General features: G+C 51.8%; 3 protein-coding genes across 5 annotated transcripts; 2 read left to right on the forward strand and 1 right to left on the reverse strand.

Annotated features, from left to right (window-relative positions):
* Positions 1–1526: 1526 nt before the first annotated feature.
* On the forward strand, positions 1527–75244 carry LTBP2 (latent transforming growth factor beta binding protein 2). Of its 2 annotated transcripts, none has more exons than XM_005502337.3 (35): positions 1527–2183; positions 10374–10444; positions 15828–16071; positions 34785–34966; positions 36245–36415; positions 37983–38183; positions 38878–39146; positions 40711–40813; positions 49667–49741; positions 54217–54339; positions 54844–55008; positions 55834–56064; positions 56625–56647; positions 57769–57808; positions 58205–58297; positions 59365–59490; positions 59679–59807; positions 60198–60317; positions 61258–61377; positions 61590–61712; positions 61908–62033; positions 64447–64569; positions 64882–65007; positions 65105–65227; positions 65447–65578; positions 66779–66904; positions 67684–67827; positions 68102–68293; positions 68416–68496; positions 69106–69234; positions 69456–69596; positions 69831–69998; positions 70494–70769; positions 70999–71148; positions 74338–75244. In XM_005502337.3, exons 1-35 carry the CDS (start codon positions 1735–1737, stop codon positions 74502–74504), a joined length of 5262 nt encoding a protein of 1753 aa, XP_005502394.2. In that variant the 5' UTR covers positions 1527–1734; the 3' UTR covers positions 74505–75244. The 2 variants fall into 2 exon arrangements, with proteins under 2 accessions (XP_005502394.2, XP_064920013.1); XM_065063941.1 differs by having other exon boundaries at positions 68105–68293.
* A 692-nt stretch (positions 75245–75936) lies between these two features.
* NPC2 (NPC intracellular cholesterol transporter 2) lies at positions 75937–78146 on the reverse strand. The gene is made up of 4 exons (XM_065063942.1): positions 77969–78146; positions 77781–77888; positions 77374–77546; positions 75937–76737 (listed from the first exon to the last, which is right to left on the reverse strand). The coding sequence occupies exons 1-4, from the start codon at positions 78051–78053 to the stop codon at positions 76651–76653; spliced, it is 453 nt and encodes a 150-aa protein (XP_064920014.1). The 5' UTR covers positions 78054–78146; the 3' UTR covers positions 75937–76650.
* Positions 78147–82541: 4395 nt separating this feature from the next.
* On the forward strand, positions 82542–84479 carry ISCA2 (iron-sulfur cluster assembly 2). 2 transcript variants are annotated; one of them, XM_065063943.1, is made up of 4 exons: positions 82542–82747; positions 82866–83040; positions 83270–83385; positions 83556–84479. In XM_065063943.1, exons 1-4 carry the CDS (start codon positions 82557–82559, stop codon positions 83728–83730), a joined length of 657 nt encoding a protein of 218 aa, XP_064920015.1. In that variant the 5' UTR covers positions 82542–82556; the 3' UTR covers positions 83731–84479. The 2 variants fall into 2 exon arrangements, with proteins under 2 accessions (XP_064920015.1, XP_064920017.1); XM_065063945.1 differs by having other exon boundaries at positions 82542–82687.
* The last annotated feature ends 33993 nt before the right edge of the window (positions 84480–118472 follow it).

A 118472-nucleotide genomic window follows, 5' to 3' on the forward strand; every position in this document is an offset into this window, starting at 1 on the left:
CACTTGCCATGTTAACTTCACTCTCCCTGCTTGCAGGGCCCCAGCCAGAGGGGATGTCCTGGAGTCCTGTTCTGCTCCAGAACCTGTGTGTTTTTGAGGGGATTAATTCCCTGTACTTCTACTCCTTTCCTGGCTCCTCCACACCCCAGAAGGCAGGCAGCAGTGCTTCTATTCCAGGGAGGTGACAACTGTGGTCCAAGAGGGCCTAAAAAGCAAGAGGCAGTGGGAAGAAGGGGAGCTGGAGCCAGTCATCTCAGATGGGGAAGATGTTAGGAGCACAACTGATGGAGGCCAGAGAGGAGGCACCAGAGAAGCTGGACCCCTCTGCCACAAAGCTTTTGGGAAGCAGACAGCTTGGCCTGGGAGAGAGCAGGTGGCACCTGTAGCAGGAGAGACTGGAAGGAGAAGAGTGTTAGTGGGACAGAGTCCTTAAAGAGCTGGGGGAGGGGTGGGCATGGGAGAAGAGCCTGTAGTCTATGTGGCAGCCATCTCACACATCAAAAAGGGCAAAAGAGATTAAATAAATTCATGGGCTGATATAACAATTTGCCTTTTAAACCCAGTGGTTGATCTGCAGCCTCTAGCTGAAGAAGTCCCCAACTTGCAGGTTGCTGGAGGGCGTGAGGCTACACCCAAAGCACGCTCTGTATGGCACAGTATCTCATGTCCTCTTGCAGGCATTCATCCACTGCACTCAGAGTTGGGATGCTAAGCGGGCTGCACCTTTCATCTGCCTGAGCATGGCATGATGAAATCAGGCTGATAAGTGTTACTGGCCATAGGACCAACTGCTGGTGGGATATGTCTGCTGGAAGATCTCTCTTAGCTGAAGGACCTGTAGCTTTTAGGTGGGTCCTTTTCTAGCCTGGAGCTGTAGGAGGAAGAGTATAAAGCCATGAGTTGGGTTTGAGGGGACCTGAGAGCTCTGTAGCCAGGTGAGATGGCAAATAAGGCTCTTCCCAGTGCAGTGCCTTTCTCCTGTGAGATGCGATCAAGAGCAGCAAGAGGGCTAGCGGTGCTGTTGCAGCTCCACAAGTCCCCAGCTGCCGGGGGGCGGCAGTGTATTCCTCCGGCATCCATGTCTCCTGCTCCCTACACCCCGCACCGGCGCTGCTTCACCTTCTCCGAGCGCCTCCAGCTGCGGCGGGAGCCGGGGCTCGCTGCGGGCCGGGCGGCAGGGCGGGCTCCGGGGCTGCACGCTGGCTGCCGGGCAGGCGGCGAACGGGTCTCCCCGGCCAAGCAGGGGTTAAGGCTTCTCTGTTGTAGTTTGTTTCCCTTTGCCAAAGTGGGTGTTGCTGGAATGTCTCCTCTCCTAAGGAGGGGGGCCGAGCCGTGTTCTCTGGAGAGGGGGGATGTCAGCATCAAAAAGACACAAAAGGGGGAGGTTTCCAAAAATAAAACCCTCCATCCCCTCCAGGCGCTGCCAGTGCCAGAGGCAGGCGCGAAGGTGCTCGGAGCTGCCTGCGGAGCGCGGGAGCTGGTTGGGAGCCCGGCGAGCGGCACCGGCCGCCTTCCTTCTCCTCTTCCACCTCCTGCGGGGGCCGCTCGGCAGCCCGTGCCCCTGCCTCAGCCCTGCTGTCTGCGCCCCCGTCCCGGCGGAGCCCCGGAACGGGATGGGGCGGTGAGCGGAGGGCGGACAGCCGGCGGTCTCCGCTGCCCCGCGCCCTCCGCAGGATGCCGGCCGAGTGCTGAGCGCTCCGCGCCTCCCGCCTCGCCCCGCCGCCGGCTGACACCATGCGGGACGCCGCCGCCAGCCTCCTCCCGCTCACCTTTGCCGTCCTCCTGGGCTTCGCCGGCTGTCGGCCGGACTCCGCGGCCAGGCTGGAGCCGGAGAGTGGGGGGGCGGCGCGGCCGCGGAGCCGGGGGGCTGCCCTGGGGGTGGCGGACACGGCGCACAGCCTGTCCCCGGCGCCCAGACCCCCTCCCCCGGCACGGCCCCTCCCCGCCGCCTTCCACGTGGACCGCGGCTCCACGGCTGCCGCGGGGAGCGGCGGCGACGGCCGGAGGCAGCGTCCCGACCGGGGGCTGCCCGCGTCCCGAGGCCAGGCGGGCGATGCTGGGCTCAGTCCCGGCCCAGGGCAGAGGAGCAGGCTGGACCCCTCCCGCCAGCGGCAGGGCGGCGGGCTGAAAGCCCAGGTCGTGCCTCGGGCGAAGGAGCCGAGCAGAAGAGGGAGGATGTCAGGGTAAGTGCCGCGGCCGGGGAGAACCATGCTGGGGGTGCGTAGCGTGACCGGTGGTCCCGGCGCCGGAAAGCCCCAGGGGGAGGGGCTGGGTCCCATCCTCGGACCCGTGCTGCATCCCGGCACATCCCCCCTCCATCTCCGCGGGCGCTCCCGGCCCTGCCCCGTCCCCTGCGGGACCTCCCACTGCCTGTCCCGGAGCAGTCATGGGGGTGATGTGCGGGGGTCCAGGGCCATGCGGCCCCTCAGCTGGCTCTGTCAGCGGGCCTGGGCTCCGGAGCAGAGCAGGAGCCTGCTCGGTGCTTGCACTTGTACTGCACGCCTGTTCCACACGTGTGGTGGGCATTTGCGCTGCTCTCGCCCACACAATCCATCGGCATGTGTGTGTGTGAGGTGCATAGGACCTCTGTTGCGGGATGCCTGCTGCCAGCTGCCTGTCACATGGAGATACAAGGTTTAGAGTGTGCTGGAAGAGATGCCCTTCTGCTGACAAATCAGGGCTTTGGCAGGTCAGACAGCGGTGTGGTGGGTGTTTGCTGCTCTGAGGCTGCCCACAGCTGTCCCAAAAAGTGTGCAGGTTGAGAGGCTGCCAGGGCAGGAGAGGCAGCATGACCATGGTGTGTGGGTGGTGGTAGAAGCTAGAGGGGCTCTCTTGGCTCTGCAGGACGGAGTCTGGTTGCTGCTGCTCTTGCTGCAGGTACCTGGCCTCTTGGCTCTGTCCTCCCATAATGGGCCCCTTGTTAAGTGTTCCATGCGGCAGCTTCCCATGGCTTGAGCTGGCTCAGCTGTGGGAGGCTTCCTATGACTTGCCTGGCAGGGCTGCTTCCAGCTCCAGTCTCTGAATACAGCCCTGTGGAGGTGGAGGGGAGATCATATGGCAAAGCCAGCTGCTCCACTGCGAGAGGAGCCTGCGAGCGGGATGCCTGGTGCAGCAGCACTGACCTACCCTTTGGCTCAGGGCCCCCTCTTCTGCAGTTCTGTCTCTGCTGCCCTGGGGCTGATGCCTGTTGTGATGAGCTCCTCTGCCAGCTGGGAAGGGCTACAGAAGCTGTTGTGCAGGAAGTCTGAGCGACACATGTGGAAGCACGTGCCTGCTCTTTGTGCCGGGGGACACAGAGGGCAGGCTCTGGGCTTACTGCCCTCTGAAACAGGCAGAAACTTCTGCTAACATCAGGTGGGGAGTTTCACTAGGATACAAAAGGCAGCTTAATCCCTAAGGTTTCTTGCTCCCGTACTTGCCTCGCTGCAAAATTCGAAGACAGATATGTACCCTCTGTGTCGTTTCCTACAACAAATCTGCAGAAACAGTAACCCCGAACTTGTTCTTCTTCCCATTATGTTTGATATGCAAAGCATCTGTCACTAGCAGCAGGTCAACAACAGGTAGGTCTTGAGCAGATTTTGGCTTACCTTGTCCATTAGCCTTGGTTTGTCAGCTACCCAGAGCGGGAGAGTCTCGGGAAGATCCAGTCCTGCTCAGTGAGGTTTGGGTTTTTTTGGATTCAGGAGGATTTTTACCCTTTCTGCAGTTGGAGCGTTGTCATCATTTCTTTGGGATCATGTGGCAGTTCATCTGGATTTGAGCTGTCTAAGATGTAGTCCATTTCTTTTCCTTGAGCACCCTGAGTACACCAGGTTTCCAGGCTGCAGCTGCCTCTGCTGACAACAGGTGGCCCGCACGGCTATCAGGAGTGGGTGGGCAGTCCTGAGGTTCATGCTGCATTCAGAAGAGTGCTGAATCTTTTTGCAAGTAGCTTGCTTCCATTCCTTAATCAAGAATGTAAATGGGGATGGTTGGTCCAGCACTTAGGCTCTGTTGACCTGTTATCAGCTAGATTTGGCTTCCTGGGCTATTGGAGAGTGCCATTGCCTCCAAGCTGAGGGGCGGGAAGAGCTGTGCCTTGGTGCTGCGTTCCCTGTGCAGACTGTGCTCTCTGCCTCTGCTCTGCCCTGGGAGGTGAGGGCTGGGGATATGGGGCTGTCTCTGATCCCCAGAAACCTGGAACTCTGGAATGTGCATATAATGGCTTGTCATCAATAGCTTTCCATCTCCTCTGGAGTCCAAATAGGCACTTTTGAAACTTTTCTATGACCTACTGTCTTTGGAGCTTATGAGAAAGCCTAGCTGAAATAATTGTCCATGAGTAACCACATGGCGTTACTCCTCATGGAAAGCTAGCTGCTGCTGCCTCCAGACATTCGGTGAGACTTTGTCCTTCCACCTCATCCATCTTCCTACGCCCCTTGCTGCACCGGACACATTTCCATCCAGGAAACTCAGGGCCCCTAAAAAACTTCATTTCATGATGTTTCATTTTTTTGCCAGGTGGGATATTTTATTTTCTGGTATTTACACTGAACTCCTACTACTCTCTAGTATAACAACTTTCATTTTCCCTTACTAAGGTAGCTTTGCAGGCTGCATTAAACCCTGGTGCTAATTATTTATGCAGTTATTTGGCTTAAAATCTTTACTCCTGTGTGGGTTGCCTTTCCCGATTCCCCAGTCAGGGAATTTATTAGTGCTCTGTCCTTTTCTGGATAATTATTTTCTTGCTTTGTTTGATAATGGAATACCCCAAATTGGATTTCTTTATTGGGAACTGTTTGGATGTGACTGCCGCTCTACTCTTGTCTGACCTTATTGCTGGTGAGACCTGCTCATACCCTTTCATGAGTGTGTCCAACCACAAGTTTTGCAAGAGCTTGGTTTTAGTGTTTTCTCCTGGAGGCTCATTGTGAGGTGACTTTTGACACCACAGCAAATACCACAGAACTTTACTGTCTTCTAGTACTGAGTAAGGAAAACAATCCACCCCTGGAAGCATCTCTCCTTTGTTGTGCTCTGCTTAATCTGCCTGTTTCCCCATCCTGCCCTGACTGAGAAGATTTTCCTCTTGGGTGTTGTGGGGTAGGGAGCTTCCAAGCCCTGACACATGCCAGCTGTGGCTGTAATCGTGAGCTGGATGCATCCTGAATCTGGGCTGGCCAGTCCTGCTGGGAGGACACTGTAGGCATTTCCCTCCATCTTTGCGGCCCTCAAGATGTGACCCCCTTGTTCCTCACCTTCATGGGAGGGTGAGTCACAGTGACGATCCTCAGGTGATGTACACAAAACCAGGGGAAGGTGGGTAACGGGGGAGTAGTCTGGGGAAGCCTCTACTTCTGATACCTACCTGCCTGGACAACTTTCAGGGGCATGCAAGGCTCTGCAGGTAACAGGCTGGGAGTCCCACTATCTGTCCTTCTCTCTCCCACTTTCTGTTTGCGCATTCTGCACCCCAGTGCTTGTTTAATTGCTGTAGTAGACACCATCTGTGGCTATATAGTCCTGCTTTACCCAGGCTTTGTGGAATATAGGTTCTCGCTGCAGTGTGTGTGTAGGACTGCTCAGGAGCGGAGGCGGTTAATGCTGATGTGGACTTGGCAGAGGATTTTCAGTGGCTCATCGGTGCCAGCAGCCTTTTGCTAATGTTCTTCATTGGGTCTGACTGCAAATATTTCATATGCAGTTGGATGAAGTTCACTGTCCTGCAGTAGAAAGGCAGACCTGATGATCTAATGGTCCCCCTGGCCTTCTGTGAGGATGCTGTAAATGACCTGAATGGAGCCAGCATATCTGGCAGCACAAAGTGCTGCATGAAGTTGAAAGATGACGCATAGATTGCTGTTAAAATACATGGTGAAAAAAATAGTTCTGCTGAATGTTTCAGAAACAGTATGTGATCATCGCTGAGGCTGTGCCCATGCTGAAACTATGTGAAGCCATGATCTTACTACTGTTTTCTTGTTTTCCTTCTCCCTAGTGCTTGTTACAGTTGCTTGGCTCTGGTTTCAGATGAAACTGCAAGATCTTGCAGGTTTTTATCATCCTTGGTACCACTCTGTACAGCGGGGGGCCTGATCCTGACGGTGGCCTCTGGCTGCTGCAGCAAAGCAGGTGACGGTGGACTGGCTTGCTGCAGCTCCTTTGCCCAAGTTGCATGTTGTGCCAGTGCATCCTGTCAGGGCTGTGAATGGTACTTGTGCATGTAGGGAGGCTTCATGGCACTGACTTCAGCTCTGAGAGCTGTCAGGGAGATGTCTGTCCCAGAAAAGGAGCAGAGCAGTGCGTAGTGCCTGACACCTCCTGTGCACTCAGCTCTCACAACATGCCGGGGAATGTACTTAGGCACGGATGGTACATGCCAGCTGTGGAGCGAGGAGAAAGCTTGGTTTGCAGTTGCTTACTGCTGCCTGTGCTGTTTGGAGACCCCAGGGTGTAGCTGGCACTTGAGGCAGGGGCTGAGATGTGGATCCACTGCCTCACCCTGTATTTTGCCAGAAAGGCAAACCCAAAGGCCCACGTCTCCACTAGTGAGCTGTGCCTTAGAGCCTCCTCTGGCACTGTGGCTATTCAGCTGTCTGAGCTATTCAACCCACCTTCTCTTCAAAGAGGGGAAACTGGCTATTGGAAATGGTCCCTGTCTGCTCCAGTTTGAACTGAGCTGGGAACTATTTTGGAAGGTGATAGGTGGCCCATGAACCCTGTAGCAGTCCAGTGTTACAGATGGTCAAGTCCCAGTGCCTGGGAATGTCGTCAGCAATGTTTCATTTCCTAGGGAAGATGTGTGCTGCCTGACCTGGCCCTTGGGAACGTAAATACATTAATTAACCTATTCCACTGGTGAAGAGACAGAGATAGGAAGGAGAGATTGTTTGCCTAAGGTTTGTTTTGGCATCAGCAACAGGGCTGGGAATAGGATGTCCCTATGTAGTGTGACCTAGAGTGAATGTTCAGTGAGAATTTAGCTTGGGACTCCTGTGTGAGGACATGTATTCCACTCTGATCTGGGGCTGTGGTGAGCTTTTTTCCACTTGGAAGAGACGCTGACCTGTCCATGTGTCCACCCATCCTCTGGTCCCTCTGCACCCCAGGCTGCCCAAGATGAGGGTGAGAGTCCTGCTCCCCTCTCCATGTCACCATGTGTCCAGTTTCAAGGGATGGGTAAGCAAGAGACAGCCTGGATGCTCAGCCTTGCGTGGCAGCTGAGTGCTTCAAAGTTATGAGCATGACTTTGTCCCATGTCATTGATGGGTCTGCCAGGGGCTTGGTGCATCATGGCACCCAGCAGGTCCCCTTGCCAAGCAGCTCTGCCTGTTGCCTTGGAAGCCTCAGTCCCCTGTGCAACTGAGGGGTGGTCAGGGGCTGCTCAGTGTGTACTGCTCCCCAGCAGCCACCCCCAGGACGGTGACACCAGGCCTGGAGGAACCCTGCCAATTGTTTTGTTCTCCAGAAGCAGCACTGGATGGAGGGGCCCAGTGCTGGATGTGCCCCGCAGGTGGGTCACACTGGAGCCATGTCTTTGCCCTGTGTTGGCGATGGCACGTGCAGCAGGACAAATGTAGCTGGGGGCCACCACCGTCTTGCGCACTGTCCCTCCACACTGTAAACACGCTGTGCTCTTTAAATCTCCTGGGATTCATTCCGAATTCTTTGTAAGGCAGTGAAAACCACCTGGCGTCCAAGCCATGCAAGTGCCAACTAAAGGCTTTAAGTAGAACCAGACGTACTTAGGACTGGGTTCCATGTGGCAGAGCCCCCATAGCTGTTTTCCCATTGCTGGTGCCCCTGCTCACCTGATGCCCCCTACTATGTGAGGTCCTGCTCACTGCGCTTTCATCAGGAAAAAGTTACGGTCCTTCTCTGTCCTTCACTACTACCTACATGTTGCTCTTCCCAAGTGCTCACTTCTAGTCCTGGAGGTCCTCCCTTCCTCCATTTCTCTCCATCCTCTCATCCAGGAGGTTATGGAAGGAAGGGACACTTCCATCCAAGGGCATCCCTGCCAGGTTCCTCCCCTCTGTGCATGCTGGACTGTCCTCCCTCAAGGAGCATCACCCCAGTGCTAAAATCTCCCTTCACCTGGGGTTGGCAACTCATGTCTGGAGTTGGCAGTGACCCAGGGTGACTCAGTTAGTGAGAGATTCATGCTGAACCCAACAGCAGTTTCATGCCTTCAAGAGTGATCTTGTCTGCTCAGGCTTGGGCCACTGTCTTAGTCTCAAGTCTTTCTTCCTGCAACCTCTGGCTCGCTGTTGGCACTGAGAACAGCTAGCAGCATGCTCCCTTCAGCATGCGTGTGAGAGATGTGGATGAAACTTGAACTTTAATCTCCTGAAGAACTAATAGTGAGATTCAAGGCCAAAACAGCTTCTCTGGAGAAGTTAGTTATCTCGCCTACAAGAAACAACCTCTGTGTCAGTAAGTTGAGGTGGGAAAGGACAAGGGGTTTGCTCTTCAAGCTGGCCGGCTCAGTATGACTTGCAGGGTTGTTTCAGTTGTGCCAAGGGAAGAATGGGAGCTGTGACAATCTAAGCAAGGGTGCTTATACTGCTGCTTGGAGCGGAGTCCCTCAGCAGACCTTAAGTACCTAAAGACCTGTTCCAGTTGAGTGGTTTTCTCTCTTTAGTGATCTGGACATCTTTAAAAATTTAAGGCCTTTTGTGGACTCTTACACAGTAGGTAAAGGAAACTTTGCTTTCCTTCAATACTTTCTGGGGATGTCTTGAAGAAGAAACCCATAGATCTCTTTGAGTTGACAGACAAAAGCTGGAAATTGTTGCTCTAGCCCAGCCAAAGCAGATGTGAATGGATGCAAGAATTACTTTGGCTTCTCCTGTTTGCAGGAAGTCACACCAAGGGAATTTAAGTGCTTTCTCCCTGTAAAAATCTGCCCAGGTTAATAAAATGTTGATCCTGGAGGGCTGGATAAGGCTTTACAAATGATGTGGCTTCTTAATACACTTCCCCTTCCCACGTGGAGTGATTGTATCTCTACAGGCAGCTTCATTCATGAACACCAGAATCCTTGGCGTGCCTGCTACCCATCATCTTTAGCTCTCCTAAAACGTGAGCCTCACAGCTTGAGCTCTGGCACTTCTCGAGTCTGATCTCATGCCCTGTGGATACAGGAGTCATGAGGATCCCGGTTCAGAGCAGGATCATCTTCTGACCCTGCTGTGTTCATGCAGAAGTCAATCCTGAAGACAAATGCGCATGTTCCTGTAAATTCTGTCAGCAGCTCCAACTGCTTTGTCCAGTGCTAGAAATAAACCATGATCCCCACTTTGTTTCTAGAGGCTTTCCAGAGCTTTCAGGCTGCCTATTTCTAACTTTTTATGTTTTGAGGACCATATTCTCTCATCTACCTAGACATGCAGAATTTGCATATTTCCAAAACCTTCCCTCCTTGATGAGTAACTATGCTTGGAGTGCAACCTCCAACTTGTTATTCCTTCTCTTTGTAGATGTGTAAATGTGAGATGTGACCAGAGGAACCAGGATTAGCTGCCTGCTTGGGCATTGTGGAGTGCGTCTCGGAGGCACAACACTGTCACTGATAGCTGGATGTTGGCAGTGAGCTCTACCCAAAACCACATAATACGGGGGAGGTGGGGAGGACATCATCTATGCAAAGGCAGTCAAAAGGTTTTTGCAGCACAGTACTGAAATTAACCACCATGGAAATGATGTTAACATCCTGGCATTAGTCTAGCACTGTGCATGTCAAGCAGGCACAAATTTTATAGCACTGTCGAGTCTGCAGTCCACAGGGGTGCTGCTCCAGAGGCAGATAACAAATGTGGAAGTGGGATGCTCGCAGAGGGAGAGCAAGCCAGGGGGTGGCTGATGTGGCTGCTGCTGTCCCTCCCAGGGTGGGGCTGAGCAAGGAACAACAGGCGGCAGCAGTTCGGCAGAGAATGAAGCATTGTCTTCGGCCAAAGCAGCTCAGGACACTTGCGGAGGCGAGACACTATGACCAAAGTTGGAATCAGGCCCGATTTACACCCCAATACCATGAAGTGCCATGAGATCTTTAATGATCACAGGCTGCCAGCCTCCGATTGCTCTCAGGGGAAAAGGGTTCCTCTGAGTGCTGTGCCAAGAACCCAGCATAATGCCAGTTCAAAAAGGAGATACTCCCTGAGGGATTGCTCACACTGCAGCATTCACATAGTCCTTGGGGGTTTCTTTTCCAAGCACTTAAACAACCCAGCCCTTGTCCCATTGGTTTTGATCTCAGCTGCTGGTCCATCTGGAAGGAAATATCAGATGCTGCAGGAAATAATTTTACGGGTGACTCAGAGGTGCTGGCTGCAGGGAGACCTCAGCTTCCCTTCTTCTAACCGCGCTGCTTTGTCTCTGCTTAGGCCAAATGTCTGCGGCAGACAGTGTTGCCCAGGGTGGACCACGGCTCCCGGCACAAACCACTGCATCAAACGTGAGTATGACAGTCTCAGCTGGCACAAGTCTTGCGATGCACCCCTTAAAAGCGCTTAAGTACTGCTGTGACCCTGCACTCATCCCCTGTGCTGTGCCAGGGCAGATGGATTGTTGGGTCCTTGGAGACAGCACTGCAGCCTCCATTGGAGCTGCTGTGCCGTGGGACAGCTTTCCTTGCCTGCTGGCAAAGTCTGAGCGTGCTGAATAATTATGGCTTTACTTCATTATCGTTATTTGTGTCCATGCCGAGCAGTGTCTTGTTGGGGCAGGACATTGCAACGGCACACTGAGTTCTCATGGTCCTGCTTGGAGCAGAGGCAGGTCTGTAAAAGTACCAGCAGGTGGGAACTGGTGGAGTGGTGCTGTGCTTACCTGGGCAAGTGTTGTAGAGCTTGAGGGGGAAATCAGGGCTGCACATTATCTGAGTGCTATTAAGGAGAGCAATTAACAGAGCTGGCACAATGGCTGGGATGGGTGGGGCTCCAGCCTGGCGCAGCACGTGGGATGTGTAAAATGGTGGTGGCTGCAGGGCCCTCCTGCCTGCCCACTGAGGGGTTAATGAGGGCTCTGCTCTTCCAGATGGCCCTGGGGGCTGAGGTCATTTTGGGCTCCCCACACAGGACTGGAAGGGAAGGGGTTTGGGCAGGCACCAGTGCAACACGTGCCAGAGGCAGCTGCACTGTCATTTCTGTCCGCAATCCCTCTGTAAGCACAGCCCAGCCGCTGCTGCGATCCCCATCCCTAAACAAGGGGGTTACACCATCCAGCCCACCTGTGGGCCTTCCCAGGGGACTGCCTGCTCCATGCACCCGCCTGCTCCCAGGGAGGCAAGGGGCTGCCCGAGCAGCTTGCGAGGCAGGAGCACTTGGGCATTGGGCAAGCTTTCTGGAGGGGAATGTCCTGCCCAGAATAGCCAAGAGCATCTGCCTTCACACAAGTGGCAACAGCTGCCCAGATGTTTACCAGAGAGAGGCTCAGCGTTGCTTGCTGTGGGATTTCATGGCGCTTCGGCTGTGCGGGGGTGATTGCATTAACGATGGCTGTTCGGGAGCCAGGGGTCAAGGGCTGACTCACCTCCCGGCTCCCTCTCCCCCTGTCGACAGAAGCCAAACGGTAGAGAGTGTGCTGTGCTGCCAGACAGCGTCTGTAAACAGAACACGGGGCCAGCCGTGGCAGTATCTTTCTCTCATTAGGGATTTTCATAGAGGCAGTAGATCTGGGCTCGCAGCCACGCAAGGCTGTCTAGCGATTGCTCAGGTGCTGAGCCCTGGTTCCCAAGGATTCATTAAAGGTCACTGTCAACGTGATCAGGCCTGACAGTGTCCTCCCAGCTGGGGATGGTAAGTCTCAGACAGGTCTTAGGTGGAGATCGGTGATGTGTAAACATCATTTTGTTCCCAGCTACCTCCCTTGCTGGACCTTTCTGCTGGAGTTCAAGCTGCTGGGGTTGTTCAGCTGTTTTTAAGGCTGCCAAGGCAAGCTGGACAGCCTGTCCCAGTTAGTTTCTGCACTGTAATACTGTTTAATGTCTGGTCCCATGGTCTTTGATATGAGGCATATCGGGGATGTTAGCAAGGTAGAAATGCAGCCACAGAGAACCTCTTAGAGTGATGAAGTGGCGAAGAAGTTGTCATTCGGGCCTTGGGCAGGACCTTGGTTTTGATGGGTCTGAGCCTAGATGGAAGAGAGAGGATAGCCCAAATTGTTGCCTTCATCTAATCCCTATCACCTACTGAGCATGGTGATTTCTTCCTTCTCCACCCATGCTTTTCCAGGGACTTTCCTCTTGCAACATCTCTGCATATGACTGAACTGAAGTCATGGGCATGTTTCTGTAGCCTTTTGTTTTGTTCCAGCTTTGAGAACCAAAGTGCAGTGAGGTTTTGGGCAGTTTTCAGAGAGTCAATGACTGGAAAGATGAAAAAGAGAAATCTATCTCTTCAGGACACTGGTGATTCTTGGAAAAGTGGAAGTGAGCTAAGGGAGTTTGGGAGGAAGATCTTGCCCGCTTGCTGTGAGCTTGGGTTTCAACCCACACGCTACCAGATCACCACACTGAACTGCACACAAGGCATCTTGTGCGGCTCCAAGGGTCTTCCCGCAGGAGGGGACATTAGGGATAATGACATACAGCTGAACTTGGGCTTGAAGAGTTCATTCAACCTCCTGCCTGTCTAACTTCATCCTGGGATGAGACTCAGGGCTGTATATCCTGGATTCAGTGGAGAAGAAACCTGCACGCTTAAGATGGCCAGAATATTTCAGGGGCTGCAGTGTGCACTTGTCGATAGTTTAGCTGCTGACTATTAGTTCGTCATCCTTCCCCTCTGCTTCAGAGCAGGGCAATCCTCCTGCTCAGCCTCATGATGTCAGTTCTTCAACCTCCACTTTCATCAGCATTATTTACTATGGATCTGTGCTGCTTTCCGAGACAGCAGCCTGGGCTGTGCTTGTAGTGCAGGGTGGGCTTTTTTTCTGACATGGATATTTTAAATCTTAAAACAAACATTGTTAATCAGCATTTGGAAAGTACTAAAGAAATTAATACACTTTCTAATCATGTGCAGATGGTCTTGTGGTTAAGATACTGGATGAAGGCGCAGGAATTCTAGGATGAGTTGCTGGCTCTGCTGTGATCTCAGTGTGTCTTCAGACAGTCACATTAGCACCTGGGGCTTTTCCACATCTGCAAAATGGAGATGACATCCACATGATCTCTCCTTTTGTCTGTATAGTGACTGTAGGGTTTTTTGAGCCCAGACTGTTTCTCATTGAAGTTCCGTTTTCTCTCTGTTATTCCTGCATTGCTGTTGATCTCCCTGCCTGTACAGATCTCTCACTTGTGTTAAATTGTCCATCCCTTCCGGCTTTGCTAACACAGTCAGAGCTTTAAGTTAGAACTGAGATTACATATTGCTCTGCATCAATAAGCAAACTTTCTCATGAGAAAGTGGACTAAATCATGTTAGTGATACAAGTCCTTCAGCATTTTCCCAGTTTTCCTGTGGATGCCTAGCTGGCATTATTAAGAGTTTTGAGATGACTCTTTTTGCTTTCACTAAAGCCCCAGCTCCTGGAACATGAGACTACAGTGAGAAGAAAGGAGTGGCTGTCATCTCAACAGAAACTGTTTTTAGTCCCCATAGCTGGACGTCTCAGAATAACAGTCAGGCTCAGAAACCAGAAAACAAAGAGAAAGATTCCAAATAGATATATGTGTGTGTATATATATATATATATGTATATACACACATATATCTCTATATAAACTGTCTTGTGTTTTCTGTCAGTGTTATGGGTTTGAGGTCCTGACTTGTGATTTCACACACTTGGTATTGGCATTACTTCTGCTGAACGATCTGCTCTCCCTGCATTGCATAGCTGGACTCAGTGAAAACCAGTGGCTTTTTAAAGCTCTTTCAAGTTCTTCCTGAGTCTGCAAAGGCAACGGGGAAGGGGATTAATCCCAGAGCTGGAATATTGGAGCTAGGGCAGTCCCCACCCATCCTGCCTGAAGGAACCAAAAGACTAATCCCATTCCCATTTCCCTCTCCTCTGTATCAGCTGCCTTAGGAACTTTTCAGAGTGCCTGGTCGCTTATCGCTGCTTTCCTGCCGCAGGGCACAGCCTAACATGACAATGAACATTGTTAGTGGGAGAGGTTGTGAGAACCACTGTGAGCCCAGATCCCGGTGCTGCAGCTCTGCAGTATTTCAGCACGTGAAGTGGTTGTTTTCAATGGCTGGCTTCCTGGTCTGGTGGTGTTTGTTAAAACAGGCATTTGTTGTGAGATAACGGTGGGGACTGGCAGCCTATTTAAATCACAGCTGAGTTTTATATTATAAATTACATCAACTTTTGGAGTGCCAGGCTTCCCAGAGACGGTTAATTCCTGCCTGACTAGGACCCTGTCTCTCTTCCACAGACTGCAGTGATGGCTAATTTATTTTACTGAGGGATTTCATCAAAACCTTTGGCTTTACCCCGTACAGCCCTGTGTGACTGGGGTTCTCCCTTCCCTTAAACTCTTCCTCTCTTTCTGAGTGTTAACGTAGTAATAAAGGTCGCAGGAAGCATTTTAGCCAACATATCCCTGATCTAGTTAGGAAAAGCTGATGGTCCAGTTTTGGGATGAGGAAAGGCTTGTGAAGGCTATACCACTGTGAAAGTACCTCAAAGCCTGTACAAGGACTTTCCTCACTTGGCTGCAGCGAGATGACGTGTGGATGGCACACGAGGCTACAGCTCTCTTTATGTATGTTGCCCAGAAGCAGCATTTCTCACAGGCGTGACTGGATCTCAGGGGGATGGAGAGCACAGCCAGAGAGGGAGGGATGTGCTTATGAAACCCCAGCAGATGCGTGCAAAGGTGGTGGGATGTCAGATGCTTCTGCAGCTTCCATGGGGCAGTCCTGGGGAAGGAACCCTCAGCAGAAGCAGTGCCTGCATGTTTCAGCCCATTCGCAGCATTCCCACATGGCTGGAGGTTAATGTCCACCTTGTGTTGTCCGAGGAGGTTTCATTACCCTTTTGCCAGCCAGCCCTTTCCTTTGAGGGAGGACACTATTTTCCGGTGCCTTTTCAGTTATTCTTGCTAAGAATAATGAGCCTGGTCCTACCTGAGTGAGCTGTGGTTTCCTGGCTCTCTTGGCTGGACTATAAATCCAATTTGGCATCTGTTGACTTGGAAAGTGTTAGGGTCTGGCATATAATAAATAGCACTTTCCTCCCAGAGTGCAAACTGAGGCTGATGTGCTCTAATTAGGAACACACACAGGCTCAGAGGGTGATTTGGGCATGAAGTTAATGAACTGTAAGTCTCTGTAGCTGTGGAGGAATTTGAGCACAGTGACTCCAAAATCAGCTGCAGAGGGAGATCTGGAAAGCTATGGAGGTGACAGCCAGGCAGACCATGCAAATCAGACCCCAAAACAGACTAAACCAGGAAAGTAACATGCAAACTACTCCCAAGAACCTGGGACAGTGTGTGGTCATCTGTCTTCTCGCCTGGCAGTTGTTGCCTCCCCTTGCTCTGGGACTGAGATCCTACTCCTGCTTGGAGGGCTATGGGCAATGTTGCAGCTGTATGCTTTCTGCGGATGATGCTGCTCATTTTTGAGCTTTCTGAAGTGACTGTTACTGGAGAAGTGCTCTGCAGAGACCAGTGGGGAGAAGTGGGAACAGAAACAAGTCTCTAATGGCAATGACCTTGTGTTGGGGACCTGTGGGAGCAGTAACATGGAGACTTTGAAGGCCACCTGCCCGCAGAGGAGAGATAGGGCTGCCCTGGTTGTGCTGCCCCAGCCAGATGCCACCACTGTGGGGCTGAGGATGCTGCCAGGAGTCCCATGTCCACTAACCACCTTTCTGTGTCTCCCCAGCTGTCTGTGACCCACCGTGCCAGAACAAGGGCTCCTGCAGCCGTCCCCAGGTCTGTACCTGTCGCTCAGGCTTCCAGGGCTCCCGGTGTGAAGAAGTCGTTCCCGAGCAGGAGTACCACCAGCCTAGCGCTGCTGCCGCCTTCCAGCCCCCTGCAAGCTCCCTCCGGAGAAGGACCAGCATGGCAGGGCGGGATGCCTCCCTGCGAGGGGCTCAAGTCCCTGTCCCACGGCATGTCCCAGTTGTGTAAGTCAAACCCAGGTCCCAGCAGAGTGCTTCACCAAACCCACAGGCAGCTAACGCCATGCTCAATAGGGCCACAAAGACCAGGCTGGGTCATGAGACTGGGCAGCTCAACTCCTGATGGAGGCTCCTGCCCGGACTGTGGGAGCAGAGGGAAGGGTGTCAGGCCCCGCTGTCCCTCCAAGGGACTCAGTTTGGCCCCAACACTGTGTTACTGTCCCCAGGCACATGCAGGAATGGGGCTGGCTAGTGGTGGTCCCATAGCGAAAAACTGTGAAGCTCAGCAGTTTGCCCTTGTCCAGTTAATGAGCAGTGTTAGTGGAAGCAGGAGGGTGGATAGAGGAGTGGGCGTTAAATCTCTTCCCAAAGAGGCTGTGTTTAGAGCAATATGTCCCAGTGGTATCCATGGGAGGGTGCATAGGTATGAGGTGTGCTGTTAAATGCTGATACGAGCAAAGTGATGATACTCAGAGATGTCTCCTGGCAGATTCAAGCTGTTATTGAACCATTTGTTCCATATTTCTATGTCGTGCTGCTGTGGCGTGGGTCATTTTTGCACCCAGATGGGTGCCTGTGTGTTGGGTACAGGAGCAAAGATACAGCTGTTGGAGCTCACAGAGGTCCATGCAGCAAAGACTCTGTGAGCAGCATGTTAAACTTACAATGACAACTGTAGCATCGTCTCATCTTTTTGGGTGAGGAAGAACTTACAGCTCCACCTGTCTCAGGTCAGTGCTGAGATGCTCTTGTACCAGAGCTGTGACTCCTCCACTCTTTGTGTTTTGTTAAGTCCCTCTGCATCTGTGGGTTTTCTGCTGGAGGAGGAAGAAAAGGCAGGAAAGGTGCCTTTCCCTGACAAGCAGCTCTGTGGTGCAGGCAGCTCAGTGGGCGTGGAGAGGTGGGAATCGTGCCTGCTTGCTATACAACCCACACATTAGTGTTTTTAAAAAAATCACCTCCACTCTTCTGTGAGAGTCCATGGACATGGGCACAAAGTGTTAGTCTGCACAACTCCTAGAGGCCCATGTTGTTTTTGCTACTGCTCACTCAGTTACTGGGCCAAAAAGACTGCTCTTGTTGGTGGCCACCACAGCAGAGAATTTTCACTTCCAGCAAGAAGCTTGGCTTTCAGCAGAAGTCCCTCAAGAAGACATTACAACAAATTACAGGTGCCTAACCAGAAGGTAGCTTCAGTTTCTCCTTTTCTTCTCTGAGCTGTTTTGACTTTCTCTGTCAGCATCACTTAGAGCTGCCCAAGGAAAGGGCAGGTTGGCCTTTTTTTTCTGTATTTCTGTGGGTTGTTTTTAAAGTGTCTGTTGCACTTGAAGTAGCTGTTGCCTTTCTGTCTCTTCTGAAACAAAGGCAATGCATGGGCTGGAGACATTTCTAGATGGTTTTGGCCATCTGCAGTTTTGGAGGGGCTCAAATGGCAGACAAGAAATTGACTGACATGAAGTAGTTCACTGAAGCCAGCATATCTTGGTGCCCAAATGAAAGACTATCTGATTGGAACCAAATTCAGGCAAGGCAGAGGTGATGCTAGCAGGGAGAGGTGGCCACGTCCCTGTCTGTCATCGCTGCCCCCAGAGAGGCTCAGTGCCCGAGCAAGCACGCAGCCTTCACGCGTGCCTGCAATCCTGGTCATTGCTGACAAGTTTCCTGCAGCCATGACCCCCTCTTACCCCTCTGTGCCACCGCTCTGTGTGCAAGGGCTGGAGGGGAGGGAGGGCAGCGCCCTCGGAGATCCAGCACCTGTTGAAGGCTTTCCAAGTAAGGAACATGACCTCAGGCTCTGCACAGAGGACGTGGGGCTGTGCAGCCACTGACAGAGCATTCCTGTCCTCACAGTCAGACACAGCGACTAGTGATCGCTGGGCTGGGATTGCTGAGTGCCCAGCTGCCCACTGTACCTTAAACCCTCTGGCACTGTCCCAAGGAAACAGGACTCTACTAAGGACATTGCTGTGCCTTTCCTCCTTCCTTCCCATGGAGGCCATAGGACGTTGCCTTATCCCACAAGATTCAGCACAAGTATTTGATGTTTGTCCTTTGCGATGGCTACAGGTAGGACCCTGGGACATGGCCACCACTGACGGCCTTCTGGTGCTGTCCTGTGCTGTCCCTTTCCTGCCCGGGTGCTGCGTAGTGGTGCTGTACAGGCAGGAGTGGGGCTGCCTGCACCCTGGCATCGGTCTGCATTGAAACACCTCACTTCAGCTCCTGGGAATTTTCCCATACAATTCAGTTGCTTGGGTTCTGTCTGTGGACCATATAACATAAAGCAGACAACTGGCAAGACTTAGAAGTCTTGCTGCTGTTAGATGGGTTGTTTCCCAAAAGTTTTTGAGTGCCCCTGCAGCCTGCCAACTTCTGGGCCAGCTGTGGAACCTATAAGAATGAATGTCTGCAGCTGAAGGCTTGCTCCTGCTGCTCTTGCAGCCAGCTGTGCCCTCCCACTGCTGCCCTTGCACTGGCTTTGATGCTCATCTGCCACCTGGGTAAGTTGGCTCAACAATAACACAGTAAAATAAGGACAGTTTTCTCCCACTTCAGTAGACTAAATTGACTTGTTGAAATACTACATGAGAATCAGAAGGACTGGACAGAATTGCATTGCGGGGGGAGAAAAGGGATGGACTCCTCTTTTGGTGAAACTACTTATTAGGTTGGTCATTTGTCTCATGAAACCATGCTCTCAGACTCGTCTGAACTTGGAACCTGATTCTTGCAGTTACAACATCATCTACTTCTGTGCTACCACTAAAGTAATTTCTGTGCTTCTGTGTCAGGCTTTCTCCATGCAACTGGGCTGCAACAGCAAAAGCAAGAAGCAAATTGGCCTTTGAAGAACTAGGTAGAACTTGCTTATATTTGCAAGCATGAGGATCAGTTCTTAGTCACTACAAACTCAGGGTCACCTTCACTGCAGTTCAGTTCACTGTCAAGTCTGAGAGGAACAGCCTGGGTTTTTCAGTCCTTGGTTTCCTCCTGGATAAAAATTGATTGTGCTGGTGGGACACTGACTTTTTCTGCCATGCTTCCACAGCAGCTGGCTTGCTTGTCTGATCTGTTGATAAGGAAGAGGCAGAAGAAGCTTTTGGGTTTCTTAGTGGACAGAGGACACTGGTGGTTCCAGGTCAGTGGTTGTGAGAAGACTATGAGATTCAGGACAAGCAACCAGCCCCCAACCTCCCTGCACATTCACATTGCTAACAAAGAGGAGTTGTGCAAGAGTGGAATCTTACAGACCTCTAAGCCTCATCTTGCTTTGCCAAGACAGGAAATCAATCCTCACATGAGTGAATTTGCTCTCTCCTTTAGTTTATTTGTGTGCATACTGACTTTATTTGTGTTTGTTCGTATGGAGGTAACAATCAGAAGCTCTGAAGTCATGAACTAGAACAATTCTCACGTAGATGCTGTATATGCATGCAACAAAACCCATGAATCCTCCCCAGAGACCTGCTTGCTAAGCAGAGATGGGTTTGATTTTGATTTCAGTGTGTTCTGAATCAAGTTTTCAGAGAGAGCACTCTCCTGGGTTATTCAGGAACTGCCTAGACCAAAATAGTCCCCACTTGCCTGAGTGGTGGGCCTGCTTTAAAATTATTTCTTATTCTCAGCTAGTTGGCCTTGCTACTTATGATGACTGCCACTTTACTGTAGAGAGTAGCCTGCTCTGGAGATAGCAAGTCTTTGGGAGTCTGGAGGAACATATAAAGACTTGGTGAAAAGCATGATGAGGCAGCTGCCTGTTTTCATGGTACTGTTTCTGACAGCTGTGCTCAAATTCTCCAGAGTTCACACCTGGAAGCAGAATCAGCGATGCCTTCTTGGCTTCCCTGCCAGGAAAGCCCAGGAAACACGACTGTGACAGCAGGAGATAAGTTACTGTCAGGGTTCTGTCCCCAGCCTTGGTGAGAAATAGCAGCTCCTTGACCATCAGGGTTGTACCAGTCATATGCAACTGGTTGTACTGGTTGGTTTGTGTTTGCACCTGGCAGATGTGAAGGTTAGCAAATGGATCTGTGGGCATTCCCAGTGCAGCTGTCATGGACCCATTTCCGGACATGCTGGCAGTCCTGGGAAGAAGGGGACGTGGACATCAGCCTGAGCATTATGCTAAGCACAGGTGTCAGTTCTGCCATGTTGCACGTAGCCATCAGCGCCTCTGTTTGGAGGGGTGGCAGGGAAGAATCACTGCATCCTTGACTTGCCCCTACGGTGCACATTACCTCTTCTTCCTGGGACTAAAGAACACAACACACCCAGCCTCATCTGAGCTCAGCACTTGCCCAGGGGAAATCATGGCTAGGAGAAGGGCAGCTCTGGGTTTACTTTGCTGACACCAGAGCTGGTGATGCTCAAGCTTTCATTCCCTTAAAATATAGGCTGAGCAATGAGTACCACTTCCCAAGCCTCTTCAGCAGGCCATGGCTCAGCAGAGGCTTAGAAACAGGCATCTGCAGGAGCCTGTGGGACTTGTTAGCTGCTGCAGAAGCTGGGAGGCCCCAGCACTGTGCTGCTTGGAACAGGGAGTGCTCTGGAGAGCAAAATCCTGGGGATGTTAGAGGCCCTCCCAGCATGGACTAGCTGCAAATCCTCCCTCTCCTTGATCTCAGTCTGAATCTCTGCCCAGAGAAGCAAAGCCCTGATGGATGATTGTGCGGGTGGAGCTGCGCCTCAGCTCAGAAGCTGAGCTAAATGGAAACAGCTTTGTTTTCCTAAGGCTGGAGTATCAGCAGAATTCCTGTTTATTTAGAAGGGAGTGGAAAGGACTTGTGCCCCTGTCCATTGCTGTTGGGATGGGTGGCCAGCTGCCTCTGACTCTGGGCAGCGTGTGAGGAGGGTCCTACTGCTGCCACCTGAGAAGGTCCCTCCTATGGGAGTGCTGGGCATTAATCTGTAACCACCATCTACACAAGGGAGCTGTGCTGCCCAGATGGGATGTGTGTGCTGGCCAAGGGCCACTGGGCAAGCAAAGCATCCTTCCTCTTCACAGAAGAGATCACTGGAACCTGCAAAGCATTTTCCCAGCAACCTGGACAAGGGAAAAGGACATAGCTGTGGTGTAAGGTGCTGAGACACTGTGCAGACAGCTTAATGCACCGCAGCTCTTGAGGGCAGGGAGCCTCCTCTCAGAGAGCTCTGTTTAGGCAAGTCAGTTACTGGGAGTTGCCTGGTGTTCTCAGGATGGAAAAGGAAGAAGACTGAGTTGCGACATGCTTGTCCCACAGGCTCCTGATCTCAGAGCCTCCTCTCCAGCACCCTGAAGGAGACATCTCCTCCCTTCCTGACAAGAGGAAGGGCTATATGCAGCCCTTGAGGAATTGCGGCAAGTGCTCCTGGCCTGGGGATAGCAGGAACTTGATGCCGGTAGGGAGGCTCTGCCAAAATCTCTATTCTCCTGTGAATGAAGGATGAGAACAGCAGGGACCAAGCAAAAGGCAGGATCTTGAGTGTGTGGCAGAGGTTGCTGGACCGGGAAAGTGTATTTCCCCCCTTTTGAAAATTGGCTGAAACCAGCTCTCATTCTGGCGGCAGTCAAATGTCTAGCATGGTCCTTTGCAGAGGACAGTGGAGCCCACGGGTGGATATAAAGCTCTCCACCCTGGAGTGGCCACTGGAAACATAATATTGAGGACTGTGACTTGACAAAATCAGCTGGATTACCTTGTTGTCATTGAGGACTAGCAGATAAAATGAAAGTTCATTGAAAGATCACTTGCTGTTTAAAGATGCTGCTCCAAACAGAGACAGATTTGTCTTAACTGTTAAAGCAGAATCTGGAGCCTCCTGTCTTGCCAGCTTTGAACTTTCCACGTGTATGAGAAAAAGTGGAGATTTCTTACTGCCTTACTTGGGTTGCTGCTGAGTGTCCAGGATTGTTTGTCCACAATACATATAGTACTAGGAGGAGGTCTATACTAGCCACGTACCTGCTGAACTTACCTCTCGTTCTTCTGCTCACTTATTACTGTCACTCACTTTACATTTATGAGGGTTACAATTTATTAATACCCAAACAGCAAATAAAAGCTGACACGGGCTGAGAAGCCCCCCTGTGTAAGTGCATTCTCATGGCAGGTTTCCTACTTCGCTTGTGATGGGACCAGCCTGGGAGATCCACAGCACGTGGCATTGAATTCCTGGGGTAAAACACTAGTGCCAGCCTTGCCTTCTGCCACTGTGGCATCTTCATGATTGTTACTTGAATTGCATATTTTTCCACTGCAGCTAAACCCTAATTGCAGCTTTCTAAGGTGCTTTGCTTGGACAATACAGTTTTCACGAGATGGCTAAGCATTTACATTCCTTGATCCAGAGCCAACTTTGAGTACATATCTAAGACCTCGTTAAGAAATTGAAACTAAGAAGCCGGTGCCAGTCCGTGTGAGGATATGTGAAAAAAAATTACACTCAGGACAATGAGATCTCCATAAGGTCCAGATCTCGGCCCCTCTGCTGCTTTGGCATAGTTGAAAGACTTTGGCAAGCTGGCTGGGAAGCCTAAAGGAAAAACTCAAGCTACCCAAGAGGAGCATAAATGTCATTTTTCTTATATAAAAATAATTGTATTTTTTAATTACATGATATACCTTCTCTAGCCTGGCACCAGATGCAGTTGCTCTATTTTCTAGTGTTTTAAAGCTGTCAGCACCATTCGGGTTAATGTGTTACATGTATTTCCTTTCTAGGGGGTTGCATATGCTTCAGAGCAGCAGGAGGGTAGCTGACTTTTCAGGCTCCTTTGAAACTCCAAATATGGTCTTCACATTAGGCCTGGTTTGTCTGTACCTCCTTGGGAGCCATTCCTGTAGCTTAATTCAGCCTCTTGGTTTTGGGAGAAAATGTTCAAATGCACCTTTTTTTTTCTAACTGAAAGAAAAATGCTGCTGCTGTCATCTTAGTCTGAGACTACAAGCAAGAGAGCAGAGTGCAGAGCAAATGCATTGTACACATGGTAGGTGAGGTAGTACAGAAAATCCAGTTTATAGCCTATTTTATATACTATACATATATCATTTGGGACATTTATGACAACACAATTTATATAGCAGTTGTATAAAAAAGAAAGATGTTAGAAGAGTGCTAAGGCCACACGATCAAACACTGGAGAGTTTTTCCCTAATGCCTGAATTAGGATTGCCATCCTGCTTGCTTTCAGCTCCCTTGTGCATATGCAGTTTCTCATACCTGACCATATGCTGCCTTATTTGGTTTAAGCTGGTACTTAAGCAAAATCAAAGCTGTTCTCTTTGGTTTCAAGTGTTTTCCATAAATCACCAAGTGTTAGCAGGACACAAGGGATGAACTGAAGCTGATTTGATACAAGGAGCAGTTGAAATGGAAATGCAAAAGTCTCCATATAAATACACTTGTTCTCCTTTCTTCAGAAGCATCCTAAGAAATGCTGCCCTGAGTGCCTGGTGCTGAAAGGCTTTGGTACCCTGCTCTCTGCACCACCTTATTCTTGTCTCAATTGCATGGAGGCTCTTGTCAGGGTCATGCAGAAACTAAACATATAGGCAGGAATTAAGAAAAGGTTCAGGCTGGAAAAATATTATCTGTTACAGTTGAAGGAAAAAAGTCCTCCATGGGAGGAAGAAATCTGGAAGAAAGGGAGGCTGAGATTTTGCAGAGTAGGGGTGAACAGCAAATTAAGCAGCAGAGAGTAACGCGGTGCGGCTGCATACGAGAGGCTGGTGGCGCTCAGGACTTTGGAGGCAAAAGACCCAAGTTGAAAGAGTTTTTTTCCCATGCACCCTGGGGTCCTACACTGAGTCAAGGTATTCTTTATTGCCAGAAAATATCTTGACAAATTGGAAGAAATTCTGAGAACTACAAAAGCGAGGAGGAAGCTGAGGGTAATGATTAACAGACCTACATCTGCAAAACTGAGCCAAACACTGGCTTTGGAGGATGAGGAGCATACTCAGAGGCTGAGGCTATCTGGAATGGGCAGACAGGGTGTATTAGGTTGCCTGTAGCCTTGACAGGATGGCCATGCTAATTTTCCAGCTACAAGTCTTTCTATAACAGCAAAGTGACGAACTCTTCCAGGGATGTAATGACAGGTTGATAATGACACTGAAGCTCTGCCTTCTGCATCGCTTGGTAGCTGTGCTGCCAAGGAGCTGGAGCCCAGGCACTGCCAAGGCAGGCACAGTCTTTCTGCCTTCTCCAGATCTCTTCCTGATGGGGGGTGCCATGAACCCTGCTCCTTCCTGCCAGTCCTCAGTGTGGATACTGAAGGCCTCCTGAGAGAGGTGTGAGAGCAGATTCGTGGGCACGGTACCCCTGGAAGCACCAGCTTTGCCACCAGGCATCATGCATACATGGCCAGGAGCACTCCTGGTCCCCAGCCAGCCTCTAGTCCTCTGGCTACTGAGCACTTGGAGGGATGGAGCCACTGCAGAATAATGCAGAATAAAAACCACAAGGATGCTCGTTCCTCAATCCTCAACAGGGCTGAGACTTTGAGAGTGGACAGCAAAGTGTCACATCCCAACAAAAACTCTTAAGGCTTGAGTGGTGCAGGTGAGGGAATCCAATGTGTGGCTGGGGGCAGAGAGATGTGAGGAGACCTAACAGATCCAATGTGCAGGCACCCTGCTGGATGTTCAACCATTATTTTAGCTTAAAATAAGTTTTAGATCCAGAATGTTCCCAGGGTGAGTGGGATACTTCCCAGCACCTCCTGCTGTAGATGACAGCCTTCCCTCCTCCAGATGAGAGGAGTATACACGTCTCCTCTCCAGCCTGTTGCTCTCATGCCCTCTGTGTGTATGTGTGTGTGTGTGTGCAGCTGCAAGGTCTTCATCCTGCTCACATGCCTGTGATGAGAGAGGCTTTGCCTGCCCTCTCCATGTCCTGTGCCAAGTGGGGGGCAGGTAGCTGTCTCCCCCCTCGAACCAGGGTGTGTGTGGGCGCTAGGATGAATAGGGTAAAGTGTTTTTTCAGGACTTTGAAGCTGACAGTCTGGTGGCGGAGGCGAGTGTTGCTAGTCAGCAAAATGGAAATGAAACCCAAGAGTGCTTGTTTTCTCCCGGCTATAGAGGGGAGACTAGTGACCTCCCCATGTCCAGGGCTCAGCTTTTCTCTGGCTGATGCCTCTGCAGCAGGTTGCGCTAGATGTGTGCCAGGTCCTCAGCTGGCAGTTGTATCTTGTGGAGACAGATGGCCCTTTGGGCTGGAAATCTCGATGTGCTTGTGGGCACAAGAGCACGTCAATATGTTGTCCTGTCCTCTTGCATGCCTCTGCTCTAAAATACAGGTCCTTCCCCTTGCCAGGGAGGACCCTGCTGCTCATTGTACTGGAGGACACAGGCAGGAGCAGAGGGGCAGTGGGGTCTTTGCTGTGGCTGGTGGCTGAACACTCTGTGGGATGTTTACGCTGCACAGCATCTGACACATGGTTTTGTAATGGTGCAAAAGTTGCAGCTGTGGGTCGATGTCTGTGGTCAGATGGTGGCACTGATGGGGACCTTCATGTGATGGCAGCTGTTGGGACACTTCTGGATGGTTCTCTTTCTCACCAAGGTATGAGAGCAGCTGTGCAACTGTGTCTGGCAGCAGCAGTGCCATGCCTGTTGATTATGCTGCTGAACACCTGGCCCTGCATGCAGGCAGAGGAGCCAGCTGAAGCAGCTTTCTCACCGCCTCAGCCCGAAGGAGCGTGTGGCTGAGCTGAGGACAGGAGGGCTGCACAGCCGCCCGTCTCGCCTGCCATTCACTGCACACACTGCAGGCCAGCCGGGGCAGTTCTGCCAGAGGGGTGGTAGCTCGCCTGGCCTCCCTCTCCCTCTAAATCCCTGTTTTAGTCTATAGAGTGTGCGAGGTTTGGCCCAGATGTGGCATTTGTAATTGAGGAGCCTGGCCTGGTTCCTCTGCTGGCTCCACTTGAAGCTCAGAGTGGTTACAGGCTGCATTTTGATTTTTCTGGGAGGCATTGGCCTGCATTTCAGGTCCAGAGACAGGCAGATTATGAACGGCTCTTCATCGTGCTTGGCATTTGGAAGTCATGGTTCTGGCCATTTTATGGGTCAGCACTAAGGTCTGATGGACCCAACCAAGGGTGCAATCTGCTACTCCTGCTGACAGCCCCGTGCTATGCCCTTGTGCAGAGCATGTTTCTGCAGCCTCCCTGGGCCAGGCAGGTGCTGTTCTCATGCATGGAGAGTGGGACTGCTGCCAGGGAGTCAGCTGCTCGCTCACTAATACATGAGAGCAAAGAAGAGCACTTGCAGAGTGGCAGGTGGCATGTGTGGCACATGTGGCAAGGGAAGGGCATTTAATGTCAGCAGAGGGCTGTGCAGAGATGTGTGAGCAGTCACTTTGGCTAAGGAGCAAATTAGACCCCCAGAGACTGGTGAAAAAGAACCTGTTAGCTGTCTGTGTGCTTAGAGAGGCTCATTTATGTGGTGTCTGGCAACTTCTGAGCAGACAAAAATAGAGTTCACAGCCCATCGCCTTCTCCCTCTTTGTTCTCATGCACTACATGTTGGGCTGGGAGCCAGCTCGGTTGGTCCTACAGCACCGGCATTACTTTGGGGGCCAGAGGAAGGAAAACGCCAGGGTGGTGGTGGTGGAGGGAAGGAACTGGGTGGTATGGAGCAGACACCTGGAGACTTTATGGTGCCACGGACTTGCACATCTGTTGCTGTGGTGAGAGATCTAGAGAAATCTCGGCCAGCCACTGGTGCAAATGTCAGTCAGAGCAGGGAGCTGGACTTACCGCTGCAAGGTGGCACAGGAGAGAGCCCAAAATGAGAGCCACATGGGCTCTGTGACAGCCTCTGGCTAGCCGTGGTGAGGGACAGTGGTGACACCTGGGTGCTGGACTGAGGTGGCTCCTGGGCATATGCCAGCGGCACTGAGTGTGCATGTGGGGCACGGAACCTGGTCCTTGATCCTACCTGTGCAGCCCTGCTTTGCAGTGGTCCTTGTGCCCAAGGCAAAGGGTGTTGTGAGGGGCATCTCTGCCCACAGGAGTTCTCAAGGTCTTACAGGGGAGGGATGATGTGGATGACTCCTGTCCTACTTGCCTGATGACCTGACTATGTGTCAGCTGTGCCTGTGGCATGATGAGGGGGCAGGTGAACATACGAAGGGACAATCTGGCAGCTGAGATCTGTTGTGCTAAGCGATAGGGTTGCCACTTGCCTCAATGTGCCTGTGACAGTCCAGGTGCCTGTGTCTGACTGTGAATCGAGCAGGAAGGCACCTAGATGGTCAGTCCTGTGGCTTTCATGGTACACAGGTCCTGCTCGGCATAGCCGGGAAAGTATCCTGTCTGGGAGAGGCTGGTGGCTGCTTCTTCTGGGCAGGAGAACTTCACTTGCCTTCCACCAAACCCTGGGGAGCAGGGGGCTTAGGACTTTGGTGTCTCCCTCACTTTCACGGGGGGTACCAGGGCTGAAGGCAGCAGCAGGAGGGACAGCAGGAAGCCTGAAGTAGGCAGGTTTCAGAGCTATCTCTGTTGCCTGTGGGCATAACAAACTGAGCCAAGATTTATGGACATAACGTGGGTGGGCTTGAAGTCAGGTGCCTTGTATGGTGTGATTTCCCCCCCTCCTCCCTGAGTCCTAACAGAGCTGTCTTCCTTGTCAGCGTGTTTGTGAGCTAATTGATGATAAACTTGAGTGCTCTCTAAGCAGTGCCTCTCTTGTGCTCTGGGGCCCGCAGACAGAGCCATGAATCCCGTCTGCCTGCTGAGGAACCTGTTTGGAGTCCAAGAAAGGGGAAGTTTCTGGTCTGCGGTCAATTTGCTGCTTTCCAAGCCTGGCTGCTTCTCTCTCTCCCTGTAGACACAGACACTGGTGTTGAGGCTGCCCATTCTTCTGCGATGCTTTAGTGGAAAATCAGCAACTGCTGAGCATTACAAAGGGGGAAGTGAATCATTGATTTTGGTCCCCATGGCCCCACGTGGAGAGGGCGTCTAGCCAAAGGGACAGGCGGACAGACGAGATAGACACCAAGTATATTGTTCAGTGTTAAAAACCAGGGGAGTACCCGCCTGTTGTTCTGGCAGGTTATCAGGGGCTGAGCAAGACTCAGCCCCCGTCCTGGCTGAGCCCCCTCAACCGGGAGCCGCATGTGCAGTCTGTGGGCTGGAGAAGCTGGGGTGGACATACTGCTGCTGCAGCAGGTTCCCTCCACGGGACCCTGTTCCCAGCCCCGTGGGCAGCACGCTGCCTTGCCAAATGGCTGCAGGCAGCAGTCCCGTCCCAGGCAGCAGGCTGGTTGTAGTTGAAGAGATGGAGCTTGTTAAGCTTGGACCCCGGGGTGGGGGTTCCTGGTCTCTGGGAAGATGGTTTCTTCTCTGAAGGTCTCTTATCTTCAGTTTTGCTTTGGCCAGTGCCATCCCACTCTGTTGTTGCCCTCCTGGGAATTACTTCTTAGGTCTCTGTGGTCTCTATCATCCTCTCTTTGACGCTCAGCAGGGTGCAGATTTGTTTCAGCTAGTGGAATAATTTTCCAATCCTCATCTGGCCAGCCCTTCCTTTGCCTGGGGTTAGCACCCCTCCCTGCTGACTGCACTGTCCGGGATCATTCTCTCCACAGTGCCTTGGGCCATCCACCCTGCTATGGTCAGTCAGGCTTTGGCTGGGGACAGGGCGAGGCAGGCTGGAGGAAAAATCAGTAATACTCCTGTGGCACTTGGCTCTGCGTTTCTTTTACGCAAACACAAAGAAACACCATTTCCCAGCTCACCAGCCATCTGGCCAAAGTCAACAGTTGGATGAAGAGCAGCTGATAGAAGCTAAATCCAGGAAAGACTGAGGTGTTGCTGCTGGGGGAGGGAAGTGCTTTGAAGAGTATGCCACCTTTGCCTCCAGCCCCAAGGAGGATACCTGGGTTTAGGTCACTGAGAGAAGCCACAGCTGTACACCCACCTGGATTCCCTGTGGCTTTTGCTTAACCAAAGAACCATAATCATCGAAAGTGGCCTGAGATCTGAAAAATGCTTTCTATATACAGTGGGTTAGAAAACATTGTTATTTTCTGGACCCTATGGTCTCAGTGATTTAGACTTGATTATTGTGATTCTGTGTACCTCATCTTGAAATTGCAGGTTTTTTTAAAAAAGTGTTGATTCGGAAAACAGGGGTCCTCATGTTCATTGGCGCGGTTGCTGGGAGCTTGCCAGATCCATCTTCTGCTCACTGTCCTCAGCAGGGTGAGAGATAGCAGTCACCTCCTCTGGGCAGGGAACAGGCATCTTGAGGGATCATCTAGGACTGGGCAGGAGACTCATCGTATCTAGGGAATACAACATTTTTGCACCATCTCTAGCCTGCTGTCTCTAAGGTAAATATAGAGCAGAGCATAACTGGTAACAAAACCTGTTTAAAATGAAATGTTTTTACACAGGCAGTAGGTGTGCAGTTCCCTTGCTGGATATCATAGAGGCATCACTTGGGTCCTGCAGGGATGAGTAGCACGAGAATGTAAGGGACCAGGTCTCCCTTGGTTCTCCTGACTTCTGGCATGTGCCCTTGAGGGCCTATGGGGAGTCTCGGTCCTTGACTTGCACCTCAGAAGAGGGCAGCTACAAGTGCTTGTTGGGTAGTTTTGAACTGTTGCAGGCGTGGGTCAGTCTGTCTGCACAGCTTCCTCCCATCCTGAACCTCTTTTAATTTTGGTTAGCACCTAATGCCTACAGGAGTGAAACTTTCCATGTGCTGATGACTACGGTCATCAGCCTGGTAGAGATCAGCAGGATCACACACATCCATGCCCCTGGAAGGAGAACACTGCTCCCTCTATTTCGCCTCCCTGACCGTGTTTCCCCTGGACCACTGCTGCTGTTAGCTGGACCCCGTGGAGCTGAGTGCCCCAGGACATCTCAGGAGAGGTGTCCGAGGTGTCTGCATGCTGCTTCTGCCCCACAGACTGTGCCTGACATGGAGAAAGCTGTCAGCAGCTCTGACAGATGAAGAGCAGGGAAACCAGCTGCTTGGCAGGCGGTCGCCTGTGGAGGAAGAGACCACTGCCTCTTTGCAGAGATCTGTGCTGGCCACGTGCCTGGCTGGGAGAGTGGAAGTGAGTAATACCACACGGAGGGAGGCTGGAAGGCTGAATGAATGTGAAGCCTTGGGACTTTAAATATCCCTGAATGTAGTACTTGAGGTCTCAACCTCCCCTGGCTCTTCAGTGCCCCTTCCCTGAACAGGTGAAGGCATGGAAAGCGGTAGCACAGGCTGCCTGCTCTGCTGATCTGGAACTGCCCCATCTGTTTTCCATCCTCGCTCTTACCCTTAGGGCAGCCATACCAGGGAAAGAACTTGTGGCAATACGGATCCCTGGGAAGTGGACAAACTCCCATCACATATATTAAGATGCACCAGATGGTTAGGGGTTGCTAATGCCTTCTGGCCAGGTCTGTGCTGATGTGGTGAGCTCAGGTCTGTTTTGTCAGACCCTTCAGGCAAGCCAGTCCCTGTCTGCCCAGCATGGACTGACTCTGAAGGTTTGGAAAGGATAAGCTGTTTTGTATTCTCTAACCATGAGCCAGCCACTTGGCATGACTTGGGAATGAATTTGGACTGACAAAATGGCAAAGACGCCCTTTGCCATTGGTCTCTGTGGCCTGGGATAGGATGGTGTTACTCAACTCAGTCTACAAATCCCAGAGCTCATCTGCCTAGAATAGAACCAAATAAACAAATTAATTCAGAGCAAATCTGCCTCCCTGTGCTGTGACACATACTGGAATGCTTTGCCAACAGGATCGCAGTAGGATGGCTTTTCCTCAAGTCTTGCAAGCCATAGAGTAATGTTCCTCTGTTTTTCCTTTGTGAAGCTGGCACTGCCCTTCACAGTAAGCGTGTATATTCCACTTTCCTTGGAAAATGAAATGGTAATGATTATTTTATTTAAAGCCCTTCATATGTTGGCTTTGTTTTTGTTGTTGTTGTTGTTTTTGTTGGGTTTTTTTTGTTTTGTTTTGGTTTGGTTTTGGTTTTGGTTTTCCAAAATCTGATGATCTTGGGAATAACAGGAATTGTCTCTAAAGCCAAGAGGTGGAATTCCTTCAGGCAGTCAATGGGTAGCACCCAGCCAAGCCCTGTACTTGCACATAGCATGCTCCCTTCCTCAAGAATAGATACTACATGAGTATTTCCAGGCACAAGAGCTGATATTTCACTGTCTTATGCCACCAGTTATCTTCACCCAGCAACTCTTCAAAACTCAGGGCTGAAGTTGCCCTCAAGTGAGCAGCACTAGGACAGTGAGCATTGCTAGGATGGGGAACTCTCACGTCTTTACCTTGCAATGCTTCCATCTATGCAGTAAAAGACCTTGCAACCCCAGCAACGTTCACACAGAATCACACACAGAATGGTTGGGGTTGGGAGGGACCTCTGGAGATCATCTAGTCCAACCCACCTGCTAAAGCAGGTGCACCCATAGGACTATGCTTGAGGTCTCTCACCAGACATCAGAGAACAAATGAGCCTGGGCTTCCAGGGCTTGGTAGATCTCACCTGGCCTCCCTAGAGTTCCATACGGCTTTGACACTAACAAAACCAGCAGTAGCACAACAGGTAACAAACCAGTAGGTAACAGGCACCAGAAGTGCGTTTGCTGGCAGCAGGGCTGGAATAGTAGCTCAGAAATGACTGGATAGGTCACACCTGGCCCCCATGGCCATCAGGGGTAGGTGGTACTCTGCAGAATCTCAGGAGAGCTTCTGAAAGAGGCTGGTAGGGAGTGAGATAGGACTGAAATCAAGTTCATTTCTCTGCAATTACTCTTGTTAGCCTTGCTTGTTATTGAAAAACAAGCACTGTTTGCTGTCCTTACCTCAGTTTAGATCTCAATTTTAACATGACAGGAAATATTTTCAACAGCAGATAATAATTTTGTTATCCGTCTGTGCTCCTTGATCAATCCCACTTGCTCTGTCTCCATCCTTGAATGACCTGTAGCCAGACTCCACTCCAAACAGACTGCGAACCTGCAAGGCCAGGCGTCTTCCCCGCAGCATGGGTTGCCTGCGCTGCTTTCTCCTCAGGACTCCTGTCCATGCCTCCCTAGAGCTCCATAGCAGCTCAGCCGCTTCAGTCTCAAGGTTATCCTGTGTTAGAAACAGGTTATGAGTATCTGGACCAGGGACTTCTGTCTCTGGGATAAAACCATTTGTTCTTGGACTCCTACAGCTCAAGGCCAGAAACAATCAATAGATCAACAGATAATCTACAGATAATCTAAAATAGCCTCTGGGACAGCATAGATTATGCATTTTATTTAATTATATTTGTATTGTTCTAGTGATGTCTCATCTCCCACCAGCACACTTTCCTCTCCTGAAGTGATAGTATCAGGAGTTGGAGAATCCACTAGTGGGGTGTTTTTTGCTGAAGGAAAACAGCTAGCCTGCTGTTTCTAGTACAGAATCACTTGGCTTGGGTTTGCAGATGATGCTGTTTTGTGGTTACATTACAAGGCTATTTACACCTGGTGTTTTGTTCCTGTGGAGAAACCTGTACCCTGTAATCAGAGCACCTTTTCATCTCTCCTTGCTAAACTGAAGAGATTGAATACTTAGGTTTCTTACCGAAAGGCATTTTTACCAGCCCTCAAATTATTTTTGCCACGTTTTTTCCCTTATCATCTCAGTTTTTTCAACATCCCTTAGAAGATGTGACATATTTCACATCAGAGCTAGATGTTGTATTTTAGCGTATATACACCCTGCTGTGATGAGGATATATAGGGAGGCAAAAATACCTCCCCGTTCCTGCAGTCTTTCACTGGCCTGGTGTCAGGGCATCGAACTGACAGTTCATACTTAATCGCTTGTCATTACCCACCAAATCTTTTCAAAATTGCTGTTTGCCAGGGTCGTCTCCTTCTATCTGCAGCTGCTGCCTGCATTCCTTCTTCCTAGTAGTGTAATTCTGCATTTGGCTCTATTAAAATCCCATATTGCTTGGATGGATTTGCCCTCCACAGTGATCCAAAACGCTCTGTGCGATTACTCTGTTCTCATCACAATACACCACATTGAAAATTTTTGTGTCAGCAGCACACATTATCAATGTCGATCGTATGCTTATTTAGAAATAAAAATATTTCTTTTCAGATGAAATCCTTGAATCGTGCCAGGCCTCGTACTGATCACCCTGGAAGCCATCTAATTCCCTCCCCAGCGACAACTGCTCCTTGTGTTCTGTCACACAGCCAGTTTGGTATTCATTTCACATGTGCCTGATTGACATTGTACTGCCCTGTTTGTTTTTTTATCGGAATAGCATGGGCTCTCAGTGTGTCAATGTGTGTGTATGTAATTCTAGTGAATGATGAAAATGGACTCCTTTGACAAGAGTGGTTCTCCATAAACTCCACTGACTTGACCTTCTGTATTCCTTTCCTTTAGTTCCCACTTAATTGACCTGTGCATCATCTTTTCAGGCTTGCTGGCTGACAGTTACCTTGTGTATTGCCCTTGACCTGTTTGAATACCAGAACAGCATTAGCTCCCTTTCCATGTCCTCAAATCTTACCATTATTCTAAGCTACCCAAGCCAGGGATGTCAGAGCTGCTGCCAGCCATCTCTCGTTGGATCATCTGGTCATGCTGGGTTTAGAAACACCTCCCCCATGCTGACTGTGATCGGAAAAATGGTGACAACCATAAAGTGGGATGGACCTCTCTGACCACTTCAGTGGGACGGAGCTAGTTTGCCCCAGCCTTTTGGTCAGAGATGGAGGTGTTGTAAAGGGTATGCAGATGACCTATCAGTGCTCAGGTTGGGTTGCAGAGGAATCCAAGGCACAGGCTTCCAAAGAAACTGAAAGAGCATATTGGCAGCTAACCTATTTTGGGCCTGGTGTACTAAAGCCTTTTTCCTTGTAGGTGGTGTAGGCAAGAGTGAGGGACACATTTGCTGGTAAGCACACAGCACCCTCTTGAAGGCTTAGTGCTGCCAGTCAGTAAAGGGGAATGGGTGTGAGTACAATAGAGCAAGATGTGCTGTTCTGTCAGTTTAATGCGAAGAGCTCTGCCTAGTGGTCTATGTGGCTTTACCACAGAATGAAAGAATTGTGACCTTGTGAGCTGGATGGCTTCTCCATGCTTAGTCCCCAGAAAACACCGAAAGTCATAAATGCAATTACTGCAGAAAGTTGTAACTGCACTTACAGGAGTGGGTTCTTGGTCATTTTCTCTCGTTTGTGACTCTTGTGGGGCAAGTTGTGTTTATTTGCTTGGCCTGGTTTCTCTTATGACTGTCTCACTGTTTTTTCAGTGCTCATTTGGGGCTGTGAAGGCGGGTCCTGAGAAAGCTCCCACCATCAGAACTGATTTGGAGCTGCTTGGGTTTCCTGGGGGAGGGATGTGGTGGGACAAGGAGCAGCCCTTGAGTGTAATGGGCAGGCAGAGGTGCTGCAAGGCAGATGGGGCACCCCTGTGGTGGGGCAGCCTGATGTTGCAGTCCAGGGAGAGTATCTTGGTGAGCACTGTGCTCTGCCAGGCTCAGGGTGTGGGGCACAGTCCCTACAGTGAAATGGTGCCATTGTGATGACTGAAGGCAGGTGAGGAGTGGGACCCTGCCCAGGTAGGCAGAGCTCTGTGTCCAGGTGGTGGCTCAGGCAGCTCAGCATTGAAGGTTTGAAGTTTGCTGCAGGGCATACTGGTGGACAGGCACTGCAGGTCAGCACAGTTATTTGGGATGAGTGTTGGTTCATTTTTTTCTCTTCCACAGGACGCAGAGCAGAATTGGCTCTCCTGTCTCTCCCCAGCACACAGCGCCATCACGGACTGTCCGGCGCTACCCAGCCAGCAATGGCCAGCTCACCTCTAATGCACTCCCCAACGGGAATGGACGTGAGCAGAGCAGCTCTGGGCCACATGCTTTTTCCCAGGAGCACACCTTGTCTGCAAGGGGTAAGGCCTCCAGGGCTTTCACTCTTTTCGTGGCCTGGGGAGGGCCCAAGAAACCCAGGACTCTCAGGACTGTGTCGCTGGGTGGGACGGAAAGGGAAGGCCAGCATGGGCATTGCAGGGGGTTGGCAGAGAATGAGACCCTACCAAAGAAGGACAGATCAGGGGAGCAAAATGCTGACGGCAGGGGAGAGAAGCCAGGGGGATGTGACAGATGCCCCTCAGAGGTGTTGAACATCACCACAGCATGGTGCCTTGAAGGGGGATTCCCTGTCTGCAGGAATGGTGTCTCCTGGCTTCCTCCTCAGTCTGAGCAGCCCTCAAGGTTAGATTGTGCAACCAACATCTAGTTCTTCCCTTTGGCTGCCCCCTTGCTGCCTTCTGACATGAGCAGGGATCAGGCCAGGCTGCTGGAACGTGCAGTTGATGAGGCAGAACCTCAGCAGCTACTCAGCTAGCACAGATGCAAATTGTCTTCTGCAGCTTGGCTCCCCCTTAAGCCATGGTTCCCCAAGGAGGCACCCCATAGCATCTCAGCTCTTGAGTAGGGCTGTGAGCCTGTCTGAAGCTGTAATCTGAAAGTGGTGTCTGAAAGTGGTGATTGAAATGGGGTGAGTTGGGGGTGAGCACACCAAGGGAGGCACCACAGAAACAACTATCTCACTGAGCAGGGGTGGAGGGCTGTGGTGTGGACCTAGCTGGTTCATGGTTACACAATAGTTCTGCCTGTTGTCCATTTTGTGCAAGCCCCCAAGATCTCTGAATGCCATTTTCCCCATATCTAATGTGAGGATGGTGAGGGATGAGGAGGGGACAGCAGGTAACTGCAGGAGGTTAGGGGACTTTTACAGGGAGACACTGGTTTTCTCAAGCCCTGATGCACTCTTTCATGGACACCAGTGTGGCTGCTCATGTGGAAAGCCTTCCGGTGGTTTAAGGGCAGCCGGTCTCCTGGCTACTGACATGGCTTGAGAAGGAATATTGTCTAAAGCAGAACTCTTTACACTGGAATTGATGCATGTGTATCCTTTCACAGAGAGTTATGCCACTGAGCTGGGCAGGCAGAGCATGCTGCTGGCCACTTCTCATGTGCTGACAAACCCTTACTGATGCTGGAGCAGAGGACAGGCTGGAATGAGCCATGGGCAAGGAGAGACATGGCCCCAGGGAGGGACACAGATACCTCCTTGCTTGGGAATGCTTTGGAGCTTGAGCTGCGAATTACCAATGGCCTGGCCTGGAGGTGCTGTATCCACTTAGCACTGTCCTTTTCTTTCATAGGGGCCAACCTGACAGAGAAGATTAGGAAGATAAAAATCGTCTTCACACCCACCATCTGCAAACAGACGTGCCGGAGCGGGCGCTGCTACAACAGCTGCGAGAAAGGAGACACCACCACTCTCTATAGCCAAGGCGGGCACGACCACGACCCCAAGTCTGGCTTCCGCATCTGTGAGCACCCCAAGGCCCCTGGCCTATCTTCTTGTCTGCTCCCCCACTCTCCTCCTCCTGCCTTTCCTGCCTCTGAAGACTGAGGGCTTGGGCTGGTATGGGGATGGGAAGAGATGCCCTCTCCCAGTGCCTAGGAAGAGATCTTCTGGGATCTTTGGGGCTTACTCTGTCTTTGGGGGAGGAAGACAGACCTTGCCTCATTACTCTCTTTCCTGGGAAAGCAACTTCTATTTCCATCCCCCCCAGGTATGGGGAATGCATGTGTTTGATTCAGGCCTGCCGCCAAGCCTCGCCACCCCCTCCTCCTCAGAGCCAGCTCACTGCTTTTGTTGGCATCCAGTCTCAGGGCTGACTTTCATCACCTAATTTCCTCCTGTTCTCTCCTTTCACTCATGTGGCAGCCAGGAGAGCTGGCTGCAGGTTGCAAGCTGTTCCGATAAACAGGGCTGCTGAAACCTCTGCTCGCCTTTCAGAGCTGCTGGGATTGCTCATCAGGTCACTGGGATGCCAAGCTGTGGGTTGGGCACACCCTCTTGGAGCCAGTTGGTGGCAGTAGCCTGCAGGACCCTGGTGGAACTCATCCTCTGAAAGCCTCTGTGACTCTCAAGTTCTTCTAACACTGAGAGAATTCACGGTCTGGCTGTTGTGAACACCAACTAATGCAAATTTGATGGGACTTTCTGCCTAGATTCAAGCCAAAGATATGTCTGCTCACCCCAAAACTGGTTGCTGGGCTTGAGCAAATGAGCTTGGAGCAGGGTGGAAGCTCATCCCCCCGGATAAACCTAACAAGCCATCTTGGGATGTGCAGCCGCAGCATCTCACGCTGAAATGAGTCAGGATGATCTGCCAGGAAATCCCATGCCTTGTCTGAGTGTCACTCACACTGAGAGATGCTCTGGATTGCACCAAGCATCTGATGAGGCTAGAAGAGACGTGACTTCAGTTTCATCTGTGGATGCTTTTTCTGAGCCTGTGCAGACAAATTGCTCACAGTTTGTGTCCCACTCCATGCGTCTCCCATTTAAGCTGCTGGCAGGGCCAGGGCTAGCCAGGAGACAGGCTCTGAGGACATGGCTCTCTGCCCATTCTCTCCTTCTGCCTCTTCCATCCCCACTGAGCTCCCTTCTAGGCTGGGAGTAAAAACCCTACCAACTGGGGAGGGGGTGATGCAGACAAGAAGGAATTGTGCTGACTTGGTCGTGTGTGGCTGCCGTAGCTCCTGCCCCACTCCAAGGGATCCTACTGTGCCAACACCACCACCTTGGCTCTGGGGGACTGTCTCGCTGGGCACGGCTGAGGCCTCAAAGCCCATGAGAGGACCTATCACCTTCAACCCTGGGAGGACCCCAGCTCCTCCACCTGCTGTTTGCTGGACAGTGATGCACAGCAGGGACCCTGCGCTGCCTCCAGGCTGCAGATGCTGACCCCAGTGCTGGGTCTGCCCCTCAGGCATCACAGGGCTAGTGGTGGCCCAGTTCCAGCTGCTTGGCCTCCCACCAGCCGCCCCTGGGCTAGAGGCAGTGGCTCAGTTTCTCTGCTAAGCAGACTTCTCTTTGCCTTGCAGACTTCTGCCAGATCCCCTGCCTGAACGGAGGGCGCTGCGTAGGCCGGGATGAGTGTTGGTGTCCCTCCAACTCCACAGGGAAATTTTGCCACCTGCCGGCTCCCTCTCTGGAAAAGAAGCAAGGAGGGAGATCCCCCAAGACCCAGATTGGTGGCTCCATGAAGCATTCCACCTACACCCTGCCCTTGTCCAACCAGCTGGGTGAGCATGGCTGGGGGCTCTAGACCTCACGTTCTTCTGCCTACCAGGGCACCTGCCATAGAGAGGACCCCTTGGACCAATGCCTTGCTCTCACAAGGCCGTGCTCTGGCCTTGCTGGGGACCAAAAGGCAATTGAGATGGTGGGGGCAGGAATTGAGAAGCATGGGGGAAGTGCTATAGGGAGCAAGGGATGGATGTGGCTAGCACTGGCATGGGTGAGAGAAGTGGGTGTTGAGTCAGAAGATCCTCTGAACTCCTAAACTCTGTGTTGGAGCACGATTAAAAAAGTCATCCTTGCCAACATTTCCCATGCTGGTGGCTCCTGACCGGTGCGGGGTTCATCTGCGAGAAGTCCTGGTCTCCCTCATATTTCTGAGTCCTCCTACTTGGGTGCTCCTCAGATCTTCATTAACAGGCCCAAAGAGGCCACTAGGTCCTTATGCTTTTCAGACTAGGTTGTTAGAAAAGTGGTTCCCTTAGTTTCTGAAGGGCTCGGGTTGCTGTGGAGGTTTTTGGTAGGTTTGTTCTGTTTTCAGGCCAGAGAAGTATTTTCACTTAGATGCAGTCTTTCTCTAGATTTTCTGGTGGGTTCAGTCTACCTCTCCTCCCTTGTGAACTGGTTGCTGACAAGATGCTCTTTGGGTGCCAAATTGTTGCCAGATTGTCACAACTGTATTATAAACTCATATTCCAGGTTCCCTAAACCCTTCCCTCGTGAATGTCCACATCAACCACCCTCCAGAAGCCACTGTGCAGATTCATCAAGTGGCCAGGGTGCGGGGTGACGCAGAGATGTCAGAGGAGAACAGTGTGGAGGCAGCGCTGGTACCTCAGCTGGCCACCATGCCCTGGTACAGCTATGCCCACAGAAACGGCAACAGCATTGCTGCCGAGAGTGGCCAGCAGCAGCAGAGAGCCCCGGGGCTGCTGGGGAGGTGCTTTCGGGAGGCTCTCCATGGGCAGGTAAGGGGTCACCCGTCAAGTATTGGAGTGTGTGTGTGGAGATGTTCTCCTTGTTTGGGGTACAAGTGCATTGGCTTATGGGGCAGGGAGGGTGAACTCTCATTGCGTGAAGCTCTTCAGCATCAGTGTGGGCATCATCCACATGCTGTGGACATGGACAGTAATATGTTAGTACTTGGGAAGAAAATGCCTTGTTTTGGCCCAACAGGGAGACCTTGCTGCTTTGCCCTGACCAGGCTGTGCCCTGGGGCAGCACAGCCCAGACTTGATGGCTTTCACACACAGTCTCGTTTAAAAAGGGTGCCTATTTATAGCAACATTTACAGCCACGCTCTGTGATTACTGTAGGAAACGTATAAAACATAGGAAAATTCCTTTCTCTCTCAGACGATAAATGAAAGTCTGATTTCCATGGAACGGTGCCTTCCTGGGCAGCTCAGTCAGGGCTTGGGAAGCAAACGCACGTGAGGGGCTTTCCACCCTTGTCCCGCAGTCATCGTAATTGCTTATTTTGTCTTTCCCCATATGTTTCTCTTGCGTCACTGGAAAAGCATTGGAGGTTTTTGGCACCCACAGGAACACCTGTGTGCTCCCCTGGAGCAGCTCGTGCTCATCAAGATCCGTGGCTGGGCAGCTTGGGACTCAGCCCCCTCCCCATTGCTCCCCAGCCCTTTCTGGGGGGCTGCTCCTGGTTCCCATCCCATCCTTCAGTCATTCCCATCCAAGCCATTCCTAGTGGGATGTGATCTCAACTGTTCCCTAGCGCAAAAAATAAATGAGATCAGGCCCTGGGACTGGGAAAGCCCTGCTCCTTCATGGGGAGTCCGTGGCTCTCTGCCCCTGGGAACAGATGGTGATGCATGGAGATACTCATGGATGCCCAGAGAGGCAGTGGGAGATGCTCTGTGGGGGGTGAGTGGGGCGATGGGGGGTGCCCTTGCTGTGCTCACACCTCACCCAAGCGGGTGAGTGCTCGCCTCTCCCTGCTCAGCTGCAGCCCAGCCGATCGGTATGTGAGCGCTGGGCAGGCGGCCACGCAGGCCTGGCTGTGGGCCAGCTCTGGCCTGTGGGCCATGGCGGCTCCACTCTGATGGGGAAGCCTGTAATACAGAGGGCCTTGCCGGGGGGGCAGCAATCGGAGTGGGAGAGAGAGATTCATTAAGCAAAGGAAAGTGCCTGACTGCAAGCTCCCTGCCGGGCTGGAGTGGTACACTCATTTCACTGGCTAATCAGCCAGGCACAGGGCTGATCCAAGGGCTTTGCCTCGTGATATCATATCTGGTTCATCTCCTGCTCCGTTCGATGTCCCCTTTCCCTCCGAGGGGTGCAGCTGAGTCAGACTTGTGTTCTTCTGCCTGTACAACTCTGTACTGTCTTAAACTGCATCCTGGGTCCCGCAGTGTCCCGATGGGGAGCTGTGCCAGGAGGACTGTGCCAGTCTCTGCCCCCAAACTGTTATCTCCCGTGCTGTCCCTGCCACTGCTGCTCCAGCTGGCTGCAGCGGATGGCCACATGTCCTTTCCCTGTCCTGCAGAAGCCTGATGCTCCATTTCTCTTTCCACAGTGCACCAACCCCCTGCCAGGGCTGACGAAGCTGGAGGACTGCTGTGGCAGCGTGGGGCTCTTCTGGGGTGCGGACTGGTGCCTGGCCTGTCCCCCCCGGCCAGGTGAGTGCTACTGCTGCCAGGACAGTGTGAGGTACAGCCTGAGGCACAGCCCACACCCTCAGCAAGCACACATGGTCAGGATGCCTTGCACAGCCAAGAAGGCATGAAGCAGAGTCACGCGTCCCCTGCCATGTGGTTCTCCTTTGCCCAAGGCCTTTGAGGACAGACGGCATGTCCAGGGCGGTATGCAGGGCCATGCCTGCTCCACTGCCCCCATAACGAGTGCTCTGGTTTGGGCGCTGGCCCCAGGCTCAGCACTTTATCCTCAAACCTGCAAAACCCTGGTGCAGCTGGTGGTTCCCGCCATGCCAGGCCCGCTGGGAGGGAGAAATAGGAAATGAGTGGCCATGGTTTTAGAAGGTGCAGTCCTAGATTGGTGCAGGAGGCTGCAGACTTGGCCCTATAGAGTTACGGGCTTGCTCTGGGCCCAACACGGGCTTGGCAGGGGCTCTGGAAATAACACTACATCAAACATTTGGCAGGAGTGCACGTGGGGTCCGTTCCAGGGGCATGGGCTTCCAGCCCTGTTTCTGCTGCATGCAGAAGATGGACAAGCTGATCCAGCAGGAGATGGGGATACCTCGACTGCTTTGCTCGGGGTGCTCTGTGACGGGCATGGCCCGTTGCGCCACAGCCCCCGTCTCGTGTTGCGGTGTAGAGGCTGTGCTGAAGGACTCCTCGCTGGAGGGAGGCAGCCCCACGGGCATTCAGTGCTGACCAGGTCAACTGCAGAGCAAGGTGCTCATGTCCCATGCAACATGGGCAGCGAGCTGCTCACCTCTCCCCTGCCTACCCCCTTTTATCACTGCCTGGCTGCTCGTTCATATGCCTTCACTGGATTGAAGGACTAAAGTGAACAGACCCCATGGTTCAGAAAACTTTGACTCCTGAGGAGAACGGAGGTGTCCAAAGCAGCAGGTTTATTGCAAGCAAGTATGGTGTTGATGCCTTCTAGCTCTGCCTGGAGGCTTTCCTGCTCACTCACACACACACTCCCAAGAGCTGTTTGCATCTTGTTGTCCTCCCTTGATTCGATTCCTCCTCAGCCAGGGGTAGGGCTGGCTGGAGCGCAATTCCTCACAATCACAGACAAGGTTGTCAGCATCCTGAAACCCAGCACAGATCTGGGGAGCTCTGATTGCTTTCATCTTCCTGCTCTACATGGCTCTGCTGTTGCCCCAGGCTGTGCTGCTGCTTGACTGCCCTTGTTCCTGTGCCAGCTCCAAGGGACCCTTGGGCACATGTAGTATGTGGGTGACCGTAGGGTCTCCAGGTTCAGGATAAACAAAGAAATGACCCACATAGGCCTCAGCCACCTCCTCTTTGTCCCAAACCTTCTCATCCCTAGTCACACTTTCTCCTCCCCATCTCACAGCAGTCCTCCTGTTACTTGCCCTGTCCCTATGTGATCCCCCCCATCAGGAAGCAGGGTGGCTGCTTAACATTTCAGTTAGGCTGCACATGGCTGCAAAATCTCTGTACCTCCTTTCTCTTTCTCCATGCCCAGATGCTATGTATCACTCAGTGGCCAGAGCTGCAGCAGTGATTGCTCTGCTGGACTTAGACCTTCAGGCTTCCAAATGTGTCTCTGATCACAGGCTTCCAAGACATGAAAATGGGCATGAAATAACCCGATGTGCTCCTTGCAGTCAGCCAGCCAGCAGAGCAAATGCACTTAAGAAATGCCTCCCAGATGCCAGCAAGTCCCACTGTCACAGCTCAGCACAAGCCCTGTGTCCTAACAGCACCTGAAACTCAAGGGATATTGTCACTGCTGGTCTTCATTGAGCGGGCAGATGCTTGTCTGGCTTTTTTTCAGATTAATTCCATGGAGATATGAAAAATGTATCCCTCTGGGTCTTCCATCTTCCTGTGCCACAAGAAAATCACATTCTCAGTCCCTCTGGCTTTGGGTGATAAAGTTCCTCCTTGGAGCCCAAATGGCTCTTCTTGATTTTATCAGGAGTTCAGGCTAGTTGAAGTGGCTGTTTTCATCTTCTTAAATTGTGACCCAGTATCTTCCTTCTTTGGGTACCTCTGATTGACTGCCCTGTAACCAGCCCCACATGCAGGGGACCGCACAGTGCCAGCGAATAGAGCTGGAAGTCAGACGCTCAGTGGAGGCAGCCTAAGGGAGCCCGGCTGTTGTGAAGTGAGAAGCCCAGGTGGTTGGCATGCATTTCTCTGGTGCGCTCTCTTCTCAGACAGGAGATCTCATCCCAGAGTGGAGCCAGGGAAACAGTCCTTTCTCATGATCTTACTACTCAAACAGAGCCACTGAGTACCATGACCTCTCATTGCCCTGTGCCTCCTCTGCTAGGGCTCCCAGGTCCATGCCTGTCCTGTGGGAAGGCATCACTCTACATCATTCCTGCCTGTAGGCCACATCCCACACTTACATGCTTTCTGTCTCCTGCTCTTGTTGGCCTGTGTTTTGCTCACTTAAAGTCACTGGGCTGTAGTTCAGTGACCTGGTGTCTCGTGCACAGAGATAACATGTCCAGTGGATGTTTCCAGCTTTCTTCTTGGCACTGTGGTCTTTGGAGAGAACTTCTTGCACTCGTGCGTCCCAGGGAGGCATGCACCGAAGCAGACTTGACAGCACTGGGAATTTGATTCCAGCAACCAGAGACAGAAATGGCAGAAGCTAGTTCAGTGTAAACACTTACAAATGTACAGAAGTGCAGCCAGGCAAAAGCTAGACAAATGGAGAACTTGTTTGGATTGACTGTCTGCCCGAGACACTGATTGTTAGTAGAGTCTGGATATGTCCAGATGTCTCCATCGACTGCAGCTTTCATGTTTGGTACGTGTTTGTGTGCAGAAAGACATCAGAGAAGAAGAATCGGAGGCAGACGTCTGTCCAAGAGAACCTGCCATGACCAATCCTCACTATTTTTTTATGTTTTGCCCAGCATCAGGAAAGCCAAAGCACTTGAATGCTTTGTCTGCATCCGAAGGAGACTATGTTAAAAGCTTGAGTTCGGAATTAAAGGAGAGGTGGGGTGACCTGGCCAGGAATCCCTGTAGCAGGTGTTACATTAGTCTCAAAGGTTTTCTTAGGCTCTGCTCAGGCTTTTGGCTGCCTGGTTTGATGCTGGAAGGGTGTATGTTGTTAGGCCCCTTCAGAGAAGTAGGCACAGACATGGGTATTCAAGCAGGCTATAGTACAAGTCTCTGGGAATTTGCTGTTGCTCATGTAAGTAAGAACTGAAGATGGAATCCCCAGGATATGTCAGTGACAGCCCTGGGAGAAAGGGAAGAGCCAAGACCCTGCTCTGTGAGCTGTTGGGGCAAAGGCTGTCACCCAACCTGTGGAAGAAAGAGATGAGCCAGAGGCAGGGCCCTGGAAGGTGGCAGGACACCTGCATGCTGTCCTGCAGCTGCAGCCCTTCAGCTCCAGCTGGAGATGGCTGGATGAAATGTGCTGCACTGCCAGATAGGATAAATCAGATGGAGACATCCAATGACTCCCCTGGGTCTTTAGTACCTGGAGGAGGTGCTGGAGCACACATTGAAAGGCTTGAACAGAGAGATAGGACACAAGAGCTGGAAGGTAAAACTTGGAGAAGACTGACAGTGAAAAGGGAATCGGAGACTGAGGAAGAAGCTGATGTAGAGACACTTGGACGTGGCTGGGAGGAAGCCAAAGGACTGGCAGGGTATTTGAGCTGTACTGTTGAAGAAGCTGCACCAAAGCAATGTCATGCCCCACAGCAAGCTCGGAATGTTTGTGGCTAGTAGCAGGTAAACTGCTGGGCAGAGCTACTCTTGCTTACCCGCCAGACCACATACTATACAGTGGTCTGTGGAGAAGGACATGCTGCATCAAGGTCAACAGATGGTCCATGGAAGCTTTAACCAAACTGAGACCCAAGCTGCAGGTCAACACAGACCCCAGGGAGGGTGCAGATTGGACACCTTGATCCTCCTCAGGCATGTGGGGATAAAGGAAACTGAAGGCAGAATTAGGCTATGTACCCAGATGGGGTCACAGCCCTCGTCTTCCACTTCTTCCCTGTCCCTAAGACCACACAGCTCTGCAACCGGCAGCACTCCAGGAGAATCACATCCCAGTGATGGGCACCCTCTCCTCTACTGTGCAGAAGCTACAAGTCTCACCTTTTTGAAGGGGTGTGAGGGATTTTCTGGCTGCAGCAGTAAACCTGCATCTTCCAGGTCCTGGTTTTTCACTGCCCGCCATCCCTCATTTCAGGCTGCAATCAGCCTGAGCACCTGGGCTGCTTTCTCTCCTCCTGCCTGTGGGTTTTAACTGCTTTAAGAGACAAGTCTTTGAAGGCTATTGTTTTCTTTTTTTTTTATTCCTACTTCCCATGTTTTTTCAAGTTTTTTGTCCTAGAGAAAAGTCTGAATTTCACTGGAAAGTTGGATCTTGTAATGTCTGGTTTGGCATCTGCAGCACTCCCCAAACAGACCTCCCACCGTGAGAGGGGTGGGAGCTCACCCATGGAGCCGTCATCACCAGAAATGCTGAGCAGCTCCGCAAGCCACATGCTCCCCTGCACTGTGCCTGCAGGCATTGAAACAGCCACAGGAAAACCCTTGAAAATCATCCCCCCCATGCCTCCATGGGTCTGCTCTTGTAGTGATCAGATCAGGGAGAACACAAGGAAAAAGAACCCTGGAAATATGGGAAGGAGGCTATGGATGAGGCTGGTTCTGCCACTGCTACCCAATTTGCCACAGGTAACCTGTCTGAGACAGTGAAGAAGGGCTGGAGGTAAAGAAGCTGAAACCTCTGCAAGATTCCGGCAGTAGCACAAAGAGCAATATCTGGGGAAGCTCAGCATTTTCAGGACTGCTTTGGTCTGCAGAGTGCTTGTTTTGCTCAACATTCATGTGCAGCATCGTGGTCTCAGTGCACAGCAGCACAGTGTCACAGAAGTGGGTGTTTTTTAGTTACAGAGTTATCTTGTCCCAGCTGGAAGCCACTGTTGGAGCAGGATGAGGTTCTCTCTGTTGAAATGACCCCAAAAGCTAACAGTAACTACCAGAATATTTTTTCCTTCAAGCATCTTTTTCACCTTGAAGATCTTTATTGACCATGAGTAGAGCAGAGGGCTTAGTTTTCTATCACACATCAGCACCAGCGCATGCCCTCCTCACCCCTGCTGCCGTAGCCTTTGTTGCGGCATTGGAGAAAGTGTTGTGGGAGCTGGCCTACCACAGACCACTCGAAGCAAAGGAGAGTGGTCACAACAGATCTGGACTAAAGGATTTGTGTCTTTCCTTTTTGTCCGTTCTGCTTGGAAACTCAGCTTATCCTCACAGCCACACCCCTGCCTACTTCTTGGTCTGTCGTCTTCAATACGTTGTCTTTCTGGAGTCTGCTGTGGGGTCAGAGCTGCTCTGCTCTCTGCTAGCAAGTTCAGCTGCTGAGGTTCTTTCTGCAGTGGAGGCTGTTCTTCTCTGTTTGACACTAAACCAAGCTGAGGTTTGTCTGAGTCCACTCCCCCTGCAACTCCAGGTGCCACAAGACCATGAACTCTGGTTGCTTTCATCTCCCACATGCTGGAAAACCTGGAGCAAGCAGAGGCACCACAGCCACCCTCACAGCTGCACGCTCTGTGCCCGCTGCAGGCAGGGTGAGACACCTGAGGCCCAGCTGGGGCTTGGGTTCTTCTGTGGAGCTGGTCCAGGGTCTCCAGAAATGTCTGTGATTCCTGAAAGTGGCAGAGGAGTTCAGCAGGCAAGGTTCCTTAGTGAGGTAATGCCTTTTGTGTGATAAATGGAAAGAGTTGAAAGACGTGGGCTAGCTTTCAGCAGCAAAGCGTTTCCTCATTTCTCATCTGACTGCAGGCTTGCCTCTTCCCCTTTTAACAGAGTGATATTGGCTGGCCTGAGGAAATGTATTATCTCACCCTACAAACCTTGCCTTGCTCAGGCCCTTGTGGCTACCAGCACTAGAAGTTGTTCTTTCCACTTCACCGTCAGCCTGAGCTTCTTCATCCTGTCTTCAGACAGTGGGGAGCCAAGGCCCTTGGGTAATCCTCTTCTCCTGGGAAGTGATGGACAACTTCTGAAGTGTGCCTGCCTGCCTAAAGATGACCCTGCTAGGCTGAAAAATCCCTCTGCCTGATCTCTGTGCATTCATTTCCCTTCTCATTCTGCTGTGCTTGAGTATTATTCTAGCTGGGGACAAAGGTGCTTGTGGAGTCCTGGATTGTGGCTGCTTCATACTTACCTCCTCCTTTCTGGACCTGTGAGCTTATTTCACGCATGCTCCCCGGTGAGAGCCTGGCCTTGCTGGGGATGCCTGGTGCCTGCAGAGCTTGCAGAAGGCAGCACTGGGTGGTGGGATGAAGCAGAGCTGCAGGGAGCAATGAGGAGAGGCAAAGGGGAGTTCTGGTGTGCAGGTACCTGGTGAACACATGGCTTCAGTACAGCGCCCATGAGGCTGAAAGGCCTGGGAGGTGAAGTACCAACATCACACCCTCAGCAAGCCTGAAATCCCTCTGCCTAACAGATGCAGCTCAGCTGCTCCATCCCCAGCCTCAGGCTCTGGGAGCACCCCTTCCTGGAGAGGGTGTAGACAGACAGACACAGGAAGCTAGGACCCCTCTGGCTATGGGTGCTGACAGATTTCTGCCTTCTCTGATCATCAGATCAGCTTTTTCCCAGGCATTGCCCTTTGCTGGTTCCAGAAGAATGGGCTCCCACTCCTACCAGCTGCGTGGGAGAGGGGTGGATGTTGCTCCCCTTTGCAGGAAACTGAGGTGTCCCAGGCTGTGTTTTACACGGGGTTTTGGCCATCTCTGCTGTAGTTCGGCAGCATCAGAGCTCATGGAACGAAACGGTCCTCTGCTCAAGTAACCAAGTACAAAGCTGAGAGTTAATCACTTACATCCTCCTGCAGCCACACGCCGTCTTCCCCTGCAGCCAGGTCCTGGCAGAAAGAGAGCAGCCTCCATTCAGTACTTCAGACACAGTCTCGGTTCCTCTTGGTACAAAGAGATCTGCTCACGTTACATTCGTTATTCTTTCCAGGAAACACAAGTTTCTTTGCAAAATTAAGACATTTGTCTGCAGCCTCATGAGTGATTTGCTGCAGTAATGAGCCACAGATTAATGCAGACTGGAATCATATGAGTGCTGCGGTGGCACAAGACCTGCACGCTCATCCCCATCATGGGTATTTTCTGCCTTGCCCCCTCCCCAGCAGCATCTGCCAGGGGAATGCTGCAGGATCTGTTTCTCTGCAAAGGATTTTCAGAGAGGGAGCAGGGCTCTGACACATGTCATCACTGTTTGATCTTGGGCATGCTTGGCTCTCCATTGGAGAGCTCACACATAACGAAGCTGCTTCATCTGCGCGTCTGTTATCACATCATGCTGAGGCTGACAGATGCTTCCAAGCACAGTTAATGCCTGTTGGCAGCCCCGAGCCCACAGGCTGTGGTGTGGGAGGACCTGGAATCCCACCAGGGCACTGATCCTGCAGCCCATGAGCCAGAGGTTGTTTTTCCCTTCTCAGGAGGTTGGAAGTGTAACCAGCGATTCCCAGTATCACCAGCAACTCCCTTGTCCCTAACATCTGGATATTTGTAAGCACCTCCTGCTTATATTTTATGACTGAACTGTGGAAGGGGTGAATAGATTTTTTGTCTTAGTCATCCATCCAGCTGCTGCAGATCCCTCTGCACCCAGAAAACCTTGTAGTTTCATTTAACATACCTGGGGAAACCAGGCTTTCTATTATCCTTCCTGGTACAGGCAGGTGAACAGCCTGTTGTTGTCTTATCTTTTATTTCCCAAACACATTTATCCTCACTTGCCTTTCAAGAAGTGTCCAAGAGTGGCTTTAAACTGCATCATAGAGTCAAAGTGTCCAGGACAAGGAGTTACAGACATGCCTGTTCTCTGCCTCCAGCACATTGTGTGCGTTCTTAATCTTTGCAGCCTCTTTCCGACCATCTGCTGCTGCCAGGATGGTCTCATCTAGTCCCTAGTTCTCAAAAGCTGCAATGCATTAGGAATCTGCCAGGTCCTTGATATGGCTATTGCCATGGAGGGCTTTCCATGTATGACACCAGAGTGTAAGCTACTGATGCTAGGCAGGAGGAATTCGCGTAGTGGGAATATGGCTGGGCACTCAGCTGTTACATGCACTTGTTGTTTCCAAGCATACAGTTCAGAAAATTAAAAAGAAACCCCACCCTGGGAAAATCCCATCCTTAGGCACAGCATCCTTTTTCCTACCTCAACCCATGCTTACTCACTTCCCAACCCATCACCTCCTGGATTCCCTTTCCCTTGCTCCAAAATACAGTACCTAAGTTTGACCTCCTTGGAATTTACAGGTCACGTTTTACTTGCCTTTAAAAAATTTGGGGAAATTTAATTGTGCAGGTTATAGGTCATTTTGAAATCCACAAAACTATTTTAAGTAGCAATTTGAAATTTTCTTTGATGAGAGTGATCAGAGCAGGAAATCACATTCAGTAAAAAAACATCAAGAAATGTAATTAACCAGCCCATGGCTGTTATTTCAGCATCTTGTCAAGAAACCCTGTCATTCTTTTCACTCTGATCCCCTTTGTCATGTGCCACCTGGCTATCCAAGGTGGCCTGGGAGGAGCTGAGGTGACACAGTGATAGATATGAAGCACAAGCAGCACTTCTGGGTCACTGTTTTGGCATCTACCAAGCAGCAGAAGACACTACTTGAGAAATGTGGCTGCTCCCACCTTTCCCTCTGCCCTGGGAGTCATCAGAGGCCCATCCAAGACAGACCTGGGAACCCTTTCTCCTCTGCAAGGAAGGCAGGGAGAAGGTAGGACGCTGGCGGATGGCTCTTCTGCCAGCGTCCCACACTTTTTGTTTTCTCCACAGCACACCCGGTGATTGAGAATGGGCAGGTGGAGTGTCCCCAGGGATACAAGAGGCTAAACCGGAGCCACTGCCAAGGTAAGAATGCTGCTTTTATCTCTCTCTCCTTCCCACAGCCACCGTCAGAGCTGTAATTATCTACACAAGTAAAATACAGTTATCTAACTCCCTGATACAGATCTACAAAGAATGTGACATAAAAATCCCAGTGCTTTCATCAAGGATGAAAAAAAACAGGTAACACTGAACTACAGAACTTAGCCAATAAGCAGAGTCAATGCATAGTTTGGCTAGCACAAGAAAACTCACCTATTATACTAAGTCCTACTGACACACTAAGGACCTGTGCTGCTGCTCTGCTCTGTGTGAGTGTCAAAACACTCCTGTTGTCTGAAGCAACAGAAATTCTGTTGCCTGAAAACATTTTGAAAGGTTGTCGACTTGTTCTGTTGTCCATTTTCAAGTGACGCAGTGCCACAAAAGCGAGTCCTTCTGTCCCAAGCATGTTGCTTGCCCATGCTGCCAGGCTGCTCTGCCTGCCCCAGGCTGCTGGGGTCTCTCCATTTCTTACTCACACAGTCCCTCAGCTTTGTATGAAGAAGGTGCCTTCTCTCCACTTTTCTGTCTGGTTCATGTTGATTTTCCATCTCTTGGCCCACAGGGCTTGTGTTTTTCCATGCTCTGACTAAAGTGAAATTTTATGGTTCCCTTCTTGTGATTCATGATAAGCTGAGCACTGTCATCACAAAGACACAGCAGGGACCCTGAGCCTTGGCAATGCAAACCCGGGGCTGGCAACTGCATGACTCATCTCTTTTAGCTGGGACTTTCCACCATGCTTACTTAATTAATGATTCAACCTCCCTACATTGTCCTGGGGGAGAACTTTCAAAAAGGCAACAGCTTCTATTTTCTTTGGTGCTCCCATCTCATCCTTTATGTGGCCACAGACAGCACAGTGGGTATGAGGAGCTTTCCTGAGACATGGAATAGAGGTCAGAGGAGCAGAGCAGCCATGGGACTCATGTCAGAGAGCAGAGACCGGCAGTGCCTGCGCTGGGTATGTGTCCCTTCTGGAGCAGGGAGAGGCTCAGCGCTCTGAGGTGCAGGGGGAAATGGCATTGTGGAGTTGGCTGGGAAGATGTTTTTGCACATGAACCATGAACCAGAGATTTGTGCCTTTATGTGCTCCTTCGTAAGCTGGGCTGGAGAAGTACTGTTCTGCAGATAGTCTGCTGCCTTGAGGTACTTTTCCCATCTCTGCTGCTGCAGTGGGACGTGTGTCAGGAAGACAGCACCTCACTTAGGATCCAGAGTGGGCAATTTGTCATACAGACTTTGGGAGAGATTACATGGGACTGTCTCTTGCTAGCCCAGGTAGGAGGGAGGCCAAGGGGCTGGACAGCAGCTGATGGTTCCTGAGGTCATTGGCCACAGGGAAGGAGCTGAGCTGGAAAGAAGCTGAGCTCTGGCTTTGCAGGCTGTCATCAAAGCACAGATGAGTGACTGGAAGAGGGCCCAAGCAGGAGCCCACTTTCCTCTGTTCTGTATGGACAGAAAGGGTTGTCCCTGGTGCCTTCCAGCAGAGGCACAGAAGGCTTATCTCTGCAAGATCTCCCTTCCTTTTCTTCCTGCATCCCGTTGACCAGGAACAAGGCTGCGATGAGCCTGAGTTGGGAGTGCTGGGCAGACCCAGTCAGGAAACCTCCCGGTGCTGTTGGGACCAGCAAGAAAGATGGCGCTGGAAGGGACAATGTGATTGCTAGACATGAAGCAAAGATTGCCTTGGAGGCTGCAGGCTGGGGTTCCTGGAGATGGTGGTAGGGAGGTATGCATGCACAGGACACACGGCAGCACCTTGGTGTGTGTATGTCCTTGGTGTCCACTGCTGACTCAGGTCCTGTCTGCTCACCAAGCACCAGTGTAAACCACCCTGTACCCTTCCACCACGAGCTGACTGACCCAGTGTGGCCGTTTCTGAGGAGCACTGGCAGGCTGAGGTGGGGTGGGAGGAAGCAGATGAGACAGCTTACAGATCTTGGTTTCTGGTCCCTGAGACCTCTTCTTGTGGGCCACCCCCATCCCCGGCATGCTGCAGGGGGTAGGAGTGCATGGCCCCAAATGCGTTTGCCTGCTCCTGTTCTCTGTGAGGATTTCCACTGCGGGAGGGTACTCTGCTGCCAGTGGAACAGAGGGGGCTGGACTGAGGCCAGGACATGGCCCTGTTTTATATTAAGCTCATAAAGCTCAGCCCTTGGTGCTTGTTTGTTTTGTGCTCTCATTACTCTAATCCCTTCAATCCCCTTGCTTATGCAGAGGCCAAACACTTGTGTGTCAGAGTTGACATGGTGCTCCAACCGTGCTGGGGAGTGACGGGGGTGAGCCCTGGGGCTCTTCTCAAGAGCCCAAGCCTCTTTTCTGAGTGGGGTTCCCAGCCCATTTGGGGTCTGGACGCTGTTTTTTATTGTGAACTCTGTCCTGTGCTTGGCACAGAGGAAGAAACCATTACTTGTCACAGTGCTGACACGGTACTGTCACAGCCACTCCTTCTTACTGGAGAAGCAGGAGATACATAGGCAAGTGGTGCTGCTATACACAGGCTTCCTGCACTATCCCAGGCAGAAAGTCTCTGCTAATGGTTCCAGAAGACATCTTCTTGCCATGCAGGGTGCTTAGTTGAACCTCTCTGTGTTGAGTTTTGTTGTATCTCCATTTGGGTTTCTGCTCTGAGGCCAACAGTTCTGATCAGTGGAGAAGGAGGGTTCTCTTGGGACTCACTTGCACTTGTCTATCTAGAGAGAGCTTGAGAGCTCTCCTTCCTCATTGTCTGGGGTGATCATAGGGCAAGCAAGAGGCTGTCTGTGCCACCCTGGTAGGAAGATCTGGAGATTAAATTGTTCTACATCATCTGCTGAAACTTCAGCCCCAGGAAATTCACAGAGGCATGTGCTGGACCAGCACAACAAAATCCTACTCCTTCCTGGCCTGCTGCACATCTCTGTAGCATTGGTACTTCCAGTAGGCTGAACATCATGGCCTGGTCTTGATGGCCCCTGTGTGTCTCAGCCATATATGGGCAGCTGCTGGGGTGACCAGAGTAATTTAAGAGCACAGGACTGGAAGAGACCTCTCAGGTCATTAAGTCTCAACTCCAGTTGTCACAATTGGCTGTGCAATACTCCCACTTCCACCAAGCAGGGATGCTTCAGCTCTGTGGAATAAGGTAGTTCTGGGAAAGCCATTCCTGGGCCTAGCTGCTCTCCGTGAGGCTCTTCTGGTGTCTTCTTTCTTCTGCATGTCCCAGCAGCCTGCCTCTGCACCCGTTCTACTTTGAGACAGTCTCTAGAGCACCACTGGGTACTCTCAGGGCCCCTGAGGTCTCACCAGAGCCTTGTACACTGGCATGAGGACTGCCCTGTATCTTGGGAAAGTGTTTGTCATGTTATCTAGCATCACATTGGCTTTTCTTGGTCACAGCTGTCCTGTGAGCAGTGAATATGTCCACGTCTCTCTCACTGCCTGCTCCCATCTCTTAGCTTGTAGCATATGTTACTGTGATTTGTCCCAGGGTGGTGCTGAGGTTCATCACACTCCTGCCACTCTGTTCTCCTACCCAGCTCTTCCTGCACTGCTTGTGCCTGCAGACACAGTGCATTTCATCAGCACACTTACTTTTCTGGGGCAAGCTCTTTAGTGAAGATATAAAGCATGATCAATCATGATTCGTGGACTCATCAATCCATGGGGGGGGGCTTCCTCCTCATTCTCCACTGTGAAAGCTGCCCTCAGCTCCCCCTTATGTACCTTTGGCAATCTCAGTCTTCTCCAGCTTAACCTACACATTCCTACATGGTGCTTTAGGAAAGGCAGATGCTGTAGGCCAAATGGATGAGGTGGATGGTGTTTCCCTAGGATAAGACCAGCTCCCTTCCCAAAGACTGTGTCTGATGTTACATGCTGAGATGGGGGCAGAGGCAGAGCTTGAGGCAGCACCTGAAGTTGGCATCTTCCCACTTGCTCAACCTGTTCCCAGAAAAAGACACTACAGTGTTGAGCCAGAGCCTAGCTCACCATCCCTCTGCTTGGCACTAGGCTCCATGTGTGCAATCAGTCACTGACCTCCCTGCATGCCAGCACTGAGTTTCTCAGCAAAGATCCTCCATGGATCATGGCTCCAGGCCAGCAGGACCAGGGGACAAGTGAGAGGACAGGACTCACCAGTCCAGGCTTGCAAACAATTATCATAATTTGCCATAAGAGTGACCCTGCCAGGGTGGCTCGCTGGAGGGGCCACATCTGTTTTCCACAAGGACTGCAGACCAGAGGAGTCATTCACAAGCCATCTCTGCAGCTGCAGCGAGCGAGCTCTGCACCACAGACGTGGGATGGCTGACACCACAGAGGTCCCCATCATGCTGCTCACTGCAGAGGCTGCCTCAGACAGCCAAACTGACACCGCCTTGGTCCATGGCACCTGAATGGGAGGCACTGGGTTGGGGGTTCAGTTCACCCTCAGCTTTCCCATGTCTCATTGTGCTCTCTTCTCCTCACAGATATCAATGAGTGTTTGATGCAGGGCCTGTGCAAAGATGCTGAGTGTGTGAACACCCGTGGCAGCTTCCGCTGCACCTGCAAGCCTGGAACCATGCTGGACCCATCCCGTAGCCATTGCATCTGTAAGTGCTCCAGGAAACCCCTCGGTTTGGGAAAGGGGCCTGAGCAGGACCCCACAACTGAGTTTAAGCTGCAGTGTGCTTTAAGCCTCTTGCAAGGGCGCCTTAGTGCCTGCTGTGCTGTTCTGCACTTGTGTGCAGGATGAGACCCCATGCCTCACCCCCCTTCATCCATCACTATTCTCCATGGACATCTCATGGCCTCTGCAGCTGTTTGCTGTGGAGCCCAGCAGGGACGTGCCTGCAGTGCAGCAGCAGAGGACGCAGCCTCCCGGGCTGAGAGAGCTCCCACAGGACCTGTGTTTGCTTGGAGCTGGTGCTGCTGCAAGGATGGCCTGATGGCTGAGGTCCAGGAGGTGTTCTGGGGAAAGGATGGGGCAGCCCTCAGGCAGGCTGGGAGGCATGGGCAAAGAAAGGCCTGACAGTGGGAAAGCTGGGTGTCCTCATTTCTCTCTCTGGTGAGCATAGAGCTTGACCCCCGGCACTGACCCTGCTGTCGTGTTTCAGCGGACAAAGCAGTGTCGATGGAGCAGGGGCTGTGTTACCGCTCAGCAGCTGGAGGAGTGTGCTCCTTCCCCCTCTCGCACCACATCACCCAGCAGATCTGCTGCTGCAGCCGTGTCGGCAAGGGCTGGGGGAAGAACTGTGAGGAGTGCCCTGTGCCTGGCTCAGGTGAGACGTGCCTGCTTTGGCTTTACTTGCTCTGGTTAGACTGGGGCTTTGCCTTGCCTGAACTTGCTGCCATGCAGACAACTGCAGGACGCAGAGCTGAGCGTTGCAAATGCTGGCCTGTGGGGTGGTTACAGCAACCCAGGGAGCAGACCTCTATAATACTCGGAAGACAGAGAAATCCCTGATGGGAAACCACTCTGTACCAGAGGGATAGCAGAGCCATGCCTGTGCCTGGCTTTGCTTGACAGCCTTTTTGTCTCTTGTATATCTTCTGCTGGGATGAAAGCCAGGTGAAGATGACTTTGGCATATCTCATCATGGGGAAGGGTGGAGGGGAAAGCACCAAAATCCTCAGGGCTGGGAAAATCTTCAGGTGGTTTGCGCAGAGCATCTTGAGTGATGTAGAGAGCACTCAGTGCCAAGGTAACAGGGGTTCACTTTTATCTGCTCCCTTGCTCAGCTTGGACCTTCCAGTGGCATGACTCCTTCCTAGCAGTATTGACTCAAAGGAGAGATTTCACTTTTGGTGTCTGGGAGTACTAGCCAGTGCCTGTTAGCAACCCAACCTGCCCTGTGAGCAGATTCCTTCTGCTCAAGGCATCCACCCACTGCAGCCTGGATGTGTTTCTATAAGGATTTAACCCTTAGAAATCTCCAGAAAATGATAGGATGGGAGAAACCGATACCCGCATTAACATACATGCCCATCCACCTTCACTCCTTGTCCTTCCATCATGTCTGGGTGCGGAAAGCCAGGTGATCCCTGCACCATCCTCTTCCTTCCAACCTCTGCCCTCTAAACCTTTGATTTGTTTTCCCTTGCAGAAGCCTTCAAGGAGATTTGCCCAGCAGGACATGGCTATACCTACTCCAGCTCTGATATCCGCCTGTCAATGAGGAAGGCAGAGGCAGAAGAGCTGCCTCTTAGCTTGGAGGAGCAAGTGGAGAACAGCAACTGGACACTGGACTGGGCAGCAAGAAGATACCAGGTGCAGGACAGCCTGCGTGGGAGCATCCTGGAGGCATTTCCCCACCCTGGCACCTCGGCAGGAGAGGGTAGTGTGGGGTCTATTGCTTAAAGCTGCTCCATCTGGGCCCCTAGCAAGGGTGGGCAAATTCCCAGGTCCTGCCATGCCTCTATGGATGGACTTCTAGCTGATAAGGGCTTTCTACATCTGTGTGAATACTCAAGGTGTTCTTTGGTTCCTGGGGCATGAGACACCACTTCTTCAAACCTTTGAAAAGGAGGTTGAGTGTTTTGGGCTCCTGCAGCTGCATCTTCACAGCTGGTGCTGACTGGCCAGGCTGCCTCCACCAGGACCTCAGGTCTGCATGGCAGCCATGGCACTGCAGTCCTTGGGCTTTTGTCCAGCCCAGCTGGAGGGAAGCGCGACTGACTGCTTGTGCCAGCAACTGCTGGAGTGGGAGCTCCTGGGGTCTGCGCACTGCCAGGAGAGGAGTCCGGGTGTATTGACTTTTGGAACAAGCTCTTGCAGAGAAGCATGCGGGACTGAGGGACAGAGCCTTAGAGGTGGGGTAAAGCTAGGGCAGCCAAAATTTGAGGAGGATGCTTGCCTGCTTTGTCTCTACTCATTGTGCACTGTTTCACTTTCCAGGTGAGGTTTCTCTTCCTGCACAGGTGAGTAAGGTTTGTCTTGCTACATCTGGGTGCATCCATGGTAACTTGATGGGCAGAAAAGAGGATGTCATACAAATAGGTGACAGGGAGGTGTGAAATGTGGTCAGATAGAGCACTGAAGAGAGCAAGTAGCTGCTGCTGGAGGGAGCAGCATATGAACTGCAAACCCTATCACACCAGCTGAGTTGCTGTGGATGAAGGCACGGTGCTACCTGTCTGCTCAGCCCTTTCTGAGAGGCAATTAACTCACATGAGAAGGAGTTGGGAGCTCTGCTGCACTGGTTCGTGGTCAGTGTTGGCTCCAGCAGATGTTCACTGGGGCTGGGTAGGAACTCAGGCTGCTGTCAGCCCAGCCTGGCTGTGGGGCTGGGCTGACATCAGGGGAAGGGGAACCATTGCAGACAGCTCGAGAAGTGCTCTTCTTGGAGTGCTCAGCCCTCAGAACACAATCAAAGCCCCTCTGAGAGGGGACACAACACTGCTTCATAGACATGAGGTGACTTGCCCAAGGGCAAATGAGAAATCTCAAGACAGGGCAGAAATTTGAACCAAAGCTTCCAAATTTGAAGCAGATCTAGGCTGGGACTTGTGTTGTTCAGCTGCCTGTTTTCTTCATCCCTTGCACAAAGCTCCTTGGAGTGGAGACCCAGATTGTGCTCCCATGTCTCCTTTGTCAGGCATAGGTTTGCCAAGAGGCGATGCTGAGGAAGAGCGTTGAGCACCAAGTACTCGTCTTGTAGGTAGCACTCTGAGGCAGGCTGAAGTAGTGGCTGTCCTCAGCCCTCCAGAGCTGCTGGTGACAGTGGCAGTGTTTATCATGCCCAGCTGCTCTTCCTGGCTGCATCATGGAGATGCCTGCCCCATGGCAGTGCCCTAGGTCTCACCTGCATGGCATGCTGCAGGGTCCTTCTGCAGGTAGTCCCCTGGGCATGGCCAGGAGCTATGTTTTGCTCAGGACAGAGTGGCCCTGCCAGCTGCACCTGGATATGGCAGCTTCTCCTGCCAGCACAGTGTCTCAGGGAGCAAGAGGATCCGGGAGGTGGGTGGGAAAGTGTCTCAGAGATGCTGCATCCCAGCTACATGCACGTGGATAGAGGCAGTCCTGTGTTTCTGTCCCTCAGGGTGCTGCTGATGCCACCGCAGAGCCTGCCACACGCAGAGGTGGGTGCCTGGCTGGCGGGAGGTCAGGGCAGCCAGGGGGAAGAGGATGGGGCAGTGAGGAGGAAGGAGAGTGGCTCCTCTGCACGGAAGCCCCTAGCAATGGGCAGGATGGGCCTCCGGCTGGGCGGGCTGTGGGGTGGCATGGAGGAGCCCCGCCACACTGTGGTGGCTGGTGTGGGACTGTAGAGATGCGGGGAGGTGGTGGCTCTCCAGTGAGGTGGAGGAGGCTATGTTAAATAACAAGATGATGAGGCTGCTGCAGCCACGCTGTGGCTCCTTCCCATGTGCTGTCTCAGGTCTGTGAGTGCAGGGACACCCAGCATTGGTAAACCTTGTGTCTGCACCTCTGCCTGTGATGGGGAGCTGGATGTCACCTCTATTCTTCTTCCTCGGCAGAAGAAGAGGAGTCCTGGCGTGGCCCACCCCAGCATGGCCCCACCACCACCTGGGATGCTGCTGCTCCAACACAGATGCCAGCGCAGGGCTCAGGTGTGTGTCCACGGCTCTTAGGCATTTCCCCCCTGTCTCTGACTGAGGCTATGGAGAAATTATGCCCTAAACTCTGCCCAGAGTCTCTGTCCCTTTCTCAGCCTGCTTGTCTTCCCACATGCCTCACTTGACTTCCCAAAGAAAAGTCCCTGCCCTGCTACCCTGAGGTGTTGTCCCAGCCTGGTCCCAGCTGTTGCCAGCCAGGGAAAGCCGGCTGGCCTGAGGAAACATGAGAGTGATCCCATATGGGGAGCGAAGTGTTTGACTCTCCGAATCCTTCCCTGCCTGCAGCTGGCCTGCACGGTGCAGCAGTGGCTGCCGGGTGCAGGGGATCATGCGCCTGCTCCGGTGGCTTTGGCCCCATTCCCTTGGCGGTGCAAGCTGACTCATCGGGAAGGGGGAGCACAAGGGGAGGCATGTGGCTCCTGGGGCGGCTTGTTTACTGTGCCGGAAACAAGGGCACTGTTGTTCCAGGGTTGCTCAAGTGTCTGGGAGTGCAGCCCCTGCCCTCCGCCGGGGGCTGGAGCACCTTGGGGAGCAGGCCTGGGGGAGGCACCTTGCTGAGGAATGTGTCTTCCTCAATAGCCTTTTGTTTGGGGTTGGGCCGGGCCTCCCCCTACCCTGGCCTGCTCAGTGCTGAGGGGTGTGCGATGGCCCACTGCCCCCCCCACCGCCGCCTGCGCCTCACTTAGCAGGGCAGTGGCAGGGGAGCCTTGCTCTCACCCCAAAAGGAGCCCCTTCACAGGCACCAGGCTCTGCTGACAGCACTCCTCTGCAGTGTGGGGCTGGCTGGTTGGCTTCTTCACCACCCTTTTGTGGGTCCAGGACACAGGTGAGCAGTGCAGGGGACTGAGGTGTCCCAGCTGGGCTCAGGCCGGAGGAGGTGGCAGGGTTTGCTATGTCACCCACACAGCCCTGGGGCATCAGCTACCTGAAGACATAGAAGAGCAAGCTGAGCCTGCTCCATCTCTCTCCAAGAAGGGAAAAAGCAGCCTCCCCAGCATGGTGCTGGGGACACAAGGCAGACCCTGTACTGTTGCCCCCAACCCCATGCTCTCTCCTCCCAGGCGTCAGTGGCTGTGCCTCTTCATCCCTCTCCTGTGGAGCCGGTGCTTGCGTGCCCAGCGCAGAGGGATACAGCTGCTTGTGCAACCCTGGCTACACACTGGACCCCAGCCGCCTTCACTGCATTGGTAGGTTGGCACCTCCTCTGCCTGCCAGACCTTGACGGACTGTTTGGTCCTTCAGGTTCCTGGGGGGAGGTTTTCTGGCAGCTCTGCTGAGCCCCTGCCCACCTGCTGCACCATGGGCTGGCAGGAAGCTGGCAGGCAGCTGCTGTGGTGACTGCCTGTCCCTGTCTTCTTTCCTTGCCTGGGCACAGATGAAGATGAATGCCTGAAAGATCCTTGTTCTGGAAAAGGTCGCTGCATCAACAGTGTGGGCTCCTATTTTTGTCTCTGCTACTCTGGGTACACCCTGGCTGTGTTGGAGGGCAAGCAGAGCTGTCAGGGTAAGTGTTGTCTGCCTGGCGTGGGGCTGCCATCTCCCCAGGGTGCCCCAGTCTCCCGCCCTGGCACTCTGTCATGCATATGTACACACACACGCACTCATGCACACCTGCACACACACCTGTACACCCATCCTCCACCCGGGCCTGCCCACAGACAGCCTGATCCATGGAGATCACCCTTTCCTGCTCCCGCAGGGACAGGACCTTGCCTGTGGAGATCTGGATATGGGCTGCTGATGCCAGCCCTGCTCACTGCTTCATGGCAAGGGGGTGCAAGGCAAAAGTCATCTGGGCAGAGCCTGCTGCAGGGGGAGCAGCTCCTCTCCTGCACCCAGCCTTCCCCACACGGGAGGGAGAAGACTTCAGTACTGTCTCTCTGTGTGTTGCCAGATCGAGATGAATGTGAGCAGCCCTCTACCTGCCGGGGACAGCAATGCATCAACACTCCTGGCTCCTACCGCTGCGAGTGCAAGGATGGCTTTGCCATGGGCTCCAGAGGACAGTGCGAAGGTGAAGCTTGCTGCTCACTGTTCCCCTGCCACTCCAAGCCACCCTGTGCGGGGCTGAACACTTCTTTTTCTCACCACTCCATGTGTCCTCCTAGAAGGGAGGAAGAACCCTCCCTTGTGTGTGTGCCCTGTGCCCCTCTGAAGGGCTGCCTGCCCTCTCCTCTGCCTGCAGGAGGGACAGGCTTTCCTGGGTTGCAAAAGGCGAGATCTCCCGAGATCCTCTCCCACCTCCCCAGAGTAATCCCCCAGAACCAGCCCATGCTAGTTTCCTATTCTGGGAGGAGATGCCCATGCATTTCATGCCAGCTTTACTCTGTCACCAGACCCTCGTGCTGGCAAGCAGTCTGCAAGGAGAGCAGACTGCAGAGACTCAGGCCACCTGTCCCCACAGCATCCTGTTCAAGTGGCACAACCTGGCTCCTTCATAGCATTCATGAACATATGATGTGCCTGATCAAAGATCCCCCTTTCTCAGTAGCTCATCTCCAGCAGAGAGAGGGAGACTATTTTAGGAGGCAGTATGGGAAACAGGACATGCAGAGAATGCTGCTCCCTCCACTCGGCCTCCAGAAAGCACTTGCTTTAAGGACTTCCTGCTGGAGGATGCGTCCTAATCATGGCTATGAAAGTCCCTGATGAAACAGCCCTGAACAGATGTTCTCTGATCCCTTTCTCTGCCCTTGCACATTCCTGTCCTTGGCAACATCCTGTGGCAGCGGGTTTCGCTGCTGGATTATGTCAGCCCTCAGGTGTGGGTGTAGGATACTGAGTGATAAGTGGGACTATAAGAAGTGTTGCCCAAGCCATGGCAAACTCATCTCACCTCCTCTTGGGTGTTGATGTCCCACAGAGGGAGACTGAGGATCCAGCTGGAGGGGATATCCTGGAGAAAGCTGCACAGTTTGCCTTTGGGAGCCTGAGATGAGTATGTTTCTTGGCAGATATCAACGAGTGCGTGGATCCCAGCCCTTGTCCCCACGGGAGGTGTGTCAATACGCTGGGCTCCTACAAGTGTGTCAGCTGTGGGGATGGCTACCGGCCCAGGAACGGGAGATGTGTTGGTGAGGATCGTGGGCAATCCCTGGGCAGCAGCCTTGCCCCCCATGGCAGCGCTCTCTGCAAGACTCAGAAGGAGCAGGGGCATGGGCAGCACGCTCCTCCCACAGGCAGCCAGCCTGCGTGGCCCGGGCACAGTGCCCTTGCAATTTGGGTGGCAGAGGTAGCCCTGAGCACCCTCTCATTCTTCCATATTGCTCTCTGCTGTGTCACGCAGATGTGGACGAGTGTCTTGCAGAGGGGACCTGTGCTCACGGGCAGTGTGTCAACCTGGATGGCTCCTTCCGCTGTTCCTGCTACCGGGGCTACAATGTGGCACCTGATAAGAAGAGCTGCCAAGGTACTGGGGAGCCATGAGACCCTCTGTAGTGTCACACACCTGGTCCAGAGGTTTCTCTGGGCTCTTCCTCACAGTACTTGGCCTTGCCTGAGTCCTGGCCACCATGTTGGCTGGTTCCCTCAACACAGCTGCCCATGGCCATGGTTCCTCCGCGTCCTTCACACTCATCCTGCTCTCCCTTGTATGCTTGCGCAGACATCGATGAGTGCGCTGCCCAGGATGCCTGTCCCTCTGGACTCTGCCTCAACACCGAGGGCTCCTACTCCTGCATGGCTTGTGATGCTGGCTACGCTGTCTCCAGAGATGGCAGCATGTGTGAAGGTATCCCTCTCCCAGGATCAGGGTGTGGAGGGAAGAGACATTGCCATAGCTTGGTTATTGGTGGTGCCCAGGGACTTTCCTAGCCTCAGGATCCTTCTCCAGTTCTTTAGCTCTCTGATTAGCAGATAGCAGCAGTGCTGCAAGCATAGAGCACCTAGAGCAGCATGAAGGTGATTTTCCTCATCCAGGGAAGGGATGAGGGGCAAGGACTCACTGATGAGACTCCTGGACTAATGGTGACTGTGAGGATGCCAGGCTAGAGGAATACAGGAGGCCTGGAAACACAGGCAGAGAGGAGCTGTGTTTGGTTCAGTTCAGAGCTGTGTGTCTGGAAGCATGCGGCCTGAATGTAGGTCCTCAGCAAAGGGAGGAACCTTGGGTCCACAGCCACTGGAGAGACTGTGGGCACTCAGGGTTCACCTTTTTTCCCCTGCCCTTAGTGCAACTTGGTCAAGTTTTAAAAGGAAAGAGTAGATCAAGGGTTTGCTGTGCCAGGTATGTGTGGCAGAGAATTAACAGCAGCACAGATCTGTGTTGGCTGCTTTGCTCAGACATGAGAGCACCTGGTCCCAGCCTTGCAACCTGACTGCCCCAGTGCAGGCACTAATACTCCCTCCTTGGTGGCTGTCCCTGGGGGATGTCCTGGGCTTGAGATATCTTGATGCAAATTCCCTGTTTGAGGCAAGGAAAGGGAGGGGGCACAGCTGGCAAAGGTATTTGTTTAAAGATTGGCTACGAATTTCTCTCTGAAGCACTTTCAGAACTCTGCAGCCTGCACATAGCTTGCAAACAGAAGGTCTTGCCTTTGATGTGACTCTCAGAAGACCCCCTGCATGGGGTCCTCCAATGGGGGAGAAGAGGGAGGCTTTCCTCCCTCTCTTCTCCTCTGTTTCAGTGTCTGAGAAAGCTAATATGAAATGAGCTCATTTTCCATCTGATTTTTTGGTGCAATAGAAGAAACACGGCTTGATCCCTTCCATTTGCCCCCCCTCTGCTCCTTTCCCAAGATTCCATGTGAGCCCCTTCTCAGCCACCTTGCCTCAGCCATGTCACGAAGGCACCTTATCACGGTTTGATACTGTTTGGGTCACGCTGACCTGATGGCAGGATGGCATGTTCTTCCCTGCCTTGGCTGGTGGCCTTGTCTGTGGATCTGGGTTTCATATTTGAAATATGATAAGGGTTTAGTGATAAATAAACTAGGTTATGGTTCATCTGCAGAAGGACTGAAGAATAATGCTACTTGCAACCAGACTGAACAGCTGACAATCTTGCCCCAAGGCAGTAGGAAGCGATGCTGGATGCTCATTTTTGCCTGTGCCTGCTCAGTGCTCTGCAAAGGGCAAGAGGAGGTCCCTGCCCTCAGGAGCTGCTGGTCTCAGGGTTTTAGCTCCTGCAGGGGAGAAGAGTACAGCAGGACCTTCTCCATTAGCATGTCTTCTACTGCCTGCACACCAGCCTGTGCTTCTGGTTAGCAGCATCCTCCAGTGCTTTCCCTACCTGATGGGCCTGCAGGTAATGGCAGTGTGCTGGCATGTCACAGCTGTGTTAGAGGAAGGCAGCCCTCTCTTCTCTGCTGGGAGCAAAAACCTCAGTGTGCAAGCAGGCTCTGGCCAAGGCCTGGGGGAGGTGGGTGGCAGAGGGTTTGTGGGAAGCTCTGCAGCTGGGTAAGAGCTTTGCCAGGAGAAGGATATTTCGGGCAAGTCTGGCAGGTAGGAAAGCAGAACTGCAGAAGGTATGGCTGGTGCTGGGTTACTTTCCCGATGTTTGCTCTTGTGCAGTTGGCTGAAGAGAGGGTTTGTCAGCAGCTGTGGCTCTGTGCTGGCCTCTTGGTGGTTGTGGTAACCAGTGCAGAGCTCTGCTGGAGGTGGACACTGGGGTCAGCAGTATCCCTGTGCTCACACAATCACAGGATGGCTGAGGTTGGAAGGTATCTCTGGAGACCATCTTGTTCAACTCCCCTGCTCAAGCAGGGCTACCTAGAGCTGGTTACCTAGGACCATGTCCAGGTGGGTTTTGAATATCTCCAAGGAGGGAGACTCCACAACCTCTTTGACAATCTATGCCAGTGCTCAGTAACCCTCACAGTGAAAAACTGTTCACATTGGACCTCCTGTGTTCCAGTTTGTACCCATTGCCTTTGGTCTTGTCATTGGGCATCAATGACTTGGTGCTGGGATCCCATTTATCCTGGTCCCTGTGATAGAGGAGAGTGAAGGTTCTGGGCTGACTCCTCACACCCCAGTGACAGGGAGTCTGTGCCCTCATCTCACTGTGATGGGATGGTCTGGGAGGGCAGCTCAAACCCACCTTACAGGCCAACAGCTGAGCGATGGCTTCTCTGAGTGGGCATCTTCTCCAGTGGCAGCAAAAGCTGGGGCCTCACTCTGTGCTGTGTCCTTATGCTTGGCAGATGTGGATGAATGCGAGGACCCTGCTGTTCAATGTCTGTGGGGAGACTGCAGGAACACCCCGGGCTCCTATGAGTGCCACTGCCAGGCTGGCTTCCAGCTCATCAATGGCACCGCATGTGAAGGTACGAACCCCATCCCTGCAGTCCTCTGGGTCCAGGACATACAGCCTCCCTATATATCCCCATCTTTCTTGACACGGAGGGTGCCAGTTCTAAGGCAAGTGATGCCAACTTGCATAGCACATCCATAAGGTTGTAGGTAAATGCAGGATCACAGTGGACGGGAAAGATCTCTGTCTCCATGGTGAGAAAAGCAGGGGCCAGGAGCCCTGTGAGGGCTGCCTGTAAGAGACTGGGGAGAGGGAATCCCTGTGGCTTACGCAAAGGATGTCCCCTAGAGCTGGGTGTATGGCCCTGACTCTTCTCTCTCTGCAGATGTGAACGAGTGCCTGAACAGTGAGATCTGCAGCCCAAATGGTGAGTGTCTCAACAGTCATGGATCCTACTTCTGCATTTGTGCTCCTGGCTTCTCGAACATGGCTGGTGGAGTCAGCTGCCAAGGTGAGCTGCAGGATGGCAGGGGCATACCTCAGGTCCTGCCCTCTGCTCCCTCCCCTGCTGTGAGAGTCAGGTTGACAATTTTGGCATGGTTTTGCAGATGTGGATGAATGCACAGACAAGTCCCGGTGCTCACAAGGCCAGTGCCTGAACACAGAAGGCTCCTACAGGTGTCTGTGTGAAAATGGTTTCAAACACTCCCAGGAGACTGATGACTGCGTGGGTGAGAGATCATTGCAGGGGACATCAGCCCCCTGGGATTCGAGGGGGTGGATGCAGCCAGTGCAGCGGGGAGGGCAGTTCAGCTCCCAGCACCCCAATTTGCTGGTGACTTGTAAGGACTAGCAATGGGTCTGAGCATCTGGCCAACTGAGCTTGACCCAGGTGCTGCAGTGAACAAGCAGGGTCCTCATCTGACCTCTCCTTGCTCTCCTCCCTGCAGATGTGGATGAGTGTAAAGAGTACGGGGATGCCATCTGTGGCACGTGGCGGTGCCAGAACAGCCTGGGCTCCTACCGTTGTATCATGGGCTGTCAGCCCGGCTTCCACTGGACCCCCTTGGGTGACTGCATTGGTGAGTACAGTCCCAGGTGTCCCTGTCCCTCCTCCTAGCAGGGACAGGGTGGCTGTGGAACATCTCTGCCAGGGGCGTGGGGGAGAAGGAGGAGGAGGAGGAAGCGTGTGGCTGGTGGAGATGCAGATAATGCTAGGAGTTTGTTTTCTTGGCTGAGCTGCCTGCTTGTGTCTAGACTTCTCTCTTCCTGGCATCTGGAACAGACACCGCATTGTGCTGCTTTCCGCTTGGGGAGAGTCCTGTGCAGGTTACAGCCATTCCAGGCTTGGGGCTGGATCACAGCTCCCTGTAAGCTGTGCTTGCTGGGGCTGCTGCCTGTGCCAGTCACTTGCCTGGCAGGGCTGGGTGAGGGGAAAAGCTGCTGGTACCACTGTGTGCTAGGCTGGGGAGTCTGGATTTGGAGTTCAGGCTCCAGCAAAGAGGAAAGAGCAAAGGGGTTTTTGCAGTTTTTTGAGGCTCCTCCCAGCTCAGGGAAGGCTGCAGCAAGGAGGAGAAGCTGCCAGCCACTGGGCTCAAAGCTGGGCCAAGACTCAAACTTAGCATGTGGTGCTGCTCCTGGCCCTGGGAGCAGCGGGCTGTGAGCACACAGCTGCTCTGCCCACTCCAGGGAAATCTGCTCCGTGCAATGGTAGGAGGGGAGTGGGATGCAGCCAGAAGGGCCGTAAACCTGCCCTCCATAAGCAGACAACCCAGTTGAGACTGTCTAACCCCACCAGGCTGGGGCAAGGCAGAGATTATTTCCTGACACTATAGCAGCTGGAGAAGAACCAGGCCAAGAAGAACAGGGCAGGAGGGTATCATCCTAGATCTGTCTGCACTTGCACCACACACTTCAGTCGCATCCTTGTGTCTCCTGCCGATGAGCAGCCTGTAGGCTCCTTGTCCCTTTACACCTCTGCAGGGACCAGCACTGCCCTCAGTCACCCCTGCCAGCCACTTCCCATCCATTTTCCATTCACACCCTGCTCCTGTCACTCTATCCACATGGTCTCTCTGCTGCTTTGGATGCTGCAGGGCACTTCTCTTAATACACACACTCTGAGCAGGGTAGTGAGTGTGGCAGGCAGACCCAGTCTCTCACATCAAGGCAATGCCTGCCCCATCCCCAGGTCCCGGGGTCAGTGCAGAAGGACCTGGGCAGAGGGGACCCATTGGGAAAGGTGGGGTCTGGGGCAATTCCTGCTCTCCATTCTGCTGCAGACATAGATGAGTGTGCCAACGAGACACTGTGCGGCAGCCACGGCTTCTGTGAGAACTCAGAGGGCTCCTTTCGCTGCCTCTGCGACCGTGGCTATGAGAGCTCGCCCTCTGGGCACTACTGCATTGGTGAGTCTCCTGCGATCACTCTGCCGGTCAGTCAGGGACACCCATCGGCAAATGCCAGGCCAGTGTCCCCAGTGTGTGACAGCTCCTGGGGCATGGATGGGGATTGCATGCATGCATGGAGAATCTCAGACATGGACAGGACAGCTCATGGAGGCAAACCCCCCCACCCCTTAGCACAGTAGATCCTTGGGACTGCAAAGGAGCAGGGCTCTGTGAAGAAGTGGCTCCCAGTGAACATGGAGCCTTTCTCTGTGCAGGTGGAAAGGAGGCACTCAGGGGATGGAGGCACTGAGGGTGCCAGAGAGTTATTTTGATAGGTGCCTGGAGAGAACGGGCAGGGTGTAATATAAGAAAAAATGTTTTCACCATGAAGACAGGCAGGCAGTGGAACAGATTCCAAGATGGCTGTAAAGTCACCTTCTTTGGAGATTTTGAAGACCAAATGAGACAAAGCCCTGAGCAGCCTGGTGGGATCCAGTAGCTGACCCTGATTTGAGCAGGGGTTTTGACTAGAGACCTTCAGTGATCTCTTCAAACCTGGATGATCCTGTGAACCAGTGATTCACTGCAAACTGGAGTTCACACTTCTTGAATCCACTGAGAGCAGGGCAGGAAGCTCTTGCCAGACTTGTGTTGAACCATGGTGTAAAAAGAGTTCTCAGTTCATCCCTGGCAGCTTCCATCTCCCTGCTGAAGGGTGACCTCATGCTGCAGACCATGCACAGGCTGCCTGTGCAGAGGCAGAGCTCCAGCTGCCACCACTGCCCCTTGCTTTGCAGATGTCAATGAGTGTGAGCTGATGGTCGCCGTGTGCGGAACTGCGCTCTGCGAAAATGTGGAGGGATCCTTCCTCTGCCTCTGCCCCAGTGACCACGAGGAGTACGACACAGAGGCAGGGCAGTGCCGGTCCCGAGCAGTCGTGGGTGAGTAGGCAGCTAGGACGCAGGCATGGGTGGCAGCTAGAGCAGGAGCATGGTAGCCCTGGCTGGGGTGAGATAAAGCTGAGGGGCTGTCAGGGCTGTACAAGCCCACACCGCCATGGGCAAGCTTTGGTCTGGGGAGAGCCGAGGAGCCTGAAAGTGGGGACCTGGGAAGGCCACGCTGCTGGTGATGGGTGCACTCTGGGGACTTCTAGGTGTGGGGTGCTGCATTGGGGTGCCAAGGATCCCATCCCGTCCCCACTCTGCTGTCTTCTAGAAGGCCCCAGGACACACGCAGCCCATGTCTCTGACAGTGCAGAGCTCAAACAGTGCTACTACCACATCAGCGACGTTCGCCTGTGTGACAGCGTCCTGGCCAAGAACATCACCAGGGAGGAGTGCTGCTGTACTGTGGGGGCAGCCTGGGGTGACAACTGTGAGACTTACCCCTGCCCCATCCCAGGCACAGGTAGGACTGTGGCCCCACCACACCAGGCAAGGCCAGTGCTCTGCCTAACAGCTCCACCTGGATTGCACTAACGAGCTGTTTCTTTTCTTCCCATCCACCCTTGCCATTTGCCTCCTGCCCAGTGGAGTACCAAGAGATCTGCCCTCTCGGGAAGGGCTATATTCCCCAGGAAGATCCACTCTCAGGAAAAGTGTCTTTCACAGGTACTAGCACCGTTTTCTCTCATTTCTTTCAGGGTGAAAAGAGAGGGTGCCTACCAAAGCCCTGCATGGAGATGCATCCACAGAAATATCTCCCCAGGGCTCTGATGTGGGATACTAAAATCCTGCTTTCCTCCACCCAGAGAAATCCCAGATTGCTAATATCACTGAGCTGGAAGTGCTCCTTCCCCCAGTCCTGCCTCACTGCTGGCAATGACTTCTCTTGGTGCAAACCTCCTATGCCCATTTTGAATTAGGGTCCAGTAGGACACAACCCTTCCAGTTACTGATAGATCTCCATGTGGCCAGCTGGCTCAGTCCTTGGCACTTCACCTCCAGGGGAATTGTGTTCTCAACCTTCCAGAAACACACATGAATTTCCTGTTTGTGAAAGTATCCTGTTCTACATCGTTGCTCCTCCTGTTCTGCCTCTGGGTGCTTCCCCCTCTTCTCCCCGGCGTGTGGCTGGTGGGAGGAGCAGGGGGCTCACTCGGGGACCTGCCAGTGATCCAGGCCAAGGTGCCATGCTGGCTTTCTGTAGGCTCAGCACCCAACCCGCCCTGCTTCCATGGCTCTGCTCCCTGAGACACTCTCTCTCCATCCCTCTCTCAGACATGGATGAGTGTGAGACGTTCGGCTCGGAGTTCTGCCGCAATGGACAGTGTTTGAACACAATTCCGGGCTACAAGTGCTTCTGCCGTACTGGATACTTCTATGACTCCAGCAGGCTTGAGTGTGTTGGTAAGATAGCCTCAAAAAGCGGGGGGGTCCCCCACTGTGTGCAGAGAGACAGATGTGGTGCTGCACCCAGAGCTGTCCTTGCTGTCCGTGCCACAGGGCCATCTCTGGATGACAGACTTCCTGGGACCCTCCCAGGGAATGAAAGAGGGGGTGGCAGGGAAAGGGTCACATTGTCCATGTCTGCCAGCCTGAAACATTGCTCTGTCCTTGTGTGTGGGCAGACCAGGATGAGTGTCAGAATGAAGTGTACTGCATCAACGGCGAGTGTCTGAACACGGAGGGCTCCTACCACTGCTTCTGCAGCCTCCCTCTCGTGCTGGATGCCACCGGCAACCGGTGTGTGAACCTCTCCAGCAGGGCAGGTGAGCCCAAGCCCCTGCGGCGGTACACCTTTCCCCTACTCATCCCACCCCACAGCTGGGTCTTCCAGGAGGGAGCAGCAGGTGGGGGCTCAGTGCTGGGCTGAGGGGTGCCAGTGCCAGCACAGCGTGCAGCCAGGGCAGGGGCTGGATCTCACGGTTGTACCTCTCAGGACAAGGTGGGGTGGCACTCTTCTGGATGATTTTTGTGACATCTTTTGCTTGTGGCACCCACAGATGCCTTGGAGGAGTATGAAATCCACCTGGACGTCTGCTGGCAGACCGTCGCCGACTACATCTGCCAAGACCTGCTGCGCGGCGAGCAGACCACGTACACTGAGTGCTGCTGCCGTCTTGGCGAAGCCTGGGGCCAGAACTGTGCGCTCTGTCCGCACAGGTCCTCCGGTGAGCAGGGTGGTGTGGGCAGGCTGGGCTGCTGCCGGTTGTGCTGGGCAGGGTTGGCCATGTGTGGCTGCAGTGAGGGCTCCTCTTGTCTGCATGGCCAAAGCCAGTCCCCCACTTCTCTATGGCTGAGCTGCACCAGTGGTAGGATGTACCTGAACCTGGTTTGCAGTGAGTTGGAGGTGTCCAAGGAGGGAGTTGCTCTGTGTGTCCTGCTGCTCCTGCTTTGCTCAGGAGGGGTGAGGCAGTGGCAGCCTGGGATGGGAGCACACTGGGAACTGGGGTGCTCACTGCTCAAGGACTTGCTGGCCCCAGACAAGAGCTAATCTTCTTGAAGGCGGGGTGCCGTCACCAAACTACAGAGCTGCAGATTTGAAGGCCATTGAGCGCAGGCCTGGCTCAGCTGGCCCAGTGTGGATGCATCCTGTCCAGCCGTAGCAGACCAACCTCCCCTGAGCTGGGGTGCACTGACCCTTCCTCTTCTCTTACCACTTCCAGCTGATTTTGCTTTCCTGTGTAACGGGGCCAGTGAAGACAGTGAGAGAGGGGCTGAGCTCCGAGAAAGGCCTAGATACGAGTATGGACCAGGGATGGAAGACCCCCATTATGGCCTGCCCAGCCCAGATATAGGTCCCTACTACAACTACCTGGAATCTGAGTATGGAAACCCCGATGCTGGTTTCCCTCGGAGGGAACCCAACAGTGAGTTTCGTGGCAGCCCACTCCACCATGGCCCAGGGCGATCCCCACCCCGCTACCTGCCCAGCCAAACTGGTGAGTACTGGGAGACACAGAAAGGTGCCTTCCCATCCAGTCTGTGTCCACGGGGACTGCCTGGCAGCTCCCATCCCGGCCAGGATGCTCCAGGCTTGGTGCAAGCCCTGCTCTTGGCTGCTCTGAGTTGGTCCTGACCCCAGCAGCACCATCTTGGCACATGTGCAATGTCCCCTCCGCGTTTGGGCTGAGGGTCACCCTGCTCTGACACTGTCTTGCCACCTTCCAGGCCTCTACGAGGGCTTTGAGGGGCTGCAGGCTGAGGAGTGTGGGATCCTGAATGGCTGCGAGAACGGGCGCTGTGTGCGCGTCCGGGAGGGCTACACCTGCGACTGCTTCGATGGCTTCCAGCTGGACATGACCCGCATGGCCTGCGTGGGTGAGTGGCGGCTGGGGCCAGCCTGGGGCCAGCCCAGGGCTGTGTGGGCAGCCTGGGCCCGGCATCCCTTGGCAGCTGCCGCTCTCTGGCGGTGCTGGCCGGGACAGCTGCTGGAGGAGCCCCTGCTCTCCCTGGTGCTCCATCCCGTAGAGCTGGGTGCCCTGTCCTGGAGCTCACTGGCCTCTTGCTGCTGGCAGCTGAGTCAGCTGATTGCTCCCTTCTTCAGATAGCACTCTTGTACATCACCAGCCACTGTTACTCTGTTCCTGCTTACTTTCCTCTACATTCACCACTGCCCTGGTGAAATTCCTCACTTTCCACACTGTCCTTATGAGACACAGTCTCTAAACCTTCTCTCTGTGTCCACTCTAAATCCCTGTGCCTTGTCTCCATCCCTTTCATAGTGCAGCTCCCCAAGCCAGCTGAGGCCTCAGGCACTGAACAGAGCAGATGAAGACCCTCTTTTTCCTTTGGTACGGCACTTAACTCCAGCTCCCAGCATCCTTACTGCATGACACGATCATGCAGCTTCTTCATACAGAACCCATGGTCTCTGCCTCCCCAAATACTGCTAGGCAGAACGGCTGCCTGAGCTGTTACTCTTCGTTCTGCGTTTGTGTGCTATGTTTCCTTTTCCTTGGCTGCAGGGCTTTGCACTTACCTTCAATGAATTTTGTCTGGTTGATTTTGGACCGCTTCTTTGTTTGATCAGAATGAGTCTGAACCCCATGGCCCCCTCAGAGTGCTGGCATAAAACACATACATTTCATAATCATGGGGATTCTTCCTTTGTCTGCCTTAATGACAACACTGAATGGAGCAGAGGTTAGGACAGACCCCTGCAGGCTATGCTTTAAACGGCTTTTATTGTAACAGCCAGGTATTGCTAATTAACTTTGGAGTGTCGCTTTGCAGGCTGTTGCACAATTGCCTCAGTTTCATCTAGACCATGTTTTCTCAGTTTTCTTGAGTATGTCATGTGAGAGCATGTTGAAATCCTCACCATGGCCAAGGCACATCATATCCACTGCTTCTCCCTTATCTGACATACCAGTTTTCAGGTCAGTGAAGGGAACCAGATTGGCTTAACGTAATCAGGCCTTCGCAGATCTGCACCAGCTATTTAATGACCCTGATATCCTTTGGAAGGTTGTGACCTAATCACTAACAAACCTGGTCTGCTTAAGGGAATGGGGGTCAGCAGTCTGTAATTCTTGTTTCCACTCTGTTTTTGAAAATAGTTACCAGATTTACCCTTCCTCCGGTCTCTGAGACCTCCTTTATCCTTCGTCTCAGAAAAAGTGACCAACTTTTCAGGGACTGCAGGAGCATTAAGCATGCAAAGATGAGTTGTACCGAGCCTTTAGCAACATGAAAGTGCTTTATCTATGCAATTGTTGAATGTCTCCATCACAGTATGGCCTTTCCCTCCCTGTGCTCCTGCACTCTTGTTTAAACACTTCAAACATGGTCTGTGCCCTGTCTGGTCACCACAAGCATTTTATGATGGCTGGAACAAAGCCCACGTTAGCTGCTCCAGCCAGCTTGGCTAGCTTTTATTTCCTCTGCTGATAAGGACCAGACCAACATTCCCCATTGTTTCCTGCTAGTGTATTTATGGAGCCTTTGCTTGTTGCCTTTCGTGTCCTGGACTAACTAGCACACATTTTACACTGGACCCTGTCTCATTTTTCTTTTTTTTTCCCCTTCAGTTCTCCTACGTGGTGATTAGTCATCCCTGTGTTTTTACCTTGCTGAATTCAGGCCTTTAGAGTATCCCCACAGCTGCCATGGTGCTTCCCTTCTCTCTTCCCCAATAGCGTTGTTTTACTTCTCCTCTCGATTTGGTGATCCACAGCCAGCCCAGCCTGTCTGCTCTTCCCCCTTTTACCTTTCCCTGGAGGCAGCAAGACTGCCTCCCCCCACTTCCCAGGCTGTGGAGCATAGGTCCCCTGATGGCCTGCCTAACACCTCTTTGGGCTTCTGAGTAAGCCCATCACATCTATGGCAACATCCTGGTCTTGAAGTTTAGCCCAAGACCATAGTGTCCGTTCAGCCATTGCTTTGGCTGCATATGAAGGCTGCCTTGCCCTCAAGCTCTCATTTCACATTTCCCCTTTCCTCCTCCTTCCTCCCATGACAGCTGTGCTTCCTCCTACTGCACCATAAGGTTTTGCTTCCAGCCTCCCTCCCTGGGGTTGCACTACCCTTTCTTTGCCCCCTCCACCTGTACTGGGGACAACCCGAGGTCCCTGGGGTGGCAGAGCTCTTCATTCCTCCTGGGGTCCATCAGTCACTGCTGGGGCCTTCGCTTTCCCTTGGGTGGCCAGCTGAACCCATTACCTGCTCCCCACTCCTGCTCCCTGTCAATCTGCATGGTTTGAGGCTGGAATTTGTGGTCAGAGGGCTTGGACCTGCTTTGGCAGGTAAGGATTTGGGCTCTGGAGATCCTGTGGGTGCAAACAAGGGTTCTGGGTGCACAGGGATGCTCTGCCCAGCTGGTGGCCCCACCACAAGTTGGGGTAGCTCTGGCAGGGTGTCCAGGGGAGCACATTTAGCAGAGCAGACCCATTGTAGTGAGGCAGCTGCTGTGGGACTTGCGTGCAGGCGCTAGCCCAGCGGTGAGCCGGCCAAGTGAGCCCTTTGGCACAGTTTGCAGGTTAATAAAACAAGCTCTTGTTTGCGCAGCGCGAGGTCCCTCTGTGTTCTGGGCCTGGAGGTGATAATCGGCCTCTCAGGGCCACCATCATCTGCCTCCTCAGCCTTGTGGGATCAGGAAAGGGCGTTTTCCGAGGCTGGAGTTGGCCTTTCTCCCAGATCTTATGCTAGCACAACTTATCAGCAGGAACCTGCCAACCTGGGGGTGTCACCAGCAATAGACCACGGCTGGGGGCTTATCTGGTGTGTGTTGCTGGGGGGGGGAGGGGCAGGGAGGGCTCCCTCCTGTGCTGGGGGATGCCAAATGCTGGGGATATTACCCTTGGGGACTAAGGGGGCTCTGCAGATGTGCTGAGGGGTGTAGGAGGCTGGTGGAGTCACAGTTGGCATCCCGGAGGTGCTGGATGGGGAGCATGGAGCACCTGTGGGGGGGAGGGCTGGCAGAGTGGCAGGGGCACAAGGAGATTGTGGCTGTGGGACGGGACTGTTTGCTGTGCCACCAGCTCACCCCTGTCCTTCTTCTCCTTGCAGACATCAACGAGTGTGAGGAGGTGGGTGGCCCTGAGCCCTTGTGCCAGGGTGGCACCTGTGAGAACACGGAGGGCTCCTACCGCTGCCACTGCTCGCCAGGCTATGTGGCCCTGGCCCGGTCCCACCACTGTGTGCCCCAGACAGCCCAGAGCCCAGCAGCAGCGTAGCTCTTGGGGAGTGGGGCTGAGGGTGTTCCCATCCGGCGTGCGACTTTAGCACCCTGGACCTGGCAGCATGAAGAAAGGTCCCCCCAGGGCTGTGGGTGCTTCGAGGCTCTTTGCTCCTTCCCTTCCAAAGCGCACAACTTCCTCACCACCTCTCTACAGGCCAGGGCTGAGCTCTCAGCCTCTGCACCCCCCTCCACCTCCTGCTGCAGCAGAGCCCGCCCCAGCTCCCAACACCCATCGCTTTGCCCCGTGCCATGGAGGCTCACGGGACACCTTCCCCTGCCACGCGGCCCCAGCCTCTCCCCCTCGCCCTGCCTAGAAGGGGGGTTCATCTCTCCACCACTGCTGCACTGACCTAGCAAAAAGCCCCACCCATGCCGCAGGTGCTGGCCCCATTCCTCGTGAAGCATCCACCCCTAGGCCAGAGCTTTGATGGGGGGGGTCAACCCTAGCTTTCTAAAGCTGCTGCCTAACCTTGGGGCACAGTGGAGAGGTCAGAGGGGCCCCAGGGTGAGCTCTCCCTGCAGCCAGCCCAGGCACATCCCTTAGCCCCCCACTTTGCTGTTGTGCCCCATCCTGGCTGGGCTGAAGGACATGGGGGCAGGTCCAGCTTCCTTTCTGTAAAGTTGTTGGTGACTTTTTTTTTTTTTTTTTTTTTTTTTAACTGAGTCTGCTGGAAACTTCTCTCATGTTGTTAAATAAAACATTTATTTTGGGCCTCTGTGGCTCAAGACACTGGGGCTGGTCACAGCCATGCTTGTCTTACCTCTGCCAATAGATACTCGAGCCATGTCCTCCCTATGGGTCCAACCTGGCAAGGCCACCCCATTCTCAAAAGCCAATTCTTACTCCTCTCACACTGGCACCCAGCCTACTCCTGCTCCTGAGCCAGAGCAGAGATACTTGCCAGGCCAAATACTTATCTCCTCAGCCCGGTGCCAGCCACAGGAGCCAACTCCAGCCCCCACTGACAGCACAGTGGTTGTGGCCACTCACACCCTGACATGTTCACGCAGGAGGGGGCTGCAGTTTTAAGTGTCAGAGCATGTACATTTCTGCACTTGCCAAGAGCCCTTAGGCAGGTCTTGGAGCTGCTTTTCCAGCCCCAGATCCCTCACTAGGAAGGCCTTTACCTGTGCTGCAGCAAGCATGGCCATGTTCTACACCACCACCTCCTCAGGGAGCCTTTGCACAATTTCAGTCCAGCACAGGACCGGCAAGGCAGGAGCACAGCCAGACATCACCAGCTGGACACCCTGGCAGCCATGAGCAGAGATGCCTGGCTGCTCACAGCTCACCCGCACTCAGGCCAGCACACCACCTCCATCCATGCCTTCAGCTGAGAAGTAAGAGCAGCCCAAACCCAATTAGAAGAGGCCCAGCCATTATGCTTTTCCTCCTGCTCCTTTCCATTCACAGAAGACAACACAAGCAGATTTTATGTAGCCTTTATTAAAAGGAAAGTTATAAAAAGAGGTTCAGGAGCTCCCAGCAGCTCCAAGGTAGTAGTAGTGCAAACCATTGGTTAGAGAAAGAATCATCCCTGCAGAGACGTCAAACACCACTTGGCTTTGCATCCACAAAAAAGATGTTTTCCCAGCTGCAGTCCTGCTGGCTTGAGCAGGGGCTGAGGACAGAGCAGTCTGCCAGCTCGGGGAAAACCTCTTCTCCTTCCCTCTCCTTCAGCTGCATGGATGTCAAACACAGGTCCCAGGGGCATCCCGGTCAGGACAGAGTAGGAGAAGCGCAGGAGGGTGGATGCAGCTGGTGTTCTAGAAGAGGCACTGAAGGGTTACCAGGTAGCAGCTCAGAAATCAGCCAGGTTCATTGCAGAGAAATTCCTTTGCGAGGACAGACAGCTCCATTTCAAACAACTAAAAATCCTCCACAGAGCAGCTAGAGGACAATGCTCGGTCACTCCTGCAGCGGACACTGCTCCCCCTTGAGCTGCTGAGAACACCCCAGAGGGGTCTAAATGGGGTAAAAGCTCTCTGCCCACAGCTGACCTTGCAGGAACACAGTACTGGCAGCTCAGAGGCTGCAAAGCTCTGAAGGAAGCAGTAAGAAATACTTAATATATAAAAGAATTTGGCCTGTGTTGTCTTCTGTTTTTCCCCTTCCCGAGCCTTACTCATGGCAGGGCTCCTCAGCTGGTGATCTGAACTGGTATCTTCCAGCAAAACAACATCTGGTCCTGGTCATCCACCAGCTCCCACTTCACAATCAGTTTAATCTGAAAGAGAGAGAAAAGCAGAGGGAAGTGAGAGTGTTCAGGAGATCATAAGGCAAGTACATGGAGGGGTGTAGTTGTTACTTCTGTGGAGCAAGACGGTCCTGGGGGCTCTGAGCAAAGAGGACAGAGCTGGGGCATTGCCCCACTGCCACGTTCATGCTGTGGCTCCTGGAGTATCTCACATGCATAGAGGGTTCTGCTGCATGACACAGGAGACCTCCACACACTGCACTTGGATCTCTACTCTCTGAGTAAGCAGAGAGTAGAAACACCCTGCAGCCTTCCAGCTGAAATGCACCCTGGAGCCAATCACCCCCAGTTTGGGAGCATTCGGTTGAACACAGCAGGCTCTGCAGGGAGGCTACACATGCGCATAGAACAGAACAGGCAGATACTTGGGCACCTGAAGCCACTTTCTTAGCAGCTGGAGTCAGGCTGCTTCTTCTGCTGGGTCTGTCCCAAAGTGGGAGTTTGAGACAGTCATACTCACAGCAGAAGTGCCACCAGATAGCCTGAGGAGTAGTCTAACCTCTTTCCCACCACTACAAGACAAGGTGTGCTTCCTTAAAAGACAGGTTGTGGGACTGTCCCAGGAAGGGTGGTAGCTCCAAGGAGACCAGCTGCCTGCTTACTTACACTGGGGTACTCGCTCTTCACAGGGAGTTTATTCAGGTAGCTGTAGGAATGACCCTTCTGAATAGGGCACTGGATCCCGGACTTGCATCCATCAGGCTCAGGAATGGGAAAGGGTATGTCCACATGCAGCATCTCACCATACACCTTCGCTTTGCTGCCCTGACTCTCGATCTCTGAAGAAACAGAGAAGTGCAAGCTTGGCACTGGAGCAGGGAACACACTCCTATCTTATGCTCCCCCATCTGCAAGCCCCAGAGGCTGTGAGAACACAATTAAGTAACACTCTTCCTCCCCATCCACTTCTTCCCACCCAGACCCCTCTCCAGACACCCTTCCCCACTGCTCTCCAAGCAATGGGACACAGAGGTGCTCACCCCGGGCACCCCAGCTGAGGAAGCGACACTTACTGCTGGCAAAGGTGACGTTGATGCTGTAGGATGTTCCTTTGACGAGCTGGCAGGGCTGCGTGGGGCAGGGGCTCACGTTCACCTCTTGGATGCTGCCGTCTACAGAACCTGCACGGAAGAGACGGGCTTACCGGGCCTTCTCCGCCTGCCGACCGCCCCGCTGCCTCCCGCCGCCCCCGGCCACTCACCACAGTCAACGAAGCGGAGGGGCTCGGCCAGGACACTGGTGGCGGCGCCCAGCGCCAGGAGCAGGGCGAGCGACGACAGCACCATGGCGGCGGCGGCAGCGGGAACGGCGGCGGCGGCTCCTCCGCGGCGTCACATGAGTGCGGCGGCTCCGCCCGCCGGTCAGCTGGGGCGGCCCCGCCCGCGGGGCCGGGCCGGGGCGGGGGCTGCCTTGGCGGGGGGCGGAATTCCTCCCCTACAGTCCCGGGGCCGGGCAGCCCGGTCCGCATCGGGAAAAGGGCGGCGGAGACACCACCGTGAGGCCCTCGGTGCCGGATGGGACAGGACAACGAGGGAGAAGTAGTGGGGCTGTGCTGAAACTGCAGCGTCTGGACAGCCAGACACTCTCCAGTACCGCTGCGGGGCAGCGGCTGGAGGACAAGCTCACGTCCGGCCAGTGCCAGGGGCTGGGAAGCTCTTTCAGTGTCTCCACTGAAGACAGAGAAAATAAAAATCAAGAAGCTAGCATAGCAGACTGGCCTGTAGCCTTATTCATTACTTATTCTATACATAATGTTTTGCATGTTGAAAGGCGTCTGCGTAACCTGAGTGCTAAGAGTGATGTCTACTCAGTAATCGCTGTGGTTGCTGTCTTTCACAGCACCTAAAAGATAGTCCTGCTTCTCAAACTTGTGAAACACTGCAGACTCCTAGATTTGTGCTGTGGATGCTGACACAAACCAGGGCGTGTTTAAGACACTTCAGTAAGTGTTTGACCCAAGCTAAAGCTTACAGCTTCTCACCAATTTCACATGGTGGCAAGTGTTACCCTTAGCAGGGTCATATCGGGAACACGACGGAGAGAAAGGCACGTGCGCGCTGATTCGGTAGGAAGGCGGCAGAGCTGACGCAGCTTCTCCCGTCAGGCCCGTGTCCCAGTTGAGCATCTGCCTGCTCAGCTTCAGCTGCGCTGCCCAGTGGCGCAGAGGCGAACCCCCCACGCTTTGCTCAGGCTTTCCGCAAGGGCTGTCACACCAGAGGCGTTAGCAGGACTTGCCTTTGTGCATCTCCCTGCTGAGCACTTCAGCTCTTCAGAAGAGGAAAAACAAAATAATCTGTTCCTTTAGAAAGCAGAGCGGAGCTTTTATTTTGTTTTTAATATTCTGAACAAGCATTTGGTTTGCAGAAGCCTCAAGCAGGCAGATCAGGGTGCTTACAACAGCCCTATCAAAAGAAAAAAAAAAAGGCGACCCTAATGCCCTGCTGAGACTAAGCCGTATATTTAAGCCCACCTAGCACGCTTCATAACCAACACAGATAAAGTTGTTTCCCTGCACTTGAGAACTCGTGCCCTTAGAAAGGCTTTCCTTCTCCCCATCCTTCAAGTCTCACAGGTGATAAACAAAGCTGGCTATCTGACTGCCGGGAACAGAAGTGCGGTTGGGTCAGAGCAACACCATAAGCCACTGTCACACGTTCACAGGATAAGTGGTGTCATGCTTGGGAGCAAATTGCACAATGCATTAAATCGGGATGCCTCCCTATGAAATGACTCTCCAGCTATCTTTGCTTCACAGATGCTTTTGCACAGTGCCAGCATCTATATATGTACAAGTCTACAAGTATTCCAAAAGCTTTGAACTGAAAATAATTGAACCTAAGATCAGAATTAACATGTTTATTCCCCCTTCAGAAGTGGACTAATAAAAAGCTTAATAAGTCTAAGTTTGTAAAACTACAGCCAAGCACTTTACACAAGAAAGAAGCAGAAACCTTCTGCCCAAGGTTTTTAGCTGATATCACACAATACCATCACACCAGTTTTGCAATAACAGCACTGAAGCTTAGACTCCCCAGGGCAGCACATGCATCGCAGGCCAAACAGACCTTGGTTTTAGGTACATGCCCCTTTTGACATCTGATACAAAACGTGGGTGCCCAGCTCACCTTGGAGTCCAATATTTCACCAAAACACTTCAGAAAGACTCTATTCAGCATCAGGCTGGCCTCATCATTTTTCAGACATGGCTCCTTCCAAATTACCAACATCAGGGGGAGCTTGTGCCAAGGTGCAGAAACACCAGGATAAAAAGCTAAGAAAGCCAACAGAGAAAACATTTCCAGTGAAACCGATACTAGAGTTTCTCATTTCTATAATCCAACCAACTCTATTACATGAGGAAAAAGTCTACGGTTCCATTCTATGAGCTACCCACACCCGATGAATCCAACCCCCTCTAACTACATTGCACTTGCAGCTCGGTAAACAGATGCACCTGCAGGCATTATAGCAGCAGTGAATACAGAAGTCGCATTTTCAAGAAAATCCATGTACAGAGACTAATCAATTTTACTGTTCTTTCAGCCAGAACATGCTCCCTGCGCTGCAGATCATCTGAATTCACATTGAAATGCATCACAAGCCATTCTTGCATTCAACACTGCACCAGAGGTTTTATTATTACCAGTTTCTGAAGCACTGAAACAAGCTCCGTTTTCCACCAAAACAGATACAAGATGATGTATGCGTTGCAGAGGAGAATAGACTAAAATATCTAGAGAATCCAATGCACAGACAAATCCCTTCAATACAGTGTGCTTAAAGAGAGCTAAAGGAACTCCCCAAACCCAGATACCACAGACCTGATTTAAGCAGGGGAAAACAAAACACACCAAAACCTAAAATCAGATTGCATCAAACGATCAGGAACACAACGACCAGCTTGGGAAGGAAGAAAACCTAGACCTTAACTCTGGGTGAGAGAAAAATACCACTATAACACATAGCTGGCAAAGGGAAGGAAGAAAAAAATCAACAGCAATAAGAAAGAGATGCAAAGAAGTAGCTGCTCTATTTAGTTACACCCACCTCTCCCAGCTACTAAAAAAATTTGCCCCCAGCACCTAAATCACTCCTCAGCATAGTGGATTATTAATTACATTAACTCTGAGTGAGGCCAGCTGGCTTCTTTCTGATTCTTTCAGTCTGCAGTAGCCATCTGAGCAACATCCCAAAATGCCTTAGAGGGACTCATCACACTTCTGACACTTAACACTGGTAAAAATGAAGGCAATTAGAAGGTAAGTGTCTCTGTTTTGGGGGGCTACACCCATTCTCCAAAAGGTGTTCACAGTGCATGCAGCCACAGCATAGGGAAATGCCATGGGATCAGCCTAACACACCCCCACAGGAGAGAGCAAGCGTGATCCCCCACGAGTTCTTGACTTGCTCCTTGAAAGTAATCTACTTTGATAATAACTGGAGAAACACCTCAATGTGTTTTTTAAAAACATCAAGTGTCCTAATGTGTCTGATGAGGACTCATCAGCAGTTGCAGGTACCTGCACTAACACGAGCGCCCCTGGGACCTTGCCTGTGAAACTTCCGTGGCTTTATCCTAACGTTGTTAGTTAACCCAACAGCAAGCAAAATAAACAGCTCAAACTGGTCTTTATTTACATGCTGAGGGTGGGACAAATAAGCAAAAGCATGTGGTTGCAAAAGCATCACCTTGCTTGGAGTGGAACGGTGAGAAAGCAAACCACTGCAGGGTCCCGAGGTCCCCTGACATTGAATCACCCCCTCCTGATGGGTTGTCGGGTTTTCTTCCACCAACCCACCTGCCACCAGCCTGGCCGAGGGCGAGGAACAGGATTCCTCCCCCAGAAACACGGGAGGAAGAAAGAGACAGACTTTTGACTGCAGGCGTGTCTGTAAGCGACCAGCCAGGCTGCCACCACATGGCGGGCGATCAGGAGGCCAAACCGCCCGGGGAAACGTGCCTCGGGCAGCCACAGGGCAGGCCACCGGCCCCGCAGTGCCCCGGGGCCCGCCCAGGCCGAGGGCAGGGACGGCGGGCGCTGAGTGTGCGGCCGCGGCAGCAGGGACACGAACAGCCAGCCCAAGGAAAACCAGCCTCTGTGGGGACTCCTGAGCTTAGCCCCCGCCTGACAAAGGAGAGCAAACCCGAAAAGCCAGGACTGGGGAAACACCCTGGAAACCCGTCAGCCCAGCCCCACGTTCCCTGCTCTGCTCGCCCAACTCCACTGCAGCAGCAGCCCGATCCCTCCCAGGGTCATAGAAGCATAGAATCATTTCAGTTGGAAAAGACCCTCAGGATCATCGAGTCCAACCATAACCTAACCTTAACTCTGGCACTAAACCATGTCCCTAAGAACCTCATCTAAACATCTTTTAAACACTTCCAAGGATGGTGACTCCACCACTTCCCTGGGCAGCATGATCCAGGGTCTCTGGGTCCTGCTCAGGATAAACAACCCTCACAGCTTATTCCAGGGCAAACGTGCTTTGCTGGAGAGCACTGTGTTGTTTATTTAATTATTCTTCATTGGTTTATTGCTGTTTATTTTCCTCCATGACTGTCATCACTTAGGGAAGCAAACACTCTCAAGGACAAACATGCAGCTTCGTGCCTCTGTGCAAAGCTCCAGCGGCTTTGCGGGCTTTACCGAGCCAGCAGCCGAGCTGTGCCCGCGGAGGGACGCGGCCCCGGTAACACACGCACGGCAGCTGGGGCTGCTGCCACCGCCCGGCCCGGCGGGGCGGGCTCCGCGTTGCCTGGTAACCCCCGCCGGCGCAGCGCTTCCGCCATGGCGGCCCTCGCCGGAAGCGGCGGTGGCGGGCAGCCAATGGGCGGGCGGGGGCGGGGCGCCGGGCGCAGTATGGCGGCGCCGGGGGCACTGGGGCGCCTGTGGAGGTTGGCGCTGCGCAGCCGGACAAGGTACCGCACCGCGCCGGGGCCGCTTGGTCCCCTGGGCTCATCGGAGGGTGTGGTGTGTCCGTGAGTGTTGCCGCTCTGCGGCAGGGGTTGGCGGCTGCGGGGGTTGGGGCTGGGCCCGCGTCCGGGCCCCCTGCCCGGATGGGGGCTCCACTGAGGCTCCCGCTTTCCTCCTCTCCAGAGGCTGCTGGTGTCCCGCCCCGCTGTGCCCAGGCCGAGCGCTGCCGAGGCTCCCGCCGGGTCCTGCCTGTGCAGTTGCCCGCCCGCTGCGGTGGGCATCGTCCTCCTCCCAGCCGGGCCCCACGGAGAGCGACCCCGGTGACGGACAGGTCTTCCTCAGCGAGAGCTGCGTGAAGGTCAGACACACGGTGTGAACTGCGGGGTTGTCATGTGTGGGGACAGGAGCTGGACTCGATGAGCCTTGTGGGTCCCTTCCAGCTCGGGACATTCTATGGTAAGGTGGGGACCCCGGGAGGAGTTCAGGTGCCGCTGGGAGGGACTTCCAAACTGCCTGGCCTCCTGTGGTGTTTGAGTGTTTGCCAGGGTGTTCAGCAGGTCTTTTAATCCTCTTCTTTTACTTTGCAGAGGCTGCTGGAGATCACAGAAGGTTCAGAGTTTCTTAGGCTGCAGGTGGAAGGAGGTGGCTGCTCTGGATTCCAGTACAAGTTTTCCTTGGATACAGTTATCAACCCTGATGACAGGCAAGGGCAAAGGGGTGTAGTGGTGGTCAGGTGTGACTTCTTTGCAAAGGTGACATGATAGTATCTTGCACTGAAGGGAAGAAACATGTGAGATAATGAAAGTGTGCAGGCTGTGTTTCTCTGTCGAGTCTGCAACACAGTTAACGGTTAAATATGCTGCTTTTCTGCAGGGTGTTTGAACAAGGTGGTGCACGTGTGGTCGTGGATGTGGACAGCCTGGCCTTTGTGAAAGGTTCCATGGTGGACTTCAGCCAAGAGCTGATTCGCAGCTCCTTCCAAGTGGTGAGCAACCCTCAGGCAGAGAAGGGCTGCTCATGTGGGACTTCATTCTCTGTCAAATTCTGACTGGACTTCCTATGGATGGACACTGTCTGCAGACACTTCCTGGCAATCTTCAGAAAGTTTTTGCTTGTTCTTTTTCCATCTGCTCCCTTTCATCTCCCTTACCCTGTAATACAGCTGTTAAAAGTGACTCAGGCTCCAGGCAAACACACGTACAGCTGATCTCCAAGCCTTGTTGGCTCTTCCTTCAGAAACATGAAGTAGCCATGAGCACGCACATTGGAGCATCTTCAGCACCTTGTAAACCACCAGCCAGGTGGTGCTGACTGTCCTACCCTGTCTGGAACGTGGAGCCACTTATCACTTGTCTCTGGAAGAGATGGCTGTATCTATGTGTATGTGTTTATTGAAAGTTGTTACTAAAAACAAGCCTTTGAGGTTGATCAGTACTGCTCCTGCATTCCCATGTGGGTAGAATTTGGGTTCTTTCAGGCTACTGTTGCTTATCTCTTGTCTTCCAGCTGAGTGGGACTCAGAGTCTCTCTTCCATACACCTCTCAGTGTTGTTGGTTCTCCACTCCCCAACTCAGTGGGCTTTTCCAGATACTTTGCTGTTCTCTTATCCAGCAGTCTTATTTGCGTCCCAGAAACCTACAGTGCTTTTGCTGGGGTGAAAGATTTTACTTGTTCAGAGTAAGTGAAGCTGAAAAAGTGCAGTAGGAAGAATTAATGGTGTATTTCTTCTATTTAAAAAAAAGAAAAAGCTTTTGTGTGTTTATGTATATAAATAAATAAAGTGCACGGCCCTCCCATCCCATAGTGCTATTTTAGACTGTTCCTAGACCTGACTTGGAATTTTAGGTCATACAAACTCTTGGGTTTCATAACCCATCTGCTGTCTTCCTTTCCTAGCAGGAAGGGAAGTTCAGCTGACACAGACTACTTAAGGGTCCTCAAGTTCTTTAGGCTTATTTATCTGGGAATCTTTTCCACAAATTGCTTCACTGTTTAATCTGTGTCTAACTTGTGCCTGGTTTGCTGAAATAATGAAACAGCTTTTTTCCTTTCTGAAAATCCCATGGAATGGGAAATGCAGAAGTTTCCAGAAGAACATCCTTTTGATTAGTTGTTCTCTGCAGTGTTTTATCTGCCACTAGATGTCTTTTAAATCAAAGTGATTCACCTGCTTCTGAGTGAAAGGAGAAATGGGGAAGCTATTTTTGTCCCCTCTCTTGTATTTTATCTGATTATAACCAAATTGTTTAAGACTGAAGTCTTTCATGTGAGTGTGGGAGCTCTGCATTACTTTGGTCTCAAGGAAACTGCTTGTGGCAAATCACAAGCTTTTTACGACTCCATGCCACAGCCAGTTTTGTTGTGAAGTTTCCCAGATGCCTTTCTAAACTCGTCAGCAGTGCATACATTCAGTGCTGATCTGCCTATTGATTTCTGGTGCTCAGAATGTTTATAGTCAGCTAGTTTCAGTTTTATCTGTAGATGTTACGGGAGTTTATATGTGATCTGTTCTGTCTTTGTCACATGGGGAATATGGATGGGATTTGGAGCAGCAGCTCTTTTGGTTTAGTCCTTTCCATTTCGTTTTCCTGCAGTCAACAAGTTCTACCTAGTTATGTTGCTATCAGAGGGAGCTGCATGTTGCACTCTTATGTTTTGTAAAAGGGAGTAAAAGGATGCGACTAAAAGACTTGTCTCAACCCCTGCAGGATGTTTTTGCCTTACACTTATGTTCCCAGGTCTTGAATGTGATGTCAGCCAGAATTGCCCTTGAAAAGTGTAAGAATTAAAAGTTCATGCAGGTAGAAGACACTAGCTAAACTCGTTTTCTTTCAGCTGCATAACTGAGCAATGAAAGCTGATGGGAGGAATTGCTTTCTGAACCAGAAAGTACAGATCCATTCTTCATCTGTGTTAGACAGTCTGACCTTGGTCAAGTCTCTTTTGGGATCTTTCATGGGAAATAAAAGTGCAGAAGTAGTGCTGGGGAGGTAGCAAACTGGCAGCTACTGAGGCTTTTTTCCCTAAACCAGAGCCTACCTTCAGCCCCTGTAAGCCTGCAGCCTTCGTATTGAATCAAAATGTGCTGTGTCTGTTCAACCCAGCCAGGTTCCACCTGCCTTCACTCTGTGCTGATGAAGTAACTTGAGCAAGTGCTGTCCTTGTGGGGTGCCACCCTTGTCAGAGAATCTGCTTCCTCCTGCCTGGTACAGAGGATGAGGCTTTGGGTCCCTACCAGTGTCACTGGCAGCGTTGTTGGGCTCACGGGAAGCTTGCACGTGTGGGTTGCTCTGCCTGTCGTTCTGGCAGTACTGCTCTAACTGCACTAGGTGGACCCCGTACTCCTTGGGAGTTGCTGCGCTGGATGTGTACAGGCATTTTGACTTCCGTCTGGGGTGAGGTTGGGTCTGCTCCTTGCAGGACCTAGGCAAGAGCAAAAGTTTCTTTGCAACTGCCTGTTTTGGAGGCAGGGTGGAGCTGAGTTTGTTTGGTATTGCAGCAGTGTGGTCTCTAGTTCTGAGAAGCTGCTAGGAGCTGGAGAGGTTCCAGCTGTACAACACGTTGTGCTTGGCCTCCCAGTCCTACTTCCTGGGAGCAGCTGTAATCTACTGGCCAAAGCTTCCAGTTGTCCAGCTCCCAGCCAGAATGGGTACAAAGGGCTGTCTGTCACCTCCAGACTCCTTCTGACTCTTAAAAAAGCATGTCAGTGCTTTAGAGATTGCTGACTTCCTAGACATAGACAGTAGTTCTTAAAGGGGGTTGCATTAGCAGAGTGGGGTGAATGTGACCTGGGTGAATTTTGGCTGGCTCCTACAGAAGAAAAATAAAGCCTGTCAAGGTTTGTACACTGAATAGCCTCAGGGGGCAAAGGTGGCATGACACTGTAGGCTGTGGGGCAAGAGGAGTAGTGCCAAGAGCAGGGTACGGAGGACTATAGGGGGAATCTGGTTCTGCCAGGGCCGTGAGGAACTGCCAAGGCATGCCTGTGAGGTGCCCAGTGTGGGGATGGGTGGGAACCCTTGCACTGAACAGCTGAGAAAAAGTGGGAGTACAGAGCTGGAGGTGCTGCCTTAGCTTCATTGCCAGTGAGAAACTGCAGTGGAAAATCTTTCTCTTCTCCCACATGAAGAAGGAGGATTCTCTCAGTTCACCCACCTGACAAGGAATAAATGATCAAGAAAGATATTTATGGAAACCTGCGTTAGGATGAAACTTCAAGGGAAAAGGGCATAATCATCAGTGTCACCGACAGGCGGGTAGAAGAAAATGGAATAGAAATCCTCACATTGTTAAGGGCTTGCTGGAGCTCTGCAGGGACTTGTTAGTAGGTGACCAGCACATCCTCAGCCTGTGACTCGGGCTCTGTTTTTCAAGTTAGGCATCTACCATCGCTTGTTAACTGAGGGTTCTTCTTCTAGGTGACAAACCAGGCACTGGTAGAGAAATGGCAGATTTTTGTCGTGCTCCCTTTCTCATGGTTTAGGGATATGCATGAGAATACTGTGTTCACCTTGGTGGGCTTCTGCATGGTATTACTTCTTACAAAGAGCGTTTGGGGGTGAGTGGCTCCTATAAGACTGAGGGCAGATGTTAGGGGAACAGCTGGCCCTCTCATCCCAAAGGTTTCGTCTGCAAAATTTTGCTAAGTTCAGTCCTATCCCTTGTGAAATTCTATGTCTGTACAGAGCTGTTGGGTGAGTCAGGAGGACAGCTGGGTGTGAGGAGCCAGTACCTCCCCAATGACACCCACTGGGGCTTCTGCTGCCCCCACACAGCAGTAAAATTCCTGCCTTCTTAGGGTTTGCCTGAATCAAGCACCTGGGGGAGGAATCACTGTACAGCGGAGGAGGCAATAACAGGAAGGCAGAAGTGCGTGAAAGAAAGCTCTTGTCTGTGTCCCACACTGGGCAGGCAACTGCTTTTATATAAAAACTGTCTCCAGTCTTGCAAACATTTTGAACGTCCACTGGCAGCTGGAAGTGAAAAACAGAGTGGTATAAACTCTACCATTCACACCCATAGCTGGGACTGGCCAGAGGAGTTTGTTGGATTCAGAGCAAGCACATTCTACTTCCAGGATGAGTTGCTAGAGCGCATGCTTGAGGGCTGAACCGCATGCTCTCTCCACGAGCAAACACAGCAGAGGGTGTGATATGATGTGCACCATTTTGATGCTTTGTTCTTATTGCCTGTTTTCATGCACACCAGCGAAAGTGCTCACCCAGCATTCACCACGCTTCTCTGGAACAGGCTGGAGCTGCCAGAGAGGCTGGCGACAGAGCAAGGGATAACCTCGTGTAATGGGGTGTGCGATACGGCTGTCAGCCAGCCTGGAAAAAGAGCTGCAATTCAAGGAAATGGAGCATTGACAAGAATAAGCGGCGGCCACCTGTATTGTATCAAACTCTTCCATTTGGGTAATCTTTTTATTGCTACTTTTTTTTTTTTTTTTTTTTTGAAAAGAGGATGAATCCTTGAACCAGGCCCCATTAGGGGCTAGGTATAGGATTAATGGTGCAGTTTGGATCTTGCTGGATTTTGAAGAATGTTTGCTCAGTGTGGTTTCCAGGATTAGGCTGCCACAGGCAGATATCTGCCCAGGAAACAGCTCCATAGGTCGTGGACTTGGGCTGGGTTTAGCATCCAGCCATGGACAGAAACGAAGCTGTTCCTGACAGGGAGATGGGCCATCACTCTCAGGTGGTGATTCCTGGCCCTGTGAAGAGCAGTCTATGCGTGGTGCTTCTGCCTTTGTCCTTCCCAGCACTAGGACGGCTCTTAATATTTCCTGCTTGAGCAGTAAGAGTTTATGGCCCTAGTCTTTGTGGTTGATTAGAGCCCAAGTTTGTGCCCCTGTTTTAATCAGTGCTCATTTACCTTTGGCATCCTTCAGAGGAACCGAATGGTATGTCTTTCAGTTGCCATGGAAACAGTGAGACTAAATGCACATTTCCATGGCAACCTGCCATTATCTTCAGCTCTATCTGTGGGTCTCATTTTCTGACCATGGGGGTGGGGTGGTGAAAATGGAACTTCATCTCTTAGAAAAATATATTTTTTTTTTTTAAAAAGGGGGGTGGGGAGGAAGACAGATGCTCCCATCACTGCCACCCCCTTTCCTTCTCTGGCTCAGGCTTGGTGCTGAGAAGGGCCTGTGACTTCTGCTGCCATCCTGAGCGCTGGGGCTCTGAGGTATTATCTTCAGCTCCTTCTTCACCCTTCTAAAAATAGAGATGCTCAGAACAATTTGATGACGATGTTCCAACGCTTCTCTGAGTTCTTTGTTTCCTCAACTAACGCTCCCAGAAAAGGCCCTTGAAGTTAATTGAACTTTCCAGTGTGTTCCAAAGGTCAACATGTCCCAGCTCCCTTTGGTCCAAAGGGCCAAGGGTTAATTACGAGGTCTAAGACTCCAAGGAGAAGCCTTTTTCTGCTGGGACCAGAGGTGCCAGGGCAAGTCACATTAACCTCAGCAGCAAGGGACCTTCTTGCAATGGGGGCAGCATGGGCTGCTCCAGGAGGTCATGCCCAACAGAGAGTTAGGGATCAAAGGCGATGCTTATCCATTAAATGTGTGACTCAGGGGATACAGGATAGAGGAACCAGGTGTTTGCTGTACGGTGGGTCTTGCAGCCCCCTGGCCAGAAGTGCTTTTGGCCACTGCTAACATTTCTGCCTCCCCCAGCTACTGAGTCAAAAAAAGAGGACAGAATCTGCTGTACTTTGAGCAATTGCACACAGCTGTTCCTTAAGCCTATGTTCATTATTCTTGTTCTAGCTGGCTTGACCTTTAGCTAATTCCTCTTATTCACAGTCTAATCTTGGTTACTGAGGGAAAGAGCTTGTGTGTTGCACTGCTCTATCCTGATGCAATAGAGTCATCCATGGGCAGGGTATGGTAGAGCTCTCCTTCCACATCTGCCCCACTAGTCTTTCAGCAGTGGTGAAGCAGAGGGCAATAAAGCTCTGGCTGCTCAGGAGTTAGCATAGAGGCAGGTGTGGTCTTCAGAACAGGTCAGTTCAGAGGCAGGTGCTGCTCAAGCACAACTCTTCCTTTCTGCGGTCTACACAGTGCTGACTGCACATTGCAAAGAGCTGTCACTGTCAGCCTGGGTTTGTGTTGTCTCATCAAGGGTCCAGCAAAGACCAGACACTGCTGTATGTTGCTGAACTCACAGGATTTTGCCCTGGAAGAATTACTGCCTGGACACACTGCCAGGGTTTGGTTGGGACCTGTCACTTGGAAGATGCTGAGAATGGTCTGTGAGATGTGGGATCCTTGCTCCTGTGCTGTGGTGTTGAGCACTGGAACAAGCTCTGCATGGTTTGCATGGGCAGGAGCTTGCCAGAGGGTGTGCTCCTGGTGCCAGACTGCACTGGCCTGGCAGCGTAAGGTGCTGTGATGAAGAAGGTGCTGTATGAGCTCCATGTATGAGATGGTGGCTGCCTCTCGGCTGCTGTGGGGAGCAGCATGTCCTGCAGATGTGCTGCATGGCAGCCTGGGCTCCTCCTCCTGAGGATGGCTGCAGGCTGGCAGACTGGTGCCCTGAGCTAGGACCATAAGGAGGGCTGCCTGTGGACTCAGCTGTAGCCCCATTGCCATGGCTCACAGAGCCACACAGCGGGAGTGGCTTTAAGCTTTTCCCCGTGTCCATAGCGGCTGAGAAGGCGTTGACAGAGGAAGCGACACAGCCACTCATTCACCCTCTCCTTGGGACACTAGGTCAGTTCTCCCTGCTGGCGTCCTGCACTGCATCTAGGCAAGGGTGGCCGTGCTCTGGCCAGTGTGTGTGACAGGTTGTGTGGCAGGGTCCCCCTTGCCTCCCTGCCTACCCACACATGCTTGCCACAAACTTCAGGCCTGGAAGATTCGTGTTAAATATAGAAATTTTTCAGGGAAGAGCTAATAGCGTTTGGAAAAGAGAATTCGGTAGCTGCCTTTGGTGACAAAGACAGATATAATGGGATGATGCTATTGTTAGCAGAATTTTAGCTACCAGTGCCTGTGAGAGCTTAGTGGGGAACAGGGAAACAGTGGGAATGTGTGGCAGATTCCTCAGCCTCTTAATAGAACACTTGCCCCTGCTGCCACTGTCCTATGTTCCCAGATAACAGGCACAGGCCAGAAATAGGACTGCCATGGTGAAAGAAGTTACTTAATCCTCTTCGAGCTAAGCTAAAACATATCAGTGAAGAGCCAATTTACAGGGCAGAGCTGATTTACACGGGGGAAAAAATGTGTCTGCAAATCAAATAGAGCTGCAGCACTGTGAGGGAGCGAAGATAAAATGGGCTGGTATGGGAGAAGGGGAAATAACACAAAGAGATGCTCAGGGGTGGAAGGCAACAGGAGGTGTGTGCTGAGCCTTCTTCAGCTCTACTGCAGAAGCAAGTTTGTGGATGGATGTGACTGTCAGGGGACAGGCGGGCACTTACATTGTACAGGTATTGTAAGAGGTAGAAGAATCTGGTAAGACCTGGGAGCCACTGAACAGACAAGAATCAGTGAAAGGATGGGGTGTAGGTCACACAGAGAAAAGTGAACAGGGTGGAGGAACAGGGAGTGGGGCAGCCAGACTGAGGGATGCAGGGGATGAGCAGAGTCTGTGCCCGTGGCCCTGCCTGCTGGGCAGCTGCCCCCTGATACACTGCCAGGGAGTGCCAGATCGATGAAGCCACTGCCCTGCTCTACTTTGCACTGGCTGAACTTTGGATGGTGACAGCTTGCAGGGAAGGACCCTCAGCAAACAGAAAGTGTCAAAAGTTTCGGAGATGAAAAACAGACCTGCTGAAGGACTGGAAAATTACCTGATTTTTCAAGGACTGGGGTCCACTGGTCTGTAGAAAAGGCAGCAGATCTGAAAAGCAAGGGTGCACAGAAATCCTCAGTCAATGCATTACGTGCTTAGGCGCATGGGCTAATTCTCCAAGCAAGCAGAGGCTCTTGTTGTAAGGAGTTGAGGAACAGACTTGTGCTGCTTGAGGATGGCCTCTTCTACAGTATGCTGGGCACTGCAGGTTGATGTCCTCTTGATCTGTGTTGGATGTGATAATTTTACAGGGCAGATGAGGCCACTGGAAGTGTCAGGTTGGGAGTGCTTCCTAAAGACTAGGGTTTGGTGGGGGAGAAAGGGAGTCCTAGCCCTTCTGGGGCTGGTCTGAACAGAAAGTAGCTGGGCAGAAGGACAGCTTATTGAGTTGTTTATCTCAAGACAAAATGAGGGTGCACATTGCACAACATACACTACACTGGGCACAGACAGGGTCTCACTTACTGCCTGAGCTCCTCATGTAATGCTCTGGTGTGAAGGGCTCACTACATTTAACCCTGCAAGCTTCTTATAGCCCAAGGGAATCTGATCACATCCTCCCAGGGATGCTGATTTGTGTCACTTGCTTTGGAACTTGTGTTTCCTTTGCCCCCTTGTCTCCTGCTCATGTTTTCTAGATGCATTTGATTTATACGTACTCATTCCCTTCCTCACAGGAATGAGTTTTGGTGCGTGTCGGTTGCATGAGAGAAAAATTGATAGTGCAGGCTGCAGAGCAAAGCAGCTGGGATCTTTCTTAGGAGAGCCGCAGTCGTTAATTTTAGGAGTCTAACTAAACCCCGGCTCAGGCAAGAAGCATTTTCTAGATCTCCCTCCTTTCTTTTGTACCTCCCTGCACAAGTTGTCACATCAAAGCTGGGATTCGGGGATGAATTGAAACGACACCCACCTTTCTGAATAAAAATGGGATGCTGAGTGCCAGGGAGCAGCTCCCTTTCTAGCTCCCTCCTTTCCCCCAGATGGGTGCGAGGGGCAGCGCCCCTCTCTCCAGTGGGGGCTGCAGACAGCCCTTGTCTGTGTCTTGGGCTTGCACCCGCTTTTCCCTGCGGTGAGTCAGCCACTGCCTCACTGAAGCCTCTCAGGTCTGATCTGAGCAACAGCCTCCTCTCACTGGCTCAGGGCTGTGCAGCCCAGCCAGTACCTGGGGGTGGCAAGTTCCCCAGTGGTCCCTGCTATTAGCAGAGTATTTTGTTAGCTGGGTATTTCAGTCACAAGCAGCCTCACATATGCATCACAGGCAAAGCTGACAGCACTGGTAAGGATTTTCTCTGTATGAATTTATCCCAGAGGGAAGAGAGTAGGGAAAGAGAGGGAGGAAACAACCTGGCGGCCTTAAAAGCCTGATGCTCCCTATGTGTGTGCCTCTCTGATATGTTTCTGAGTGCTGATCCCAGTACAGGCTGTGCTGTTGCCCTGTTTCAGAGACTGCCTACACAGATAACCTCATCTTAATGTCGCTGGCTTGCTCACAACCTTTGCTCATGTCACTTTGTGACCTATAATACCGAGATAAGAGTGCTTGCCGCAGCAGGAGCCTGCCTGCATTAACAACTAAGTGATACTGAAAAAGGGCTATGAACATAGGTAGATGAAGCTGATTTGGTCTCTTTGCAGAAGAAAGATATATGTGTTTTCCTCAAAGTTTCACAGGGCTGCCAGGAGATGTGTGTGCCTAGCCAAGGAAGGTACTGTCATCAGAAGCTGCTTTCAGTGCCCCAGATGGATGCTCCTGGCCTTTTGCGGGAGTCTGCGAAGGGAGAGAAAAAAATCAGGGCACCGGCTTGCTAATTAAGGGACTTTCTCTCTCTGCTGCCTTTCTGCTGCTCAGAGGGGGAGGCAGAACTGGTGCCTGATGAGAGCCTCTCACCTGTGCTGGGACCCCTCTTAAAAGCTGCTAAACATTAAAAAAAGGGAAAAAAAAAAAAAAATTAAAATCTGCAAGCACTTTGATAGTCCTCACAAGAAAGTGAAACAGAAGAGCCTTTGAGCTGCACATATAAGAATGAACCTCTGTACATCGCTGGGGGAAGAAAGGCTGGTGGAGCTGAGATCTGGCAACGGTCCCCAGCTGGCAAGGGAGGTGCTCTTCTGCCGAGAGCTCTTGTCACGCTGCAGAGACAGAGAGAGGAAAAGCACAAGATCCTCTGTAGGCAATAACTCTCAAACCTGCTGCGGTGTCAGTGGGATGGGGAGGGCAAGCCAACACTCGTCCCTTGTCTCTGCACAGGGCCTTGGTGCTGGACTCACCCTGGCAGAGGCACCCAGCCTCACCACATCACCCTCCTCCTGTGACACCCCTTCCTGAGGGTGACAGGAGCCTCCCAGCCAGGCAGAGTCCCTCTGTTCCACGTCCTCAGGTTTCTATAGCAATCCCTGGTGTCAGCCATGCAGGGAAACTGATGGAGGGAAATGAAAGTTTCTTTGCAACCTGAGCCAGCGGTGGAGTGGGGTGGGAGGAGAAGAGGAGCATCCTGGTGCTCCTGATGGAGGTAGCAGCACCTGTGCTGCCCCAGTTCACCCGCATCCAGGCTGGGGCACGAGGGTGTGATGGGACTGTGTAGCCCCCAGGGGCTCTGCAGGGCAGGTTTTAGGGGACTGCATGCACCCCAGAGCCAACTCCGCATGCCCCCTGCCCTGCCAGGGCACCCTCTGGGGGCTACTGATAACGAACAGATGCCACCCATGATTTTGTGTCCCCTTCTCCTGCGGCCTACATCTGTTTCCCCCACAGCCTGCTCCATTTTTCTCCCCTTGGCACGTTGTCAGTCAATGAAGTCAGAAATTAATCTTTTACTTTAATTGAAAACACGGTGTGGGGGCTAGAAAGGCACAGGCAGCCTTGAAAGCAGTGTTTTTATTCCTGGGATAGGGGAATATGGCACTGGAGTAAAAACCCAGGGAGGGAGGGGTTGGGCAATGGAGAGAACTAGGGGTATCCAAGGCAGTGGCCTGACAAGATGAAAAAGTCCTGGGAGAGCTTTCTGTGCCCTTGGGAGAGCGGATTTTATCATCTGCTGCTAACCGTTCTCACCCCTCCCCACACAGACAGGAAGAAGGGGAGACCTGCCCCTTCAAACCAAACAGAAAACTTAGGGGGCTTTCAGAAAATAAAATAAAATTAAAATGTCAATTAAAATCCCAAATGTTTCATATTATTTAGCATCTTTATAAAACAAAACAAAACAACAGGTAGATCAGCCTTGAGATGAAACTGTCACGTTGAAAGAAAGCCAAGCTCCTTCATTTAGAAAGTGTCTAAACAAAATGTTTTGACATTTTCAGGAAAAAATTATCCCATACATTTTCAGACAAAACTCGTTAACAAATGTGACTGAAAAGTTTGGCATCCTGAAAACTGTATCTTGAGGCAAGCTCAGCACGTGCCAAACATCTTTCATATGCTCCTGGTCACAGCCGGGGCACCTGAAGCACAATGATGCCGGACAGAGCCTGGGGAGTTGCCCCAGGAGCAGAGCTGCCCAGGGATGCTCAGTGCAGGCTGGGCAGGTCCTGGCCGTGCCCAGGGCAGCTCCTCGTGGCTGCCTTGGGTGTCACCCCGACCCAGCTCCTGCCTGCACCTCCTGCCCAGGGCGGGAGGGATGGCACAGCCACCTGCATGTCAACCTGCCTCCTCCTGCCTTTGGCTCAAGCCACAGCTCTGCTGCAGGCATGAAAGCTGGAGCTCTGATCATTTTTAGCGTATGATGGTGGGGAAAGAAACTATAAATAAGTCAGAGCCATCCTTCAATGGCTCGTGCAGTGTGGGCAAGAGAAACACGGAGGTTTCTGGCATAATCATGCTCCTGAGTGCACAATTTCCTGATCAGACAGATAGGAGCAGGGATGGGAGTAGAATATTGTATCCCTGCCTGGCCTGTTGACAAGCGTACATGCTTTTTGGCAGCAAGATTAGATGACAAAAGGAAATTGCCATTTACAACGGCAGCATAACAGTGTCCGCTGAGACCTGTCCTCCAGGCAGCAGCTGCTGTTCAGCTTGAGCCACCCACACCCCTCTCCCCTATTCCCACTTCGGGCCCCCAGCACCTTAGAGAGGCTAAGGGCGTGTGTCGGGGGGGGTGGACGGCGGGCGAAATTCACAATTGCCCACGGCAGGCAGGGCTGAGCTGTCTGGGCTTGTTTCCAGCTTGGTAAAGCAGATCTTTACAAGGTATGCCCTTGAGGTGGGAGGGTGACCAAAGCCGGTGCCAGGCAGGACCCTCTGCATCATTTCAGGGCTTAAATAGCGTAATGCTCACCCATCTCAATAACCTGTTCTGCCACACTAGGACACCTGAGAGTCTCTGACCTATTTCCATGAATTCAGCATTTTCCCATCTTCACCACGTCTGCTCCCACAGCCCGGAGAAAGGAAGGAGGGGCTTGGCGGAGGAAGTGTGAGGAAAACGCATCTGCAAAGGTAAGAGAGAGGAAAGGAAGCAGCAGATGTGACTTGAGCTGTCTGTAAATCCTCAGAGGGACCAAAAGACTGCTGAAAGCGTCTGCTCTGAAGCAGCTCGCTCCCAGGAATACCTCATCTCACTGCAACATTATTGACACCAGCACTCCCAAACCACTGGCTGTGGGAAGGCAATGGGAGCGTGATGTGTGCCCTGAGGGTCTCTCAGCCCTGACAGCTACCAGGGACTTTTTCCTTAAGTCAAAGCAGGCTTCAGAATCAACATCATTCCCTTCTGGGGGGCTGAGACATCCCCTGGGCCTGGCTGCTCCAAACTAAGCCATACATAGCAGCAAAGAGACAGAGATAAAGCTTCACACTGGGCCTCAGGTCTTCTCTCAGTAGTTATTCCTGCTTTAATAGAAAATAGTCCAAGAAATAAAGCTGGATTCTGCCCACAGCCTGGGCCAAGTTTCCCTGCAGCAGCCAAGGACCAGGGCTGGGTGCCCGGTGGCTGTGGTGGCTGCCATGGCAGCTGTGTAACCCCGAGCAGAGGGATGGAGAGGCCAAGCGGCTGTGCTCACTGCCCGCCTGGCTCCCAGCGCTGCTGCCTGCAAAGCCTTTTAGAAGAAAATGCTGTTTGTTCTGACATTTAGAATAGATTAAAAATCGTTACAGGCTCTTCTGGAACATTTTAGAAGGTGAAGCTATTGATTTAAAAACTCGGCACCAGTTTTGTAAGAGAGGAGAAATCTCCCCAGCTTCCTTCTGCGAACACAAGTGCCTGGTCCTGGCTGAGGCAGCAGGACGTTTATCACCATGCCACCCTTCATCCCCAATTCATCTCATTCCTAGCTCACAAAAGCCTCCCAGTATGCAGGACATTTTCAGTCTCTTCCATTTTTTGGAATGTAGTCGTGAGGGCTGACAGCACTATCACCGTGCCAAGTGTTTGTGCCATCAGAGAAACAGTGGCCCGGTCCTCAGTGCCTCATGAGGCTTTTTACACACTGAGGACTCTGTGTTCAAGGAGCAACTTCACCCCTGCCACCATTTATATCTCTTCCTGACTTTGCCACCTTGACCTCAGATGCCATTTCCACCGGCACAGCATAGCATCCCACTTTGGCTCATTGTCCTGATGGCGATTAATAACTTCCCTGGTTTTAGTCTAAGCACAGGCAAAGGTCTTTCCCTCTTCTTCATGCCTATTTTCCCACCTGCACACTCACCTGCTCCAGCTTTGGTTGCAGAGTTGGAGAGCTGCTCAAATTTTCCCTGTTTGAGTTTTGCCCTCTTGGCTGCCAGGGCTACTGGGACCTCCACTTTCATCACCAGCAGCTCACTTTGGGAGACAAGGGACATCCAGCCTACTTTGGTGAGTACATGGACTTATTTGGTACCTCCAGCCACTGTTGAGGACCAAGATGCTCAAGTGCATATAGCTCTGCCATAACATGGATTCATGTCCCAGGCCATCTGCGAGAGCAGCCAGAAAACAGGGGGACAAGTGAAGACCTCAGTCCTGAGTGAAGGCCTTTTGTCACACTGAGACAGGGGACCAAAGACATCACAGCAGCACTATGCCCAGCAGAGGGTGATAGCCAAGCTGTTGCCAGCTTAAACAGACCCATGTGCCATGATGGCTTCACCTTGGCTTGGATTTTCTCTACCAGTCTGGGTGTTTTGCACTCTTGATGAAGGAGCAGAGGTGATGGGGTGCCAGGCAGTGCTAGTGCAGGCAGTGAGGGCTCAGGACCTGAGTGGGTGGGCGAGCATCTCACACCCTGCCTGAGCCCCCACGCTGTGCTCACTGTCAGATGCCAGCCAGCTGTGCTTGGACACTGCATGGGGCTCTTTAGGGGCACGATGGCTCCCTTGCTCAGCTCCTCAGAGCATATCCATGCCTGCCAGGAGCAGGCAGGTCCCCCACGTGGCAGGAGGCAGGACATCAGTGCAGCAAACTGCAGCGGTGCTCAGCCCCTCAAAATTCTTCCCCCGTCAGCAGAAGTGAAATTAAATTGCCTCTGCTGCTGGCTCCAGAGTGAGCTCATATCTCTTGCCCCCTCATCAGGGCAGATACGAAGTTTCTTATCTGTTAAGTAGAACAGTGCTGCACTTTGATCCATCCAATTATTTTTTCCAATAAGTGTGAGAGCGGGGGCCATTTGTACAGTCAGCAGTGTGCTGCGGTGGGGGAGCCCTGTCCTGATAGGCACCTCAACCCAGTGCCCTGCACAGGATCAACCAAAACCACACCGAAGCACATGCTGTCCTGGCCAGCGTGACTCAAAAAGGGGTCTGGGGTGGAGTGCTGAGGGGATCAGGCTGGTAGGCAGGACCTTTGAAGCTTGCTGCCCACCAAGGGCATGTCCAGAAATCCTCCCCACATGGCCCCAGAGCTGTGTCCAACTTCGTCCTGGACTGGAGGCACCCCAAGCTGCAGGTGCTCTGCTCCATACTCGCAAAGCAGAGACAACACTTTCACCATCAAATACTAGTTTGTCTTCAAAGCCAGGGCAGCTGTCCCCAGAGAAGACCTAAGCACCTCCAAGGGGGGCCTGTGCTCAGCCGCAGAGCCTGGGGACCAACTCTAGTGGGTGCCCAGTCAATACCACAGCATCTAACCCAACAGAGACAACAAAATGGCAATGAAGTGGCTTTCCTGTCCCAGGTCAGAACTGAGCCCTTTCCAACAGCATCCGATGCCTGGATCACCCACCTCCAGCCTTTCTTCATTTCCAGCAAGACAGCAACCCACATCTTCTCTTCCTTGCTGCTTGGAAGTCAGTGATAGTGTGCTTAAGTGTGAGGGGGATCAGAAAAGCTGGCTTGGCTGAGGGCAGCATTGTTGTGTGGGCTTCTGGAAGCTCCAGATGGGAATGAGGGTGCAGAAGCAAGTGAGGTGCCAGAGGAGAAGGAAGAAAGATGGAACCAGAAGGAGGGAGAAAGTACACAGGAGTCCTGCAGAAAGGGGAGAAGGAAGATGAGCCAGAGGAAGAACTCTTGAAGAAGTGTTAGGGGAAGGTAGCAAAGGAGACATACAAATGAGACAAGTGGAGCCATCCCAGAAGAGTCCTGCCTGCATCGTCTTGCTCACAGTCAGGCTGGGGAGAAGACCTGGCATAGATTTATGAGGTGTTGCAATGGCTGCACCCCCTCACCATTGCCCCTGTAGCCATCCCCGCACGCCAAGGCCCTGACCGGGACGGGGTGAGGCTCCCTTCCTTTGTCGCTCCTCTGTGGGCTGAGCAAGCTCCCCAGGAGGGTGCCTGCAGCTCAGGCTGCCGCAGCAGTGGGGCTAAAGACAGTTGGGACAGTGCCATCTGCTGCTGGGGACTTGGGTCCTCCCTATGTGCTCAGAGTGGCCCCTATCAGATTTTTCTTTCCCTCCCTTTTCACCTCACTGTTCACTCGCTGCTTCATTCCCCCAGCACCCCTTTGTTCCCCCAAACTCCCTGCATCTGTCCCATCACTGCCCCAGCCAGGACTCCTCTGTTCCAGAGGCTCTGCCAAAGCCACTCCTGGGCTCCGATCCCCAGCTGCTCTAGTCCTTACGGGGTTGCCTCTCAGGGCCAGAGCGCCATGCTCTGAGCATCCTGGGCAGGAGGTGAAAGGTGCCAGACCTCCCTGCAGCCTCCTGGATCCTTCCCAGCAACCCCTGGACCCAAATGGTTCAAAGGTGAACCAAAGCCTCTCTCTGGAGAGGTGGGGGAGCGGGCACCAGCTACAGCTTTTGCTGCTAAACTCTGCATTTCCAATCAAGTGATGATGGAGGCTGCAGGAGGCCAAAAACCAGGGACATCCCCTGCGACAGCAGCTCCTACAGCAAACACCAAGCGCCTTCACAGGCTGCCACACCAGCAGCAGAAAAAGGCTGTTCAGTCAGAGTGAGGAGAGCAGCCCTGGGCAGCTCTGCTGCCCTCCCCGAGCCACCAGACTCTGTTCCCTTCATAGGGTCCTTGTGGTTTGGCTGCTAACAGTTCCGGTTCTACTGGAACACAGAAGCCAAACCTCAGCTTCACAAGATGACAGCTATTTTTTTTTGTCCCCCAACCTTTTAATAATGCCACTATAAAGTGCAAAATAATTCGATGTGCTTCACATGCACACAGTCACCAGTTGACTGGGAAACCATTTTCAGGGAGGGATTTGAAAGCTTCTGCCTTAGCAGGGGAAGAAAAGGAAGTCTGTTCATTTAGGGCAGAAAAAGTTGATCTATATCTACTTGTTGGAAATAGCGATCAACAATTTTTTTCTCTAACCTTCTGAATTTCTGACTTGAATGAAGTATGGAATCTTTCCTTTCCAGCTGAGGTTGTGTGAAAGGTTTTAAGGGAAAACCCAGCATCTTTGCTCTCTAACATGAGGCAGGAGGGTAAGAACTCTGCCCCGGACCAGCAGCTCCAGTGGGATCCTCAGCACTTACCCCATGCCTGCCCCAGCAGGGAAACCTCAATTAAATATCTGTCGGATGCAGGGACCAGGCACTCGACCACCATTTTCTAAAAGGTTTTATCTACATAAATGTTAGCTGCAAAATGGATGTGCTCTTGAATCCTCTGACTGAGCAGTGGGGAAATTAATACAATAAAAATGTAGCTATGTAGAGCAGCTCTGCGCTGACCTCTCATCCTTCCTCTGACGGTAGGCTTTGAGTCTGAATGAGATTAATGGGGTTTCTTTCCCCATTAAAGAGGCAGGTTTCTGCTCACTCTCTGCCCGCCTACAGCTGAGCCAAGCTTACACCACGTTCTGCCTAACACTGCTGACGCTACCTGGATGGAAACAAAGGGCTGAAAAACAAACCCCTAGTGTTAGGGAATAGGTGCCTCCTAATTTTCTGTGATCAAATTCCCACCTAGGGGGCTCATTTGGACCCAAGGTCATGCAGCATCCCTTGTCCTTCAATACCTCTGGGCAATTCACCAAAGCACAGGGAGGAAAGATTTTGTGAGAGGAAGGAATAAGGTGCTAAAACCTGTCTTTAATATCTGAACACAAGATAGACTTAAACATTTTTTTACACCCCCCCTCCCCTTTTTTTTTTTGTTACTTTGTGACACATCATTAGAGCAAAAATATCCATGAATGAAAAAAAGTGATTCAATACCTTGAAACCTTAGGCCCGTTCTCTAGTGGAAGAGCACTTTAAATGCTAAGGGAAATATCCCATGTACTGGCTTCATTTCAGGAGGAAGCTCCATATATACAATCAAAAGTAACTAAACAGGTATGAACTCATTGGGCCATGGAAAACAGACATGAAGTGAGGCAGATGGCCTATTGCTCCGAAAGACCAGCCCCTAAAAAGAGCTGAAATACACATATATTGCCAAAACATCTCAGTTTTTGCACACAGCACTTGCTAGTAAAGGTCTTCCTGACATGACATTTCAAACAATTGCATTTTAGTCCAGCCTGGCTCAAGAGCTCACAAGGGAGGTGTCACTCCGTGCTTCACTCTAAATAATGCATGTGGGTCACTTCGCAAAATAACTGTGAGTGACCTTCTGTTCATCAGCCTGGCAGCACTGGGTGTGTGATGACCCTCGGCTGCTGCTGGCAGGGGCATCCGCATTGGAAGGAATCAGGACCACAGTGTAAGACCATCTGCGTTGTCAGGGAAAAAGGCATGCTGAGAGTGGTGGTCTTGATGTTTTTTAAAAACAAGGTTAACTGAGAAAGAATTTGCTTTAATCAAAACAAAAAAAAAAAAAGAGAAAAAGAAAAAAAAGAAAAAGGGTGTGACCTCTGTCTAGTAGCCACTCCAGGGTAAAGTCCAGATTACGGAGCCCATGGGCTTGATGCTCCATGCCGAGTCCTCTCCTGCCATGCTTAGAGGTTATCCAAACCTAATACGTGTTCTTCCAAAAACCAGCATGCGGGTGTGGTGGACAGCTGACTATCTTTATCCCTCACCAACACAAAAAGTCTTTGGTGAGGTGGTCAGGCATCCCCTTGCCTGTGGCAGTGCACAGCAGCCAGCTCAGAGACTGCTCATCCTTCAGCAGCGATGCTGCGGGGCTGGGACACACATCCTGTCCTGCGTGAGGGGCGAATAATTCCCCTCAGGCCCTGGAGAACCCATTTTCATGAGCAGGAGCACTCCTGTAGACAAACAGGGGTTTGGGGAAATGCTAACCACTGGCTTGTCACTTTGACAGCAACATTTTCTTGATGGCCTGTCAACTGCTGATAACAGCAACGTCCTCACGCTTAGGAGCAGAAGTCCCAGCATAATAAATCCCACGCTCTTGTCTAAGCTTGAGTGGTGGAGAGAGACAAAACTGGGTCGTTGCTCCTGCAGATTTTTCAGTGAAGTTGGGGGCACATTCAGCAGAAAGCTGGTGGCTTGTGAAGGCGCTAATCCCATGGCTTTGATGGGCCTCGCAAATGTATCATGGCATTGACGGGTTGCTGGGCCAGGACAGTGAGGTGTGCAAATCTCTGACAGTAAAAAGCAGAGAGAAAACAACGAAGATCAACATCCTCTAAAGCGAGCGCAGAGGAAGGACTGCTGCTTTGGTTACCATGATGGCTGGTCAAGAAGCACTAGGTTTGGTGCAAACCAGGTCTTGGAAAGCAGATCCAGGTAATGCTTCCGCACACCCCAAGGAAGTGGTCTCAGGAAAGGATGGCTCTTGCACTGGGGATAGAAGCAGAATCAGGAAAGCAGGTGAAGAAAGCACCTGCACTGCAGAGCTGGGGGGAATCAGTGCAGTAAAGAGCAACCTGGTCATATACATTGTTACAGCATTCAGGGCTTCCCAAGGAGTAGGGGTAATTCTGCTTTTGGGAAGGCAATGGCTTTGATCAGAAATGTTTTTCAGAGTATGTTGTGTCCTACCTGATGAACCCCTTTACCTATTAAGGCTGTTTCACCAGCGTACAAAGGAAATTGGTGAGTGAGAAGACGCGCATGGACACAGAACTTAATTTTCTGAAAATGGCTGGGGGTGTGATTTCAGGGCTGAGAGACAATTAGTCCAACCAGCCCTGGAGCTTCACCACCAAACCTACTCAAGTCATCTGTTGCTGCTGCAGAATCCAAATGTAAAAATCTCTGGGCTAGTGTGCTTCTCTTTAATCTGGCCCCAGTTTCAGAGACCTCTCTTTCCATTTCACTGGTCCATCCTGGGCTGGCAAGGGTTAAATAAATTGTTTTATATGACAGACGTGTCTTTTTTTTACTTGTGAAGGCACATTTCAGAGGAAATCCAGAGACTGCACTGTCTCTCATGGTCTATATGGACTTTGAATCTTATGGACTCTGATCTATAACAAGGGCTCTGAATCAGAGAGCTGTTGGGGGGGGGGCGGGGGCTATTTCTGCTCCTTATAACTGTTTCCTGCACCCCGTGATGTCCATCACTGAATCAACATCCAAATTTGTTTTGATGGTCAGAAGACAACCAGGAATAAATACTGCATCCCAGGAAGAGAAGTGGGGCTGAATAAATAGAGCTTTGAGTGTGCAGCCTTGAAGAAGAACAATGGGTTGGGTTATGGTTTCATACAGTGAATGCTCAGTGCACACTCTGCACGCTTGTATCAAAAAAAAAAAAAAAGAGAAGGTGTAAAAGCTGTAGAGATTTTGGAGACACTGTAAATCCAGGAGAATAACCTCTTTTTTATATATTGGTGCTTTCTACTTCTCTGCAAGTGGCCATGATTTCAGCAGCATAGAGCTGTGCTGAGCCTGGGAGTGAGAGCCCAGGGAGCCAGCAGTGTGGGTCTGTGCTCTGGTGGTGTCATCCTTGATGTATAAAGCTTTGAGCAAGAGGCTGCACAAGAGTAAATGTATTCACAAACCGCTTGAGCCTGCCGGTTATAAAATAAGGGTCCTGAGATCCCGAGTGCAGCCAGGCCCCATGTGAAGAGCTGTAGCTTTCAGATTCACAAGCATCAGTATCAATTTATCAACTTTTTATAGATAATTTGAATGAAGACACTGAGCCTCCAAGCTCGAGTGTTTGCTCTCATTCCAGAAATGCAAGTTCTTTTGGAATACACTATTTTTTTCACAGGAGTTCCTGAAATTAAAAACAAACAAACAAACAAACAAAAAAACACAACCCAAAACAACAACAAAAACAACAACAACAAACAAACAGACAAAGAAAAACAAACAAACAAAAAAACCAAACCCAGAAACTTGGAAGTTTTCCACTATTTAATTCCTCCCTTTGAGGACCAGGACAAGGCTGACAAAAAGCATACTTCATGGTAGAACCAGCACTTAACCTGCGTTTTTGAGTTGACCCTCTTGAAAAGACACTGAATTCCTCATTCCATTCCTGGACATGGCCAGAGATGTTGGTTCTAGGTGTCTGTTCTTGATAGGGTGTCCACACCCTTGGGTCACTGCCATGATGACGACCCATCATGAAGATGACCTGCTGTAGGCCTGTCACACCGCATCCTTGCAGAGAGCTTCACAGGCTTTCCAGAGAGGAAAGAAAAGGGAGGAGTAGCCTGTGTGTTCCTCAGAGCCAACAGGACAGCGAGCACTGGTTTTGTGGGTCTCACATGTGATGGCCAGATGTCCAGTGCCATTGCAGAAGGAATGGGGGGGAGGCATTGAAACAAGAAGTTTGTGCCGGCCTCTTGGACCAACTCTAGATGTTTCCTTTCCATCTGAAGGCACTGGCTGGGAGGCATGTCTGACTCATCCAAAATCACCTGTGGGTGACAGCAGACTTCAGTTTGCAGTACCCAACTTGCAGACTGTTATTAAGACGAATGGTACACGTCACATCGAATCAGCACCTTAGCAGCTAGCAGTGGCTTAGCAGAAAGATTTGTTCAAACAACGAAGTGAGCCCTGTGTTCTTCAGAATGAAGAGCATCTGTTCATGAACGCTTGACTAATTTCTCATTATCTTATCGAAACAGCTTATACCACTGGAAGAGCACCTCCAGCATGGCTAATGTTCAGCCAACAGTTGGCTACCTGTTTTGATTTACTGAGATCATGAAGAACGACACATGCGATGTAGGAACAGGCACAGGTATTTCAAAAGGAGAGACAGGTCAAAAACATTTCAAGGGGAGAGACAAGAAAAAAACACTCCTTTAAAGTGAGGACAAACAGAAGGAGCAGAGCTGGTGGTTCTGTGGGGTCTCCTGATAGGAGAGGGAGTGGGGGCTGTTGGCAGCCTGCCTTCTGGCTTCAGGCAGCAGCAGCACTCGTAGGGTTAAATCTGGGTTGCAGAATGCAGAGAGAGAGGACAGGGGTTTAGTAGCCATGGCCAAGGAGGGATGTTGGGTTGCATTTGCCCAGGGACTGCTTGGATCAACTTCCAATAGATGTACCTGCTCCCTGGATAAGGTGATGGGAAGAGTTCTGTGTGGGGCTATGTGAGTGGTGATTGTCTCGCATGGCCTTTGCCACGCCATGGTTGTATCCACACTTTCTTCATCTGCAGGTGTTTGCAGCCACGTTCCCTTGGCTCCCCCATTAAAGAGCTGTTCCGCTCAGCCGTCCCTGGCGTGCTGCTTGCTGTGGCCAAGGTCCAGCCTCCGTGTGTGCTCCCCGTGGGTCTGCCTCTGCCACCTCAATGGCAGGCTGGAGGCGGAGGAGTGACAAACTTTATTTTATATTGCAGACTCTAGATCTGCAGTCAAAAGGTTTGTTACTGCTCCTGCCGGGAGAGTCAAGCTCAGCTATGGTTGGTCCCTGGGGCCAGTCTCCTTCAGTGATATTTTCCCACAAAGCACAAAGCAGGTGACACTGTGCTTGTATCCCTCTCACTCATTACAGAGCCTAGTGATTTGTTTCAGTTTCTCCATCTGTGTCACAGAGATAAAGCGATTTGCCTATCACTGCAGAGCACTTGGTGCTGGCGGGGTGGAAGGCACTCCGAAAGCCAGCCCTCACCTTGCTCCAGCTGTGTCATCACGGGTCTCCGAAGGAGCTTAGCTGGGCGAGCTGGCCCTTTCTGCCACCCTTCATCACTCTGGCATCTGCTGGGACAAGGTGGACGCTCCCTGGACGTGCCGGAGCTCTGCTGCTCTGCCTGCGGGAGAGCTGGAAAAATGAAATATGCTTGGGGTGTGAGGGGAGGAGGGAAGAGGAAGAGAGGGAACTGATGCCTGCTATTTCCACATCCCAGGCCTTTCATCATCATTACAGTTGTAAATGACAGTATACAATTTACTGAGAGATAGAAATAAGGAGGAATCAGGGGAGAGGCTGGAAGAAGAATGTGAGAAGAGGTAGAGAGCAAGAAGTAAGATAAATATGGGTGCAGTTTAGGGAAATAACACAACAAACACAAGCAAGAACAGTGTCAGATCTGGAAACAACAGAGGGAAAAGGGAGGGAAGGCGAGAAAGAGAATTGGGCAGGGCAGCAGGGGACAGTTCTCCAGGAATTCACTGGAGGAGGCGGAAACTGGCTGCTTCCCTGGCGCTCAGGAGTACTGATGGATTATTGATCGAGGGAACCTAACATGTTTCACCCAGCAATATTTCATGGCTGGCAAAGGCAGTTGATGTTTGGGAGGAGAGGGAGCGGGGGCTGTTGGCAGCCTGCCTTCTGGCTTCAGGCAGCAGCAGCACTCGTAGGGTTAAATCTGGGTTGCAGAATGCAGAGAGAGAGAGGACAGGGGTTTAGGAGTCATGCAGCGGGATGGGGCCTCTTTTAGAAATAAAAATAAAGGAATTAACAGATGCAGAGAAACACAAGGGACGGAAAAAAATCATTTGTCTAACAGATCTGGCAGAGCAGAGCTTTTCGCAGAGGTTGAGCAACCACCTGAAGCTGCAGTCTTTGAAAAATGCACTGATACTTATTTGATGAAGAAATATTTTTAAATTTATATAAGACTCATGAAAACGCATACAAAATCACAGCATCCACAGATACAGGCAGAGAATTTAAGATGCCTGCACTGAAATTAAAGTGTCCTAAAAGACAGACCTGACACACTTTGGTTCACATTTGGGGGTCAGAAAACACTATGGTATCTGGGGTTCATCTCCCTGACTGAGGCAATTCATTATCTTCTTGGCCAAGTGTTTCTAATCCTGTGACTTGATCCCAGCCCGCAGCCTGCAGAAGCTCTGCTTTCCTGCTGGGGCATGTCATGGCCCTTGCAGAGTTCACCTGGCCAGCTTCTTCCATTTCATTTCTCTCTCTTCCAGCCTCCCAGCCATTTTCTCCTTTCAGCAACTCACAGGTCGGGGCTGTGAGCGCTGGCTCTCCCTGCCAGCTGCCTGCTCACTGCACCTCCAGGCAGGTAACTGCAAATCCTTGGGCAACTTCTCAGAGTGTTCTCTTAATGGCTTGGTGAGTGCAGGTTTTGAAGCCCAAAGTTCCGTCAGAAGCCAGCAGTAAGTCACAAGCAGCCTCTAGGATTTTGCACAAGGTTGCAATGAAGCACAGGCTGTGGTGGGGACAGAGGGTCTTGCTAGGTGGAGTGCAGAACTGGGGCTGGTTTTCTTCAGGAACAGGGTGGCCTGTGGGTGACCTGGGGCATCTTGGGTGCCATCCTGTGGCACGAGCAGAGGCCAAAGTGCTGCAAAGGGGATGGAGTTGCACACGGCTGTTTAGCACACTGGTGTGAAAGCATGCAACATCCTGGAGGAGGATGGTGAGCAGATGCCTGGGATGGCTCCCATGTTCACCTATTGCCCTTATCCTCCTTTCTTGCAGGTAGGCAGGCAGTGGGCTGGATCCAGTCTCCAGGATGCCTCCAGCCCATAGGAGTCTCAGGAAACCAAGCACCAGCCCCATTCCCCAGGCAGATGCTGCAGTATCCTTGAATCAGGAATGCAGCTGAGGTCCTCAGGAGAGACACGTGATAGCCCACAACAGCTTCAAGGAGCTGGGGTAGCACACTCGCATCCCCATACTCCCAAAGCAGGGAAGGGCAGATGACCACCACCAGAACCCAGGCAGAGTGGAGCTGTTGGCTTCTCCCCCTGCGCAGGACAGGTGGAGGCTGCTTCCCCCTGATGGCTACGCTGCTCCAAGGCTTTTCAGGGGAGATGCTTTTGGGGGATGGCAGATGGATTTGAAACAGGCTGGGACAGCAGGGATGAGCCCTGTGGGGCCACGCGAACCAGACTGCCCTGAGACCATGGCATGGTTGTGGGCTGAGCTGCTGTGGACAGCAGACAGGGGAAGCTGTAGGAGTGAAGCTGTGGGGAGCTGGAGGGGGCCTTGCCAGCCCCATGGTCCCTCGCATCCCAGAGGTTCTGCTCTCAAGGGGCTCCTGTGCCAGGTTGTCCCACTTCTCAGACCTGGCCTTAAATTAGTGGCATACCTCAGGCCCTGCAATAAGCCCCTTTTCCCGACTGTGGTCCTTTGCACTGGCTTTTTATAAAACTCTTAATGAATTTCAGGGTTTGCCCCTTGTAGAGCCTGGATTAAACAGAATTTTAATGAATATTGAGAGTAATACCTTTAATTGAAAGATATCCTCCATCTGAGGTGAAATCTTGGCTCCACAGGAGTCAGTGAGAAGCTTGCCAATAACTCGCTTGAGCCAGGATTGTAGCCATTACTTCAGTGTTCAGGGCAATTTCAGGGCTCCAGCTTTTTCACAAGTTTAAAGAGAAAATGCCACAATTTGTTGTAATAACCCAGCTCCCTTTAATGAGCAAATTAAAGAAAGCTGGTGCAGAGCAGGAGGGAAAAAACGGGATGGCAAAGAGAATGCTAAAATTTCACTGTACCAGCGGGGTGACATTCTTCCTGTAATGCACCTCTCCCGGTGACCCAAGCTTGAAGCCGGTGTGGGCACCTTCATTCAGCCTCCTTCCCTCAACCTGCACACCCAATCCATGTCTAAGATGTACGAGGCGCTTCTCCTGTGGCTGGCTAGGTGCTGTTACGTGAAGCATCGTAGATATGCACCCCACATTTCCCTCCTTCATGTCCATGCAATGCCTGCTGCCACCCTATTGCCTGCCACCGGCATCTCTGTTTGAAAATGGTAGCTACTGAAGTCCACATCACAGCCAGGTCAGAAACAAGAATAATACAAAATGTGCTGTGCCTTCCAGGCACAGGCCGTCTTGCCTTGTAGTAGCACTGCTGAAGGAACTGAGTAGGCTAAGGTGAGGACAGAGGTTTGACAAAAACGCTTGGCTGGCAGTTCCTGTGCAGACAGACAACAGGAGTTTAGGACATCCACAATGAACATTGACAAAGGCTTTAAGGACTGGTGAGGCCAGGTCAGTCAATTCACTGCTTTAAAAGTAGCCGAAGCAAAGATGGTATGATCAATGTGGCTCCAGCCAGCAAGCTGGCATGCGGCTGCTTCCAGAACAACCTGCAAGACATGAAGGAGAAGCCCTGTGGAGAGAGAATTACAATAACTGAACCAAATGGCCGTGTGGGTGTTTTCTGCTCTTGCAAGGTCATCAGGGGATGCAGTAAATCAGGGTAAAGCCTGTGCAAATTATGCAACTAGGGGAAAAATAACAGAATACTCTTTGGTACTCCACCTCCCTGGTTTCCAGGGCTGGCATTGCTGCTGCAGGACCTCATGCTTCAAAAGCATGCTGGTGTGCCGTGCAGTGCAGGAGAGCAGTACCTGTCTGTGAAGAGCCTGGTCGGAGCAACTTTGCAATGCTGGCACACTGGTCTGGAGCAGGGCGTTGCTTTTAAAAATATGAGACCTTCAAATAGCTGTGAGATGCTGAGGTTTGGAATGATGTCTGGCCACATGTCCTGGCTGTGCTGCTAGGAGGTGACCCTGGCTGTCACAGCTCAATCCAGAAGCCACATGGTCATTTTGGTCTTCAGACCTCACCTGCTGAGGCCCAGAGCTGAGTTTCTGTGGTCTTACAGGTTGTGGATGAGGACAGCATGCTCAGTGATGGTACAACGTGGGACAGGTGTTACCTCCTGCAACCCAAACCATGGGGAGACCTAGGCACTTCCCTCCATTGTCCTTCCCTGCCCTGCTCTGGATGTCTCCACAGCCAGCACATGAAACACTCCTCCTCCATGTCCCAAAATGTCCCGTCTGCCCGGCAGACAGGGCTGTGCGTGGGTCCCTCATGGCTGGTAGAGGAAAAGGGCAGGCAGGCAAGCTCTTCAGGACAGAAGCAATGCTATTTGTGCTGATGGGTTTGGCATGCTGCGTTAGAAATGCATCAATGGCTTTCAGAGAGCTGGAAGGGTTTGTAAAACATTTTTATTTTGTACTCTCACCTCTTAGAACTTGCTTTTGAGTTTGCATCTTTAAATGTCTCACAGATAACAGGACCTTAAGTCAACTGATCATGGCACAGTCCCTCCAAACGATTACCATTTATGTCATAGCCTGGCATGCTTTACATCTGAAATACTTTCCTGTTTATGAACGATCTCTATTCTGAGGCTGAAGTAGATATTAGTACAGCTAAATCTATAACACCAAGAAGGGACCCAAATAAAAAACGAGCAGCTGCACAGACTTCATGCACAGTTGGCTGTTATAGCCAAGCATCCACAAGAAAACTGATATATTGGCTGCTTCTTAGATTAAAGCTCCCCACCATGGCCTGCCTGACTGTGAAAGTACCTCAGAGCTAGTCTGAGTCAGTGTGGTACGAAAATGGTTGTGGACACTGTCCTTGTCTCAGGTCCAGCGTGGAAGTTGTCCTGGGGTTGAAGAGGCAGAGCTGAATGGGCAATTCATACAGCCGCTGTTTCCCTCTGAACCCTACTGCTACTGTATTTTTGTCTCTGTCTCAGGCGATCTTGCTTCCCAGGGTTTGTAAGCCTCTTCCTCCTGTTAATCTAGACCCTATAAGGTATTTCAGCAGCTGATGTGAATAATTATTGCCCTGCTATGGATCTCAGATGGAGCATCAGTGCCATCCACGATAGCGCTTGCTCTTCATCAGGGAGAGCACTGTCCTTGTCCTGCTGCAATGACTGAGAGGGAGCTTCAATTATATACATTTATTTTTGGTAGTTCATCATTTTCTGTACAAATACTACTCTTTGAGATGCATTTCTCTTGCTTCCTTCAGACCATAGGTGGTATATTTTGTAAAGTTTGATTAAAATCTGTTTGGCTGGTCTGTATTATTCAGGTAGGAGGGGGGTAAAGAGGTTTTAGCACCACAGATATCTTCCAGATTGTGTTTTTCTCTTCCTGCAGTTTGATACGGTAACTCCAGCATCTCCCTCAGCTACTCTGCTTGCACCCAGGTCCAATGCTGTCATTATGCTGCAGGACAATTTGTTTACAAAGAGAGGGTTTAAGCTGATAGCACAAGCTTTAGCAGGGCCCAGAGCCTGGAGGAGCTGTTGCCCTGGGAACACAAGACTCCATGGATGCCCATACAAAGTAGTCTTGCTATAAGCATATCTGTTGCTGCTTTGCACCAGGGCTTCCCATCCATCTCATGGACCAAGCTCTCCTTGTCACAAGGCTAGTCTGAGCAGGAGGGGTGTTTCCCAGCCATGCAGAGGTGTTTGCACAACCTCTTGGAGTAACTTCTGCAAGCTCCAGTACTTTTTGTAGCAAGCCAGCCCACCTACCACCCGCTTTAGGGACTGCTCATTGCAATTTCCATGGAGGGCTCCAGCCCCAGATGGGTGCAGTACCCTTACCAGCACTGAAACAAGGAAACTGTGGCCAATAAGTGACATCAGTTGCACCTCAAAGCCCACGATGGTCCTCTGGGAAGTGGAGTTACGCTACTACAAAACAGCTGCAGCATAGGAGCCTGAAACCATCCCCCTGGCCAGCTCAGCACATCCTTGGCTCATATCCCAGATCTGCATCTCTCCCATTTTTCCCTGTGACAGGCTGTTCCTGGAGGTGTCCTCACTTTCACCTGGTGATTTCCTACCACCACTCATCACTTTTCCATATAACCCGGACATTTTGTCATTGGAGCAGAAGAACTACGAGCACTGCCTTGAGTGGGCTCATTGCTCTCAAGCCTTCACCCAGCAGAGTGAAAGCAAACCCCAAAATAGCCTGATCGAGCTCACAGAGCAGCAGCAAGGCTTAAGTGCTGGAGAAGGCTACCCTGGCCAGGGGGGATGGCAAGGCTCTGGGATGAGACATGGTGCAATAGTCTGAGTCCACAAGACCTGCAGCTGCTGCCCTGAAAAAATTGAGGTTGTCCTCGATTAATTGCCACTAATTCATTCCATGGCTTCTCCTGCCTTTCTCCCTCCCTGACTCCCCCATCCTTTTATTGCATCTTTTGCCCCCTATTTCCCCTCCTCCTCTTGTCATGCCAAACTCCTTCAGCCTCCAGGATCCCACTTTGCAGGGCAAAGAGTCAGTTCTGGCTCTGGTCCCTGGCAGGTACAGACAAACCAAGAGCCTTAGTGGGACATGGGCTGGCCTGGGTGATAGTCATCGAGTGGCTCAGGTTGCAGGAGCTGACGTCTGTGGCTTGCTAGCTGGGATTTACACAGATCACAAGATTTGTTGGGAGGATGCTGAGGGGGACATAGGATTATTGAAAAGGAATTCAAGCTCTTTTTGTGGAGAGACAAAAATGGAAATTTTGACCTTGTCTGAAGATCAGGAATGGGCTGCAGAGCTGGGTTTGACATTAATGAGCGGAGAGCAGAAGAAGGGCTTCTCTGGAGGTGCCTGCCCTCAATTTATCCATTTTCTCCCTACTAAAACCGTGGTGCTCCCTGGGGAAGGCAGCTCCAAAGCCCATTTCATTTTGTCATATGAACGAAGTGTTTGATCTGAGAATTGTTGTTATTATTATTTAATATATGATAGCTGATAATGCCTTTGGCACTCAGCCAGAGCATATGGGTGAGACAAATCCCCAAGCCAAGGCTTTAGGACCATGATTCCACCTTCCAGTTAGTCACAGGACACCAGAATGCTGCTCTTAATGAAAAACGATGTGACGCATATGTGGTATGAGTCATTATAATGTTAACTACTGTTACTTCAAGCCCAGACATCACCAGGATCGCTTTCCTCCCCGAAGATGATTCATGTGCCTCATGCATGACAGTTCAGCCATTTTTTTGCTTATTCAAGTGAGTTTCAATATTTTTAAAGTGTTTGGGGGGCAAAGACCTTCTGTTCTTGTTTGCTGAGCTGAATTTCCTTAAAATGTTCACAACCTGTTTCCCCAGAGGCTTGATACCAGGAAGGAGGAAAAAAAGAGAAGCCCAGAGATCTGCAGGTCTGCATGCACGGGGGTTTGCAATGGGAGGCTCCCCCAGCACAAGCTCCACTCCCCACGCCAGCTGTGACGTGGAGGTTGCCCCATGCACCCAGCTGCCTGTGAGCCCATCACAAGCCCCTGAGGGAGGGCAGGGGGATGCTGGAGGGTCTGCAAGAGGCTGTGGGATCCCACAGACAGGGATGCAGCCCACCACTGCCCTTGCTCTGAGCCAGCAAGAGACTGAGCACAAATGTGGAAGGTCCCTGTGGTGCTCACACTGCTGGTTCTTGGTATATTCTTCCTAACCCTGCTGCCTGCCTTTCATCTTGGGTTTCGGCAGTGTTGTACAGATTCATGCCTCCTGCCAATAGCTGAGCGAGGAGCTCCCCAGGACTCAGTCTGGCAGCCTCTAAAGATGTTTTTTTTTCAGCAATTAGTCAGTGGGGAACCTGCTTTCAAGCAGAGACTGCCATCGCAGGTAGTCGCTGTCTATGCTGGGGTTGGACTTAAACCCTCCACACCTGTAACTCAGCACGGAGGCAGCCTGAGAGCCCCAGCTGCTGTGGCTGCCCCTGACCCACATGCACAGGCTGGGACATGTCCTCAGTCAACACGGCCTTTTTGGGCAGAGCAGGACAACTCTGAAAAATGGGAGGGAACAGAAACATAGAAGTAGATGAGCCTTTGAGGAAGTGAAGCATCGCAGATCAAGCCCTTGTGGGATTACAGGATTGAACCCTGTTGGCTCAAAGCCAGCTCTGGGACATGAGGAGTTTGCTCTCTGTCATCTCCTCTTAAAACACAGCTCAATCCTGATATTTTCTTCTTGCCCTCCAAGCCCCCAGGGACTGGTGGCTGCAGTCTTTACCAGCTGCAGAACCAGCCCTGGTATCAGGAAGGCTGAATCATGTCCGTCAGCCATTGACCTCACTTCCATCCTGATCTGAGCTGGGCGAGGTTTGCCAGGCAAACACGTGTCACGGGCTTCTATTCTTGGGAAGAATTATGTCAGAGTGAAGTCTTCAGTTTGTACCCTACATTCAACTTAATAAGATGTAGAAGTGCACAGACAGGTCTCAAACACCCTTAGCTCTGCCCTGGCCCAGATACATCTACAAGCCCACTGAGCTTTCTTGGTACAGGCTGTATGGGAGTAAAGGTTTGGGGCTATGTAGCTTTTTCCTCTTCATTTTCTTTGTAACTCAGAATTTAACCTTCACAGCAATCTCAGCTCTGCCATTTAGTGACACCATTCAAACACTACATGGCTGCAGAATCACAACATCAGGCTGCAAAGAGCCCTACTGAGGTCACCCATGGCAGGCCGGTAGTCCCAGCTCAGCTTTGTTTTCTTAAGAGACTGTTGTCTTTCCTGGCCAGATTTACCACAAGGCTCTGGCTGTGGACAAAAGCAGTCAAAGCATATGGATCAGCTATTCTGGGCTTAAGATGCTTTGCTTTGCCAGAGCGATGCAAAGCAGCTAGACAGCATACGGGGTTCCCTTCCCTATCCTGCTCATCCTCCAGATGCCTACTGTTTGCCTGAACACATCCCCTATGTGATGTGCATGCACCCATCTCCTTCTCCCTCTTTGCCCCACTTCACATCCTTGTACATCTCACCCTGCTGCCCCCATCTCCCAGCCTACACCTTGGCTGGCTGTCTTCCAGGAGCTTCAGCTCTGAATAGGACATTTGGAATCCAGGGAGGTCTCCTGCCCTCATGAGGACTTGCCCTTTTCTATAACGACCCCCATGTCTTGTCACCCCAGGTGGGATGGGCATCCAAGAAACTGTGCAGGAGGATGGGTGCTTCCTGCACTGTGAGGAGCTGGAGATGCTGCCGCGTACTTTAGGCACCCAACCAGGCTCCCTAGCTGAGCAGAGAAAAAGGTCCCACTGAATGGCTATTCACAGCATGGTAACTGAGAGCTTAATTACTGCAGAATTCAGGTGCTCTGAATAGCTTTCCAGAGGCACCTGCCTTCCCTCATTCGTCATCTGCCGAAGGAAAGTTCCCAGCACAGGGCAGCCTGGATCCCGCACCAGCACTGCTGAGAAGGGGTGGCAAAAAGAAAGTCCCACTTTGAAATGGCTCCATGAGACACCGTCAGAGCTGTGGGCCATGGGGGGCAAGGAGGAGGTAAGAAGGGACTTCCCCATGGGTTTCTCTGTGCATTTTAGTCTTCAGACACCTCAGAAGCTGATGTTTACTGAGAGGGAAGAATACGACACTAATCCCAGAAGAATCCTATTCAAAATATCACAGACACAGGCTTCTCGGGAGCTTTAACTACATGGGAAGTTGGAGACATCTGTGCTATCAGGTGCTAATCATATCAGAGGCGTGACAAGATCTGATACTGGGTGATATGTTTCATAAGGGACATGCAGCTTATGCCTTGCTTACTGCTGCCTCTTAAATGGCCAGATTGCCTTGCAAATGCTCAGAAACTTAATTCTGCACTCCAGGGCTCAGTGCTTCACTTTTACAGAAAACTTTATATTTTTTAAACTGTATTATTCACAAGAAATTATCTGAATCTGTCTTCTAATTGAAAAACCTCAGCTTATCTATAACAGCTGAGTCACTACCAACACAGTACTGCAATGTTTTTATTATTTTCTTTACCCCTCTATGAAAGCAATCTGACAGCATTTGGGTTTTTTTTTTCCTCACCACTGTACATTAACCAGATGGTTTTCGCTCTATTGTCCACAGATACACCCACATATTTTTTTTCCCTTCATGCTTCCAGTTAATTTAGAAATCACTAGTAATTATGAAGAGTTGAAGTTGTTCTTCCCAATAAGCTTTAACTTCTCCTTGTCCACGCTTAATTTCTTCTCCCGTCACGCTGCCCAATTAATTAGCTTTGGCTGATCCCTCTGAAGCTCCTCTCTCATCTTTATATTTTACTAATCTGATAATTTTTAATAGCTGAAAATATAAGTTTAATCTGTTCAGTGCTCCCCCCCAGTCATCATAATAGGTACTCCAAATCCCCCTACTGATTTTGCTGGCACAAGGAGTGATGAGTGCCTCTGACAAGTAGGTCTTGCCTGGTGTCCTCTGGTCCCACCGATGCAGCCACCTAAGCAGCAACGTCCAGTGCCTTGAGTGTGATTTGTTTCCCTTTCATTGTCTCCGCTCTCTGTTTCTGCTACTTTGAGGATGTTCTGCAGCCGAGTCCTCACCTTCACAGAAGGCTTCCAATTATTGGGGGTTTTAGTAGTTTCTCCCCCTTTCTGGCACAAAATCTTTAATCTCAGCTCTCCGCGTGCGACTATTTGGCAGGAGTTCAAGCTTTCAGTCTCGAGTGAGCTGGGGTTTTTTTTTTGGCCATCAATAAAATAATGTTACCAAATTTGCTGTGGCATATTTATCTGTTGCTATGTCTGTAGTTAGATGAAGCATGTGAAGCTCAGGGCATATTGTCAGGGAGGTTTTTAATGTTTGAAAGAACGTAAGCAAAAACAAAAGCCCACCCTCATGTGTGAGGCAGCCCTGAAACGCAAGCACAGCCTTTTTCTCACATAGTTTATGTCTATGACAACATTTTTTCAAATTATTTTTTGAAGAGGTGTATTATTTAGTTGATATAGCATGTCCAATGTGATAGTGCATCAGCTAATATTTAATGTAATAAGATCTCATTTCCTTCTGCTGGATGGGCTCTTGCCAGCAATCTCCCTTGCATCTGAGAGCAAAGGGCCCTTTGATATCCACTTTCTTTTCATTCATCCCAGTGGATGCATAAATACAACAAGAAGTTTCTGCAGAGCAGGAGGGTTTGTGAATTTTGCTCCATTCCCTTTGGAGTCTGTCCCTTTTCCTCCCCTGGGTAGGAAAGATTCTGAGTGGCAGCTTATCCTCAGGTGGTTCATCTCTGACTGACTCTAGGTCACACAGCCCTTTTGCCTCGTGTCACCTCCCAGGGACACTGCCCTTTTCTAATCTGGACTGCTGTCATTATAAAAGCAAAGCCTGAAACCACATTGCCTAGGCTAGTTTTTGCCATACCTCCACAAGCACTACCATGTACATATAATATCTGTGCACGCATACATTTCTCTCAGAGCTGCCCGAGGTTGGAGAGATTTTGATTTGGGATGCTAATGTTGCCTTATCATTGTTAAAGCAGGAGAAACAGTGCTGCAGTTCTGCCACTAAGCAGTATATCTGTAAAAGTTGGTGAGAGCTAATCCCCCACCCCACCGAGCAATCACAGCGCCTGTATGTTAATTCAGGGATGTGTGCAGCCCCGGTGAAGGACAGAGCAGCTGCCCTGGGCTGACAAAAGCCACTGGCGGCGGCTGTGCAGGGGACGGCTGTGGTGGAGGTGACAATGCACACTGCAGTGGCAGCACTGCCTTGTCAGCCATCCTTCCTGCTTGCCTTCTGCCAGGTGACTTGGCACCTCAGCACCTTGGCATGATGTAGAGCTGAGGTAGGTCTCTGGGTCTTAGCAAGCCGTGGATGAGGGTGCTTCATCCAGCCATGGAGTTTTTCTTTCAGACTTCCCCATGGCATGGAGAAAAGGGGTTTCAAGCCCACATCTCTTCTGCCTGCCTTCACAGCCCCTCTGGCCTTGCCAAAAGGCTGTCCATGTGATGAGGCCCTCTTTGTTTGCTTTTAATTAGTGTGTGCTGGATGGATGGATGGGGCTGCACAGAGTCTGATAACTGAGGCAAACAGCAGGGCAGGGAAAGTGGGGTCCTGGGGACGTGAGGAGGACCCTTAGGGTGACTCTCAACCAGGTAAGGCAATTGTCACCAAACCTCCTTGTTCCCAGCCACGCAACAGCACATCGCACTGCCTCCCACTGCTTCCTCCGCTTCCTCACAGGGCTGCAGCTCACCCTGATCTCACAGAGGACTGGGGACCTGAGCTCTGCTTGCAAACACCTCCGTGTTTAGGGGCACGCATGGCCAGGGCTTTGCTTCACACCCACTGAGAGTTTGGCTGAGTCAGAGTCACTGAAGAAGCCATTGTGAGGGGCCTGCTCTGTCCCTCTTCCCCAAGGAGAGGCATTTCCTGCCAAGGCCATTCCCAAAGGATGCCTCTAACCTGAACTGACAGACCTCAGACGACAGAGATGCCAAATCTTTGCCGCATCCCAAGCCCTTTGTTGTCTGTCCCACTCCCTAGGGATTGTGGATGGATTATTCCCTTCTCAGTGCCCCCGCAAGCTATGCTGGCTGGGTCTGGCTGGCAGGGACACCTTTTCCCTGGGCGTCACTCTGTTCATAGCAGCAACTCTGCGCTCCAGCTGACATCCCGGAAGACAACCTGCCAGCTGAGCCCCCCAGCCCGGAGCTGGCATTTTGGGTTCATGTACTTCCCAGACCCGCTGGAAGATGCTGACAGCAGGACATACAGATCACCCCCAGGGAGGGAAAGCTGGACACCTATCACTGCTTCTTCAGGGAACACAGGCCCTTCGGTC

Source organism: Columba livia, chromosome 5 (genome assembly GCF_036013475.1).
Source record: "Columba livia isolate bColLiv1 breed racing homer chromosome 5, bColLiv1.pat.W.v2, whole genome shotgun sequence".
Taxonomy (NCBI): domain Eukaryota; kingdom Metazoa; phylum Chordata; class Aves; order Columbiformes; family Columbidae; genus Columba; species Columba livia.

Coding starts and splice junctions, on each gene's coding strand:
- LTBP2 (XM_005502337.3), top strand. CDS start 1,735: ATGCGGGACGCCGCCGCCAGCCTCCTCCCGCTCACCTTTGCCGTCCTC. Junction 16,072..34,784: donor CCACGGCATGTCCCAGTTGT/GTAAGTCAAACC, acceptor TCTCTTCCACAG/GACGCAGAGCAGAATTGGCT. Junction 39,147..40,710: donor GGGAGGCTCTCCATGGGCAG/GTAAGGGGTCAC, acceptor CTCTTTCCACAG/TGCACCAACCCCCTGCCAGG.
- NPC2 (XM_065063942.1), bottom strand. CDS start 78,053: ATGGTGCTGTCGTCGCTCGCCCTGCTCCTGGCGCTGGGCGCCGCCACC. Junction 77,889..77,968: donor CCTCCGCTTCGTTGACTGTG/GTGAGTGGCCGG, acceptor TCTTCCGTGCAG/GTTCTGTAGACGGCAGCATC. Junction 76,738..77,373: donor TGAAGAGCGAGTACCCCAGT/GTAAGTAAGCAG, acceptor TCTCTCTTTCAG/ATTAAACTGATTGTGAAGTG.
- ISCA2 (XM_065063943.1), top strand. CDS start 82,557: ATGGCGGCCCTCGCCGGAAGCGGCGGTGGCGGGCAGCCAATGGGCGGG. Junction 82,748..82,865: donor TCGGAGGGTGTGGTGTGTCC/GTGAGTGTTGCC, acceptor CCTCCTCTCCAG/AGGCTGCTGGTGTCCCGCCC. Junction 83,386..83,555: donor GTTATCAACCCTGATGACAG/GCAAGGGCAAAG, acceptor GCTTTTCTGCAG/GGTGTTTGAACAAGGTGGTG.